The sequence below is a fragment of the Cyclopterus lumpus genome, chromosome 18 (assembly GCF_009769545.1).
Source record: "Cyclopterus lumpus isolate fCycLum1 chromosome 18, fCycLum1.pri, whole genome shotgun sequence".
NCBI lineage: Eukaryota > Metazoa > Chordata > Actinopteri > Perciformes > Cyclopteridae > Cyclopterus > Cyclopterus lumpus.
Genome location: NC_046983.1, coordinates 5994528 through 6138706, shown reverse-complemented (window position 1 = coordinate 6138706; position 144179 = coordinate 5994528). Strand labels below are relative to the sequence as shown.

The 144179-nt window shown below is 46.2% G+C and overlaps 2 protein-coding genes across 2 annotated transcripts; both read right to left on the bottom strand.

The window, feature by feature from the left end:
* Window positions 1–40043: 40043 nt before the first annotated feature.
* Window positions 40044–90817, bottom strand: LOC117748134 (putative protein TPRXL). The gene is made up of 3 exons (XM_034557766.1): window positions 90773–90817; window positions 89591–89810; window positions 40044–40913 (listed from the first exon to the last, which is right to left on the bottom strand). The coding sequence occupies exons 1-3, from the start codon at window positions 90815–90817 to the stop codon at window positions 40405–40407; spliced, it is 774 nt and encodes a 257-aa protein (XP_034413657.1). The 3' UTR covers window positions 40044–40404.
* A 2201-nt stretch (window positions 90818–93018) lies between these two features.
* On the bottom strand, window positions 93019–139567 carry pcdh7b (protocadherin 7b). Its single transcript, XM_034557765.1, has 2 exons — window positions 135464–139567; window positions 93019–93058 (listed from the first exon to the last, which is right to left on the bottom strand). Exons 1-2 carry the CDS (start codon window positions 138556–138558, stop codon window positions 93019–93021), a joined length of 3135 nt encoding a protein of 1044 aa, XP_034413656.1. The 5' UTR covers window positions 138559–139567.
* Between the last annotated feature and the right edge of the window lie 4612 nt (window positions 139568–144179).

The window sequence follows — 144179 nt, the reverse complement described above, 5'->3', positions numbered from 1 at the left end:
GGGTCAATCCTCGCAATCAAATTAAAGCAATTAATGTAATATTCATTTGTGACGGATAAGGCACCTTTCAAGAGGACAAGTTGTTTCATTAAAAATCGTTAAATGTATTGTTTGATTTGGTGTCAATTGAGTGTGAGCAGGCTTCACCTTTTTTAATAGTCCTCATTCTCACAGAGATTGCTTTTCGTGTAATGGAGTTACTTCTGCACGGGATCCCTTCTCTCAAATTCACCGAGAGGGGATTCAATTCATGTGGGCAATGACTGGGGATATCACATTCACCATTTAATCTCAGCATGTTAGCATGCTAGGTTTCGCTTATTAAAAAAAAAAAAAAAAAAAATATATATATATATATATTACAATGGCAATACATTTCTGAGGGAGATGGCACAATGTCATTAGTTTTGTAGACATTTGGTCGTAAACCAGCATAGGACAGTGTAGGAAAGGTAAGGAATCACCAAGGTAGTACAATTTAAGCTGAGGAGTCTTTTCCAGATTTTATGGCAATAAATCCTTTAGGCTATTTGAGAGACTTCACTCTAAATCACAGATGTCAACCTGCTACACTTGAGTTACAGACAAGGGGATCACAAGGTTCATCCTCTGGGGACCTTGACCATTTGCACCCAATTTTATAGCAAGCCACCCAATAGTTGATGAGAAATTTCAGGTTGGACTAATCAAGAAATGTATCCATAAAGCCATGCTGCTCGCAAAGCTTCTGTACACACATGTGCATGTGAGCACATTAACTATTGCTCAATAACATTTCCCCTAATAAATATAAAAATAATAACTAAACAAAAAACTAATTCAACCTAGAACCTAAATGTGCTCATTTAAAAAAAAAAAAAAAACTTACAAAAAAAAAAATTAAATTAGTATCAATGATATAAAAGTAAATTAGCATAGCAATGTAGCTAAACAGAGCGACCATCTACACACAGATATCTGAAGTATCGTCCTCTTTCATTCTCTGTGTCCTCTACAGAAGTTTACTCGTTGGCATCATCGAACTTGGCTCGCTGTAGCAGCCAGTCCATATGTGGTGTTTCACCACAAAGCTCTGACATCTCCTGTCATAAGGTTTGTCACCATAACTCCATCATGCTAGTTTCTCTGCCTGAAGCCATGCCAAACAAAAGTGGCGATTCACGGCCAAAATGGGGTTTGTGCTCACACTATGCATGTCCTTGCTGCCATTTTCACCATCTCTTGTTGTTTTTTTCCACTCTCACTCCTTCTGTTTATCCTTCTGCGTGTCCCTCTTACTTTCTTCTTTCTAGTAATATTCCATATTAAATCGACATGTCCTTTCCTTACTGTTTTCTCATCTTCTTAAAACTTGATTTTCATGCATCCCGAACACTTCCAGGATAATGTGATTGACCACGGTGAACATTTGAAACACTGCAATGGCAGATGAAGTCAATGCAATCCATTCTAGTCTAATCAGAATTCATTACATTACATTAGACAGAGGCTCCAGTTCAGCCATCCATTTGTCATTTTCTGAGAAATGTCTAGAATATAGGCACTAAAAAAAAAGAAAAATCTGTATTCACACCAAATTAGTTTAGCTACAGTGAATAGCGGCTATTTCCATCAAGGGTATTGGAATAAAGAAATGGTTAAGAGGCGGCAAAGATTCAAAGGTGTTTCAAGAATGGTTGGAATAAGAAGAAAAAAAAATAGAATTATACACACAAACACACTCGCACAAACACACATATATGAATGAGACAGATGTGGGCTGCCACGCGTGGCCTCCAAGTGTTCATAATGAAGGGCATTCACCGTTCTGTTCCGGCTCTCCCACTGTCAACACAATTCTTTCACACTGGGCCTCCTTCCCTCCCCCTCGTGCCCTCCCATCTATCTGCCCCCTCTTTTTCTCTCCAGTTCGGGGGAAAATGGAGGACAGAGTGTGTAGAAGTGAGAGAGAGAGAGAGCAGATCTGCAGGACAGCTTGGAGACCAGCGTGGGGGCCGTGCTTGTCACTTCTCCTTCCACCCCGTCCCCTTCCACTGGCGGGGGCCCATGTGCACAAGAGCGCTTACTGTACCTTTCGTGGGCATCTGCGGAGCTCCACTAGGTGTGTGAGTGGAGGGTGGGGGGGAGCACCACGGGCCTCAGCACCTCTTTAGCAGCCAGGCAATCTGCTCCGCGAACCCCGGGGTCTGACTGTTGGACTGCGGAGGACACACACACACACACACACGCACACAAACACACGCGCACACACACACAACGCGCACGCCCACCCACTGAGGAGCATGGTCAGATTTGAGGCGAGATGGTAGATGAGGCACAACAAACACATTTGCTGACGCAGTTTATACTCACTGATACCAGTGATACCTAACGGGGGGTATTTGGAAAGATTGTGGAGGAGCAAAACTTGAAATCGTAACTTGATGAAAAGAAACAAACAACAGCCACAAATTGGTGGTTACTTAAAAACAAACAATAAATCACGATTACAAATTGGAGTGCTCTTTAATCATTTAGTCGGCGACCAGCTACAATAGGTATGATTACACAGTGGGCTACAATCCTCCCACAAAATTTAGATGGTTACATTTTTTAAGATTATCTTTTGCCAAAGAAATAGCTAGTAGACCATAAGCAAGCAGAGAAGTTGGAAAAGTTGAAAGAAATTGATAAACTAGCAATTAAAACAATTGTTATTTTATTCAATAGTAACAACCAAAATGTATAACCTATTACAATAATTTGTGAAAGGTAAACTGTTTAAGTTAAAATATAGCTAGCTATGAAAGTGATAATTAGATGAACTATTGTGAAAAATTATGGATAAACAGTTATACTTTTTTTTAAAGATATGATGGGTATGATTTCTTTTGTAATAATCAGCTGAACTCCCACACGTGACAACGATTATCTGACAGCGAGAGATAAGATCCACGCGCACACAATGGGAACTGTGTTTTTCCTTTTATGGATTCATTAAGTGCAAGTCAGTAATTTTCTTTTGTTGTACTATTATTTTTACGAGATTAAACAGTGCTTAATATAATTAATTTGTAATGCATCTCCTCTATCACCTGTCGAGGACCTGTTACGACCCTCTCTGCCTCTGGCTGTTGCAGGTGGGCGTGGCAGAGGCTCATCAGGAGAGTGGAAACACCTGAGGTAATCAGCAGCACTGGCAACACCTGGGCCTCTGGTCTCAGGTGGTCTCGCTCTCTCCCTCCGTACGGAGCACCCTGTTGTCTGTTTGTTGACATATTACCACCTTTCTGTATGGTTTTCTTTCATATTTTGTATTTTTTTCTTTCTTATTGTAGTGTTATTTCTAAACTCTGAGAGCCCTCCACAAGAGTTCCAAAGTGTCTGGACTGTTGGTCTAGGCACAAATGGCAAATAAAACCTTGAAACCTTGAGTTTGTCCCGACATTATACAACATTACATACACACTTTCCCCTCATGCACTGACACTACTGACTCCACACGCCACTGTTAGACTAAGTTGTGTTTTTGAGTTTGTTTACCCACTTTAAAAGAAAGTAACTTATTTGGGACACGTCGGGTGGTGGTGATGAAGAGCTAGATATTGGGGTACATCGGACACGTGCTTGAGCGCCATTCTACACTTCTTCTACATCTTCTTGCAGTCAAGCACAACAAGCATAAACAAACATCTTGCACATTAACAATTCAGTGCTGGAGTAACATGGGTAGCTTCTTTATTTATTTTTGTGGCAACAGCTGCTCGGGCCATAGCAATTTGTATGAGAGTCAGAAACAAAACAACCCAAACTGTGTAGTTAACTAGCAGTTGACATCCTTGTATCCCTTGAGGTCACTTACTCCCACGCCTCCAGAATGCAGTCTCCAGATAGGCATGAGCCCCCCCACACCCCACTTCCCTTTCCTCAGTGGAAGTGCTCAGGGCGTCGGGAGTAAGAAGTGAACAGCTGTTTGAATTAAATCTGCAAGAACGAGTCTAGACGGGGCCAGGTTTATTGAAGCGATGTCGACTGTCAGATTGATGGAAGACAAGGGGGAGATGGCTCGGCTTGTTACAGGCAAAGCCAAACTGGATTCTCTGGCTGTAAGCTGCTGTAAATCTTGTCTGTTTGATGGGGAGATTAGTTGTAATTCTGGGGACATAAATACAGTGTTAGCGTGGAACTGAAGCTGGCCAGAAAACATGAACATAAGGATAAACTGAAGAGAGATAGCCCACACATACTGTCGCTATTTGGTTTGCTTGACAACAGAAGGAGTTACTGTATAACCTGTATTTGATATGCAATTAAAGAAGAAAACAAACACACACACACACACTCCTGATAATGGGTAGCCACCAATAAAAAGACCTTTTAAAAAATATATAACTTTTTTTAAATTCCAGATGTTGTAGTTGTCAACTGATCAAAAGCAGTCCAATGTACAGTCCAAAACCTAATTGAGTGGTAATAGCCTCTTTGATGCATCTTAATAGCAGTATTATTTTATACAGTCATGTGTGGCATTAATCTCAATTATACTAATTCCTTAGTTGTGACACTTTGGAGAGGAAGGTATCAAAGTAGGTGTGAACTAAAGCATTACAACTTGATAAAGATACGTTGAGAGTCCTTGAAGTTTTCAAAGTGACACTGAACAACGTTTTGTCTCCGTTTCTATGAATTAAGATATTGTTGGTATTGAGATGTTTGCATTCATTTTCAAAAGTGCTCTCAGTTGATTAGTAATACATTTGTTGGATAAATGAAAGCATTAACATGAGACATACTTACTTAATTATTTTTCGCCATTCAGATCTGACAAAATTGCACAAATGCATCTATATTTTGTAATGAAATGATTGATGAATTCCTTTTAATTGCGATGAGATGTTACAATAAAATTGGGTTTGGTTCATAAATGAACCATTTTATTAGATTAGTGTAAAAAACAAAAGGTCAAAGGGATAGAACCAGTATATTTTACTAAAATTGTCACTATTATTCATAAAACAATTTCTTATTTCTCTCTCATGAGCTTGACAGACATTTTATGATGTGAAATAACATATTCAAACATGCACAAATTGTTTTGCTCACGAACCACAGTTACATCGCTTTGCCACAGTACGTATGCGTGTGCGTGTGTGTGTGTGGCGTCCTCTCACAGCTTCTTTTTCAACCGAATTTGTGTGGTAGCATCTGCAGCAGTGTGTGTACTGTGCGTCTGCGTGAGAGGTGTGGACACCGATTGTGTCACACCAACTCTTTTGAAAGTGACTCTGACAGTTTGGATAACAGTGCTACCCTGCTTCCCCTCTGCCCACACACATAAAGACACACACACGCACACACCACCGCAGACACATTGCCTTCAGATGGCGGGCTCCACCGACGCCAAGCGTTCAGGGGCCAGCTTATAATTAACTTGCCTGCCAAGTGGTATTATATATCATCAAGGGCTCGACATTGGCCTCGAAGGAAGTCCAAAAAAGTGCTATTGTTCACCGCCTAATAAGGTCACCGAAGTGGCATGGTAAATTACAGTTATTGCTACCATTTAGACAACAGATGTCGTTGGACGTCAACTCAAATGGACCTCTCTGGGCGTCAAGGAGGAGGCAACCAGGTCCTATTTGCTGAGCAGAGTCGGCAGGGGTAGAGTTCACGTGTCGCAGCAAAAAATACTGTTCAATTCTGATTTTCTCAAGGAAGAGACAGAAATATGGGGAGATAAGAGAGAGAGAAGGATAACTTGTGACTTTCAGGCCAAATGATGGCAATTAATGCTGTTGTTTATCAGCTCGAGGCAGATTTTTCCTCTTCTTCAATTAACTCAGTGTGAGCGCACTCGTGTGGTTTGATGAGCGCCTTATCCATCTAAGTGGACACATTTACACTGCACTCTCTCTGTCTTCCCCCACCGATGTCTACCCCTGCCTGCAGTGTATGCGTCTCAAATCCACACTGTATACTCCTATGCAGTATACTGTAAACTTTACTGTATAATACATTTTCATAATATGATGCTTTTTTCTAAGTTATTGTACAAGATCTGAATGTAGTTTGCGATTTTGTACAAACAGGAAATGATAGGTTACAAGACAAGCACAATCAAGCTGGATGTAGCAAGCTGATTCTCATGTAAAATTGTGTAGAAAGTCGGGAGCAACGATGCATAATGTTTAATAATAACCCTTTTTCCAATTTGTTCTCATGACATTGAAATTCCTGTTAGAATTAGTGTGTCGTTTACTGAAGATTACTGCTCTCATGTCACGATGCTGAGTTGCAATGAACCCAAAAACATAAAATATAAAGAGAGGCTCTGCATTTATTGATAAAGCCAAGCTTTTGGTCATCAGACCATGACTGTGTGTTTGCATCCTGTGTGTGTGTTCTGCTCCAGTGGTTCCACACCTGTCCACTAGAACCCCTCACAAGCTTGTTGCATCACCTGACCCGAGACAGATGAGAGGAACCTGTGCTGGAGTATGTTGCTAGGCAACCAACTGAGACACAAGAAATTTACTATTTACCCCCAAAAAATCTTTTCATACTTCAGATTTGAAATAAACAAAAGGGATATAACTTGTTCACCAGTGGGCTTAGAGGTGGATTTTAGGCTAGCTATTCCCCGGCAGTATGTGTGCTAAGCTAACAGGCTACTTGACGTGGTCTTATTCTCTTCTAGGTTTCGACTAAGAAGCATATAAGCATTATTCCAAACCATGTTTGTATTTCCTTTAAGATTGGGGAATTTATAGCTGCTGAAATGAAAGATTTGTGTGATTGACATTTATTTGATGGATTGTGTTGGAGCACATTTTGAGATCAGGTGTGTCCTTTCCTCATACATAAAAGGCATGATGTTACATGCCAATATATTGAAGATATTTTAAGATGCACTAAGCTGAGTAAAGTTGGTCAGGAGGAGGCTACAGTTCTCTCCCCATTCAATTGGTTGGTGTAATAGGGTTGAGGTGATTCATTGATTCCCAGGGACAGATGGCATGTACCCAAGACGAGCATTTCTGCGTCTATCCAATAATGTGGTGAGTTTTCCTGCTCTATTCATCATATTATAGTTGAGTGGTTTCCCCCTGTTGAAGCTGAAGTTGTTTGTGTTTCAGTAAAAAAGTCAAATATGAGTTTGCTGCTGCTGTGGAGTGTCTGCCTTTTTCTTTCCAGGTGGTTCCTGTATTCCATCTGGAGTCCTTAACTCTTTTTAGTCTCGGGAATTAGCACATTAAGGGTAATAGAGATCTAAAATTACATTCATCCGATATTACAATTGCCTCCCGTAACTACACACAATGGATTAAACAAATCATTTGAGTTGGGTTAGCTGTTCAAGTTGAATGTCACCTCTGCAGGAGTCACTCCCATAAAGTCCACCATTGATTGAAATGTTATATTATCTCCAGTAGGTGTATGGCCCCACTGGGCCTCTCCATCCACCGGTGCTTGAATACACACCTTTTTGTGATGGATGCTCTAGGCATACTTAAATTGTAATGATCTTTTTAAATGGTTAAGCGGTAGACTCCCAGTTGGAACCAAATGAGCAGAGGGGGTGTTGCAGAGTTTAACCTTGCTGCTTCTCAATTAGAGTTTGCACAAAATTCCTTCGTCTCAGTCGTTGTTTTGTCCCGTCATAGCCCCCCCCCCCCCCCCCCCCCCCTTCTTCCCATTTCTCTGTTCTAGAATTACAATAAACTAATTCCAGCCGGTTTCCAGACTATGAATAATGGGAGTGACAAAAAGGGTCTCGCAGCAGCAATAGTCGTACAGGCTCTAAGCACTGTTTTGTTAGGCTTGACTAGCTTTTGTAATTATGTTTTCCCTCCCAACCTCCCCTGACCATGTATAGCCCAAAACTGCCGAATTCAAATTACTGAAGTATAAAAACGCATTCCACTTTGCAATATAAGCAAAACCGAGTCTATTTAAATAGTAGGAGACTGTTTCATTTCATGCATAGACCATTTAAGTGTGTGAAAATGGGTTTATTTTTCTTCTTAAGTATTTTCGACTGCATTGATTGCATTGCAGATCATTTTCAAATCCAAATGACTTGCTGAATGTAAACCAACGTGAAGAAAATGGACTAATCACACAGTATGCTATAGTATTCTCCAGCCATGGTCTCATCCATGTCATACTTTGGAAGACCTCATTTACAAATCCATACATTGTCCAACTGCATTGGCTGCTCCTTCCACGCTATTGAAAAGGAGATAAATCACTTGGCTTAGAGGTCTCTAAGCTAGTTGTGTAACATCTTCTTCCCATCAGCCTTTGTGCTTTGCACAGTGGCGTAATTACTGTTAATGGTGGTTCACATGCTGGTATCTTCACAACAGCAATGTGAGAAAAAATGTCACCAAATCCTAAAAAAAAAAAAGTATGTAGCAGGCCCTAATTACCTCAGCGTAATGACTTACAATCAACCGATCTTGCCAGCATTCTCCCAGTAGCATCGCGGAACCCAGTTCGGTTCAGAGTGCTGTTCCTTAATGAAACCCAGCATGGAGCCCCCCAAAAAGCCGAACACGGTGATTACAAGCTTACACAAACACAGAAAAGGCTGCAAACAGTGATTAGCATATAATTGTAATCCTGTAAAGGAGAAAGGGATCTCCGTTGTTGAATCAGTAGAAGAAGGGGTTAATTAAGAGCGCGAAGCACATGGAGGATCATGAAAGTACAAGAAATATTTAATATTCATTAATACTCATTTCAGTTCCTGCGAATAATTGCCGTGTTCTGACTTTCCGGATTACACTTTGAAATTGACTGACGCAAAACAAATGGAATACATTTCTGTTCATAAAGGCTCCGCTAACTACCGGCTGTTTGCAGACACTTTTCCCGGCCTGAATATTAATGGAGGATATGCTGGAGGAAGAAAGAAAGCCAGTGGACAAGGATATCCTTGAACAATTATGTCATTCAGATGGTCTCCGTCCTCTTTCTCTCCCAACCTTCGTCACCCAAGGCCATTCCGGGGGGGTCAACAGATTCCCTCTGCATTCGGTCAATTAGGGTCAGTCACTGCTGACTGGGTCAACGCTGGGTCTCTTGACCTCAAATAGGCAAGAGCCACCCACTCTGCAACCTCCTTGGCCGATCCGCTTCATCCCGTCTATCTGTCAAACTGGTAGGGCGGGGTCGAGCAGGAGCAAGTTTCCCCCCCGGGAACATCTAATGATGACAAGGGCTTTCTCCGAGGCTCATTAGGAATATCATCTAGAGGAGACTCCCTTTTAAAAGCACATAAAAGCCAATGTCTGGATGTACAAGCAGCTGAAGCATGTTCTCACCGGGATTACGGCCCAATTTACCAAGTGTGAACTAGAGCAGCTTATGCGCGGGCCTTTGAATCCTTAACCCCAGTGCGTCACACAGTTGTTTCAAGAACTAACAGCTTTCGATAGACTGCACTGATATAATAATGAAACGTTGGCGTTTTGTGCCAACGGACGCTTGAACAAAGCGGTGACTTTGGCGTTCCCGTCAGCATAACACGACTGTTGCCCCTGACCCCCAACAGGCCCGCTAGCTTCCTCTGTCCCTCCCTCTCTTCCTCTCCGACTCCCCCTCTCCTTCTGCTCTTGTCGGCTCAGAGTCAAAGTTCTCCCTTAATCAGCACAATGCTCTCGGTGGCAGGTGTTAGTGAGCTTTTTTTCTGGCATCTTGATCACCCCTCGGGGAGCGCGATGGCCTCCAATGCTGGGCGCACAGCAGGAGATGTCATCGGGAGGAGAGCCACCCACGGCGGCGACAGAATCAGGCAAATTGCTCTCTCCACAGCGCAAGGGCAATGTTAGGGCGGCGGGATTAATCCGAGCTGCGATGCAGCGCGGAGAGTTACAGTAGGGGGTTAGCGAGACGCATGTAGCTCACCTTTTACAAGCTTGCATTAATATGACGGAGCACTAACAATGTGGCTACCAATAAATGAGGAAGAAAGTTTACTCGGCAAACTACTCCCTCAGTACCCATCGTCTCCAGTTAAACTAAAGAGTGATTTTGGACATTGTTGGAATCCGTCCTTATTGGTGGAAAGTACATTTACATTTAGGTACTCAGAGGCTAATTTTACATATAATAATTTTATGAAAATAAAACTCTTTATTGAAATAAAATCAGTGGCTTCTAATCTTTTTTTGGCTTGATTTTTCAGATTTATCTCGTGACCCCCCCCCCCCGTTTGTGAAACCAATGGCCGAAACTACCGAACTGTGTATAAAGTAGTAAAATCTAATGACGGCTTCTCAGATGGTTCTGTGTAACAAACCTACTGGAAAATCAGGTTAAATCCAACCGTCAGTATATTAATAACTCTACAGTAGATTTAAAACCCATCTAAATATCTTCAAAATGCTAACTTAAGCAGTCAACACAGTGTGCGTATGCATCCTTACCTCACTTCACATAACCTCATCTGCTTTTCTTCAATACTTTTTTTTCTTCCAATACTGTATACTTGCACCCCTAAATTTGGCTTTACAGTTTTTTTTTTTTGGTGCTAATTGGATGGCTGCTTCATACATATTGTATGTATGAAGCAGGAAAGCTTTAAGACCATCTTCACCTGAGCAGTTTTTGTTAATGACTTTTTCCATAAATTAAATTTGGAAAATTACATTACGCAGGTGATGTTAATTCACCAAATATAGTCTTAGTTTTTCACAGTTAATTTCACAGTGCTGACCACCGGTGATTGGCATATGGCAATTTCAAAAAGTTAACTGTCACAACCAACACTATTACCTTACTTTTTGGAACATTCTGACTTTTTGGTTAGTTTTTTCTTATATTATTGCAACATTCTTGTGACATACACTTAAACATGTCAAATCCGTTGAATGTAATACTTATAGTAATGGCTATTTTTACCGTAATTGTATAACCCAGACTGCGTGACAGCTCTGCATACTGACTCAGAGCACAGCAAAGTCCTATCGCTCAATTTTGCCAGTGCAAGTACAGGTCGGCCTATCTGTGCCTAAGAGGCCCAGGAGGGTGTCTCCAAGATTTTATGACACTGCGGTGCAAACTCTGCAGAGCAGTCAAGCGCAGTGCTGTTCTGCTTACAAGGTAAATTGTAAGCTGTGCGCTCCTCAGCAGCCCGACAGACAGATCCCTCTCAGGTTGTTGTCACTTAAGACAGCGTTGCTGCTTTGCTTTTCGAGTGTTTTGTGTGCACTTTTAATCCACTTATTGCTGCATGTTTATCAGGAGGGACCTCGGGGGTGCCACGCTCGCAACCTTTTATGCGAAACAACATTTAATTCAATCCCTCATCCCGCAGGGGAGCGAGGGAAGAGAACATCCATCATGTGTCTTCTGTGTGTTGACATGCTTTGACATGTTGTTGTGAAGCTGGTGGCTAAAGTACACACAGCAGTTTGTTGTCTGTAATGTGCTCTGCCACTCCTACGTGATAGCATATGACAATTGTCTATGTCGGCAGGGAGGGCCCCGTGCCTTCGCCGCTCAGTCTAAGCAAGTGGAGTGTGTGTATGGAAGGCGTCGTGGTCGAAAACCACCATCGTTCAACAGGTTTTTTCTCTGTCCTCCATAGCAGAGGGATATTACTATATGTGATGAGTGGTGACTCATTTCAAGCCGCTTGTGTTCGTTTTTTAGCTTTCTCCGGCTTCATGATTACAGACCTGAATGCATTCACCAATCCACCTTCGGCGAAGTTGATTATTTTCCTCGTCGTCAAACCCGTCCAGTCACACACTCTCTTTGGTCCTTGTCTATTGCCGTTGAGTACTTGACCTGTGGGCGCGAGGCCTTGATTATACTGTGCTTGCTGTACTATTACGATATTGTGCGTATGAGGAAGGACCGGTGGGGAATCCCAGATACTTCTCGCAGACATTTTCTTTTACAATGATGTGCTGACGAGGGCCCTCAGAGCTCCTTTCCAGCTTGAAGCGTTTGTCTCGTGAGATAATGGTTGTGTATTGTAAACGCTGGCTCTGTGATCATAGGCAGAGATTTCTCCAGTTGAAGTTTGCCACTTAATGGATGAGTAGCTTTGTTGTATCAATAGGAATACATTGTTTACTTATTGTTTAACTATATCCGAGTACATAACAAGAGTATGCAGCCATGCTGGCAGAGTGATGAACTATATATGTCATGCTCATGTCAGCGCTGCAACATGCTAGCAATGACTCTGACTGATTACTATTAGGTTTAATGTTTGCCATTGATCACCACTTAAGTATAATGTGTCGGCATCCTAATGGTACGTGTCCACAGGGGAGTTCTTGGAGTCGCCCCGCCTCTCTGCATTGGACGCTTGGCGGGCTCCAGACACCTGATTGGATGAACACTTTCACAGGTAGGCCGTCTACTCCTGGATTTTCTAACCGGACCAAGATGGCGGCTTGTTTGGAGAAAATAAATGAGCTTATGTTACGAAAGTACTTCACCCTTTCTGAAGTTCTATCTACGTCTAAAATATATCTAATTACTTAAGGTCAACAACAGCTAGTTCAAGTTAAAAAGGCAGTTAGCCACGCTGGACACTGAAGTAGCCTAGAACTCAACTTAATGAAGCAGCCAACATGACGCCCCGTCCCTCCAGCGGCAAGGGGGCGCTGCCAGAGTGTATTGCACTTCTGCTTTCATAGACAATTAATGGGAATCATGGAAATGCCAGATCCTGTGGACATGAACCATAACATTTGCAAATTGGCACTCAACGCGGAGGCAGATGGGAATGTTAATAGTTTAGCTGATATTTGGTCATGAGTCCAATTTATATCAAATTCTAATTTTAGATCTGATAAAATGCCAGAGGATCACCAAAGTTGTACAAGTCATTCTGACAGGAACATGAATGCGTGTCCCCAAACTTCGTCCAATTAGTTGTTGAGAAACCACACATTTGAAAACCTCATGGGCGATGCCAGAGGCAGCCAGGTGATCACCAAAAGACAGCGTGTCAGAGCAGTCGATCCACTCGTCAAAATCCTATATCATCATATATATATCCAGAAACATGACTCACAATTTATTGTTTTTCTCATAAGGCTACAATCTGTGCAGCAACACATTCAATAGTTTTCGACAGTGGTTGTTATCATTAATCTGTGTGTATTTCAGTCTGGGTCACGTGGTGGATTGACCAACATCCCCGTGGCATTCATTATTAAAATGTTTGGTTTGACGGTTTAGAACTGGGGGGGCTGACATACCAACTGATCACAGCCCAAGACAGCAGCAGACCTATACTCTTTACTCGCTCGTCTCTCATCTGTTGCCTTGTATGAAGCATCGGAGATATATTTGAGTGGATTTTAAGAAAATGTGGGCCGTGCGTTGCTGGCCAAAAGAAATCTAGAGCTCTATCTTGGGTCTCCCTCTCGCTGCCCTTGCTCTCTCCCCTCATCTGCTCTCTGTTTCTAATTAGCTCCTACAGAGCATGCTGACTGGACAGGGGCCCATAATGGAGCCAGATGTTTGAGGAGATTTCACCCCGCAGGGGAATGTTTTGTTTACTACAAGATGAAAACAGCTCTCTTGCTCTCACTTTTCCTTTTGGGGTTGTTTATGAGCAAAACCACATTTCCCCTCCTGCTCTGCTTTAGTTTCAGAGGCCAAGAACCAGTTGAAATTTCATTTAAAAAGTTCTTATTTAGTTCATTGAAAGACCTGTCTGACTAAAGTGCAATTTTATAACGTCAAAACATCAAAAGGTTGTCGTTTAGATAAATAACACAGTGCACAATCCATACCACTGGAATCCATATTGGTTGTATCAGCAGAAAAGTCACTCCTTGCCTTCTCTGTTTTCTCCTCATCCAACATAACGTGGCAACCATTATCCAGCTCAACACTTATCACCACAAAATTGACATGTAACCCATTTGTGGGATGATTAATTTAGCTTTGGTGTGGCCTGCTGGAGGATCAGTCTTTATCAGCAGAGAGAGAGAGAGAGAGAGAGAAAGGCAAAGAGGGCATGGGATTGCACATCTGCCACTGCGGGGAAAAAACAAATGAAGACACTTGGAATCAACTCCAACTCCATCTCAGACTGACTCTTGGCGAAGGATTAGGAGGCGAGGTCGATGCAGAGTGTCAGCGCCGGGTGTCTGATTGGACAGTAATACCCTCACACTCGTCAGCATCTTGAGATCCACTGAGGTCGTAATTGGGGAGTGTTCTCAAGACTCACACAACTGATAAGGTTGATTAGTTCAAAGGCATTGGAGGGCTTTATAAGCATCCCGCGGAAATGAGATGAGCCACACAAGGGGATCCTAAGTTGATACTGAACAAACTCCGAAACCAGAGTTAGGAGTATGAACGTTTACTAAAATAGTCATATTCATAAGTTATTGAATGCATTGTCTGCCGAAGAATAAATTGATGGTAGTTTGTATCATTGGAACGACAACAACATCTTGCATGCGTTTATTTTGAGGAAGAGGGAGTAGGTGGGTGAGTAGTGCGGTATATATTAAACTATATTGTCTTGTTGTTCAGCTTTCTAGTTTTAGTGGTTTTAGTAGTTCTTCTGTTCCTCACGAAAGAAAACTCTTCTCAGCACAAACCACATGCTTTCACTTTCTTGTGAATCCCCCCCAACTCATTCCGGTCCCTGAGCCTAAAAGAGAGGAAAAAGCACAATCACATTAGCATGAAGTCAAATCTGCCTTTTGTGAAATGCCAATCCAATTAGCACGTTCTCGTTTAGCTCCCTCTTCTTAAATGGAGGCTTTTGCATCTTTTACAAGGATGATGAGCAGTAAAAGGCACATTTAGTAAACAGCGCGGCCCTCTGGCTTTCCTCTGGGACAATTCCAGCTAGGTGGCTAATGAAACAGATCCATAAAAAAAAAAAAACCGCGGGTGGCCGTGGGGGGAGGCCATGTGCACAGTGGCATGGGGGGTCTCCTGGGACGAGGAACAGAAGAAAAGGATGATCCCTGTCAGTGGGGATAGGTGTTGCTTTAAAGGCCCCGTTGATAATTATCCTCATGATTGGTATTAGAATGGCAAAACCCCAAATTGAACAAACTATTATTATCAACAGGAAGGAAAACATTGTTGTCTTTAATTATGCAGCTAGGGACAACATTTCAGGGGATGAATGCAGCCATTGAGGTGCATGCTAAAACAACAGGCGATGTGACAAAAAAAAAAAAGGGATCCAAATATGCAAAAAGGTTAGCCAAATGCACCCAAAAGCAGTCCCTGGCTCATATTTTTTGATTACGCACATAACCACACTGAATGTGGAAGATCAATCCAGGTAGTCAATCTGCAAATGATGAAAGATCCTTTAGCCGTCTTCTTCTCTTCCAAAGTGGTTTAATTAAAACATGTTTGATCACCTTTTGGTTCATGTTTCTTGCCGCGTCTCAGCAAATTAAAAAAAGGTACCCCACGGATTTTGCATCATGCTTCCATAAAGTCGCTATGAGAGACTTGTGTGAGACAAAGCGGTGGAGGTCAAGATATCCAGATGTTTTGTTCCAAGCTCGAGACACATTCCCCAACATAACTTCATAACTACATCATGAGGGCTTATTTTCTCAGACTTGACAAAGCTCCAAAAGGGTTACAGGAGTTAAGGAGCACTCATGGAGAGAGAGAGAACAGGGCTTCACACAATATTACAGATACAAACGATGAACCATTATGAAAAAGGGTTTTGCCACCAAAATATGTCATTTAATTAGCGGGGAGCACCGTGGAAGAACTGTGGTTAAAAAGGTGTTAATATTCAGCACATTTTTAATCTTACAAAAAGGGTGCGTGCCGTACGTTTGGTGCGAACCACTAATGAGTAGCTTCACCGTGTCGGACTCTCGCCCAAAGGCTCCTGGTCATTCGTGTTGAACTTTGAGTTCTTTTTACCGCAAAGTTTCTGGAGTGTGTGTGTGTGTGTGTGTGTATGGCTGGGAGGAAACCCAGCAGACCTCAAATTATCTTCCTCCTTTTCAGGGTCTTTTCATCATTTCGGCTCTCTTGCACACCATTCCTTTTACTCTTGGACATTTTACCCACAGTTATATCTGTTCTCGCTTGCACATTAATTCTTTTTTTGCTTTCTTCTTCTCTCTTCGCTCCGGTCCCTGCTCCTGCCAATTTCATGCCAGGCCAGTCCTTGGAGAATCACCAAGGGCATTGGAAACAATCAGACGACTCTTCCCTCTCCCCAAAAAATAAAAAATAAAAACGACCTGAGTTCTTCATAATCAACCATTTACTTTCATTTTCTGTCACAATTAAAAAATATTTTTAGACATGGCTTTCGTTTCCTATTTTGCATTTCACAGTTCAAGATTATTTATCTAAACGCAGCACTGTGCGAGTGTGCATTCTGTGGCCCGCAGCTATTTTCCACATGGGCAACCGTGAAGTCATATTGACACTAAACATATGGTCGGCCCTGTTTTGAGATACACTTGCAGACTCCCAACGTTTCACTTGTCTTAATGAATAATACCATGGTGGATTCCGGCGTCTGGAATCAGTGGAATTTTTCAACGGCACCAACAGTGCTTTCATGCATGAATTAATTTCCATTTTTACATGGTGCTGGGGAACACAACGGTTTGTAATTTCATTTGCGATATTATGCGGCAGGAAGTAAAAAAGAGAACCGTCCCGCTTGTAATAAGTGGCCCGTTTTATGTTGATTTTTATTCCAGTCCAGCAGAGTACATCCTGGCCGGCACAGTTAAAGGATTGAAGGATTTGAGCAAAATCAATGATATTTTACGGTACTAAACCGCCAATCCGTAGTGATATATCCCTTTGTTATTGAAATGCATCTCTTTCACAGGACCCTGGCTTCGTATCAAGACTGGAGCTATTCCTGTGCGCGCTGAACGGAAGAAACCTAATACTACGTGACAGGGTAAGAAATGAAAATAATGAGATCTCACAAATATAGTTTTGGAAGACTAACCGTCAAGTCCTGCTCAGACAAAAGGAGGCATTTCTGTCCGCAGACCTACTATCAGTGACCTCTGAGGTGCCTGAGCTAGAGACAGAGGGGCATACGATGTGTGTATTTGTGCATGACAGAAAATAGTGTATGTGCATTCTTGTTTATGTTTTTGAAGGTCATGGCCATACCAAGCTGAACAGGAAATACAGTAGAGATAATCTCACAGTCTAGTGTATTTTTTAAAATGTATATATATATATATATATATATATATATATATATATATAAATATTTATATATATATATATATAAATATTTATAAATATATATATATAAATATTTATATATATATATATATATATATATAAATATTTATAAATATATATATATCCATCCATCCATCCATTATCACCCGCTTATCCGGGGTCGGGTCGCGGTGGCAGCAGGTTCAGCAGGCCGACCCAGGCTTCCCTCTCACCCGCAGCACTTTCCAGCTCATTCTGGGGGATCCCGAGGCGTTCCAAGGCCAGCCGGGAGATATAATCCCTCCAGCGTGTCCTCGGTCTTCCCCGGGGCCTCCTACCAGTTGGACGTGCCCGGAAAACCTCTAATGGGAGGCGTCCAGGAGGCATCCTAACTAGATGCCCGAACCACCTCAGCTGACTCCTTTCGACACGAAGGAGCAGCGACTCGACTCCAAGCTCCCCCCTGATGTCCGAGCTCCTTACCCTATCTCTAAGGCTGAGCCCGGCCACCCTACGGAGGAAGCTCATTTCGGCCACTTGTATCCGAGATCTCGTTCTTTCGGTCACGACCCAGAGTTTGTGACCATAGGTGAGGTTTGGAACGTAGACCGACCAGTAAATGGAGAGCTTTGCCTTCCGGCTCAGCTCCCTCTTCACTAAGACGGACCGGTACAGCGCCTGTTTTACTGCTGCAGCCGCACCGATCCGCCTATCGATCTCCCGCTCCACCTTACCCTCACTCGTGAACAAGACCCCGAGATACTTGAACTCCTTCGCTTGGGGTAGGCAGTTTGCCCCCACCTGGAGGGAGCAATCCGCCGGTTTCCGGCAGAGCACCATGGCCTCAGATTTGGAGGTGCTAACTCTCATCCCTGCCGCTTCGCACTCGGCTGCAAAACGCCCCAGTGAATGCTGGAGGTCACGGTCCGAGGAGGCAAACAGGACCACATCATCCGCAAACAGCAGAGAGGCGATCCCGAGACTCCCGAACCGGATCCTCTCCGCCCCCTGGCTGCGCCTAGATATCCTGTCCATGAAGGTCACGAACAGGACCGGTGATAAAGGGCAGCCCTGGCGGAGGCCAACACCCACCGGGAACGTGTCTGACTTACTACCGAGGAGACGAACACAGCTCCTACTGCAGGCATACAGAGACCGGATGGCCCGTGCCAACGGGTCCGGCACCCCATACTCCCGCAGCACCCCCCACAAAAAACCCCGAGGGACCCGGTCGAAAGCCTTCTCCAGGTCTACAAAGCACATGTAAACTGGTTGGGCAAACTCCCAGGACCCCTCCAGTAATCTTGCGAGGGTAAAGAGCTATATAGCTATATATATATATATATATATATATATATATATATAAATATTTATATATATACACACACACCAATGTAAAAAGGATGCAAAAAGAGGAACTTCCAAGTATACATATGTGTAAATATACCTGCCCTCTTGGTGACTTTCAGTGTTTAATGATCGTTAGGGAAGTTTACTTTAGCCAGCCCAGCCGATGAAATGTGATGATGTCAGTGGGTTGCATTTTCCTTGATCTTGACAACTCATAACTCCGAAACCTTATTAGGGTTGATTAGCGATTTGTTGAGCTTGTGGTTTTGTGTGCATTTTCTGTCACGTATACGTCTTGACAAATGGCCTCTTGCCGCTCGCCACCATCTGCACGATGGCGTCGGCTACGCACTGTTTCGCGGCCTCGGAGCTCGCTGATTGGCTTGCTTGCGTCTGACTTTGGTCAACTTTAATGTTGACTGACTAGTAGAAAAGTAAACTGGAGATTCTCGTCTATGAAAAGATAAGGAAAAAAAACAACTGTGGCATTTGCTCATTAGCTTCTAAAAGCAAGTGCAATTACATTATTTTCATCACCTCTGCTCATATTCATATCCAACAAATTGCTTCTATTTTTGCTGAATCCAATCACCAAAACCAATTGGTTATAAATACCTCACTATCCCTATTCCCAAATCATTACAACCGCAAACACAGTGCAAAAGTCAGTGCATGCAGCTGACATTTAGTTTAATTTCACTCCTACAAATGAATTGTCCAATGGGAGGAATTAGATTAACAGAAAGGTTTTGAAATTAAAATTGAATTCACCAGATACAAGGGACATATCAGAACATGCCAAAAAACATCCGCTGATAAAATTAGACTACGGGCATGATGTAATACATCTTTTGACGCATGCATTAATCCAATTAATAATCTATTTGACTCCGAATGCAAACGGCATCGGCTCACTTTGCCTTCTGAAAGGAAACAACGCAAAGACTTTAGAATGGCATCGGCCCCGCTCACCATATGCTTCTCAAAAGTTCCCAGTCAGTCGTACCCACCACGATAACTAGAGTACCTCCATCTTGAAATCTACTTATGTTAATTAAGAGAGGGTGACAGTAGTACAGTAAAGGTCCGCCGGACAAGGCGCAAACATAAAGGTGCAGGTTAAGTGACAGGCCAGATGGTCCGAGTTTCAAACCAAAGTCACTTTAAAACATAGTCAGTTGGACTCCTTTCACCTTCCTCTGCTGAATGGGCAAATAAAGCACATTGTGATCGGATGTAAAGAATTACATTTTGAAAAAGTTTCAGAGCACCGTAGGCTAGAGTATATTTACATTGAGGAAGTATGCGTTTCTCAAGTAAATGTCCCAGCACAAAAGTGTAAAAATACCCCATTTCGGCTCAAAGTCCTGGATTTAAAAAAACAACTTAAGTATATATAGTTTGTGTAGTCCAGTGTTTGCTAACGTGTGAACTTTCTCTGATATTTGCTTTATAAGCAAGTAACTTTCCTCTTTAATAGTGCTTATAGTTAGGGCTGAATCAGGTTTGCCCTGGTCCAGCCCCTAGATATGCTGCTATAGGCTGCTGGGGGATGTTTTAGGATACACTGAGCACCTATCTCATCTTCTCTCTCGTCCTTATGGATGAATTTACATCTCTCCATTGCACCTTATTAACTCTGCTTCCTCCCCGGAGTCTTTGTGACTTCACATCTCATAGGGTCCATTGGACTGCTTCATGGATCGTGGAGGTCTGGATCTTGGTCTATGCCTACTACGAATTATTCATACATTCTGTCATATTCATTGAATGTGTATATGTAACTCTGTTCATTCAGTACACATGACATCTATTGCTTCTGTCCATCCGGGGAGAGGGATCCTCCTCTGTTGCTCTCCTGAAGGTTTCTTCCCCTTTTTCCCTGTCAAAGGTTATTTTGGGGGAGTTTTTCCTGATCCGATGTGAGGTCCTGGGACAGGGATGTCGTATGTGTACAGATTGTAAATCCCTCTGAGGCAAATTGGTAATTTGTGACATTGGGCTATACAAAATAAACTGAATTGAATAGTAGAATAATGGATACTTTTACCTCTTGAATACTCAAGGAAAGTACAAATTAAAATCATACATAACTACAGTGCATCAGTTCAACTTTTCTCTTCTGTTCAATTGGTCCGTTCCAATAAAAACAAAAGTCTTATTATTGCAGCGCCTCATATGACAAGACAGTGAATGAGTGTTGAGCAACATGCCACATTATTCTAAGCTATTTTCCAGCATGTCTGTTCAATTTGTTACCATTTATTTAATTTCCCGGGATTCAGAAACAAACATTAGGGTAATAACAAAAGCCAAAAAACCCCCTGCAGGTTTAGCCAGCAGTGAAGACACTGATTATGAATCATGGTTGCTTAGAGCATCACAACACCATTCCTGTCTACCAGGAATAATTTCTTTCAGATTTATTACCGTTGTTTTCCTCTTCTGATATGTTTTGATTGGTTTGAAGTAACTGACAAAAATAATCAAAGTCTCACTGTGATCGATTACCTAAACTAAACGTGATTACGTTTCTGGAAGTTCCGTGTTTGTAAAATGTGCTGAGAAACAAAATAGCTCGAAAACAGAGTTGTCCAACTCCAGGGGAAATAAACACACACCCACAAGCGATAATGCACACAGCGACAGTCTAGACCAGCTGCAAAAGCCCATAATCATGTTGGCAAGGTGCTTAAGATGCAGTAAATGGGAGGGCAGTGTCTTTAAAGCAAAGTGAAAACTCCCCGTGCATATCAGTATTGAACACTCTCACCCTCTCGAGCAAGCTAAGTGCATTTTATTGGCAACGTTTGCTCCAAAGATGAAATCATTTCACTGTTCTCCTGCGCCGTGCAAGCACTTCGCTATCTGCCTGATCAGAGTGACGCACACACACACACTCACGTGCATTACGGGCCGCAGCGCAGATGGATATTGATGACGGTGCAATACCAATTGGTGTAATTAATGCCCAGGTTATGTTGGAGGGACATGGACAGCGATGTGGGCCATTTATCACCAGTGGGCTTGCTTATTCTCGCCCCATTGAGCCATTGGAGAAGGCTGGCTGAGCAGAATCTTAATTGCAGGCTCAACCACCCCCATGCCTGGAGACAGGGGGGACAAGACGCGAAAGTCAAACAGCCAACCCCCTCTCCTCCTCCTCCTCCTCCTCCTCCTCCTCCTCTTGTCATCCCTTTGCCTCTGCACAGTGTGCAACGAGGGAAAGGAGGAGTATTACACGTGTGACGGTGAGTAAAGCGCACATGCACACACTTATCGTCTGCCGGATATCTAAGTGAAAACGGGGGGGGAGTCCGTCACACACGCTGCAGGACTCGGAGTAGATTACAGAACTCCTGAGGAAATATGTCTTAGCCCTCCGCCAAACAGACAGGGGAAGTGGATTGACCGCTGCCGAGACACCAAAACAAACATTCGCACTGCTCCTGCAACACACAACCATGTTTAAAGAAATGGAAAAAGAAGAAGAAGAAGAAGAAAAAAAAATCACGTTCTGCCAAATGGAAAATCGACAGGGAGCTCGCGGTCTGTATTTACCTCAATTGGTGTGAATGCCAGAGTCATTGTAGAAGATGTGCCCTTTTTAAAATGTGTTTCGGCAGGAGAGCGCCACGGTGTTTTACATGGATAGGGTCTTCTGCCAACATCACCTGGCTGTCTCTTTACAACATTTTTTTGAGAAAAAAAATCCCACTGGGTGTCTTCGTTTTTAATTCTTTTTTTTTTTTAACTCCCTCCACCTCCAACGAAGAGGTTAAGGTGCCCGTCAGAGGAATGCCTAATTGAAAACATGAATGTCAGCGATGAAGCAAGGCAAAGAGTGGTAGCATGTTAGAGGAGCCGACACACTGGGAATACCAAGCAGGGCTCAATAATGTCACTGCGTTTTACTGTGTGATGGGAGGGGGGTGTTGGGAGGGGCAAAGGACCAGTGGGTAGAAGGTGAGGAAGGAAGGAAAGACGAGAGGAAGCAAACCAGTGTTGACGGGTGGACGCGTAGAGATAGATATGTGCACACATGGTTGTATTTTAAGCATAGACCCTATATGAGAACAACATCATGGAAGCGACCTGTCAATCACAAAGGGAGCCACCCCCTTAATCATACTCTGCATCTCTTTTAATCTAAATGGGAGCCATCATTTACTAAATGAACGCCATGCTGTATTGAAGAGGACTTGAAACTAGAAAATTAAGACCGTAGACATTATAATTTATGATGTTTATAATGTTTACTGTGGTAATAAATCAAGGGGGAAGTAGTGTCTCATAGACTTCTACACAAGCGGACTTCTTTTTGCCACCAGAGGAGTCGCCCCCTGATGGCCATTAGATGGAATGCACGTTTTATGGCACCGCATTGCCTTCACTTTCGCCATGGCTGCCTCCTGATTTTTAAGCGAGAAAGTCATTGACCAAGCTCATGCACTTCTCTACATCCCTTGTCCCTCTTTTTGCTATTGTTTTTGCACATCACCACATCTCTCTGTGTCATTTTATCATCAGTTCACATCTCCAGTGGCTGACTGTCTGCCCGGCCAGCACTCGGTGAACAATGCTAATATTTCAACTGCACTCCATCATGTGATGCACGGCAAACAAGACACTAGCCCCCACCTCCCCCCCCTTCCTCCAAACCACTCGTGTCAATACAGGGGAGAGATGTAATGCGATATGATAGACTGGTGACCTTTTTCTGCAATCAGACGTGTCAATGGGATGACAAATAATCTGTTAAGTCAGGTGAGAACGCTGACGGTGAGCAATACGGAAGCCCAAGAGTTTCCACTCTTGGCTCAATCACTCTTAAACATCCTGTAAGAAGTAGTTGGTACACATGGACATACAGTACAAAGGGGAGGCACACATTTGTCCAGTCAGCACTTTGGTGTCTCCTGCTGACTTGTGTGGCTCACCACCACTTTGAATTTAACAAGCAGCTAGATTTTGTGACTCTGAGTCATGCTAACGTTGCATTCGCCACCTCTGTTGTAGAAGTATTTGGAAACAATAACTCGTACGAAACAATGTATATCGGGGCAAGTTGCGTTGGCCTCCCAAGCGGCTTCGGGGTCACGCACAAGATGTTCTACTCCATCTGGACCTCACCGTCGCATTGACTACCCCACGTCGCATTTTCTCACCTGGTAGCCTGCCAACACAATCTTTCCCCTGCAATCAACACTAGCGCCCCCTGGCGGCTTGGTGGGTCTCCTACTACTAGCGAACAAAGCTCACACGATTAAAACCTGGCAACAGAAAATGGAATGCATCCATCTAAATGAACTATGCCTTGTGAATTATTCCTTTTATTGGGACTCAAGCTGCGGTGGAGGTCTCGCCGTGGTCTGGAAGAATCCGTTTTCCTGCCAATCGGGGAGCACAGAACCATTTGCTACTTTTGAACTCCAGTTGACGAAAGTTGGTCGGCTAAAGACATTTTATAGGGTCTTAATTTATCGTCCTCACGGTCCTGTAGGTCAGTTCTTATCAGAGTTCACAGACTTTCTATTATCAAGATAAATAAAGTGCTACTGGTTGTTGATTTTAATCTGCAAATCAGTGATGCCACAAATGGTGTCACCAATGTCCTTTAATATCATCTGTAAATTGGCTGTAAAAAAAGACTTATTGTGCATAATGATAAAAGCACTGTTGATTCAGAGATTGTTTATAATTTGTAAGAATAAACGTATGATTTATATTAGACAAAAAGTCTTTACACTACACATTATGTATCAAACGATTATGAAATATGAATGCTGTAGGCAACGTTAGTACACTCCAGCGTGTCCACCACGTCGAGACCATTGCTGATTGACGGCGTGCAAAAGACAAAAAGTTTTGCGACAGTAGACGAGTGGAGGAGACATCTGCAGTTATCTACAATGCAACTTTCTCCATCCTACTCCCTCACCCCCCCCCCCCCCCCCCCCCCCCCTCCGCGTCTATTTTCTTAACCCTCCGGCTAAACACACTTCATTGTATTCCTCATGTTGACTCGCAAGAAAAACTGTCACCACGGGCTCCAGTCCTGTGCCATCATCTGGCTCCTCCGAGGGGAGTGGGGGTTCTGTGTGTGTGTGTGTGTGTGTGTGTGTGTGTGTGTGTGTGTGTGTGTGTGTGCTTGGTGGGTGGGCTGCCATCCCTCCGTCTCTGTTGAACTGATTGGCATGGCAGTAGTGAGAGCAGACACTAATCTCATGTGCCAGGTTGAAGGCATCGCACGGGCTGCTATCACTTCCACTGGTAAACAAGTTGCCCGTACAGAAGCAATGCTGCCGCGGTAAGTCAGTTGACTCAATACATGACAGTGAGGGACGGAGAGTTTCATGCACAGAGGAGGCAGCGGGCTGACAGACGACGAGGATGTCCGGAGGTTCACAAGTTCAACGCCAAGTGAAGGGCACATATTTGTCTCGAGCAATACCGGGCGAGCGTCACTGGGTATTGCATCCATTTTGGACGTTTCTGCCTGATTAACGTTTGCAACTCTGTCGCCCCAAAGAATTATGTTCATATACGCCGAGATGATTTTGTCCAAAAATGTCAAACTGAGGTTTACGACCATGGTTCAAATCGGTGGCGAATTTTGGTATTTCGATGGGGCCACACAAATATTCATACAACAAATCTGATCTTGCAATTTAAACATAACATAGATGTATCGCATCAAACCATATTCTCACAACCAATGAACTGTGCTTGAGTGAGAGAGGGGAAACACTGCGATTGCCGTGACCAATGTAGTACCAACAACAGAGATGACAACATTCCAGCCAAATAAGGCCATCTAAAATCACACAATGAAGATATGACGACATATCTTACCGAGCCAACATACGGATTCACCAAAGGACTAGGGTAAAGATCTCTCAACGTCAAATAGACTACTCGGGAACAGCAGTGAATGGTGCATTGTTCCATCTGTGGACCAACCTTGTCCCTGTAAACATTGTATATGAAATCCAAAGGTTTGTTTAGGATAAAGGCTGAAGTGCCCTTCATAGCGTTGAGCATCGTAACTTCTGAAAAGAAGACATGGAAAGCAGAACGGGGCTTGTTTTCGTTTTGAACCACTGGTGGTTGAACTATCTTTAAAAAATATATATTTTCCTTCTTGAGATATGATTAAGTAATCTGGTCGATGTGGTCCCAAATATTTTATTTCTAATATTTTCCCTAGGGGTTAAGCGCTAAATCGTACTGTAGTTAAATAATCCATCACTACTGTTGTAGTTGTGGTGAACCTAAGTGCAATATCAGTCCCTCTGTACACCCTTGCACCATTCAAATCCACCAATGGGATGCCAATAGGGGCCCTGGCCCTCACTCCCAATCTAAAAGCACACGTTGAACGTGCGCGCACACACGCGCATGTGGTTTGTCGGAATAGAGCCACAAGTTGCAGTAGGGCCAGTTCTGTCGTGCCACCGCCAAGAGGAAAACGGGCAAGCAGCATCAGGACCAAAGACCCATTTTACACGCGGTACAAAGCAATATGCTTCTAGACAAGAGATTTCATTCAGAATAGGATGAAAAATTGCAAAGCAATTCAGCAGCTGAAGAGAGCTAGATATTTCCCTGAAGGGTTGGTAGAGACCCAAGACAGAGCTGAAAGGGAGTGAATACCGAGCTTACACTCGCCAGGTAGCCAGAAACATAACTCGGAGCAACATAACTCGAAACTGACACGTAGAGTTATGTTTGTGGCTATACCTTTTGTGGCTATACCTGGCGAGTGTACATAAAGCGTCATAGCTCGAAGCCGGTATTGAGAATGTTGAAACGAAACCTACGCGTTTGAGCAACTTTGGCAGCACAAACGAACGAACACACACACACACTGGATCCCCCCCTCTCACTCTTCGTGAAGTACACACAGCGTGCACTTGTATTGCCCGTTAATACGGCAGTCGTACTGAACCAGAAGGAACCGGGGGGATTTTCTGAGTTGCAATATTGACACATGAATTAAATATTTTCTACCACAGCACTTTGGTATTACCTGCCACAGCTAAGTCAATGCAGTCTCACTCACCCCAATCATGCATGCCACCCTCAACCCATCCCTCCTCCGAATCCTTTAGAAAGCGCTACGTTATTTATACGGGGAAGCCTTGAGTTATATATTCTACTTTTTAGTTTTTTTTCCCCCGGCACTGCTATGCTTCAAATTCATCCAGTGCAATGCACTCACTCAACCTCAAACACAGTCTTACACTGCTGGTAATCATGCAGCAGAGGGGGGGGTTAAAGGTCTTGCTCATGGGGACACTGGCAGCAGTTTTCGAAGGAGGAGCAGATCCCGCTGCTATTTGAACAGGCATTTGAAATGGATGATGAAACCTGACAGCATAAATCCTGAATATCCCCAGCGGTGACATAGGTGTTTTTATCACACATTTTTTTATCACACATGCCCCCCCCCCCCCCACACACACACACACACACAATCCCACAGCGATAGAAACAAAACATTAAATCAAAACAGAAATTGAAGCCTGCGTATGAGAACCGCTCGGTTAATAAAGAGGGTAGGAGCGTGGCGGCTGACACTAGGGTGGCGATGAGCACATAAACATCTGTTTTGTTTTGTCAAGACAGGCTGCTCCCTCGGGTGCCTGCTGCTTAGCGTCATCGAATCCATGTGGATTTGCCGCGAGAATGAATTTAGTAATGCACGTTGCAGGGCATTTGTGTGTGTGCTTATGTGCAGTGGGCTAATTAACTGGAGCCCCTGAACAACACACACATTTCTTTCTCCTCGAGGGGCGGGGGGGGGGGGGGGAAGACGGCCGGCAGAGGTTTAAGCGAAGGGTCCGGACACATGGCCTCTCGTGGGATGCACACTGTCGCTCCTCCCACCCCATTGGGTATAGCAAGGAAGTGAGAGGCAGGAAGTAAACAAGGTGGCCATCGGGACCTCAGGGTTCACACTTGGATTGTGTCGGTGTGTGTGTCAGGAAGACAGAGATAGGATGCAAAATCATATCTAGAGAGATGAAGATGCTTGTTATTCAAACTCAGACCTCGTACATCCTACCCCGTAGAACCTTTTATAGGATGGTGCTAAATACTATACACAGCGGCCCCCCCATTGTGGAAAAATGAACATTGACAGCATCACATTTCCTCCGCGTTGAAGTCCTGCAACCCCAATGCATCAATCAAAAAAACAACCGGTGATCGTCACGCACACCAACGTCCTTTGATGTGTCACATGTAAATACCCGATATTCTTGTCGTGCTTGTGTTCTCAAAACGCAGCTTCTTCTAACCTAGATACTTCAACAAGCAAGCCACCCTTTTCACGGGGCCATCAGTTTTATGCAAATAAGTAAATAAAACATGCATGCGTGTACATGCTTGACTGATTGCATCCGCCACCAACACACACATTCACACACACACACACACACACAGACACGCACAACTTTGTAACGTCTCACCACAATCAGATATGCGGTATAATGCTGTAACATGCATGCAGATTGTGCATACGAGGAAGCGTATTTTCTATGAAACATCAAAGACAAAGTGCTGGCCTTGTCTGAATAATGCATGCATAAACAGTTATTTCATACACAACGCAGCAGTATTTTTGCTAGCTGGTGTTGACGGTATAGCACTGAGCAAATAAAGCAGCGAGCAAGAGGCGACTCTCCACGGAGTATTAGCCGACAGATCTCAGCCTCTTCTCACGAACCTCATTCGGTGAATTGTATTAGCCCGCACGGAAAGCCGAATCCATTGATCTTGGCAGAGGCTCAAAATTAGCTAATTAATTAGTGCACGGGAGGGTGGGGGGGTTGGGTTGGGGGGAGGGTGGGGACAAGACAGAGCTCTTGATGCAAAAGTCTTCTACAAAAGTCTAAAAAAAAGTCCCATCCTGAAGTCGCTCCCATGCCCGTGGAGATTTCAGGTTGAGGCTGGGCTTTGTACCTTATGTAAATATACCGCAGATTAATTATTCATGAGAAAGTGTCACGGCCAGTGTTACTTTGGTATGCAAATGCCATATGTAAATAGACAGTGGCGTGTTGGACCAGCGGTCGGTTTCAGAGATCACTGAGGGATCAATAGTTGAACGGTTTAGTGGGAGTGCATTAGTTTATGTATGTACACATGTTCGTGTCAGACACTGTAGACGAGAGCATGAGGTTTAGTGATGCGGACTGGAGTGGAATAAAAGAAGTGGGAATTGTTGATGGAATTGCACACAGAGGGAATAGAAATGATGTTTTGACCAAATGTGTTATTACGAATAATTGGATTCCCTGCTGAGTCCATTATGTAATAATTCCTGCCAAAAAAAAAAAAGAATTCCTCCATTGTTATTAAACGATTTGCCGTTTTTCTTTCTGTTTCTGATTTTTAAAGAGGAATACTGCACAAAGAGTCCACTTTTCACAGTTAAAGCTCCTGAGAATATACCCACGCAGGTGTTTTCACTTACGATGCCTAATTAGACCTCAGCGTGGGCGTGAACAAACTAGGCTTGATTGACATCTCCCTGACTCCCCTGTTGCCACCTGTTAGGGTGAGACCCTGTTGTCAATCATATTGGCCCATCGATTTTAGGATTTATGACTAGAGGTTGAATCAGATGGACAAAAAGGAATCATGTGGACGCACAGGGCTTTTAAGGGTTATCTTAAGGTCTATATATACACACACTTACATACATAAGTGTGTACCTACTGTATCTTAGACATTGATAGTGTTGAGTTTTTCGCTTTTGAAATTTGAAACTGATTTCTGCCTTTATCCCCAAACAATGGAAGTGAATAATAATAATAATAATAATAATAATAATAATAATTTTAATAATAATCCCCAGCAGGAAGTGAACTAAGGAGGCTCAGTCCCATGGTCGCTGCTATTGGAACTACTGCTACAACTTAAAACATTTAAATAGTCCCCATCAATCACTGTTCCATTATTGTATTGTCGTATTTTTTAGTTATGCACGTCACATTAGCTAAAACCTAATCACCTCAAATATCGCAAACCTTACACTTGGGGAGTGAATGGCTTTTTTCATGTTATTTTCACCTCGACCCCAGCTCACTGGTGGGTGATGTCATGAGGTTATGAGGTTATGGAGTACATATATGAATCACTGGTGAAGGTGAGAAGTTAGACCACTGGAGATCAACAAAAACAACGATTTCACGGGGTGTTAAGTTACTCTTTAAGTTCACCAGTTACTTTGAGAAATATGGGAATATGAAGGGGGGAAAAAACACCTTTCATATAATGTTACAACTTTGTTGCGAAAGCAGATTGTGTATCTTCTACCATTTGATGCATAATTCATAAAGTAGCTTTTTTTATTTGTCCTTTTCAATTATACCAGAAAAACTACCTCAGCATTTAGAATTTGCCCATTTGTCATTCTAGCTATTCAAATTTTTCGAGTTCTGTTGATGAACCTGCTAATCGGGCCTTGTGGTGAGATTGTTTTTCTCAACTATGATTGATGTGCTTCTTATGAAGACATATCTTGGATGTCCGACACGCTGCTAACTAATGATAATGGGAAAAAAAGGCCACATGGCGCGGAGCTTTTTGGGGAACGCACTCCTTCTATACGTGTACCTGCGTGGTGATTTCCTTTGGTGCAACAGTAATGAGAAGTGCAGCAGAGTGGCAGAGCTAGCGGGGCACAGTGGGATGGAAATGGCTCGCTGTCTATCAAAGTGTCAAAATGGAATATAGCTGTGCTGCACTTTGGCCTTGAGACACGGGTGGGGGGGAGTCGGGGATTCAACACACACACACACACACACACACACACACACCTACCCTGTAAGGTCAATAAAATCACTGAGTCAAACCCCATATTCATGATCTGGCATGGAAGTGTGAGCGTCTTCGAGAGCAAAGCGGACGGAATGACAACAAACGCAAGTTGAGAAAGGGTTAATTCTTGAGCTAGAAGGGCTCTTAAGACACACGAGGAGGTTGCACTGTGTGTGTGTGTGTGTGTGTGTGTGTGTTCTGACCCTCACACACAGCTTACACATTCATCCACATGGGAAATAATGAGATCACTGAGATCCGTGGCATGTTCACGGCTGGTGCCCCGTGAATGTTCACAGCATGAGGCGAGAGCAGCAAGACCGACCTCTCTCTCTCCTTTTCTGCTGCTCGTTTCTCTCTCGCTCTCTCTTTCCGTGGGAGCATGTGTGTGTTGAATGCGTGAGGATGCCACAGACATGGGACGAGGAGAAAGAGAAGGAAAAAACAAACAGAAGAGGAGTTCAAGGATGTGAGTTTTTCTTTGTATCTGCAGCTTCACAGCAGGGTCCCTCACCTTTCGGTCCGGGGCTCTTGCATCACTGTTCGAGGAGCTGTTGTACATAAAAGTGTGTGAATCCCCCAACTTAAATTCAGATGTGGAAAAGGGCAAAGATGAGATATGAACATTACCAACCAGGCTACTTTTTTCATATGATATCACCCCGTGATTCATATGTCAAAGAGGATCTTCCTCACAATGTCTTCCGTAAAGGGAGAAATTCCACGCGGTGGCCTTTCTCCTCCAACGAATGAATTTTTTTTGGGGGGATCGTTTTTGAAAGTCTGAGTATCGTCATCATGTATTATTAATGCCGTCTGACTAAAAGCTCTTTTTCATGTTCTGATTGTTCATACAAAATGAAGAGCAGGAGCTCATCCTCTGAATCCGCACGGCTTTTGGGGGATAAAGCAGGAAGCCCCGGACAAGGGAGTCGTTATCCACAGTATAGACAACACTAGGCATGCTGCAAAAGGTCGTGCTTTTCCACACTGTACATAATCAGATGTCACATGGATGATGTAGCACGTGTATTAGGTTACAGGACAACATTACTGTTAGTGTTGGAGAAGGAAGGCAATCAATAGGACATGAAAACGCCCCCAAATTGCCGATGAGGCTTGTGGTGGGAACTTTAAAACATTAAAAAAGGGCAAAACACTATTTTTTAATAGTCCCATAGTTTAATTCTAAATATGTCGTCACGTTTGGATGTTAGAAGTATATCATTGTTGAGGTCAAACACAAACCTGGACTTCCACTGCTACCTCTGAAAACGTCTTAGGTACAGCCCCGATTCATCTACAGAGTTATGAATACCGATTTACCCTTATTCAAAGTTATTGTTTTAGCACCATATCATACGAAAGCCATTTAGAGTGCTTTATATACAGCCTTCAAGTCTCTGCAGCAACCAAGAAGTTACCCAGTGAAATGTGTGTCCCCTAGCAACACTTGTGGAGCAATGTTTACACCATTGTTCTCCACTGACGATCACTGGGATGAAGAGTTCTCCTCCAAAAATGAAAACATCATAGAAACCAAATAAAAGCTCCAAGGATGTCTTTTGTAGAAAAGGACTGTTTTTTTTTTGTTTTGTTTTTTTGTTAATGAAGCCTTTATTTGGCACATGAATAGTCATATTTTAACGTATCAGTTCTTTCAAATGCTCTCCCCCACCACTCTATTCAGGTTTCACCCCTCACACCGGACGCCCGCCTTAGTCAGCAACTTTGAAATCATATTTGACATTTTGTTTTCCAAAGAAAAATAAACTTTTCAGAAGGAATAGCATCCAACATTTCTTTTTTTTCTTTCCCTTTCAGCTTATTCATATTCACATAATCATTCGGAGTCGAGCATTAGCAAAGACACAACTTCAATATTTGCACAAGGTGTTTGCTGTCTTTGGGTGTAAAATTGGGGAAATTGGGTTTTCTAATGATTCATTTTTTCTTTTTCTCTCTCCACAACTTCCAGAAGTAAATACATTTTAGAACCTAGCGTGGATGTAAGGTATCAGGGGGCGGGGACTGTCGGGTCGTCAATCAAGCAGTCACCTTTCTTCTCAATCCCCTTTCCCACACAGTCTCCTTCCATCTATCTGTCATGTCTCCGCCTCCTGCAGCTCTTTCTCTCTCTTTTCTTCTCACCCCGCTCACTTTCTCTTATGTAAGTCCTTCTCATTAATCACAGCTCCGGCTCCGACTGCTATGGCTCGTATAGATTTTGGTCAAATTGCTTCTGCCACATAAATCTAGCGCATATGAATTTGTGTGCATTCGAATCACAACTGATGTGTGATTAATGTGAACGCGTTTTTGCTTCACCGCTGCAGATGTTTGGCCCCTTCAACAAGTAGCGCCTCGGCTTTGGTGGGAGGGGGGAGGGGGCTCGGTCTGAGCTGCAGGTCATTTCTGGGAGATCGGTCATGTGACAGCAGGGGTCGCAGAGAGTATTGTGGGTAATAACTACTGACCCGCACTCGCTGGAACGATATCACTCATACCTCCTCCAATTGTCCTTGTTTGCAGGTAAAATCTGTTTGTCATGTACACAACTGGAGGCGTGACAGCAAAAGAAACGATGACTGATGGATTAAAAAAAAAACTAAAAAGATATGCTTCTGCTGCAGCCACACTGCATGAATGTAACCTGGAGATGTTGCGCAAGGAGTCTGCGGATCAAATTTTTCAACAAATATTGATCGGGATAGAAGGAAAAATACCCGTATCTGACCTTCGGATATTTCATTATATATGAAATGATTACGCCATGGAAATAAAATGCGCACCACACATTGTTAAACAGTTAATGTGGCAATTACATATGCTTCTGAAATGTAGTGGAATCGAAGTATTAAGTAGAAAATTGATTTGGAGGAATTCAGCCTCGGCCTAATAATAGTACATGTACAGATGGAAACACTCGATTCCTATGAGTGATATGGACTGGAAATGATTTTCAAACTAAAGTAAACATTTAACATGAACTTGTTAAAAGTGATAGAAAGCTGAGAGAATACATTGAATGGAGGTTGTCAACGGGCAAAAATGCAGTGTCTGCATTTGTTTCTGTATCGTGAAGGTTCCACGTCGATAAACACAATAATCGGGGGAGTGGGGGTTAAATAAATCATCAAATAAAATGCATTACAACCTTTATATCTGTGCTACTGTTTGCGGTGCAGTCTGAAAACTTTAATTTAAAAAAAAATGTCTAAACTTCTTCTCAACTGCGCTGCCTTTGCAGGGCCGAATTGTTCAGGCAATAAAAGTCCACCCACCATATTCCAAATCACAGCAATATAAAGCAACCGCAGCAAATTCACTCAAAAGGAATGAATCTCCATCAGAAAACACGGACTTTATCGGATCCAATGTGATCACAGGAGTCGGAAGTGACTGCATTACCTGTGTGTGCGCGCGTGTGTGTGCGCGTGTGTGTGTGCGTGTGTGTGTGTGTGCGCGTGTGTGTGTGTGTGTGTCCATCTCCGCTGTGAGAGCAATACAATTAACTGTAAAGACATCGTCCACTGGGGTGTGATCGCCCCGCAAGATGAATGCTGATAGAATTTACGTGATCACAATTAAATCAAAGTTATTGCAGGAGCTTCTTTATGAACTTGTTTATCTGCTCCATCCTCGATACATAAAATAAAATAAAAAATTAGCCCTCAATCCCTCAGCGAGTACGTGAAAAAAAAAAAAAATATGAAACAGAAATCCATTTAACAAAGCCTTAACTGCTATTCCTCAGATGCAATTTCCCGTCGGTTGCGCTGGAAAAATAAAATCTAAACACAATAAAAATAAAAAGAGTGGATATCAAATAGCTTCCTCTAAGGTTTATGGTCAAACTCCCCCCCCCCCCCCCCCCCCCTTTTCCCCCAGCTGATGGGATTTTTTTCCGAGTCGTTATTTTTGCACCACTGGGCATAAACAGGGAATGGAATTCATATACGGAAAATGGCATGGCTCGTGTTTTGATGTTGGGAGAAGTAATCAATGATTTCATTAATTAGCTTTCCATATTTGAGCTCGATGAGGGGGGGGAGCTGGGCGTGCAGTCACTTCGATATCGCCCCTCCTCTGCCTGTGGGTTTCACCCACACCGTCTCCGGGACCCTCCCCAACACGACGCCGCTGAACGCTCCATTTACCACCTGTGGCTCTTTTTAGAGGCTCGTGTTCTCACAGCAGTAAAAAAAAAAAACCTGTGTGGGAGGTCAGTGCAACCGGACCCCCCATTTTCCCATGCGTGGGTGCCCGTTTGCAACTTTGCATGGAAGACAGTTAGAGATCAGGGCAATGTCAGCAATGATTGCTGGTGATGTTGCTGCCAGAGGATGTTTGTTGGTGCCAGTGGAAAAAAAAGCACCATCTGCGTATAAACTTCTAAACCAGCGCTTTGTTGTGATAAGATCAGAAGAAGAAGAAAATACACACACACACACACACACACACACACACACACGATCACGGCCAAAATGGACGTATGTACCTTTTTTAAAGATATATAGAATAGGTATTATTGACTGACGCCTCCGACTATCCAGTGATGGGAATGCATCTGGTAATTTCTGCCCGTCTTATTTATGGCGTTTCAGTGTTCATTCGCTGTTTTATTCATGAAAAATAAATCTCAATTCATTAGTATGCATCGCCTAAACATTGATGGCATTCAAATTCATTCTAATTTGTCTTAATTTCTCCCTCTCTCTCTCCCGACAGAAAAAAATAAATAAATTAATACTACCCACTGCTTATTCCATGCCAGGCAATTCAAAAATGCTTCAGAGAGGACAAGAAAAATGAGCCAGACCTATTTTGCATATCGACATGATTCAAACCTCGCATTTCTTGGAAGTGGCAAACATGCAGAAAAGAAGCCGTCACACTTTGGAGTTTTCAATTGAAAAAGTACATAAACAAAACAAAAAAACACTTCCCTCGCCTTGTGTCTCTCTCCAGCTGTGTTCCAACTGTACGTCCTCTTAATATTCCCCGTGACAGTTTTTCAGAAGGGAAAAAAAAAAACACGTCGGGAGATTTCTTTTTTGGGGGGGGGGGGGGGGGGGGGGGGGGATTTTACAGGGCATTGTGGTGTCCCATTACAACGCCATTAGTGGTTTGAAGGTGCCGGAGATCCCGCGGCGCTCTGTTAATCAGAGCGTGTACGGGAATGGATCTCTAATCACCTCGACTGTAATCGCCTCATACATCAACCAGACATACACTCCAAAACATATGAATATATGCGCGTTACGTCAAGTGCAAATACAGCAATGTATGCATACACACACACACACAGCTGCCATAAGTTCCTTTTTTAAAAGGAATGTGGACTCCCATAAATGATCGCCATTGTAGCTGTTGACCATGTCGAGAAACGGGACTCCAAATGGTTGCTAATTTTTCTCCCTGTCTGTGTGTGTGTCAATAGTGTTTGCTAACATATTAGCGCTAATGTGTGGGGAGGGGGGGAACAATATATATAAATTAAAAGGACTTCAACTTAAAATGCCAAATATTGCAGATGTGTAAACTAGAATGTGATTATAAATCCGTCGTGTTGGGATTTCTCATTTTTTTTAAATGAAACTGCAATATTAAATGGTTTGGGTAACATCCTGCTGCATGTAAGTGGATATAATACAGTGTTTATACACTTTAAATGCATCCTCGCATTACCGTTTTAATAAAGAGTTATTGTATTGTGTTGCCCTTTGGCTAATTAAAGGCTCTGAAACGATTATCCGTTGTAAATACAGAACGTGCACGCAAAAACAATGAAACCAAATAGACTTGTTTTACCATGTTATATTTTAATTTCTGCAGAGACAAAAATGACAAGCAATGTATTTACACAAACCTGTACAAAAGCAAAATTAAATTATGTAAAATATCTCATAAATAGAAGTGGACTTGCGTTCGATACACTTTGCCATGTTCAGCTAAGCTGCGTGCATAGTGACTCATATTAAAACGATGATAGATTTGCTCCTCAATTTCTATATCAACATCCAAGTCGCGGGACAAATAGTAATGGTTAATATTACAAATCTCATTACACACTGTGAAGGCTACACGAATACAGAGAGAGAGAGAGAGAGAGCGGACCAAACACACACACACACACACACACACCTCAGCCACGTCGGGGGCGGGAGCTTCCATGTTTTCTGGAGCACCGCAGTGGATATATAAAAAAAAAAAAAACGGAGAAAAAAAAAAACCCCGAGTGAAACGTCATCTTCATCGTCGTTGCCAACGTATGGTTTGCTTCTTTCTTTCATGTCGTCTCTTTTTTTTTTTTTTTTTTTTTTTTGGAGGTTCACACTACAGAGTCTTTGTTTTCCGTCTGATGTAGGAATTCAAAGAGTCACCCTCGCACCATCGCAGCAAACATCACACCGCGCTTATTTGTAGTACAGCGATTCATCACCTACAGATATGCACACTGTAAATCTGCACAACCATGAGGTGTGTGTGTGTGTGTTGCGTCAGCCGCTCTCCCCCAGCAGCTCTTCCCCCCCCCCCACCCCATCCCTCCCTCACTTTCACTCCTAGTAAACCGTTTTATTAGCATTTTTATATCCAGGCTCCCTCAACTCCGAGCAGTCGAATGTCTCCCAGCAAACCCCCCCCCCCCCCCCCCCCCTCCTCCTCTTCCTCCTCCTCCTCCTCCTCCTCCTCCTCCTCCTCCTCCTCCTCCTCCACCTCCACCTTCGCTATCTTGCTATGCTTCTATATTCAGTCCTAGTTTCAGCTTGTTTCATGCACAAAGAAGGTTACTTGACCTCAGATGTCATACATGTACATGAGTTGAACACGACAAAAAAAAAAATTTAAAAAAATCCTTTATATCATCATTATTATTACTACCAATAAGCAACTGTTGAATGTACCTGCACTCATTCGGCAATGCACTATGCTAGGAATGGATATTTCAACAAGTTAATTGAACCCAGCGAAACAGCCTGTTGTGTATCAGACCGACAGGCTCACTGACATTTGAGTGCTTGTCCTCCAAGAAGCCTTTGACATCATGGGATTTCATCTCAGATATGCAAATGTATTTTTCAGTCCGTTCTTAAATGCCAACCCCATCTACTCTTGTAAGCATGTCAACGTAATTGTTTTTTCCCCGCACCGTTTCCCAAACCGACATTTAAAAATCATACCAATCGGTATAAAAAGGCACAATTGCATATTTGCATTCACTCTAGTATTTTTGTTGGGTTTTTTTCTTTGTCGGCGATTTTTTTTTACTTTTTATTTTATTTATTTTTTCCAGAAGCACTCTAAATATACAAAGTGGCACCAGATAAAGAAAGAAAGAAAAAATAAAGTAAAACACATAGTACATTGTCATGATCTTTTCCACGGTGACAAATACACGTATGGGATTACAAAGTAAAATACAAGATGAGGGTAAAAAATTGCAAATCTCATGATATAAAGTGGACGTGAACTAAAAGTGAGGAGGATTTGGGTTTGTGTGGTTATACAAGAGACAGGGGGTGAGATTTTATCGTGTATGAAAAATAAAAATAAACGACAGTATGGACTGAACTGATGTACTAAGTTGTACTACATGTTACTTCAGGTACAACAAAAGCAAGCAACCAGGTGGATTTCCATGTTTACAGGGAAAACAGTTGTTTTTTTTGTACATTTTGTTTTACAGTTTTTTTTTCTTCTTCCTTCTCATTAAGTGAAGTAAGTTCCCATTAAACGTGCAGTAAAAAGTAAATATTTATGTATACAGTTGATAAGTATAGGAGCACTTTCTTTCCAACGAGTAGTACTTACAGACTATAGATTGCCGGATTGCAGAAAAAGCTGCTCCGGTCAAACCAAAAAGTTTTTTTTTTTTTGCTAACATAAAAAAAAAAAAAAAAAAAGGTTCCATTGCATCTGATATTCTTTTGCTTTATTACAGTCATGAGATTTTGCGCCTCTGCAGCTGCTAAAAAAGAAAAGAAACATCACTGTAGACAGGGGAGGCACAACATCTCAACATTGTCATGTGTCTGTGTGTTAGTGGTCAGCTCAAAAGATACACAATGGATGTTTTCGTTTGAGACATCACATTCTTATCTCAATGAGAAAATCCATTAAATGTAATTTAAACTTAAAGCAACTAAAAAAAAAAAAAAAAACTAATACAAAAGCTATTTTTTTTCTGTGTGTGTGTGTAATGAAGGAAATGCTTCGTCCTGGTTCGCGAAGCTTTGGTTTCACTTTGACACCAATATATTTTTTTTTCTCAGCCTCCAATCAAACAAAACTCCCCGTTATCAGAGACGTTGCGTTTTGATTGTTCTCCGTTGAGCTGATTGTTACATTCATGCTCAAAGATGCCGTCGCCACGTAATATGGAAAAAGCACAATCCACTAGTGCGAGGAAAAAGAAGACAAAAAAAAGGACTCTTGGACAGCCACGTGTGGGTTAATGTAACCTTGAAGGCTTGAGTAGAGGTGAAAAAGAAGTTGATGCTTGTCGTTCACGTGTACATTATGATATTTATTGCTCAGTCTATCACACAACAAGAAAGAAATAACAGTAAAAAGATGTCCTTGCAGCTGTTTTAGGATCAGCTAGGCCATGTTTACGCCCCTCTAATCCTATTATCGGTGTACATCTACAGTATACACTAAATATAGCCTACAAACACACACTATGTACTGCATAGCGGGAACGTACACACATACCATTTAAATTTGCACCTTCATAATTTTAATCTCGGTACGACACACTGTGCTTACCCAGGACTTTTAGTCCAGCAGTGCCCTTGGCCTCAGTTAAATGAATCTGCTTCTGTGTGTGTGTGTGTGTGTGTGTGTGTGTGTGTGTGTTCGTATACACAAAAAAAAAAAACGGGGGTAAGTATTACAACGTGACGTACACAGTAGCATCCAACTGAGGTGATTCGAATATCCACGGCCATGTGCTCGCATGCTTTTCCAGCCGATGCGGCAATTTTGCATCTAGTAAGAGGGGTTTGGTCTCAACCTCGCCAATCAAAAAGGACGAGAGACCGGAGGAAAGGTAGCGAGACCAAAGGGAACGAAAGCAGTTAGCGCCCGTTGTGGTCCAATGTTTATGTACAAAGAGGGCCCACTGGTAGGTGAGCGTCAGTCATCAGAAGTTCCTCGTACCAGTGGCGTTGTGTCGTCTGAAACGAGGAGTTGCAGCAAATTCCATCGGCTCCCATGTCTGGCCAAGAATCTCCATTTTAAAAAAAAAGAAAAGAAAAGGGGACTGACACAAGGGTGTGGTTTTCTGGGCTGAGTATTTAAAGCTTCAAGTCCTTGTAAGATTTGAACGCGGTTGAGTTTTGGTCTGCTATTGAGCAACTTTAAAATCACACACACACACACACACACACAAGTGTCTCGGTGACGGAATCCACGGACGGCAGCGTATGAGAAAGACCATTATGTCCAATATATTGTTGCAGCCCGGGAGCAGTGTTCTGAAACTTCGAAAAAAGAAAAAAAGAAGGCATAACCAGACACACTTTGAAGTCAAAATAGTCCACATGTACAGCTTTGTTTCTAGAAAAGAAAAAAAAAACACAAAACGGAAAAAAGAAATTGTCTCTTTTTGTACAGTGTCATTTTCGAGGGGAATGGGGCCTTCGTGGGAGATGTGTGTGTGTGTGTGGGGGGGGGGGGGGGGGGATGCATGCATGTATTGTATATGTAAAATGAGTTGATTATTGTACAGATTGACTGTCAAGCAGCAGATTGTGTCCGATGAGCCCGACTCGCCAGTAGAACAGCCTCCTTCCATGTCCCGTCACACTGCCCCTCAAAAGTTCCTCCTCCTCCTCCTCCTGTCTTCCAGGTCATGGCCGGAAATAGCACTTCAAAAATGGTGTTTGTGTAGCCACTTAGATTTTTATTAAGGAGCCGTCGTAAAAGTCTTTGGAGAAAGTTTAGTCCTTCCTTGCAGAACAAGGGTGGCTAAAAGCCGCTAGAGCTGTACCAACTATGCCTAGTGTTGCGTTTGAATGCCACGTGTCGTGGCACAGCGGCTGTGTCTCGCGCTCACAGGTACACCTCCCGTCGAGTCAGAGTACCGCAGGATGTCGGCTTGTACTCCCCAGTAGGTGCCAGCGGGATCTCCTCGGTGGGGTGGCGCAGCGTCTCCTCCCCACTTCCCGGAGAGCCGTAGGAAGGCGAGCCGAAGGCCTCGTAGGAGGAGGAGGAGGAAGCCATCTTCTTGTTGAGCAGGTTGCGATTGCGGTCGCCGATCATGTGCGCGGCGGCGGAGGGGTCTCCGTTGGCCATGGCGGCCATGGCGAGGGTCTCTTGGCTGCCGGGCTCGGCGGGGCCGCTGCCGCCGCTGCTGCTGCTGCTGCCGCTGCTGCTGCTGCTGCTGCCGTTGCCGCTCATGAAAGTGGAAAGCTTTGGTTGTTGAGGGGTGGTGGTTGACTTTGATGGCCGTCGCTCGGGCGACGTGCGCACAGGCATCCAGCAGGAGTCCGAGTGGCCGTACTCGTCGCATTCCCGGGTGCACTTGCCGGTCATGGCTACGTCAGGCAAGGGCCGAGAGTCTAGAGGAAGCAGAAGGAGAAGAAGCTAAGTTAAAGACACTGTTTGCTCTATTAAAGTGGGATATTTAATGATAATAACTAACATGGATGCATATTTTTCCTAGCACTTAGTGTTTGGTGTTGGTATGTGTCAAATGGTCATGAATTCCTTCATTAGATGCGTGAATTTGTATTTTCTCCCTAATGAGGTCATCACAGCATCTAAATGTTAATGGAGAAGGTTTAAAACAATATGTATTAAAAAAAAATTAAAAAAAAGAACGGTCACGATGGTTCCCAGGCGACCGATTGTCACAGCCAATGCAACTTCTGACTGTTATCGCTCGTGGAGATAAATGTAGCTCCGACGGATAGAATTGCATTTGTTTTTCATGCAGAAACCCATACCACATGACAGAAACGGAAAACACCAATGAAAAGAAGACTCCACTGGCTACGACAACAGCCTCAAACTAAAAAACAGTAGCGTGAATCAGAGTTGAAATAATGTCATGCTTCAAAACGTGTTTGTGCTGAGAGTAGGAGGAGGAGGAGGAGGAGGAGGGTGGGGGGGAGGAGTTCGGATTGCCATGATCTAAAATGTAAGATGCACAACTGGGCCTGCTCTGTGTATTTGTGTGTGTGTGTGTGTGTGTGTGTGTGTTTGTGTTTGTGAGATGTGAGTACCAAAAAAAGACCGTGTTTCCTTATCTGGTGATTGACAGACGGCAATCACATTCTGATCTAAGTAGCTTAATAGCTTTGTCTGGCTAAAGCACCCCGATATCCTCTTAAATCCACTAATAGGGTTCTTAACCAATTACCTAGCTGGAAGCTGGCCTCAGATTAACGATGTCTACTGTATTATTTGGGAAAGCAAATTATGTGCTTACAAGGAAAACTGTTTTGACAGATACGCTACTGTCCTCGACTACTGTTTGTTTCAGTGCCATATGTGGAAGATAATTATCACAAATATAGAAGAAGAAAAAAGAAGCTGAGTAGCTCAATATAAGATAAAAACTGTAGGATCCGTATGACATTACAAAGAGTTAATAAGAGTGCCGATGTTATAGAGATGCTATGTTAGATGTAATTTATTCATGAAAGTATGGAAAACCAAAAATAAAGCAAAAGTGGAGGGTGAGTGCAAACCAAGCCAAAAGCATGCCTTTGCCCACATACAAAAAAAAAAAGTTTGAACCATGGCTTACTTTTAATGCTCTTTTTCTCCTGTAAAAGACAAAATAGAACAGAAATCACTCTTTATGTATCGCACTTGCAATATTTGCAATATATATATATATATATATATATATATATATATATATATATATATATATATATATATATATATATATACACACACTGTATGAGAAACCTTAAGCAGCATTGAAACTGTCGCAAACAGAAACCGTACCATGCAGAGCAGACACGGGGCTGAGGACCGCAAGCAAAAGGGATAGGTCGCAATAAAAAGATCGGAATAAAAGAACGTACGACCGATCGGAGGGTTTTAAATCACAAGAAACTAAATCACTCTCGCTACGAATGCCTCTTTTTTCTTTTTAGCAAAAACATCGGGCCATTCTTGTGCAGCCCAAAAAAATAAATACTCATTAGAATCCATTTTCGTGACACAAATTACCTTTGTAAAACATCAGCTAATGAGTGCCAGTCTATATATATATATATATATATATATATATATATATATATATATATATATATATATATAGCCAAAGCCTCAGGCAGCAGCTTTATATGAATATAAAAATAACTGTTCATCATTTGTCAGCTGCAAACAGTCGAGGTGCAATGAAACGTAAAACAAGTTGAATAAATGAGATGGCAAGAAACACAGACGGATGCACCGGTGATCACAAATGGTGAACATGCCAGCTGATGTGGTGGAAATGATAGCGGTGGCCATGGATCATGGCACGGGAAGGAGAGCCTCCCTTCTCCTCCGTCTCGACTTGACAAACACAGCCATCAAAGAGACAAGTGGCTACTAGGTACTGATGGTCTTGCTCATTTTCGCCGATACGATTGAGCCATCGGGCTACCCACAATGCACGGCGGCGGCTCTCACGGCGGTCCCGCGGCGCCCCCCCCCCCCCTGCTCCTGAATGCTTATCCAATTGCCTCCTCAACCCGCCAGTCAAGTTCAGACAAACTGTGGCAGAAGTAACATTAAAAAAAAAAATCAGCGGGGACGACCTCTCTCTTCCGCCGGCTCTCGCGGGTAAGCGGCCCCGACCTACGGGCATCACGTCTGCGGCGCCGTGCGCGGTGAGCCGCCGAGGTTGTTAGCCGGCGCTCTGTGTGTTGTCCGCACTGAAAGGAGGCTGATTATTTCCTCGCCGCGCTCCATTGACTCGGTAGGCTTTGCTCAAAATGAAGACGTTTCCCGCAGAGCTAATGAACTGGACCGCTATATGGAAGCAAAAATGCTGGATTCTTTCCTCTTTTTTCCATCTTCACGAGAGTCACCTCCCTCCCTCAGGTTGGGCCGTAAATACGAGTACAAAAATTAAGTATGCTTGAGTTGTCTTATAGCGGTGTGTAATGCTAAATTACTTCTAATAGTTAGATTATTATTGATTTTCACAAGGATAGAAAGAAACATCACTCGTCACATTTGCTTGTACACCTTCGCTAGCCTATTTCATTCAAAGTTCACATTAAATTCGAGAATGCAAGTCTGCAGAATAAAAGAAAATGATGCATGATTAAAAAAAAAAATCTATTGTAATTGTTTCAAGTATTTCTATGGAGAGGTCACGCATCGTGGCTTCCAAAAATATCCATAGACCCTTTTCAAGACCCGATGCAGAAATCAGGACGTAGAAAATGTCATCAAAGAAAGGCCCAAAGAGCACTGTGGGAGGCTTTTTGTTACATATTCACAAACATCCCGCGAGCTCACACTATGAACCATAACGCAACACAATACAAAGTGGGTCACCCGGCTGTGTATTAAAAAGCCTCCCTGCAACACAGAGCCTGAACAAGGAGACCCTCCGTACCGGGTTACGTCCCCCGGGGCTCGGGCCTTGTTGTTTGGGGATCCGGAGCCACAAAACAAGTGGCGCAGTCCGGCCCCCGCTTTCTGCATCGCTGGAAGAGAAGAGCTTTTTAGCCGGTGCTCATAATGGCCCAACGCTCGACGCAAGCCATTAGCCCTTTTATTTATTTTTTTATTTTTTATTTTTTACATCTACTCAAAAGAAGGCTTCCAGATGTTTGCGCCTCACACTGTTTCGACGGTGAAGACTTTTCCCCGGCTGTGCACGCAGGCTGAAAGTGGGCCATTGGCTAGTCAGCCGCCCTATCAGCTGACTAGCTTACACTCGGGGATATTTCAAAAAGAACCTCCGCTGCCGGGGTGCAGTAGCAATTTGATGCGGCTTCTTTAGCACCCGCTAAAGATGTTGCAGTGGTTTAGGGGGGTGGGGGGAGAAAAAAGAAAATGGAGGCTTATAGAGTGACACTTTTGTGTGTTTTCGTTTTGCGTCGTAGTACGGCACACTGTGCTTTCACTGCATGTCAGCAAGTCCCCTCGCCAGTCCGCATTCATCTACGTCAGCGCCACTTTCCCTCTTGAGCTGTGCGGTCCCACGCACCATCACTTCCTCCCTCTCTCTCTATATATATTTCGCTATGAAACGCCGCGGCCTTTCGCCCTCTCTTTTTCCTGCCGGCAGATTCAACCCAAAACAGCGGAGGGGAGGGGTGGAGGGCGGAATGAAAAGAAAGTTAAAAAAAAGGGAGACTGAGGAGGGAAGAGGAGACAAAGCAGAGGTGATGTGTCCGCGTGTCTTTGACGGACATTGGAGTCGGCCGGACAGCAGATAGGGGTCAGAGCAGAAAAGGGAGGATGAGGGCATTCGGGACAGGGTCAAGACGGGGATGATGTAAAGAGGGAGGGATGGGAAGAGAATAAAAAAGGAGCGAGAGAAAGAGAGACAAAGAGGGAGAGAGAGCGTGTGCCGAGTATAGCGGGGTCAGGGCCTGGGAGAAGGGAAGCGGCAGATTGAGTGGAGAAGACAGCATGGCTGCCTCTGGGCCGTCACAGGCCAAACACACTGCCAAAGAGAGCAGTGGAGAGGAGAGTCGGGGAGACAGGAGGGAGAGGAGAGAGAATTGAGGACATTAGCAAAGACAGGAGGAGCAGGGAGGAAAGGACAGAAGAAGAGAGAGTTGATGATGAAAGGGAACTTTGACAACAAAGACGCACTGTGCTGTAAATAAATCCCGGTAGCGGCGCTCGCATTACCGTATCAACCCAAAGACCTCCATTTAGCCCGTTCAACGCTTCAAATTATCTCCCCGACAATACAGTCCCGTGTTCGGGGTCGACGCCCAGCGCCACCATCGTCCTCATTTAACTCAATCTAACACACCTACCGTCACATCCCCTGCATTAGGGGAAACTAAAAAACACTTTAAGCTTCACATGGCTCCAACGTGGAGACACACATTTGCACATCTTCTCGATGGAGACAAAAGAGAGGAGAAGGTTTTCAGGGTGAGGGCAGAACGTACGGCGAGGTCCGGCTTGGAAATGGGCTGGCGATTGCCTCGCAAACCTTCATCAAAGGCCCGCCCGTTCGGACAGATCTGTTTCACGCGGCAGGAGCAATCAGCGTGAAGATGACAGCGTACATCGCCGGGTGTCACACGGATTACTCCCGTGTGGGCTGAGGGAAGGAGAATGAAATATTTATCCTGGAAAAGGAAAGGAAAAAAAAAAAAAAAAAACAGCTGCTGGAAATACTCGGAGGCCTACGTGACAATATGGGAGCGGAGAAAGAAAGGGAGGCAAATGAAAAGTGATGCTGAGAGACGGCGAGGAAAAAACAAAAAACAAAACAAAAGCGAGACCGGGATAGGTATGAAAGTCAAACGGAAGACGGCAGGCAAATGCAGCTCCACGCGGTCGTCTTGCTCACTTTCTAAACATTCTCGCCTCAAACAGGGTCCCATTTAATTAGGTGGAACTTGCCGACTAATTACGGCGTAAGAGCGAGTCTCACTGTGTCTCGATTTGCAGGGCCCCTGTGGCATCGCCTCAAAGCCGAGAGGTCCTCGGCATCAAAGACAGACAGACTCTCGCTCTGAATTCACACACACACACACACACACACACACACACACACACACACACTAAAGGGTGGCTGTGGGGAACCAAAGGGAAGGATATGGAGGGAGGAGAAGAGAAGAGGTGAAGGGGGGAAACGTAGGAGCGTCGAGAAGAAGAATAGCTGCTAAATTATTAACGGCGGCGGGGTTCAGGTGGAACGATATCCACGAGAGAAAAAAAAGAAGGGTATTTGTCTTTCTCTTGCTGAGATGTTTGCCAGACAATTAAAAGGAGGGACGGGAGAGAGAAAGGCATACGCAGTGGTGCAGATGAGAAGGAAAAAAAGAACAAAAAAGGAGAGTCCTGGGGAGCAGTGACCTTTTGAAAAACGCAAGTCATGGCGCGCACCGCCAGCGACCACATTAATTGATTGCAATCACGTCAGCGATGGAGATTTCTTCAGTGGCACAGTAATCCCGTTTAGTGCAGTTAGGATCGGCCATTTTTTTTATTAAAAAAAAAAAAAAAAAAAGGACCAGAAAATGACACGTTCTCCGTCTCTTTTTAGCACCGCTCTTCTGTACATGAGAAATACTGCACGACTCGATGCTGCACTGGAGCCATTCTGAGCCGCCGGCGGCCATGTCCATCTCCTTGGCAGACCTCCCCGGGAGCATGGGAGGCCATGCTGCTTCCTCAAGTCGGAAAACACCTATTTATTTCTGCTAGACCGGGAATTTAACGTTGCCGTTCAAAAACAACACCTTGTCACGAGCTAGAGAAACGCTTGTTGTGACGTGGCAGCAGGTTATCTATTGTCTGCCTTCTGAGCTTCTTGAAGTATTTACTGCTTGGCAATGGCAACTAAGGGGATGATCTGGATGATCCCCCCCCCACCCCCCCACACACACACACACATATACCCCCCAGACTGGCTGCAAAGAAAACCAAAAGGAGAGGGAGAGGGAGTGACTGAGGGAAAAGATACAGAGCCCTGATCGAGTTTAGTAATGAGGTGTCACCTCCCTTTCCATCCCTTTTTCTCGATACCCAACCTCCATGTGGAAAAGCATTAAAAAAATCCACATATATCAGGGCCACTATCATGTACTTTTAGGATAACTTTTCTCGACTATATGAATGTAGATGATGACATCGCCTCCTTTCCATTCTCCCTCTTTCAGCTGCTGCCTATTCCTTCACTAGCTTTAGGATTACTCGAGGCATTATGGGTATGATATGGCCGCTTCCCTCTTCCAGCAGGGTCAATACTCTTTCTGGAATAATGAATGCACTGCGGCCTGCTCCCGAGGTAATTAATTGAGGAGAGATTAACTAGCATAATTTCATTCTGGTGACGATCTCTCAGCCAATTACCAAATGCGGCTTGCACTCTTCCCTCCCCTCTGCACGCATGCTGCCTCTCCGGGTCTCAACCTCTCTCTCTGCCCATTTGAAGAAGTCAGCACTCAAGCCGAGGAGCTCCATAAATAAAAATGTCCCTGCATGTTGTGCGCACTCATTCATCTTGCATGCGTATGCGCGCTCACAAGTGCAGGGGCGAAGCTTCTCGTACGGCGGTGGGTTGTCGTGCTAACCGGTAGCATATTTTCTCAATCTCGGGTACGCACAAATGCAGACAGGCACAGGTTTGCGTCCTCTGATCACTTCTGACCCCCTCGCCTTATCTATAAGTGGAACAACGGCGGGATGATGTGGAGAGGAGAGGAGCCGAGAGACTCATCCACTCTGCTAATAAGAGCGATGGTGCTGGCTTCCTGCCACGCACACACACACGAAACCACTCTACTCCACACGCATCTTAAAACAAAAAAGGCATTTGTGTGTCCCCCCATCAGGCTTATCCTCGATGCACAATCACCTTTTAGAGGCTACAACTCATACATGTGTGTATGTAATTCATGTATGCTTAAAACATTTTTTTTTTAAACATTGCAGTATATAGAATACAGCACCATGTGCAGTTTTCTCCGGCATGGCACGCCGAGCTTTATGCGGAATACTCTGGAAGACCCGCAAGGATTAGCACTAGCCGCTCTCTGCTATGGTGCACACATGCAGCCGATAAAACATCATGGCATTCTGTGCTCATTTTCAACCTGACATCAACCATGCAGCGTGTGTAAAGCCTGTGTGTGTGTGTGTGTGTGCGTGTGTGTGTGTGTGTGTGTGGATGCTCAGCATTCCCAAGCACGGACAAGAAGACAAGCACACAGTGTTATTTGATAAGACAAACACAGCACAGGGATGAAGGGCTGGTGGGTGTGTAGAAAATGGTAGGGCTTACTGGAGCTACTGCGAGCGTGTGTGAGCGACGGGTTAAATCAGTTAAAGAAATGTGTTGTTTTTATTGTTAATTCTTTCTCTCTCAAACCCCCCTCCCCCCCAACTATCCATCCCAAACACACGCACACACACACACACACACACACACACACACACACACACACACACACACTTGCACACTCTCTTGCTCTCTCCAGTCTTTAGAAAAGGAAGTGTCATTGCTTCTTTTCCACTGTTACTCTTATCGCACACTCGCAGGCGCACTCACACAATAGCCTGTTTTACACCATTAAATGGTTATTTGTCAAAATACAATTTCGATTAAATCCCCTACCCTAAAATAAAAAAAAAAAGAGAAAAATAAAGTCTGTGATCGTACTAATAAGAGGCCTAGACATACTACTGTAGGTCTATCAGGAGAGAGGGGCAGCGCTTCCAAGATGACCGGCGGTAGTTTCCAACGTATGGAATTTTTTATCGTATGCCGTTAAAATGAATGGTGACAACACAGCGCATACGTCATGTTGCGCCCTAAGCAGCGTATGCAAAAAGTATAACACCACTTGGCAAAGACACTCATAACACTGGCAACTCAATTGCATTCAAATTTCTTTATGTCCTAAATTTAGCACGACCTACACGTCACAAAATAATGTTGTATTGATGCGTTGCGTAACTTCCGTTTCCAAAACACAGAAGCACAACTCCAGAAATTGTAGTCTGTCCTCACAGTGCGAAATGTTCTCCCTTAGCACCTAGAATCTAAACTGACGCTTCCACTTGTGACAGGTAGCTACCAGCAGCGGGCTAGCTAGTTAGCTTGTGAGTCAGCTGACACCCACCGCCCACCATCCTCGAGCGTAGCAATTAGCTCTCGGCTGCTAGCACGTTGTAGGCCCGAGCGAGCTGGGCACGGCGAGTCACGACCTTAATGGAGAGATAGTGGTGGAAATGTGGTCCGGGTAATTATGCTGACCTCTAGGGAGCGGCTCTCACCTTTTTTTCCGCACGCCGGTTCATGAACAGGCACAGGGGGGGGGCACCGCTCCAAGGCCGAAAAAGGGCCCAATGTTATTCGGAGGGATTTGTTTGTCTGAGCTTCAACGGGTTCACGAAACACGATGAACTCCTGTGTTTTAACCTCAAAGCTCTGAGAAAAACTGATCTGATCAAGTCCTGCTGATCTAGTTGGAGAAATAGTGCATGTGTGTGTGTGTGTGTCTGACTTTGGGGTGAAATGTCACGTTAAGTTTTAGTATGTATGTATATCATTTAAAAAATGTTAGGGGACCGAAATGGTGTACATTTCGCAGTGACCAAGCACCTGAAGAAAAAAAAGCTGCCCTTCACCCTTTTGTGATTGTACTCTTGGTCATCTTCCCCATCTGACTTCTATCCCCCCTCGAGCTCCATTAGGCTACAGGGACGTGATAACACTCCTGGACACAGCTTCACAGTGTTATGACCAGGGTAACCAAACAAGCGATCAAAAAGGTTTTAGAGAATTTTCCTTACAGTGCACCTGCTGGGAAGGTTAAAAACAAACTGCATCAAATGGCCCCTGATGAAAGGGCTAAAAGGATGTGCCAGTCAGCAAATAGGTTTTCAAGAAACTCTTTAATGTATCCTTGAGTCTGACCAGGGGGCCTCTCTCAGGTGTAAAGAAACGCACACCAAAAACAACCTCCCACAGTGTTTGAGCAAAGGCCTCTCTGACAGCATGAAGGACCCATCCGACATGCCAGACATCTGCTCAGGGAGTCTTGATCGCCACCATTTGCATACCAGTCCCGTGTACACGAATATGTGCACGACATACACGATGCCAAGACGTCACCGGATATCTGGCTCGGTCCCCCGCAACGAGTGGCGCGGGAGCTCGGTCGAGATCTGTGATCTTGGATTTCTCGAGTGCCTTAAACACTATCCAGCCACTCTGGCTCAGGCAGAAGCTCAGAGCGATGCGGCCCGATAATGCCAAGGTGTCCTGGATTATAGACGCTCTCACAGATAGGCCACAGTTTGTTCCCTCCTGTGCCGTCACCTTCCCTATTCGCTTCCATCTTTGACTTGAAAGTGCACCGCGGTCCAGAATTTTCCTCTTACGATTTCTTAATTATGGGGAAAAGTAACACCTAATCTTCTCTTGAGGGAGTGTTACTTTTCTGTACATTTACGGCATCATAAATACCGAAATAATACTTTGAACACAGTAATGCATGTACATATTTTTGTCACCCTTTTATTTTTTCCCATGCATGCATGTATGTGTCAACAACATACAAGCTGCGTGTGCACTTCCCGCGTCGGGTCAGATTACTCGCCGTGAAGGAGGAAGGAAGCCCATCTGAACATTTTTCACCGTCCTCTCCTCTTTCTCTCTCCTCCTCCCCCCCCCCGCTTCACCAGCTTAAGGGGGTGTCAGCGGCAGTGGCGCGCCGCATCTTAAACATCGATCACTGCACGATTCCGTTTTTTTTCCTGGCAAACAAACGCCACAGGGAAGACAACAAGGCTCTTTTTCAGTCATCACTCTTAAGTCGCGTCCTCTCCTTGGAGCTCCGAATCTCGATTGTGAAATGCAAGCGGACGCTCGAAAAAGCACGTTTTCGCATTAACGTTCACATTTATCACGTGGATAAACAAGGAAAAGATAGATGATTGGGAGCGAAACCCGGCCCTGGATTCGAGTCACCATAAGCCCGCCTCTCTTTCAACCCCTCAACACACGCCCTTTTTTAGCCGACCAGTTGAGCAATATAGAACTACAGCGCCATGGCTGCAGCAATACGCAGTGTATTATTTAAAGCACCAGGGGCCCAAATTTGTCACTCTGGCAGGCTCATCACAGGCGAACATCCTTTATGAAATGCACTTTTCACGCTGCCTGTCGGGAGGGATCAAAGCAGCGGCAGCCTTGCCCATTTCTCCCTCTTCAGTCTCCCTGCTCCGATTCTGACTGACAAAATGAGTCCATTCAAACCAAATGGATCCCCAATCAAAATAACGAGAGTGTGAGTGAGGCAAAGAGACGGGGCGAACGAGATTCATATCGTGGGTGGGTGAGGTTTGGACAGGTGGGCAGAGACTCTGAAATATGGACACTCATCCTCTCTTATCTTGGCTGGAAATGGTTGGATGTGGGATATAAATGGAATCACGGAACTTGAAACCATGTTTCATCACTTCAAGAACAAAAGCGTCGCGTCTGAACGATTTCAGTGCATCCACTTGACGTCTCGACAAAGCACGCACACCGGATAAGATGAGTTGGCATCACCGCATAGTTATTGTAAAAACAGTTAACTAGCATAGCTTATGTGGCGAACATTAGCTACACGGTGCGATGTGAAGTGGGGCGCATTTAAAGCTCTTATTCCGAACCGGTTCAAACTGCCTATTTCAAAAAGGTTTAATTCAGAGACCAGAGGTTGTAATGCAGCGGCATTGATTGGCGGTACTTGAAAGCCCCGGCAGATATTTGGTGGAAGTATTAGTCTACCGATTGCACCTTAAAGAGACTCTTGAGGATGGTGAATTAATACTTGAAGAGTTCAAAAGCCCCAAGTTCGCCACATCATTCTGTACATTATTTTCCGGGCTTGTATGATACTCAAATTAATTTGACATTCGATGACATGGAGTTCGTAACGCAACTTCCCCGTGCCTTTTCTCCTTTGCCTTTGAAGCTCGGAAAAACATGCTTCATTATTCACCGAGCTTGACAGGCCTACTCCCCGCCCCTCCTCCCCCCCCATCTGCACCCTCTACCCACACCGCCATCACCATCTTTTTAGCAAAGCGCTCAACCAATTGATTCCCCCCCCCCCCCCTCTTCCCTCCGTCTGCCTCTTTTCCCCTCCGCTCTTGATTCTCATGCTTCTGGGTTGTGGGAAATATTTATTCACATCGATCGACGACCGACCTGATGGGTCTTTCATGAGCGTCAGAACTCAAACAGTTTTTGTCCCACAATTGTCTCCAAATATCAATCACCAGTGGGAGAAGTGCGGGTCTGACTGCAGATCAGGGCAATCAAGGCCCAAAGGCCAGACTCATCTTCCCGACAGAAGTAGAAAAACACACAGCAGACCACGGTGGAGTGACCCGTGATGGAGTGTTTGTGTATGCTGAACGGTGGCCTGTGAGCTGTCAGTCCTCACCGACAAGGTTTCAAGAGACAAAACAGAACTTTTTTCCGGTCCACGTCTGAGTCCGGGCCTGGAGGCGCAAAGTAGTCGGGAGGAGGGGGGCTACACAGGGAGCGCTCGCATGGTAATTCCTCCATCTGCGTGGATCACCATTAAATATGCAGCGCCGACAGGATATTTTCGGCATCAAATTTTCATGGCATCAAGCAGTCTCCCGACAGCCGCGTCTGACGGACGCTCTCGCACGTATACGATGACGAGGTTCTCGAAGGCCGTCCTGGTTCTCCCCGCGTGAACGAAACGCAGCGTGGCTCACGTGTGATGGGACGCGGCGGCGTTCCTCAAGGGCCTTCGCTCCCGTCTGCGTGCTGTCCCCCCCACCCCCCCCAACCCCGGATGGACACCTTCGGCACCGATTCACACGCGTGGACGCACAGCGACGTCACCGTTTAACGGCTGTCCCGTCTGCTGCCTACACAAAACCGCATATAAATAGTTTTTCCCTCACAATTATGACGCAACTAAAAGGATCTCGAAGCTGCCGGGTTGTCAATTGATGCCTCGACGACAATATGTTTGCTAAAGAAAGCGACGTATACGTACATTTAAATAGCCAGCTGTACAGTCCGTCGACATATTACACAGTGCAGTTGGCAGCCAAACTCGTAGTAAACACATTACGTCTAGTCCTCATGAACATCACGACCCAATCTGACTCAACTGCTCTTTTCTTATTCATATTCTGTTGTCACATCCAAGATAAAAAAGCACATCATTCCAGCAAAAAAAAAATCAAACTCGTTCCACCAATTTGCTGCATGCAAGGTCATATTTAAATCGGCTTGCATTGCAGCGAGGGAGACGGAGGCGTTGCCATCCGTGTCAGCGCCATGAAAAAATGGCAAAAGCTGCGTTTGATAAATACGCCCGGGCGGACGGTCACAAGAAGTGTGGGGAAAGGGAGAGCTGCGGAAGTTTCCGGCTCTGTCCAAGGGCAATGGAGATGTACGCTTAACACATGGTCACTTCACCCTCATTATCACCCTCACATTACACACTACTTTGTAGAGACCAGAAACATGCCTCCGGCTCATTTTGGGCACCATTAAAAAAAAAAAAAAAGAAAAGAAAAGAAAAGAAAAACCCTTATCACGGAGAAAGCTTTCAAGAAAGAAAAAAAAAATAATTAATAGTATAGTAATATTACATCAAACTAAAAAATACTGGATGTATCACTTTCTACACACACACAGCTACATAAAAAAAAAAAATCCTTTTGATGACTCCCAATATTTGCTTTCTATACAGTTCACTGTTTGAAAGATTAGCATTATCTCCGTCCTTTGAGGAAAATAACTCACCCAAGAATAGGAGATAGCAGTCCACAGCATCGACACAGTGCGAGTCATAGGATGATCGGCTGCTCGGCAAGGACATGCTGTGTTAATACCTGATGAGCGATACTTGAAAAATAAAAGTTATATGTATTTACTTCCTTTGTTTCCTCTCGAGAGGCGGACGGGGGGGGGGGGGCTCCTTGAGCTACGGTGGAGTGTGCAACCAAATTAAGAGCGAGAGAGAGAAAGAGAGAGAGACTGGTAATATGCTTGGGAATTTAATAAGGCTCAGCGCTCCTCAATAATATCACCCGCTTCACAGAGTCCTCTGGGAAACATGAAATGTGCCGATAAAGGATGATGCCTCCCTCTGACAAACGGCGTGTGCTAAAAGCGCTGGAGAAGAAGAATAAAAAAATAAAATAAAATAAAAAAAACAGCCACGCTTAATTCTCCCCTCCATAGCTAGCGCACATGCTAATATGCCCAAGGCTACACTTTAAAAGAATTATTCACTTTCTTCTCCTTATGCCGCGGTTCTTCAAAAACCTTCCCCTTCTTTAAGGTCACACGCGCTGCACACTTATTCAGACTCCAGCTGAATAATGCCAGCTTTATTTCACAGAATTGTTAGCGGACATGGGCGGGAGTTCCCGTGTGTGTGTCTGTGTGTGTGTGTGTGTGTGTGTTCAGGCCTGTCTTGATGTGCTGAATATACAGGAAGCTGCTGTAATATTTGTCACGGCGCCGCAGCTGTGTGTGATGAAGCTGATCAAAGAGCAAGAAGCACTTTCGCAATAAGAGGCGCTGATTGCTCGAGCATTCGTTTTGATTCCATATACGTGTGAAGTCCTCCCAATTGACCCTTTTTTTTTTTTTCTCCCCAAAGTTTTCTCCGGGATTGCATTTAAGTGCAACCTTCCTCATGTATGTGTCAAAGCCAGTGTGTTCATGCCCCCCCCCCCCCCCCCCCCCCTCCCCGTGACCCGTCATGTCCGCTCAAACAAACAGAGAGCGACAGCCTCTCGCTCTGTTGAGTCCCATAACATTTACATACGAATCTGCCTGGTAGTGTAGGAATCACCCTTAGGCTGTACCAGGCCGGGTACTTTTTTCGGTCGCCCCCCCCCAGCCCCTCCTTCCCTTGTCACTACCTCACCAGGACCTGCTCACGCTTGACCAAAAAAAAAAGAACCCCAAACATGTACCTTCGCTCCACTCGGCCGCCAAAAAATGGGCCGCTGGCTTTCAGACGGAGGACACAAAGCGTGAAAGGAAGAGAGAGAAGAAAAAAAGAAGAAAAAAAAAGAAAACACACATGGCCCATTTCTCCTTTCCTCCCTTTTCCATCTGAGGAGACATCGATGTTCACATTCTTTCCTTCGTGGCAAGTCCGTCCATCAAGGCTCACCTGCTCTTTTGTCTTCACTAATCCGTTCTCTCACGCTCGCTCAATCTTTCCAAAAAAATAAATTTTTCCTCTTCAATACCTTTTGATATTTCCTCTCTGTAGTCACTCTCCCTCTCTCTCTCTCTCTCTCTCTCTCTCTCTCTCTACCCCACATTCAATTCCCACCCCCTTCCCACTCCAGCCGCCCCCCGTTTCTCTCATTATCTGCCTCTGTCTCTGCTGATCGGCCAACGACTCCCTATCGGCAAATTCATGAGATTGATCATCTTTACACGGGTGGGTGGATTTACTGAAAGGGGCCCCTCTCTCTCTCTCCGCCTTTACCCGATACACGGCGCGCTATGTGGCACCCACAACCCTGCCGGTAAGACTCTGAAGCCCCATCACTTAACATGCACTGGGCTCAACTCCCCGGAGGAGAGAGAGAGGGGCTATGGGAGAGAAGGAGAAGAAAGCGGAGCAACGTCTGAGCGGAATACTAATAAAGTGCAGCACTCGAGAGAAGGAAAAAAAAAGAGTAGGGGAAAAGACAGTGGCGGTACAAAATTACCACTTAATTTGATTCAATACCGTCGCATCTCCGTCGTCTCTTTGCCTGGTGTTTGCGTACATTTAGGGGATATATATATATATATATATATATATATGTGTGTGTCAGACAAGTGTAAAGTGTGCCCACAGGCACTCAAAGATACAGAGTTATAGAACTCTCCACTTAAGATATTCATATGCCTTAAGGGACTTTTGGGCGCTCCATTCTCCCTCTCGCTCTCTTTTCTTTAATATCTGTGTGTCCGTGCGTCTGGTCTTTGAATAGGACACAGAGAGCGAGTGAGAGAGAGAGAGAGAGAGAGAGAGAGGTTGCATTAGCATGATTAAAAGGACAGTAACAAATGACTGCCGTCTCGGAGAAGCCGTGTGACTATCACAACCGGATGTAGGCCAAGTACATCATGGCGTTCCCTCTCGGAGAGAGCCGGGAGAACGGGCGATAAGGGGCGTCAAGAAAGAGACGATATGCAACACATACGTACACGTGAAATTTGAGAATTCCCTCAATCGAATATAGTGTAGTATTTGAAAAGGCTGTGCGTGTGTGTGTGTGTGTGTGCTCAGATGCATCAAATAGTAATGGGCACATGGTCGCTGGCGAAGCCTCATTATCACAATTTCTTTTGGGGGTGGGGTGTAAAAATACAGACGAGAGAGTTTCTTTCATTGCTACAACTTCTGAGTTGCGGGCAAAGGCGGGCCTCTAAAAATAGTCTGAACGTTTCATGTGCCGTAAATCCATTTGTATGCTCTCCCACTCGGTGGAAGAAGTGAAAAAGCTTCTTTTTTTTCTTTTTTTTACTGGTTATGCTCATTGTTATTCAAGCACTATGTGGACTATTTCCCTTCGTTACAGCTTTTAATCATTTAGCTGAGAATTACTTGCCTGGTGCTGGAAAGTTCATTGGCTCAGCTTTCAATAATAACCGTTCTGAATGGATAAAGTCATTAATTCCCGCCTATCACTTTGCTAATGCTCACCCATGGCTCTGCAATAAACCTCTGCAAGCCAAGTTTTCTTCCCAATTCCACTCGGAATAAGGAAGCTATAACCTTGTTCATGTTAGCATAGTGGAAAAGAACATGTTTCTATCTTTGCCCCGTGGCAGCATTCAGCCGACGTTCATTAATATTAGAGGCAGAGGAAGGGAGAGGGAGTGAGAGAAAAAGATTCCGCGGTACATTAGCGGCCAGATTTACTGACGTCTTTGCGCCGCGAATGTGACAGGTGCTCTTAGGCTACTTGTGAACAGCAGAACTCCCCTCAACTCCTGTCTCTGGAGATAAGTTTGCGGAGGCACACGCACACACACACACACACACACACACACACACACACACCGCATTCTGTCAAGGTTGCTGAGACGTTGCTGGACCTTTTATGAATGTTCTCTGTCTTGTCGGGGCACAGTGTGCAGCCTCTCACTGACAGCAGGCGCAGAATGATGGAGGGTTCCTCGCGAAACGACGACGCCAACGGCGGAAAAAAAAACCACCCGCTGGACCCGTGGCTAGACCTTGAACACAGACTTAGACCACGTTTGAGGTCTCCCAAGTCATATTTTGAAATCTTTAAAAAAAAAACGAAATGCTCGTCTATGAATAGCCGCCGTGGTAACGGGAGCTTTTCCCCAAACAAGTCCCACGTCATTCCAGCTGAGAGCTGTGGGAAGGACAAAGAAACCACCAGCTGAGCTGCCTGCTCAATACCGCCTTAAAAAAAAGTCTTTTTAGTGGCCGCTATGTACACGGACGTGGAATAATTTCAATGGCACATCATTACTCCCCCCCCCCCCCCCCCCCCTCCCCTCTTGATGACTGAAGCTCAATTCATCATTTATAAATCAGCGCATCAAGACATTTAGTTCCTCGCGTTATAGCTTGTTCATCAATCTTTGGCACTCATCGCGCTCTACTTCTCCCTCACTTTATGTCTGCCGACACCTTTCTTAACTTTCAAGGCCCATAAACACGCGACACACGAGATCTGCGTATGTCGCAACATGCGCTCGTTTATGGCTTTTGCTTTATGAGACCCCCCACCCCTCCCTCCCTTTTGACTTTTATTTGTTTTCACCCGAGGGAATCTGTCACATCCGTCCTGTTGAAATGACAAGCAACTGACGAGGAAATAATAAGACTTGGTAGCAGCAGATGAATATACATGTACTCCATAATGTTCTTGAGTTTTCGCTGCAAGATTCCATTCTTGGCCCCTGCCCCAAAAAGCCACAATCATAACCTTTTCACCCCCGACACATGTGTCTCTCCCAGGCCTGCGGCAAACGGGGCGCTCCATTGGCTCGCTGGATGGGAAGTGATGTATGGCGCAACGCATTGGTTCAATACCATTTAATTGTATTAGGCCTAAAGTATGAGATTAGTCTTCAAATCTGTCCATAAGAAACAGGGACGCTATGTGAGCACCGGCGGTAGCGTATTAAATTGATGGGAATCCGACACACTTCAAAAGGGGAGGGGGGGGCGACTCTGGTCTCGGGAGATAATGACTTGCTTGGTTTGTTCCTGCGGGTCAGCCGGGGCCGTTTCAGGGCTATGGAGCTGTACTCATTCATGTGTCAAAACCATGTATTCCCCCACGCAACTTGATTTTCATCCCCGCACCTTGCTTCAAGCGGACCGAGCTCTGAGACATGTTGCCCCGGCAATACGCTTGTGCAATAAAATAAGAAGAAAAAAAAAAAAAGAAAAAAGGGAAGGGGCGAACAAATCACATTTTCATTGGATTTTGTAGCGATGGGAGCCTCGGAAAGAATCAAAGGAATGTGTTTAGGCTATGAAATGCCATCTATTCTTGGATTTTTGTTGTTTGTGCTTTTATTTTTGGGAGTCACTGTGTTGCTGCATAGCATGAATAAATCCGCCATAGTGTCTTTTTTTTTTTTTTTTGTCATATGAAAGGCCTCGGTGTCCATGGTGTAAAAGAAAGGAGGACAGGAAGGGAATGCAGTAGTACAGTAAACGCTAGCTCATTCATCAGTCTCTCTTCTTCTGTGCATTTGAATAGAGCATCGAGTGTCATCCTTAAAATTGCCAGAAATAAAAGCTTTTATTGTTTCCCGTTTGTGTGTTTCCATGTGTGGGAGTGCAATGCCAGCCAATCTTCAGCACACACACGCACACACACACACTTTTTTGTACATCAAACACAGAAGCATTCCGGGTACTAAATCTCCACCAATCGATTGGAGCTGTGTGTTATGGTATCAAAAAAAAAAAAAAAAAAAAAAAAGGCAGGGAAACCCACCAAATATTTCATACACAACAAACATATCAGCCGCCAACAGCCGAGTATGGATTAGGCCATCTTCCTTGAAAGTGAGCGCATATTTACTGACTAGCTATGTGTATCTCGATAATATGCTCCCAAGCTATGGGAGCATATTATCGAGATACACATTGCTCCGTGCCAGCGTATGGATGCTAAATTAGACTCTATGGAGGTTCAGAATGTGTGGCTGTGATATGTGTGTTGCACAAAATAAACAATACCGTCGCATAATAAAAAGGCTGCTCAGTCGAAATCACCGGAGTGAGAAGTTATTCTTTTGGCCAATGCTGAGGTACCGGCTGATTTAATGACACGTATTCAGATGAATGCATTTCTTGACAAGTTGAATACAATGTAATGTTGGGGATTTTAATACTAAGAGATTAAAGGAGACATAGTATGCTAATGTTCAGGTTCCTACTTGTACTTTGGGGTTTCTACTGGAACGTGTTTACATCCTTTGATGTTCCTCGTTCTCATACCGTCTGTCAGAATATACCCGTATTCACCCCGCGCCTGTCTCTTTAAATCTGCTTTAGTTGGTCAGCGGTATCCGGTAACCGTCTTCACTGCAGCTGAGGTTTAGCGTCACTTCTACTGGTGATTTTCCCAGTGACTTGTTTGAAGGCCTGCTTTTTAATAAGAAAAAAAATCACTTTCCACAATATGGGACTTTTAAAGCTTCGCCATCTGTGCTCTGAACTCTTTCCAACAGATGCTGAAATAATGGCATTTTTTCCTCTTCATATCTAACCTCACCTGTTTTTCTCCTCACTGTTCAAAGGTATTTTTGATAGAACAGCATCCACTATTGGTAAACAGGGGGGGGGGGAAAAAATAAAAAAAAATAATGGGCTCTGAGCTCATGGATGTAGATGGGTATTGTTTATTATTGATTTCCATTGGGCGAGGAGCCGGTGAAAAAGGAGTCTCCACTCGTCAGGGCAGGTTATCGATGAGCTGAGGAGCAGCAGGGGTCTGCGAGTGGTCAAGCGTGAAACAAAAAAAAAGAGTGTTAGAATGCTGGAAAAAGCAAAGAGCAGCCCCCTGACACCGGTAATTAACCAGTGAAACGCAGTCAATTTGTCCTCAGATGGGAAAGTCACACTTACTGTTCTGGTGCCAGTCGGCATTCATTTAAAATAAAAAAAAAACCCACTGTTTTTAAATGAATGTATTTGCAACGCCCTGCTCGCCCACCAACGGTCCTAATAATAGCATTAAGCGGTAAAGGCCTCCCTAAATAATAATACGTCACTGTAACTTGATCCCTTTTTAAACAACCACCTCTACGTTGGAGAAGTATGCACTTAGAGGACATCATACACTCGGAGGTAGGTGAGACAGATGACACGTTGAACCCCCCCCGCGAGGACCGAATCATTACAAGCGCCTCCCCACTGGAGGTGTGGTGGGATCAGCAATATTTCAATCACGCCAGAAAGACCCGACAGCCGGCGTCCACACACACAGAGAGCCGAGCCCCGACTCCTCTTCTCCCCTTTATTTATTTCCATGTTTCTCCCCCCTGCATATATTTTGAGAGTTACCAGATTTGATCAAAAGCACATCAAATGTACTCTCCTATAATCGCAAAACTCGAAGAAGTAAAAGTAACAAATTCTTTGTGTGTGTTTGATTGGAAATCTCAAACTCTACAGAACATACTTCTGTGTGTTTTCTAATCAGCATCTGAATGTAAATGTGTGTGTTGGTGCTCCAGCTGGAGGTCTGGGGACCAGAATCAGTATGTGTCGGCGTAACACCCAAAGTGTTTAAAATGCCCGCTGAGTGCCTTCCTTCCCCTCCACTCCGCTTTCTTCCCTCCGACTTAGTTGCTGATGTATATGCAGGAGACGCGACATTAGGACTCTGGTTCAGCTGATTGAACCCATTTGCTGCCTCGATCCCCGCACCCCGTTACATAATACCTCTGTGGCACAACTGCTCGTTCGTACCCAACTTACATCTCGTAAAGAAGATGAGCTCATTTGATCGAAAAAAAATACTCTGCTCTTAATGCGTTTCGTTGCTCGTGCTATTTATTTTTATTCGGGCCAGAGCCTTTCTTTTCCTTTTATGAGGCATGAATAGTGCATCGTACGTCGCTGTGAGCGCTTTTAATGAAAAATAAAATAAAAAAACAACACAAAGAGCCTTGGATGTCTAAGTTCGACTCCGGGGCAGGTTTCTTTCCTTGCACCCCTCCACCCTATTTCCACGTACCCATGGATTTTTTTTTTTTCTTCTTTTCTTTTTATCACCACAGAAACGAAACGAGTTAAGAAATAACCGCTCCGTCTTTGGCAGTGAATCTGAACATTTTGAATTCTCCAAACAGTCGAGGCGCATTAGTTTTGGAAGCTACCGACACGGAAGATGTTTGAAAGAAAGCACACTTAATCACTTAGGAGGAGACCTTTTCCTTTTGTTTAGTGTCTTCTGTCTCGCTGCCAAGAGGGCACCTCTCCTTGGGTGGCCTACACTGCCCCCGTTGGGATTGAGAGCACCGATTGTCCTTCAAGGGTCGCGTTTACATTTGCTGATGTGGGCAATCTCGACTTCTACGTGCTGTAAAGCTTGTAATGTATCCACCGGTTCATTTCAGGAAAAACTGGCACAAAACGGGTTCCTTTTGGAATTAGTTGCCGGATAAATGAGTAAATAAATAACTTCTTAAGACTTCTGTTGGTATTAAAACAGAACTTTACAATTTGCCAACTTTCTCATTCTTCCGAGCCACTAGAAATTAAACCGCTCACCTCCCCCCCCCCCCCCCCAAAATGATTCCACTATTTGTAACCATGAGAGGTGACGACTACCATTTGCTGGGATCAATTAGGCTGATTGGCTTAGGCTGTGTCTTGGCCAGCCCAGGGGGTTGGCAGTTACAGACACGTTGTCCAATTAAGTGAGCACAAGTACTTGACAATAATGGCTGAATAATGGGCCTTAAGGGGAGCGTGATTCATCTCCAATGTTCGGCACCATGGAGGCCGCCACTGAGTGTGTAAAAACCATAGATTTCTCTTTTCAGATTACAATCGATATCGCCCCCATGGATTCAACAATGGCCTCAAAGATGGATTCGGCTGTAAAGATGATGGTATCCTGGGTTGATGCCAATAGTTATTTTCAGACCGGCTCCCCCCAGTGAGCAGCGTACAAATGTCAACATCTGCTCTTTACAAAAGGTGGATACAATTAGACTCGTGTTAGTCCTCGCAAATTCTTCTTCTTTGCTTGCTCTGGGCTACCAGATGCGTGGGACTTAACGTGTCATTAAACATTACGTTGTCATTCAAGTATACCCATCTGTACATGCAATGCCCTGTCTGATTAACATCTGTAGAACAAGCACCGTGTTACTCAAATTGGAGAAAAAAATAATAATAAATAGATTGTTCCCATTATATCACAATGAACAGTATAAATATAACGCCAGTGATCAACTGCCTCGGCGTTATGCATGCATGCAGTCCAAAACTTGCCCAGAGTTACTTCCTGTGAAGTCACCGTTTCAACATCTTCTGCCACTTCCCCATCTGAGTGGAGAATAATGGTAAGTAGTTGAAAGGCTTTAATTTCTTCTGACATCACATCCAGCTCCGATCTCCCTCCCCCGTCTATTTATCTCTCTCTCTCTCTTCCGCGTCTCTTTTGTCGACGTCTCTCATCCAGGCGAGGATTCTTAATGTCACATGCGAGCGGCTGTAATTGAATGCGCCGGGTGTGGCGTCTGACAGTCGCGCCTTTAATCTCTCCCCGTCGAACGCTCTTGTTAGAGCCACCACCTGATCAGAGGCCCGGAGTGGGAGATGCCACCGCACAAAAGGACCATTTTGAATGAGAGCGATGTGCAGGAGAACGGCTGCCCATTCTTTCATGCGCTCTGTTTTTTTTTTGTTGTTGTTTTTTTTTAAATCTCTCTCGTCTCCGGTCCTTGTACGTCTCATATCTATCTTGTGTGATTGTTGAAGATGTGGCGAGGAAGACGAGGGCGGCCTTCGCTGTGCTACTTCTGCATTCATTTCCATCGCGTCGGCCTCTCAAGCTTATTTTCCGAGTCCTTATGCTCTCTCTCTATCTCTCTCCCGTCCCTCTGTGTGCACCGTGTGACGGCTGGAACATGCAACAGACCTGAATGTTTTCCCCCTTTTCTAACGTTCTCGTCTCTTGTTCTTCCATTCTTCCTCTCTCTCTCTCTCTCTCTCTCTCTCTCTCTCTCTCTCCATCCTTCCCTCTCCTATCCTCTCCCAGGTGGCTGTCTCTGGCCAACCGTGCACGCTGCACATCGGGGTCAGAAGCAAAACGGACGACATTAACAGGGGAATGCACGCCCCCCCCCCCCCAGTACAGACATTCCCTCGCCGACACCGGAGCTGTCAATCACGATGACCCGGGAAATCAGTACAGCAAATAATACAAACCCTCCGTGCAGCTGCCTTCCCACCACCTCATCTTCTATCCCTCCTCGCTCCGTCCTCTCTACTGTTTCTTTTTTTACCTCCATCCTTGTTCATCCTCCTTTTCAGAACATAGCTTAATCCCTCTTTCACAAGAGGGTACTTGTTTCTTATGCACCTCCTATAGTGGTTGCCAGCAGATAATTGTTTAGAAGACGCATTGCCATTTTAGTTCAGATTTAAAAACTCAGACACAGTTGAGGACGAGGCGAACCAGTGACATGTGCAGGCTGAATCTCATCAGATGTATTTGAACATCGGGTCTGCCTGAGATCCCGCTGACCATAATGCCATGCAGTTATACCAGCGGGGCATTATGGGAGAAAAAGCAATTTGCTGCGGCAAGGCTCAATGGCCTCATGAATCAAGTCAATATGGACAAGGCGAGAGCAGTTAAGAGACCAGCGCGTGCCGCCTGGAGATTTCACTTAATGCTGCTCTGTTACCAAAAAAAAATAAAACGTGTCACACCATGAACTACACCTCAACCCCGCAGGTTAATATCCTTTTGTGCCGTCGCATTATCATCCGCCTCCTGTTTGTTTGTTTTTTAAACGCACAGCAGGTTGCTGTGGACCCTTATTGAAAGTCCCTGCACAGGTCAAGGAGCTTGTAAATAGAAAGAGAAACAATTCTTATCTTTTTTTTTTTTTTTTTAAAGGCAAAAGGATTTTCTTTTTCCCAACCACTACATGTAGGCTTCTGCCGACCAGGAAGAGTTAAAACACCTGTCCTATCCCGCTGTCAACCCCTTTCCTGGTAGGTAGCTGTGCCACTCAAGCTGCTAATGATAATGACGGCAATCAAAACATTGCCACTAATGCCGTTAATGGCGATGACGGCTCTAATGAGCTCACTACCTGAGAGGCTGTTTGCTTATGCTGTTTTCTCGGCTCGACCCTCTGGGACCAGGCAAAGAGGGCCTGATATCCTGTTGCCGCGGTCCCCTTGTGGTCTCCTGGATGTCCTGGCAGTCTCTCATCTGCACCGGCTAACTGCTAATACACACGGCTAATTACAAACAGGGGAAATGAGGTATCGGCTCGGGAGATGCCCCCTGACTCCCTCCCTCCCTCCCTGCAACAACCCTTCTCCTCCCACCCCCTTCCACCCTGGAGGGTTGGCGGTCTCTCAACTGTTACTTTTACAGTCCTCCTGCTGTCGTGAGGTTCAGTTTGAAAGCTCACACACACACACACACACACACACACACACACACAGGTGAGCAAGAAGAAAACAGGCACGTCGTTATTATCTCTGGCTTTCAGACCCCTCTGTGCGGCAATTAAAACCGCTGTGCAAAATGGCCGCATTAGTGATCAATGTGGCAGCGGAGAGGCGAAAGCCAAAAAAAAGAGACAGAAAAGAGCTCTTAAGCTCGTCTATGTTGATAAAAGCTATTTATATACTGTATGTTCGGTCTCCTAACAAAAGTGCGGTGGAGGAAAGAGGGTGGGGGATTACAATGTGCTGGGATTTACCTTTTGTAATGCTAAATCCCATTCTTAATCTGCCAGTATTGATTGGCCATCACAAGCATTCATTTACAAAACAGAGGATTGTGAGGGGGGGGGAGGTTCGCGCTCCCAAATGGCCGACGCTGGATCAAACCAAAGGCAGCTCCACTGAGCCTGAGCAGACAGAAAATAGAAAATCGAGGGTAATGCTCTCCTCCTCTCATCTACTGTTTCCGCGCGCCACCAGCACGAGGGAGAGCATAATCGCCAGAGCAAGACTGAGCTAAAAAAAGGAAAAGAGGGGGGGTATAGGGTAGAAATGAGCCCTCCTGCCTCCATTTTGGCTCCGATATCTGGCAGTTGCCCTTTAAGAGTGAGAGTCTGCCGGGTCCAATTGGAGACGGAAGCTCAATCCCCTGTTCGGTCATTAAAAGCGGTTTCGAGAATGGCGTCCATCTGCTGCTCCCTCATTACCGCCGTGAGTGATGGTGGTAATGTTCCGAAATACGGTACTGGCGAATTGTCATTGTGACCCTTGACTCGGGGGAAGTGGACGCGAGCCGGCTAATGGTGCCAGCCGCGCGGACAGAAGTGCGCTCCGGGTGTCCAACTTGGACTCGATGCAGGTGGGCTCGCATCGTTAAGCGTAGATGACCCGTCCGGGTTCGCCGGCGCCTGCCTCTGTGTTTGTGCCCCGGGTCGATTGTGCAGCCACCTGAATTAACACGCCGAGCAGAGGATTGTTCATCCCCCATCGAATGTCAATCAAACCCCCCCCCCTCACACACACACACACACACACACACACACACACACACACACACACACGCACGCGCGCGCACGCACGCCACCCCAGGACCCGCTTCCTTTCTTCACTGCCTTCGACAGATGGAAAACTCAAATGTGTGAAATGAGTTATAAAGCGTCGCTAAAGAGCTCAGCTGTGACTCAGCAAACGGCGCATTCACCGCGGATGAAAGCCTTCTCCACGGCAGCCATTTTGATTTCACATCCGCGGCGTCAAAGTTGAGGCTGCCGTTGTTTTCCTCCTCCGCAGAGCGAGTGCGTCTCCAGGCGCTTCGGAAAGCCGCTCAGCTCGCCACCAGACTAGCCCCTCCCACTTCTGCTCTCCACCCAGTAGCTGCAGTGCTCACTCCCATTAATTACCTGCTGACGGAGGCTCTGCATTAGGCCTGCCAAGGCACCAACCGAAATAGAGCGCCGGTGAGAGTCACCCATGTTTGTTGGGCTTGTGAGGATGGTCTCACACACACACACACACACACACACACACACAACCAAACCCCTCCGCGTTGTTTGATTCAGACAAATACGCACGCAAGCGGTGCTGCTGACAAACAACTTCATATGCAAGCAGCTATGAATCTAAATATGCAAATAGATACAGTAAAGCCGAAAACAACCCTCGCAGACAGTATGTGTACGGGTATTGCTCATCACTCCGAGGTGTAAGGTACCCCAGCGTTGAGTGTATTTACCTGGAAGAGAGATGAGCCATACAGCACACTAAGGACTAATGAGCTCTCTGCAGCACAATCCCCTAAGCATATCGCACAACAATATATTCACACACACACACACACACGCACACACAACTAGCTCTGTTGCTTCCTCTTCTCCAACCACTTTCGTCATTTCTTTCGCAATCCCTCCTTGTGCGTCTCACTTCTCCTTGTTATGTTTTGTCTTCTTTTTTCTCCTCCCTACTTCCGTTTTTTTTTCTTCTTTTCCCCCCCTCCGCCGCCCCGAGACGTATCCCAGGGAGCCTCACTGTGATCCGGCGGCTGTTTGTTTTGGAGTGCAGCTGATAGGTCACACGGGTACCTTGGGGCTCCGAGACGAGGAGGCAGACTGAGGCATAGGAGGTGAAGGGAAGGAGGGGGGGGAAGGAGGGAGCGACGGAGGGAGTCGCATGCAGGACCGAGTGATACGAGTGCAGCTAGAACCCTTGAGCCTCAGTGTTTGGCACGTTGTGCCCTGGAGCGATACAAGAAGAATGTGGCCTCAATGTCAAGGTGACCTACTGGATACCACTGCAAGAAAAATATAACTTGGACTGCTTGTAGCAGCAAGCAATACGGTTTAAATAATCTACCGTGATATGTATAATCTCATTTTGTGACATTGCTATCAATAGTGATGTAAAAATCCATTCAGGAATTATTTGCTGGATGAAATAAACCACATGATTGTTTTTGTTTTGGGGCTAATTAAGCCATTGAAATACCTGAATGACCTTCGGAGGGTACGGTTTTTTACCTTTTTTTATGTTCTCGCTGTGTAGAGAATTGGCCTAACTGGCAAGCGGGGCTCCATTTAAAAGCTTTTCACACGAGCACTCAAAGCGGCGCCCGACAACCCGAAGATGGACCGACAAACGGCGAAAAGTTTTGTTTTTGTCGCCACGAATTCCGTCACGTTGCTAAGGAAACACAAAACACATCCACACACAAATGTGCACAAATTGTAACAAAAAAGAAAAAGAAAGGGACACTCTAATCCCATAAAAGGCGTCTTTGTGGTACATGAAGCTTCTGCACTGCAGTCTGCTTCCCTTTGCTGGTAATTATCACTGCCTGCCTGGATGACGGAGACCGTAATGCTTCATTACAAAGTGCAGGAAAGACTGAGGACACTGAGGAGAAGAGAGCAGGCCAGGAGGACAGTAGGGGTATCATTACTGGCCCATTTGTCTCAAAAGGCAGTGGAAGAGAAGGTGCACAAGAAGACTGCATGAGAGAGAGAGAGACCCTTCAGAAACTAATCCAGTTCAGTCTCAAGGGACGCCCGCCTCTCAGAGAGAACCAATTGGCGAGCTCGAAATGAACCAAACACAGTGTAAATGTAGCAGACTCTCCCATTCAATTTCATTATTACACCTTTAATTACTTGCCCAATTTGGGGGCTATGGCACGCCTTGATTAAAACGGACACAATTTAATAACCCCGGCCCCCTCCAAAAAAGGAACGCACCTTGAAGACGGAATAATTAAAGCAGCCGCGAGATAAGATTCATATCGTCCCTCTCTGACTCGCTTCCCCGCAAATTGGATGTGTGCTGGCAGAGCGGAGTGAGCCGGCGGGCGGGGGCGGGGGGGGAGGGGGGACGGGGGACACAACGAGTGACGGGGAGCACCTGATGGACGAGGAGCCGCGTCGGGGGAAAAAAGGCGGTTCGTGAAAACGGAGGGCGCAGGAGGTGCATTCGTTTTGACCAATCGGAGGCCTCGAAAAATGGTCAATGTTTGACTGCGCTGATGTCTGCCGTGTTGGAGGAGGGTATATGTGGTGGTGGTGGTGTTAGCAGGGTTGCCTCCGCCGCATGTGTCCAATGGTGCCCCCCCCCCCCCCCCCACACACACACACACACACACACACACACACCTTCCCTAGGGAATGGCTATTTAAAGTAAGGAACGGACAGTCTCTACTCATACCAAGAAATGAGGAGAGAGAAGTGGGGCAGGACACTTTCGGTGTTCTCCACGGCCAACACACACACGCACACGCACACACACACACACACACACACACACACACATGTACCGAAAGTGCACAAGCTTGCATCTGCGGTCCTCGTTTGGTTTTGCATTAGCGAGGGGAGCTACTGTAACCGGACATGTTCTTACCTCGTAATCACACCCGGAGGACCTGAGGTCGCGAGCCAGAACACTAACACATGTCGGAGTGTGTTTGGTTCAGGCAAGTATACTGTCGCTTCTCAACTTTTTATTTTTCCCCTAAATAAATTCTTCTCTTTTTCTCTACTTGATTCTGATTACAAACTTGAAGCTATTGACTCTTAGTCCTATCGGTCCAACCGTCAGCTAGGGACCTGTGCCAGGTGGTCACCGAGAGGCCAGTTCGACCCTCTTCAATCAAACATGTTTTTCACTAAAACAGTGAATGCCAAGACAGATATTCAACTACTATGTGTTATACTTCCACAGTGTTTAACTCTAGTGGGAGATATAACCCATTAGATGAAACATACTTTAGTAATTAAAGGCTTAGATCATTCTAACGCCTCTAAATACACATTTTCCTTCCACACCCTGATGTTAAAGCCATGGGGGGGGCGTCTGTGTGTGTGTGTTTGTGTGTGTGTGCGTGTGTGTGTGTGCGTGTGTTTGTGTGGTAGCTACTAACCTGTGAGCCCTCGTGTCCTCACCTAGTGAGAGTGCCATGGCTCGTTAAGCCAGCGAGGATGATAGGGCCTGACGTGTATTTACCGTAGCCACGCAAACAGACACACACAAATGGCCCACTTTGGCCCCACGGTATCGCCTCCAGCCATTTTATGACTCACTCTTTGACTCTTTTCCTTCCATTACACCCCCCCCCCCCCCCCCCCCCCCTTCGTGCCTCCATCCTGGTCTGAAACGATTAGTGTCATACCTGGCTCTGTGTGTGCTGTTCAGTGCCCTAATAGCTTTTATACAAAGACACTGATCTCACCCTGCAAGGTAGCTTTAGTTTATAGGAACGAAGTATGAGTCCTCCAAAAAAAAATAGAAATAATTCTGCAGGAGGAGACGAGAGGCTCGTTTTCTCCGATCTGCCTGCGTGTCAAGGGTGTGAGTGTATTCAACTACTTCACTCGAGCGACTCCCGTTCTCTTAACACTCGCGGAGACTTTGCAGACTCTTTGCAGCCAGAGCAGAGTCCTTGGTGTTTGAAAGCTAGTTAACTAAAATGCTGTGTTTTCTTTTTCTTCTTTCTTTTTCATTTAAAGAGAGCGCATGTCCTTTAAACGCGCGCAGCTTTTTGGTTGACAGCCTAATTAAAGAATCAGAATCCAAGTAATCCTCCATCAGGTCCGTGTCGTGGATATGTGACGCTATTAGCGCTCGAGCTAACGTGCGGGCGGCGTGTTATAGTGTCGGAATGAATGCTGCGGGGAGAGAGACTAATGTAGAAAGATATCTGGAGAGAGAGCGGGGGGGGGGGGGGCGAAGCACAGCATGCTACCCTGGGCTCAAGCAAATCAGCGCTGTCTAGGTCAGCACATTTGAAGTTAAAGTCAGCCTTAAATGGGTCTTCAGACCCCCTCAAATAAAGCCGACAGACAGCGCTGACCTTTACAAACTGCCGTCTGTGGCGATGAGGGCGAGGGAGAGGTGAGCAAGAGAGACGGAGCGCACACCTCCTTCTAATTGAAACTTTTCAACTCTTTTTTTTTTAAGCTAAACTCCAGGGAAGGGAAATGAAAAGAGGAGTAGGTTCTGTTTTGATTGGTCTCTTTCAGCCCCCCCGCACACACACACACACACACACACACACACACACACACACACACACACAAAACTTCCACCGCCCCCCCCTACCACCGCCACACTTTGCGATTTGCGGCACCGGGAGTGTGGGTGTTATTTGGAGCTTGCGTTTTTTTATTGATTTTTTTTTATTTTTTAAATTTAATGTCACAAGAGGCCGCCTACATTGTTTGAAGCGACTTAGGGGCCACGGTCGTAAGGGGCCCAGATGTCACATATTCTCCACATGTTGCGCAACTTACTGCCCCCCCATACCCACCCCGCTCGCCGAGCATTTGCTCCTTCATTCTGAGGATTATGAAATTCATCTGAGACATGTGGCCGGAGGAATCAGGAGGAGGAGGGGACGGGGGACGGGGGTTAAGTTGTATTGTTGCTGAACGTTATCGATTCGGCATAACCCATGGTGCTTTTATTCAGTCCCCCCCCAACGGTTTGACCAATGCTTTGCCAGGAACAATCCTTTTAGCGTGACAGAGTGAGGCTTGCCGAGTCCCTTATAAATCTCAGGGGTGCGTGAGTTATTTGTTTATGCATGACAGGTCTTGGCTAAGAAAATGTGTGTCAAGTGAGCAGGTGTGGCGGTCATCAATGGAGACTATTAAACACCTCGGAGGCATTCAGCCAAATCTTCCCTCTAGCCCTTGTTGATCAGTCGTCGCCCCCCCCCCCCACCCCCTCCATTTCTCTGTGCCTCTGACAGATGATAATTCAGTGGGAGTAAGGGGGGGGTCATGGCCTGACAGAGAAGGGCATCATCAGCTGTGATAACCATCGCTGGACACAGACAGTCAACAACAAGTTGGCAGCTGAAAACAAGCAACTGACGTAAGAGAGAGAACTTTTCAAAGGCACACACACACACACACACAGGCCCGGGTTTATAGTTACAACCGAACGCACTACTCTTCAAACGTATTCATGCTGAATCGGCCCTTTCTAGACGGAGGGCGGTGCAGGTACACTGTGTGCCGCTTCGGCAGCACACTGCTTACTCATCCGAACTCGACTCCCTTTGTGTGCGACGAGACCCTCTGAGTCACACGCAGCGAGACACAAAGAAAAAAAAACGTATCACCGCTCGGCCCTCCACTCAAGGTCAAAAGGGCTCTCGGTTTCTCTGGCATCATCTCAAACGCTCGCTAATTACGCCGAGTTGACGGGTATTATTGTACCCTCTCTAATTGCTGGAATATTCTAGAAGGACAAAAAAGCAAAAAAATACTTCTGTCAAAGGAGGGATTATAGTCCCAAACTAGAGTGGAGGAGAGAAAGAAATGGGGATCGACTGTCAGCCCAGCTAATTATCCCCGTTGAAAAGAGCAAGCTTCATTTCCCGGACTTACGTCGAGGGGAATCATTTGTGGCGACCTCATCCCCGACTTTATGAAAAGAAAAAAAATTGCATTCATAATGATACCAAACCCCTCCATTCTCTCCAACTCTCTCCAGCTCGGCGCTCGTTTTTTGACGGCTAATTCGGTGTGTTTCCATATCAGAGGCCTGAGCTTAATTCTAATGCATATTAGCGTATTACAAGGGGGTCTGCGCGGCGGCAGCCCACACACACATCACGCCGACACGCGGGATAAGACATGTAAGCTCTCGGTCACAACGGCAGTCGAACGCGCGAACAGTCCGGCTGACTGTTAGCTCCCATTCGCCCGCCCCAACCCCCCACCCACACACACATATGAGCACTTTTTTTAATGCACTCACACACCGTTAGCCCCATGCGCCTTTTAACTGCTCCGCAAGAGGCGCGGGGCTTCGGCTCCCACCCTCTGAGTTCGGAGCCGTGTGCAACGCGGCAAGGTCAAAGCCGGGGGGAACTGGCGTGATCGATGCTAACGTGATTAGCGACACGCTAGCGCTCAACGCGGAGGCTACACCGGGCGCGAGTATCGGGCCCTCTATTCCCATCACAGAGGCGCGCACGGGAACCCGGGGAGCAGACGTGTGTGTGTGTGTGTGTGTGTGTGTGTGTGTGTGTGTGTGTGTGTGTGTGTGTGCAGGTTAGCGGGGAGCTGCCCATGCACCATAATCCATTTACGACTGTAAACATGGAGGAGGGGGAAGGCATTTACTGTCAGACGGCACTCGCCACAGCCAGTATATCATCTCCCTGTCAGCGAGGCACACACACACACACACACACACACACCGCCGGCCTCCACGAGATCCCTGCCGCCGCAGTCGCGACGTTACAGTAGACTTCCACCTTCTAATCCACTGTAATTACAAGACTTTCTTTCCCCACAAGCTCATTTAAAGCATCTTTTCACTGCAGAACACTTGGATTTTGTGTCCCGACATTTTCTTTGGCTTCGAATCATAGCGAGAAAAGGAGCAAACACATGTTTGTGATTTTAAATTGGAAGTACGAAAACTTTTTAAAAAAGTGGTTAAATTGGAGAGCTTTTGTTTGTAAAGTCGCCCACAATTATGTCTTTTTGTTTCTTTAATCTGCTTCTTTTTTTTTTTTTTAAATCCCATTCTTTAAAATAAGCAAAAGTATTTTTTTTTCGGGAAAAAAAAAGGAAAACGACGAAGAGGACCGATGCCAAGATGTAAAATAGCCGCCGTGAGCCACTTCCCCCGCAGCTCCGACAGTTCAGTGCTAATCCGCTGGCCTCATGTGAAGTGAATAAGGGCACAGGGTGGCAGCCGAGGTTAGGGACTTGTTTAAGAAGGGCTGACATCTACACGCGAAGGTTCCTAAGACTTTAGACTCACAGCATTCATTCAGTGGCTTTGTGTCCTGCTGCTGGCATATGGGTGACGCTGTAGCCAACGCGGTGCACCACGTGTGTGTGTGTGTGCAAAGGGGTGGTGCACCTCACGTGTGTGTGTGTGCAAAGGGGTGGTGCACCTCACGTGTGTGTGTGTGCAAAGGGGTGGTGCACCTCACGTGTGTGTGTGTGCAAAGGGGTGGTGCACCTCACGTGTGTGTGCAAAGGGGTTTAGATGCAACCCACAGAATCAGAGAGAGAGAGAGAGAGAGAAACAAAGACTGTGTTTCCTATACCTCTCTCTCTGTTCTGCGCACACACACACACACACACACACTCACACGCACACACACACACCCTTTCCCATTATGCTAACAGCTCTTCTCATACTCTACCTTGCTCCTAGACCTTAGCTTCTATTATTAGAGAAGGGCTGTCCAGCTGCCGGTACTCCTTTTGATTGTCATTCGCGGCGGCGGCAGCTTCCGCGAGCAGGTGCGTCGCCTGCGGAATCCGCCGCCCTCCGTCTCTCACAGGTGGAAATGCAATTAACTAGCTCACATAACATTTGGAACGTGTGTGTCTCTTTGCAGGAGAAAAAAAAGAAAAGAAGAAGATAATTAATGACTTTTTTCTTCTTCTTTTCTCTCCTTCTTTACCGTGCCGGTTTGTCCACGCAGCCGGGGCCGAGACAGCTTTAGGTCGGGCAAAGTACAGCGCGGATGTCCGACCTCCAGCGGCCAAGGTCGTCTGCGATGTCTCGGGTGGATGTTTCTCCTCGTATATCGTCTGCCTGGAACACGGGCCGGCGTCGGAGTAACATAAGGAAAACACACATCTGCATGCGACCTGCGTTCGCAACCCCGGAGAAGAATAAGTAGCCGAGGATGGAGATATAGACGTGCGGGTTTTAAAGCCGACACAATGAGATCTCCGGATGGAGGAACAGTTGCTTTCTCCCTTGGATTTTTCTGCTAGACCGATGGGATGCTGGAATGGAATTTCATCACCAGAAAGAGCCCCGATAAACGGAATAATAATAATGAGCGCTACTTCCGTTCCTGATTATAACAGAGGGACTGAGCCGAGGCAGGCTTCTAAAAGAGACCCACACATTGTGTTAAAGTGCACATTTGTATCTGCTAGTGTAGAGGATTTATCCCGCTGCTACATACCCATGACTAACGTGCATCATCACACACACGCACGCGCAGACGCACACATTCATGCAACCAAACCCACATGAATTAATAACTACTTTTGCTACACCGCTGAACATGTCAACGACGTAACACTGTCAGCAGACACCGTCACAGTTATTAGTCTATTATTAGCTGCAGTAGCGGCTGTCTCCTCCCCCCCCCCCCCAAACCCTCCCCTGCCGCCACAGCGGTGTCATCATAGATGACTGGCTCCTAATTGGATACAGAGGGGGCCGCTTCCGTGTTTCACACACCGCGGCCAAGTGGTGAGAATCATATTTTCAATTAAATGAGCCCAAAAGAGGGTAGAAAAAAAAAAATAGACCGTCTCGGGGAGGTGGCGAGCGGATAACTCTGTGAGTCCTATTGAGGCTTTAGGATGAACCCATGATTACAACGAGTCGTCGAGGGGGGGGGGGGGGAGTTTGTGGAACAAAGAAGGACCCTCTCTTCACTGTCTCTCTGTGCCTCAAACAGTTGGCACCTACTTTTTGTTTGATCCTTTCTGCTCACATTGGGTAAAAAGAGGAAAAGAGTATGCAAACACACACACACACACACGCGCGCACACACACACACGCACGCGCACACACACACACACACGCTGGGGGAATGTGAAAGTGAGGCAGCTGTGAAAACATTGCTTCTCCGTAGCAGAAGAGACTTGAGAGGAAATACGGCGCAATTTTGTTCATATTCTTTTCTCCTCCAGCTCACTGCCTGTCAGCGTGAGTAAAGAGAGGCCCTGTCCACTGGACCTTTTTGCAGTCTCCACACGCATAAACACACACGTGCACACGCACGCATCACGCTTCCAAAAATCCAAATGCTGGTGTCACTGAGTGTGCTGGGAACATTTGCCTGATTTGAGGCAACTCGTTGTAGATTATTCCTGCTGCAGGGGAACACATTCATCTGTGGCCTCGTTTTCACAACAACACGAACGAGTCATATCCTGCGAGCAATAGGGGTTGGGGTGGGGGGGGACGACGTTTGTACTTTTTGGCCTATATTTCCCCACCAAACGTATCACTATTAACTTCCTGTTTTAAAAAAAAAAAAACAGCGCTCACAGAGTGGTCCGTTGACTCTAATGTTAATGGCTGTTTCCTGGCCATGCTCTCTGAATTATTTTTCACAAACAACTTTTAGAAATTGATTTCTCTAGTATTCTTTTTTTTATCTCCAGCGGCTTAAGAGAATAAGGCTTCGTTTAGCGTGTGTGTGTGCGTGCGTGCGTGTGCGTGTGTGTGTGTGTGAAAAAGTGTGTCAGACGATGCATTTCATCTGGGAAAGTGCTCTCTGGATCTTAACTGTGCATTCTTTGTTTCTCATTATGTTTTGCCCCTATTCACATCATCAGCACTTCAGATTAAACTGAATCAATCTCCTGCCTGCGCGTGAAGACGCACACACACGCACACACACACACACACACACACAGACCAATTAATCACAAGAAAAAGGGCAGAGTCTTCTCAGGTTGCATGACACCTTGTACAGAATACAATGGCGTCGACGCACACTCCCCTCCTCCCATCATCACCTTTATACCGGAGGATAAACTCTTTGGCTTGCAGGCTTTCCATCAAAGCCCCGAACCACAAAAAGGAGCTCGCTCTCTTTTCTTTTTATTCTTGCAGTCTCTTAACAGAAATCTGTTTATGCACTGTATACACTCTCACCACCCCCCCCCCCCCCCCCCCACACCCCACACCCTCCCTGCAGCCGTCTCTCACATTTGCCTCCTCAAAGCCCCCCCCCCCCCCCCCCCCCCCCCCTTCCTTTGCTCCTCCTCTGATGCTTAGGAAACAAATTGCTTTGTCCTCGCAGAGTTCAGCCAAAGAACATGGGCGTTGACGGCTGTGGTCTTTTTAAGAGGAGAGGGGGATTACGGCATGTATGTATTGAGGTGGATTAAGACTTTGGCGCTAATGAAAGGTCCTGACAGGAGCCTTTTTGGAATTGGGCAGCGAGTCTTAAGCCCAGATAATGCCTTTAAGACCACAATGAAATCACCAAAAGCTCAGGGTAGTAATAATAATAATAATAATAATAATAATAATAATAACAACACCAAGGAGGGAGGGAGAAAAGAGCAAACAATCCCAAAAAAAAGTGCAATTTTTTTCACGCCGAAACCATCTGTTCCTGCTGCTTATAATCTGCGGTTGCCTTTGATTCAGATTAAAACTCGCCCGAGCCCCGTGAGCTGTTCACCAAGTGTACCCTCTTTTTCTCCCCCCCCCCCGTATAATAAAGATGAGTGATTTGAATGGTGATTTGAGGAGTTCTGGAACAAGGTGAAAAGTGCGTGTTTGTGTGTATATATGTGTGTGGGTGTGTGTGTGTGTCCTTGCGCCGTCTGCAATCGCTCAGGGATTAAAGTGATTTATGCTGGCCTGACTTCAGATGCACAACGTGTGGGGTGATGGAACCATCCTTCATCTCTCTCTCTCTCTCTCTCTCTCTCTCTCTTTTATTCTTTTTCACTGTCAGTAAAAATCATACTCATGGAGTCGTTTCCCGTAAGTTTAGATTCTACTAAATTCTTACAACGTCGAGTAACTGTTGGTTTTTAGTTCTTTTAAAAAATGTATTAGAATGATTTAGTGTTGCACTCCTGTAAACTACCTCACGGACTCACAACGGAGGGTTCCAGATAATTAAAAATAGATTCAGTCAAAATTGATGCCGCAAAAACAAGAGATTTCATCTGCCCATTTTCTTTTTCTTCGTCGAAAAACCTGGCGCCTCCATTTCCCAAAATGCAATGCAACCAGCGACAGTTCAGTTGTGTTGTTATGGTAGCTAATGAGAAGCCGGGGCTACAATCCAGTGAGATGTTTTTTCGTGGAGCGCCTTAAACATGCATTCTTTCTAACGACCACCAGGGGGGCGACTCCTCTGGATGCAAAAGTCCCATCGTATTGAAGTCAATAAGAAAATGACTTCTCACTCGATTTATTGCTTTGGCAAACATTGTCGCTTCTTTAAAGTTGTTTTTTGGTAACATAATTCTAACATGAATGTGACCAACACACTGGTGTGTGTGTGTGTGTGTTACAGTCCTGCTAAGCGACAACTACCCAAAGAGTAGTTTAAGAACGAGTTCATCATAACCGCTCTAACTGGATAATGACTGTAACTTGTTTGCCAGCGCAGTGTGTGAACCCAATCTGTCACTTCCAGAAGATTTTCAAAATCCAAACCGTACATTGTGTGTGGGAGGCAGGCTAAACAGCCCCCAGTGTGCACTCGGTCGAAGAATACAGTAAGTAGCCCGGTGCAACACAAAAAAAACACACAAAAAAAAAAACACATGGCTTATTTATTCCCTCCTCGTATTTCACGTGACGTTTTCACTTACACCTACAGCACAAAGGATTCCTTCTCTTCAACGTATACAAGCTCTTGGTTTGTCAGAGGTAAGCCTCTCCTCAGCTGCATCCTTCCAACAATTAAACAAATCCGTTTCCCTCGCAGCGAGTTGCAGGCGATACAACGTTTCCAGAGGCTGCCAAAAGCTGATTTCAGGGCATTCGCTCAAAGAGATAGAGAGAGCGATTCTTGCGTGTTTAAATCGGGTCCCTCCACATATGTATTTATGTGTGTGCCCGTGAGTGTGTGTGAGTGTGTGCGTGTGTGTGTGTTGCGTTCGCGGGCATTGTCAGCGGGGGACTTGCAGGCACATCATCTGGATTAGGACGCTCTGTTTTGTCAGGCCATCGGTGGCGGGGGCGCATGCAGGAGGGGGGGGGGGGGGGCGTCTTTTGTCATCATGTCAGTCTCTTTCCTGCTTCCTTTTTTTTTTTTTTTTTTTTTAACCCTTCCTTTCTCTCTTCCTCCTCATGCTTGATAAAAGTTGAAAGGTTGCTCGTTGCCAAGACGATGTTTTAAAAAAACAAAACAAATCAAAAACAAATCAAAGAACGGACAACTGGGATAACTCGTTGGTAAGTTGGATGGAGGGCTCGCTGGTCATTGTTCATTCGTTAGCTTTTCCTCCACTTAAATCTAATCGCGTGAGCCCTGGGGAGCCGCTCCCCGTGACTGGTCCCACAACCTCTGCTAAAGTGGTTGCCCGAGGGTGACTTTGTGCTACAGACAAGATAAATGCTATTGTTTTAACCCTCGAGGCAGCCATTAGTCTGCGGGCGGGACTACAAACAAAAGGACAGGAAACCCGACAAAGAGTTACACGCTTTGCCACAATTGCACCAAAAACAGGTGTGCCCCCGATTGCATCTGTTCAAAAGGGTTAATCTTTGTAAAGCTCCCCGGGGAAAGACAAACAACCCACCTGGCTATCCCTCATCCTAACCCCACCACAGTAGCCATGTTTTGTTTTTTTTGGTGTCGCGTTACTGCCCACTGATTGTGTCCGCCGATGTGTTTTGGCTCTCGGCTGTGCATTTTTTTTTTTTGTTTTTTTTAAAAACTGGAAGCTTTGGACATTCGGCCGTTTCCTCGTCACCTCACAGGAAGTCGTAAGAGAGGAGCGTCACTGAGACCGGAGCTTTTTTGTGAGGTCGATTGCGGCCTTTCACGGGCTTGAAAAGACGGCCTCCGCGGTGAACGGCGCACACCAAAGGAGGGGAGGATTGCCTTCTGCTCCTTGTTCTGTAACCTTGGAGGTGAAAAAGAAGAATAAAAAGAAAGAGAAAGAAAATCACACACCTGAGGGAATTTGTATGCTTGTGTGCGCGCTTCTCAGCCTTCGCGACCAGTTGCTCCGAAAATTACAAACAACACATAGGGAGGGGAGCGCCGGGCCGATAAGGGTGAAAGAGACTCGGGTGAAATGTGTGCCGATGCATATTCGTCCCGGTGTGAGGCGGGTCGGGTCGGGTCGGGGGGGGGGGGTCGGAGGGTTGTTTGATTCCCGGGCAATGCTTTCTGCTGACGACATTTGATTTCAACTTGAAAATCCTCGCATTCCCGAGATAAGAGAAAAAGGCCGATAGAGAGGAAGAAAGACGAGCATGTGGCAGCGATAAGGTATTTATGAATAAAGAATGGGGAGAAACGGACAAAAGAGGATTTTTCTTGTTTTGAAAAAATATAAGAGTGGCTTTATGTTGGTGCTATATGCATAGGAAGAATCCGTTCACATTGTGAGCGATGAGAGACGATAACGGAGACGCCAAAGCCCTTGAAAGGGTCAACGATGCAGCCGTGGACTGACGAGAGAGAAGCTGGGTGGTTCGCAAGCAGCGGCACGCATCTCATGCCAAAACATGTGTCTTAAACTCGAGACCTTCGCGAAGCATGTACGGTGCTAATGCTGACCATTATGTGCATTTCTTGCCTCGCAGTTTCCACGGAAACGGGTTTTTTCGATGGACTAAATTGACAAGCCTTTGTGAAAAGTCTCTCGCACAGACAAAACCTTACTCCATGTCCTCTTAATACTTTGGAGAGAGGGTAAGAAATATAAAAATAAATACCGACACATCTACTTCTTCTTTTTTTCACTAATGCATATATGACCCTGAGTAATTGTGTCCATGAGCCTTGAAAAAAAAAAAAAAAAAAAAAAAAAAAAAAATGCCAAAGGGAAATAAGGAGACGAAATAATGAAATTCCTCAGCTAGAGGAACTCAGGAGGATATTGTCCCTCCAGGTGGATCGTGTGCAAGCATGCATATGGCTGTAGAAGGAGGTTTTTGTGTGTGTGCGTGTGTCGAAGCCTTCAGTGTGTGTGTGTGTGTGTGTGTGTCTTTCTGCTTGGAGAGGTATGTGCGGGGGATGGAATGAAACCCATCTCGGGTGTCAGAGGTCGCAGCGTGTGCCACCCCGAACACGGCTCTGCCAGAGGGCGGCCCGGTGAGCCACCTTCTATATAGTCTGTGTGAGCTTTTCATTGTAATCCCCACACACACACACACACACACACACACACACACACACACACACACACACACACTCTCCCCTCCAACCCTTCCTCCGTATGAGACACATTAGTCCTCAAAGAGAGGAAAGGCGAGAGTGAGGGAGGATAACCCCCTCCTTCCATTGTTGCACGCTTTCATCTATTTTTATAAGGCGAGGGAGGGTGGGAGGGGTCGGGGGGGAGGGAGTAAGAGGATGGAGGGGAGTAAAAATAAGTTCTGGTGGGCTGCGGACCGGTAGTCTTGTTGCACCTCTGAGAGTATGATGCATCTCTGCCTGGATCCAAACACACCTGCGAAAGGCATGTGCACACACACACACACACACACACACACACACACACAGTCGGCTATATTATACATGCATGCTGGAACACACTCAGCACTCGGTATTGATCCACACCACTTTCTGTAAAGCACTTCAACCCACCATAGTATTCATAAGCAGCTTATGAACACTTAATTCCTGCTTTATAACAAAAGAAAAAGGACCTGTGCACGAATTTTGCTTCATGCAAATGTCCGTGCACATGTCCTAATATGAAGCATCTGTAACCGATGTGTTAACAGTCACCGAACGGTCGATGAACGCAGTATAACGTAGCTGTAACCGTGTGTTGTTAGAAGGATGATGCGTAATTGCACCCTGTGACCTCCAGGTGCTTACCAACACGCAGCCCGAAAACACTACAGCGTGACGCGCTGGCGTTTTAATTCATTCATTCCATGTTTATCTGAATGCTACATGTGAGGTTAACAGGAAGTGGCACTTTTGCCAGTTACAATAGTCATCGCCATGTGATGACCTTGACCCCTGCGGCCGTGTGACACTGCGCTGTCGTGCAGTAACGTCTTAATCTCCCGGGAAGCCTCACACGGCCTCGCGCTGCACGCGGAGACCGTCCCCCCGTCGCACCGGCAGCGTCGTTAGCGCTCCGCATAACGCCTGCAGCAAGGAAGCACGCATTTGTTTGCCTGTGTTTTGACAGTTTTACAGCATTTAGCTGCGTCTCCGAGTCATCAAACCAACCCCCGATTAAAGACAAACAGGATGTCAAGTTCCTAAATAATGTGACCTAATTGGTATCAATTAGATACAGAGTGACAGAGTGAGGAGCTTCCCAGTTCCCAGCTGGTTAGATAAACAGACGGAGGGGCCGGAAACATGCGCGGGTCAGCTGGTGTACAAACACTGACAGAGAAATGTACCTGAAAGGTCAAGATGAGTGTTACTGGTTTTATTCAAAGTCCACAAACACACACACACACACAAGGTTATCTCTGGCCAGTTTGGGCAAACGATCACTAAAATGAAGTGCGTGTGTGTGTGTGTTGGCTGGCGGATGGGTTGCACGTTGTTCCAGTTGGTTCTGTCTGGTTTGGCAGAACATCCTCACCTTTCTTTTCTTCTCGGAAATCACATCAAATGCGCCGCGTCTCGTAAATCGCCGCGGCATTCCTCGTGTGCGAAATTAAATTGCCGAGTGGAAAGAATGTGTCGAGCAGGACAAAAGTGTTCCGGCAGAGTTATTATGCATGGATTTGTGTACGCGCCTTAACTGTGAGCTATGACTAGGGGGTGGTGAGAGGCGGTGTTTGCACATAAAGTATAGTATCTTTGGCGAACGCATGAATGAATGCATGAGCGGCCGCAGCTTGGTGTCGGCCTACAGAATGTGTGAACACCTGAATGTGTTTTTCTGAATTCTGTTTGTTTGTGCCTTTTTTTTTACAAATTCCCCGAAGTGAGAAAAAAAAAGAAAAAAGAATGCCTTCATTCTTTTCTCCACGTTCTCTCTCTCTCTCTCTTTCTCTCTCTCTCGCCCATGCTGCCGGTGTGAAGCTGCGACGCGGTAACATATGTGCATACATATGTACCGTCGTCCCTTGTGTCTTCTTTGGATGCCCGGGACCACGGTCAAGGATCAGAAAACTTACCAAAATAAATAAATAAATAAACACACGCTCTCTACGTTGGCACGACTTGCAGCTCGCTCCCTCCCCAGCGCTGGAGACGCCACACTGGGAAGGACACGGCCCCCACCGCGTCCCAGCGCGGCACACCTGATGTTTCTGCGGCACCACCTGTTCACCTCGCATCATAATCATGCTCAGAATCCTAACCGCTTATTTGGACAGAGGGGAGGGAAGTTAGAGAGAGAGAGAGAATGGAAGACCAGGAGGGGGGGAGAGAGGGGGCAAGCATAAGACAGAGACAGAGAGTGCGTGGGAGGTAAGGGGGGGGGGGGTGGGGGGGAGGGAGGGAGGGAGGCTTTGGCTGAGTGCCTTTTGGAGGTGTTTAATTGTCTTCGTAGAGGACCGCCCCACCAAACGTTACACCTGACACACACGCAGCCTCGCCAAGGAGTGATGGTATCGTGAGAGAGAGGTGTGTGGGTGGGGTGTGTTGGGGTTGGAGATACATACAAAAAAAACAAGGTGCATTCCAAATTAACAGCTGTCAGAGAAAGTGATTTTTATTTTCCGAACATAACAAATGCCCCGTGCCATTTTGGAGACGAGCCAAATTGCCATTTGCCGCCTCGTTGCACCTAAAAAAATTTTTTTTTTTAAAAAAGGGCACCGAAAAATGCACGTAGGCGGGTCGCGCAATGACTGCAGGCCCTCATTGAAAACACAGTCGTGTCCCTCGTGGAAAAAAAAAAACTTGTATCGACCGATGCACCCGGCTCGCGGAAGGCGACGCAAACAAAACGACGACAGGCGACCACGTTTTATTATTATTTTTTTTCCTTCTTTTTTCCTTTGCGAGAGCGGGACGCGCGCGTTCCCTCGGAAACAACATGTCCGCCTCACTCGCTTGACAACAACGGCTATAGAGCGCATATCGCAAACGATATGAAGACACTCTTTTTTTCTGTCGCGGACCCCAATGGTGGGTGTGTGATGCCTCTGTGTGTCATCGTTTGTGAGCTCGTTGAATGGCTTTAAAAGAAAATCTCTGTCAGGAGTGGGTGTCGGCCCCGACTCTCGCTACACAAAACACCGCGGCAACAATGCCATTATCCACACCCGGGACCTGCACAATGCGGCGCTTGTTTATTTTATTTTTTTGGCAGTCTCTCAACGCAGCATCTTACATCGCAGAGAGTGTAATATTTGGACGATAAAGAACAATTGTTTCAGAAATCTGCTTTTTCGATGTCCCCCCCCCTCCGCAAAGTTCGGCCCAAAAAAACCTGTTCAGAGGTCTAAAAAGGTTAGAAGATAAAAAAAAATAAAAAAAGAACTAATGTGTTGACGAAATATGATTTCATCATCTTGTCACCCCTGAAATGTATATCGTGTGAGTGTCTTATGGACTTATATATTTGGTATGAAGCCACAATGAGAAGTGCTCGCTGTGAGGCCTGTGGATCATCCAGAGCAACCTGGACATTGTTTCTGGAAAAGGTGAATTGCTGATTTCTATTTCCATTTTTTCTATCTTTTTTTCTGGACTCGGGCTATCTCCGAAACCTGGGCAAAGTATCCCCGGCTTCAAACCAACAGCGGTACATTTTGTACAGATCTTTTCACCGGGAACATGAAGTGAACAGATCCCTCACCGTCTCTCTGCGTCATCTTTCTTCAGGCTTAATTCAGTCCGGGTGGCAGTGTTACAGTTAGACGGCACTGGGCGGGCTCTGCAGTCGACATGTGCCCATGTGGAGAGGCAGGGGGTGGGAGGCGAGGGGGGGGGGGGGGGGGGGGGGGGGGGGGGGGGGGCTGTGGATGTGGCACTGGGCTGTGATTTGAATACCTGCCTGCTCTGGCTGAGCAGTGATCAATCATCTCTCTGTCAAGCGCCACTCCCTGCTGGCAACTTCTCTGCGCACGTAACCCCATCTTTTTACTTTTTGCTCCCCCCCCCCCCCCCCCCCCCTCGCCTCCTCCTCCTCCCTCCTTCTGTTTCTCATTCTCTATCCCCTCGACTGTTTTTTTGTTTAGTTTTTTTTTGTTTTCCTCTCTATCTGCTGGTCTCTTTCCAGCCTCCCATCCTTCGATCCGTCTCTGGGCTCCTGAGCAATGTGTTACTCATTTACTCTGCGCTGCCAATGCTTTTCCCTCACTGCTTTTCTCTCGCGGCACCTCGCCAGGTCCTCTTGTTCTTTCTATCTCCCGTGCTGTCGGCTCGCCTGAGGATACCGCGGAAATAAAAAATAAGGGGCGTGGGGGGTTTTCGGGACAGATGGAAATGAATGAGAGACACACGGCGCAGGACTGCAGGCGGCACGGTTAGCGCACTAAGTGCACCTGACTGTAACTGTAACTCATTATTATTTCTCTCATTTCCGTCCCCATTTTGTATTTCCTAATTAATGTTGGAGTGTTTTTAACTCGAGCACACATGGAGCGCGACCTTGGGGAGGGCAATCGGGGAGGGGGGGGGGGGGGGGGGACTTGTGTGTAACATGCCGATGGATAGCGCGAACGCCTTCACTATCTCTACCGGGTGCTGATGGGCAAGAAACACATACACACACGCACACGTGCACGCGCACACACACACACACGCTCCCATCCCTCCACCATGTTGGGGGAAGTCAGACCTAAGACCAGTGCTGCTGCCGCTCCGCTCTTGAAATATGAATGGTTTTAATTAAACAAATTTGCTTTGCCATCTGGCCCTACAATTGGGCTTGCCTAATGAACAGAGTAACACACACAAGCGCGCACACACACACACACACACACACCCACGTGCACATTATTAACCAGGCTAAGTAGCATTCCAGCGGGCAAAGCTTTAGAAATAGGCGGAAACAACAACAATGAAGTGATCTAGTGAGGTGCTTCACAGAGCTGGAAAATTATGCAGAGCTGAATGAGGTGTGTGTGTGCGTGCGTGTGTGTGTGTGGCTTAAGCGTATTTGTTTTTGTATTTGTATGTGCCTGAGCATGTGTGTTCATTTCCCTGTGTAAAAGACATCATTTCGGTGTGTTAGCACGGGCTCAGACGGTGTGTGAACACACCACCTACCTCACCGACGGCTGCAGTGATGTGCCACTTGTCTGTCCTACTCTATTGGGCCAGCTAGCCAACACTAAATGATGATGTTTGTAATCCAACGGCGGTAGCCCGATATTTCTCAGCGGGAGAGGCAGGAGAGAGATAGAGCCCGGTGTGTGTGTGTGTGTGTGTGTGTGTGTGTGTGTGTGTGTGTGTGTGTGTGTGTGAGTGCTGGGTGGTGGTTGTCTGGCAGCCAAAGCACAGAAACGTGGGAGGCATGCTAACGTTAGCAGCCGGTTTGTACGTGCTATTACTCTCTCAGAGGCTACAATAAATTTGCACTATTCATCCGTCTTAGCAGCCGGCGTAAATGAAATCTGCCGTCGGCCTCGGTGAGATGCACTCGGTGATGTAGCGGTTAGTAAAAAGTTGGGTAAACTAATATTTATAACCTCCTGGTGAGTTTCGCAAGGCATGAATAAACCCTGCGGTATGGATAAAAAAAAGTCCTGTTGAGCAAAGTTTTCCCTGGTGAAAGCCGTCCTTACGCACGCGCGCGCGCGCGCACGTGGGATACATTGGCTTTTGCGTACCTGCGTACGGCATCAGCCGCGGGTCGAGCCTCACGGCGTCGACTCAAGCAGGGTGAGGCGAGAGTAAAAGGTTCAAGTCCCACATTAGCATTTCCTTTCCATGATAAAAGACGGCGTATAACGATTCCCACTGTGGATCAAAAGGTACGAATCCTTCGGCAGCGTGACCCAACGCAACGAGCAGAGCGAACCGTATCGCTGCACTGATGTACTGAACAATTACTACATCTTCAGTGCCCCGAGCTGTTCACATTTGAGCCGAGGTATCATAAGGAAAAAAAACACTTTGCACGCCTCAGACACCTGACTCGCGATGAAAGGGCAGCGTGGAGGGATGTTATTTGGAGATGTACTTGAACTAACACGGTAAAAATTGGAGAAAAAAAAAAACCCCACTGCCCCGCCAATGTGGAGATCAATAATAGAGCGCGAGCCTTTGACCCAGAGATAGCGGCGTACATCTGGCTCTTCCACATCCGTAACGGCCTAATCGGGTGTTTGACTCCAAACACTCAGCGTTTATGAATATCTGATGAGCACCAGGGTAAGCTTATGAATAAGTGAGTGGGCCAGCTGTGCATCAAAAAGATCAAGACTTCATGAAATGCACCGAATGTCATACTTGAGCAACACATGGAACTGCGTGCCGCTCAAGATTATTGGTAAAATAGATTCTTTTTTTTTGGGGGGGGGGGGGGCTTTAAGAACTACAAATTGAATTCTTTGTGCGCCATTCAGCTGAACTGATCCAGAAACATCTGTGTAGATTCAGCAGAATTCTCCGAGGTTCCTGGCATGCAGCTTTCAACTGTCTCTCACTCGGCCGAAACAACGCCTGCGAAGAACTACAGAGGATCCTTGTGTGATCGTTGTGTGGGTCAAGAATGTGTTCCTATTCCCGCGATGACCCCAGCACTCCCTGTTTGGAGACGGTTCTGGAAGAATCGGTCTTGGATGGAGAGGTTTTTTTTTTTTTGTCTTTTCTTATTTGACACTCCCCATGGAAAGAAGTCCACCAACAGAAAATAATAAAGTTCGAAACCTGACCTTGATGAAGGAGATGAGGAAAAGAAAACACGCTCCCTCGGTACATCTGTGCGCGGTGGAAAGGAAGTATCGGGATGAAGAGGCCAGCGAGTGTGTGTGTGTGTGTGTGTGTGTGTGCGTGCGTGCATTCATGTGTGTGAGACAGACGAGCAGCTGCAGTGGATTGTTCCTGCACATTGTGCGAACATCGATCGACAACAAGCGAGTTGGAGCCGGGAAGAAGAAAAAAAAAGGCAACAGAATCAAAAGGGAGCCTTTTGTCCTCATTCGACCCCGGCACAAAGCATTGGCGATCAAACGCGATGAATCGGTAACACCGTCCACAACAAATACTCAAATCCTCAGATTCGGTTTGCAAACTGACGGGGGCGGGGTCGAGGTTTTTATTGGCGTTGAATTGAATCCGATCCATTTTCGAATACACACAGACTCTCCTCTTCGCCTATCCCCGCATCCTTTCCGGTCTTCCACAGGACAACACATAGTCACTGCGACTCCCCGCCGCATTACGCACATAAATGCCGACAATTACCCATCACTAATGACGCTCACACCGACACTGGTCACCACGGCAACGCCATCTGCTGACTCTTTTTCATACCTCCCTCGTTTCCTAAAAGGGCTAAGGTTTCACATGAAGCAGTGCTGGTGGTGTGTGTGTGTGTGTTTGTGTGTGTGTGTGTGTGTGTGTGTGTCTGTGTGTGTGTGTTCTGGCTACAACACAAGTGGGAGTTATAATGACTGTAGTTAGCATCCCTCAAGAGGGTGAAGCACTTTGCCAATATTTGCCCTAACCTTCGATGATTGCATTTACTTTACACTTTAGGTATTTAGCCGAAGCCCTTATCCACAATGACCTCGGAGAAGAGAGCAAGCAGGGGCTCAGCGTCCTCCTCAAGGACACTTCAACAGGAAGCATAAAGCTGCCTTTTTCCAGGACTGAATGACGGGACCAAGACCAATTAGACGCTGCCAGGCCACGAGGCCACCCTACTGCCCTCCTACCGTCAGGCTGCTGATGCAAAGAGATGCAGCGGTTGCTTTGAGATTGTACACAATATGTTGAACAAAACAGGCCCAAATTCACATGAACTCACAGCCTTTTCAGCTGATCTCACTAAAGATAGCGAGCAGCGGCGTTTCTCTTGGATGGAGACTGATTCATGAATTGACCTTGACTCTGTTCCTCCAACACTTCTCTAAAGCGCCAGTGTACTTTAAAATAGCGCCGGCTGAAACAGTTGAAAATGGAAGAATTAACATCATGTGTGCACTGAGCTGAAGCCGAACATCGATAGGGATGACATTGCCACATACTGTGGGGTCAATGTGCTAAATGTAAGATATCTCACATTGGACAACATCTTACGCTACGTGGGCTTTTTTTGTTGGTATTCAATGTTCTTTTCTTCACAATAGATGCTGTTTTCTGTCTTTTTCTCAAGGTGAATTTGATTGACAGGCCGACCTCACTCCTCATCTAAGTCGGATTTCTGCTATCGGCTGTCCCTGTCCTGTTACTTTTAAATGGAGACCAAATTGAAAAGAGTCTTTAGATTGGGTCTAATTCGACCAGTGAATGGGTGCCTATTGTCTGAAAAGGAAGATTTTAAGTATCCTCGAGGTAGCCCTTATCAGCTCACACTAAAGTGGTTTAAATCCTTTTTAATCTGCATTGAGGCCAAAGTTGGAGAGAGCTCACCTTGGGCACCTTTCTAACTGCCTGTTTGACGTGCACATCTGTGCCCCGACTTTCTATCTGCTTCCTTGTGGGTCATTGCACCCCCCATAACTAGCCATGTAACCCTCTCTAAAGGTTGTCCGGGCTTCACTTTGTGGATACAGTGCCTCATTGACTCCGCTGATCTGAGATAAGTTAAGACATCATCTCCAAAACACATCCATCTGAAAAAAAAGAGTGAATCTGTACGACATTTGAATATCCTAAGCTGCAGTGGGGAAGCCTCTGCACTTAGGCTTAGCACTCTCAAGTCAGCTCCTCCTTGTAAAGCATCGCCTCAGATTCCTACACTATGAATGGGACCATTACCCCCATCTCTCACTCCACACCCAGATACACACACACATATTTTGGTCTTGGTAGGAAACTTGCTGGGGATGGCTTTGAGAAGGTTACGCAGCACTGTATCCAGGGACTGCTTTTACAATAGGCTCGTTTTCCACTGCTCCCACTCACTCTCTCTAGATTGCAGTCTTTTCACATTACGACCTCCAGAAAATCATCTCCCAATTGTAGCAAAATAAACTCCTTCGTAGAGGCCTCACGCCAGTACTCATTGCAAAATCAGTACAGCAATACAGCTTCTAAACAATTCAAGTGGGCTATTAACCCCCCACTGCTACCCCTCCTTTACTTCATCTTAAAAGAGGAAGGAAAATATGTCCTCAATCGAGTTGAAATCAAGACGACGACTGAAATTCAGCGAGATTTGCAAAGAAAAGAGGCGCAAACTACAAGCGGTAAGACGGCCTGAAAGGTGTTGATCTTAAAGAATATGTCTGTTACATATATTCCCTCGTGTGGCGCCTTTGATCAAATAAGCCTGCTGCCTTCTGAAACAAAAGCATAGGTGTTATTACAAATCCCGCACCTCGTCTTCACATGATGTACAATCGTGGAGGCGCTTTAGCTTTTGACGAACAGCTTTTCCTACGTCACATCACACCTGATTCGCTACACAACTAACCGGAAATCCTCAAGCACTCAAAACACTTTCAGAAATGTCTACTCGGTAGCAAATAATATGAATAAAAAAGGACCGAACCTCACATGTTTTTGTATGTTTCTGAGACTGTCTACCGTCGGGCTTGCTACTGTAGGTGGATGCTCTAGGCACTATGTGTGTGTTATCTGTATCCTAACGCTTTCTTAATCTCCTTTAGTGTTTGCCCCTACCATTTTCCATGTGCTCTGCCTCACCGACACTGCCATCCGGCGTTGTCCTCTCGTAGCTGTCTTCGGGCAGGGGAAGGGCGCCCAGCCGGGGGCCCGACGAACTCTTGCTGCTGGGCGTCTCCGACTCGTCCAGGCCGCTGTCGTAGCAGCTCTGCAGCGATCCCTGCTGGTGAGGGTCCTGGGGCTGGCTCACCACCGAGAAGGTCACTCGGCGAAACGGCTACAAGAGAAACCAAACGGCCGGGGGTCACTATAAAAGGGACTGTTTTACTTTTGCTTGTGTTATTGTTTGAGGAGCTGGGGCGTTGGATCCTCTGTTTAAAAAAAGGATGGTAGAGAAATAGGTTAGGAAAAAAAAAAACGGGCAAGGGGAAGGAGACTACGCTTTAATCGGAGGGAGCCTGGAGGAGTCGTAGAAGTGTGGCTGGCTAGATTTTAAGGACACAATTATTGGATTGCATAAATCTCCAAGCTAGCTGTGATGTCACTTTCCTGACCCTAAAAACAAGACAAACAACCTAATCTGCTCTCTCACAAAAGCCAACAAAGAGCTTTTATCGCAAAAAAAACAAGGTCATACCTTTCTCACACACTGAAAAGTACCAATGGGAAGACACAGAGAGACGCAGGAGGTTTACACAAAGGAAGCGTATAGCGTGAAAGCCCGCTTGAAGGTCAGGCGACCAAGACAACGCGGCAAATCGCTACACCTGCGCGTTAAATACAGTTGAGGAGGGAGGAGCGCACCGGCCTCATCCACTTATTTATTTTGGCCACTAGAAAGAGAACATGGTGAACAAGCGTCCGGCTCTGCGGGAGGTCTAATTTGACGAGTGCCCACAAACGGACGGGGGGTGGGGGCACCGACTAGACCGCATGCTAGCACGTCCGCGCGATGAGCCGCGGCTACACGCTGCCAATGAGTGTACCCTGCTCATTATGGAACAGCGTCCTGAGTTAAGAAGGAACAAAGCGTGTCATTAAAGCGGAGGCCTCGCCGTCCCCCTCCACGTCTCTCAATGCCTGTCTGAGTGTTCTACAAAAGATAATGGCAGCGATTGGGGGGGGAGGAGGGGACGAGGGAGAATGGCCATGAGACTAGGAATGAAAGATCCGGCGTGATCATTACCATAATAAATGGCATAACAAATGGCTAATGCCGTTCATTAATTAGTTACAAACACAGTCGGAGCGGATCTTCTCCTTCAGCCCCTCGCCGGACCTCATCACTTGTTCTCTGCGTCCCCCTCCTCCCGTTGTCCCTCCTTGTCTCTTCGTACCGTCACGAGAATATTAAACGGGACAGAAGCCCATTACTCAAAATGTTTTTCTCTTTCTCCCTCCATCTCCTTCCATTTGTTCCCCGATTGCCTCACCTGATGAAATGAAATCTACTATCAGCCGCTGCGGTCGGTATAACCGCGTCTTTAATTTCTCCATCCATCCATTTACCTTTTTTTTTTTTTTTCGTCTTTTTTATCCGAGAGGCTGGAGCCAAAACGTCACGTCAGGCGGCTTATCGTGCCGACGTGGTACTTGATCTACGCGAGCGTATGTCTATATCTTTTGAAAGAGGGTGACAAATGAAGTGACTGCACTGGGATGTGAGAGACAATCTCAGCGAGTGTATACAGGTCTCTATAGGAAGGTGAGCCTCTTTGTTATTTTGTCATCCTGAGACACTTACTGGAAGAACTTCTGAATTTCTGCCAGGCAAACAGCATGGAAGATTATCTTTTTGATAATGAAATTCCCCCCAAGCCACTGTGGAAAAAAAAAAAAAAAACAGGCCTCCTTCTCCTCTGTGTGCCTGTGCGGAAATTTGCATTTATTTATATATTTACATTTATTTATATAAATATATATCCACCCTGTTTTTTCTCTGGCTGGCTGGCTAGCAAAGCAATCTTGGCAATAAATCATGTTTCCATGTAATTACAATCAACACTCAACAAATGAATTGGTATAAATATTCATGCAAATTTCACTTGGATAGTCAAACATTTGTTGCATAATTAAAATCGGGGGCCCAGAAGGAGAAGTGCTCTCTATAAGTGTAATAACACTTGAAAGGACGCTAAGATATTAAACCATGTTTTTGTTTGTTTGTTTGTTTGTTTTCATCCTATTTTCTCCGAAACGCTTGTTTGGTGTGAGGTGTGTGTGAACAAATACAACAGCTTGAGTGTGGTCGGGGAGAAAAAAAAGTACTTTGTCTGGATCAGATTTAGTGGAGTGCCATACTCCTTGGGAAACACGCTTTTCTAATGATACAAATTAAACGACTGTTGCCTAATGAATTGCTGGCGAGACCGACGCAAAGGAAGGAAACACTGGAGCAGGTGCGCACCGAGGGAACATTGAGTTTGGGAGAGAGAAAAGAAGCTGACAGCAAGGGGGGAAAAAAAGAAAGTTGAATGAACAAATACATTTTATTCACCTGAATGTCCCTTATTTTCACTGGAGGGGAGAGTAAGATAGAAGAGAGAGAGAGAGAAAAAAAAAAAAGCTCATTTGTTTGCAGACCAGAAATGGAGTTCATGCAGAGATCGCCGGAGGCTTTGGATTAGAATCTGCAGCAACCACCGTCTGCACAGCGACCTTCGCTCCCTTCATTCTGTGTCTTTTAAATAAATGAATAAAATAAAACCTGATTCTCTCTTAGTCATTCGTTCCCCTTTATATGTGTGTGTGTGTGTGTGTGCGTGTATCTGAGGAGTAGCCGGGAAAGAAAAATGAATTGTCCACTGTGCCGTGTGAAATCGCATATGCTTTTTTTTCTCCCCCCCCCCCCCCTCTCTTCCAAGTAGTCATTTGTAATTATTTTTGATCTGGCATGCCGAATATACTACAATGCCTGGGCAATGAAGAGGGAGATTTTACATTGTGAGAAATAAAAAAAAAGAGACCCTTGCAGTCTGTCCATGCTGACACATGAGCTGACCCCATCTCGCCAAATACTGGTCATTTCCAGACCCGCTGAGTTTGTTCAGCCTGACTGAGTACATGGCCTTTGATGGCGGTCCCTCGACCTCCTTCCCTGACCTCCTGGCCTCATGGTCCACTCAGCTGCCAATTAATCCAGCAGTGCATTCACACACACTGAAATGTCATGGCCAAGTCCCATTCATATTGGCCAAATCTGTCTATTGTGTGATATATATTTTTTTGGAAGATGCCAAATAACAAAATGACATCTCATCACTATAAAGTAGCTAAAGCCCATGATGTGTCTGGTCACTCAAGCTTCCAATGCATGGCTTTAATTACAAGTTATCACCAGTTTGCTTTATCTTTACCAGATGCCCGCACCTCTTTTTCGGGCCTCTTTGCGGTGCGCCTGTGATTGAAAGCCAGCTGCGACAGCCACGGGTGATTGAGCCTATCCGTCATCCCAAAAAATTGAACAATGCAAACAAGCCACAGGTCTACTGGGAGCTCAGGCCGAAGCTTGGCTCGGCCTGTTTCCTGGACGCGAAAGGGAAAACACATGGGCCGCCTGACTCCAGGGAAGCTGGAGCCAATAGAAACAGGACCGTGTCACTCGTGTCAATAATGTGTGACCCCTTGGATTTGATTTTCATTTCCTCCCCCCCCCGACCGCCCTCCGAACTAAAAGTTGAGCCGCCGTCAGCAGCCGCAGTTCTTCTTTTATCTCCTCGCAAACCTTGACCGGGTAACTCATTGTTTAGTAGCGGAGCGTTCGGCCTTGGCGCGGAACCTCAGAGTCGCTCGGGTCAAGTCGAGAACACAGTCGACGCACATTAGTTAAGGCTATGCAGCAGGTTTGATGTCACGTATTTTGTAAACAGTTCTCATCGTCCGACCTCCAATCAAATTCTCCAATGTCACTCATGTACTCACAACGCCACACAATGGTGACTGTGTTCATGCTCTGCTGCCGGTCCTCATCCACCGAGGAAGCCTTTTGAACCCGATCTCTTTGAATGTCTGGGTTCTTTAATTAAGCCCACCTTCGCCAGAGCTTCTGGGCGGAGCGTAGGATAATAGAACGATGTAGGTAGGTCTCCTTGGAAAACACAGGGTGTGTAATTTCAGCTGTGAATACCTTTTGGCGGATGGCAGTGACCCACTACCGTGAACCACAGGAAGTAATTGTGGCTGGGTAGGACTCGGGGCAAGGGGAGCAAACATATACTGCAGGGCTAGTGTCTTATTGCAGTCAACCAAGAGAGATGGAGGGATACAGAGAGGATGGTAGTGAGACGGAGAGACTGATAAAGAGGCCAGTAAAACAGAGGGGGGGGGGGGGGAATAGTGTGACACATGAGTACGTCCACGATTGCCAAAAGTGCCAGTATGTAATTAAGAAGCCATGTTTCATTTTTAATGGGCATACCAGACTGCAACCTGCTATACGCCACCTGAGTCGGGCGCAAAGTGCCAAATAGCCACGGCACACCGGGCTGGAATCTGAGATTGCCTCAACTCAATCACGGCTGCTTGCTTCGCGAAAGCTCAAATGCCGGTGAGGCTCGCCGTAACCTCCAGTACCGGGAAATTAAAAAGATCACGATAGAACAACGAAGGCCGAAGCTGCAAACGGGACAAATGCCCTCAAGGTGAATGTCTGAATGGAAATCAATTGGAATCTGATCAGGGTGGATTCAGGTTCTGTTTGGGTGCTGCACGGTTGCACTTAATTACTGCGCTAAGCTAAGCTAAGCTAAGCTAAGCACAGAACGCCGTGGCCCGGCATCAGTAGACAAAAACAAAAAGGCCCGCGGATGGTTCTCTCAGGTGTGTTTGTGACTAGGGGATTTTCCAAAAAGGGTTTTCTGTCAGGGCCGAGTAAGTTGTCGGAATTCTGGCTGCAGCTTTGTTAGCGCAACCGCCTGCACAGTCTCAGGTATCGTGTTCGAGCCTGGCTGAGCCCTGTCAAGCTCCAGCGCTCCTCTTAACTTAACTCCACATCCCCTCCGCCTTCTTCAAGGTTCGCTCCTCCTGCCCGCATTCCTCTCAAGTCACTCGGGATGAAGAGGGAGGAACCGTGGAGACATTTCCAAAGGACACCCAAGACTCCGGGAGAAAAGGGTAGCAAAAAGGCCCTTGAAAGTTCAGTGTCTGATTTTACCAACATTATCTTCGGGAGCCAACCAAAGATGAAACAATTTTTTTTTTTTTAACCTTTTCTTCTATGATAGTCTGCTGAAAAAAAGTCCTTGCTCTCGCAAGGGCGTACAGCTGCCTCATCCTCACCTTAACTTTGCCCACAATAAAGGATTGGAACAAAATAAGAAATGACGATGATAGATTTAAATGCCAATCTTCCATTTAAAAACCACGTCAGGGAGATGTGAGGTCATACAATCCACATGGGTCCAAAGTGTGATAATAACACCTTTATTACAGGAGGTGCAGACACATGAGCACACATCCTCGTTAAGAGTTGATGATGCTGTTAGCACTCTCTTGTCTATATTTGAAAGCGTGAGTGTGTTTTTTTGTTGTTTTACCCTTCCCTTTTAGCACATGCTCGTTTTATGATCTGACCGCACGTCGACCAATCGAATGTCCCCTAGCGTTTATTGACTGGCGCTCTCTTTAGCGACCCTTTATTGCACTCTTTGACAGAAGAAATAGCTCTATAACTATATGTGCTCCAGTAAGAAAAGACTATTCAATAAATACAAATAAACTGCAGGGAACCAAAAAACATGAACTCCCTGATGCTTCCCACTGTTGTATGTTTGGGGTTGTGCCATGAAAAGTTGTTGCTAGGCATAAAATGTCCTTGAAAAGAAGTCGGGAGAGATGAATTCTTTGTCGCAGAGCCTTGGGAACCACTTTGGATTGAGAAAAAGGAATTGGAAGTAGGGGGAAGAAGATGCTGAAGTTGGAGAGACTCGAGGAAAGCAAAAATAAAAAAACACAAAAAAAGGGAAGGAAGGAAATGACAAAATGGTGGATCCTTCTATCCCAAGCTTATTTCTCTTCCTTAATCCACATCCCCTTCTAGTCGTTTCTTTTCCCAGTGTGTTTGGAATGCCTTTGGAAGAGTGCCACTGCTCGCATTACTATTAGCATGCACCCCGTGTGTACAGCCGGAGAGACAGACCAGCACAAAGAAAGACATGGAGAAGAAGAAAAAAGAAAACACATGGTTACTTTCTTAAAGTCTGGGCTAAACTTTTAATTGCTCTTCAAGTGGCGGATTAGGCCATTGGTGTAACAGAGATACTATTCAGGGGGGGGGGGTGCTTTTGAAGATCTTCAGAAGCTTAGCCCAACCCCTGACCTGCTCTGAATGGCAAAGGAGTGGTTTTTTTGTGTGCTGCTTTTCTTTTTCTTTTTCATTTTTTGGTTGATGGGGCCGGGGGTGGAGACGGGCTGGGAGGGGGGGGGGGGGGGTTGTTGAGTGGCAGTGGATTAGCTTCAAGGTGACAAATAACACCCTCTGTGGACTTCTGCTGCTTTTCCGCTGGGCTGCAGGAAGCGCCAACTCACCGAGTCCGGTAGTCATGTCGCTGATAGCGTGATGTGGGCTTGTAATTGACGACCAGATAGCTAATGTATCTGTGTTCATGGTGTGGTGCTCTTTTTTTTTTTTGCGTGCAGATTTTTCCACAGGAACTTCAGTCGCGTCCGTCAGTTGCGAATTATGTTACATCCTCTCATTGTGAATGGATGGGGGCCTTCTCCTGTATCGCCATGTTAGAGCCGATGATGCTGACGCAGGCGCTGGGGATGGGTGTCAACCAAACCCTGACCGAGGTGTCGCTTACATAGAGTCTAGTCTGCAAAACCTTGAGATCAGCCTTTCCTACCTAAATCGTGACCACCAGGAGGAGAAAATCGCTCCCTGCGCATGCGTATGCGTGTGAGCGTGTGTGTGTGTGTCACGTCATTTCACATGTCAACCTGCCATCCGCTTAAGTTCCCAGGTCTGGCGTGACATGGAAGCGGGGCGGGGGGGGCTCTAGGTGGAGCCATCTGGGGATCCATCACAGTTGTGGCAGCGCTGCATCTGACCAACGGCCTACTACTGTCAGCTAGTGACGGGCCCGTGGCCGCCGCTAACGCTAGCTTGTTGTGACACGGGTCTGGGTGTCAGCGGAAAAAAAAAAACATGACATGGCATCAACGAAGCCAGAGCGGCCAAATGCCAGAGCTGAGCACTCGCTGCCACGGATTTTATATGAGAAACAGCGGTGCGCTTGCTTTTGCTACCTGTCCCGTGCGAGCAGCAGATGGGGAGATTTAGAAGCCTCCAAATGCTACATATCCAAAGAAATGAATGTCAACCAAAAAGAATAGAGGCAGTGATAGCATCTACTACAGGGATAGACAGATTTGTGGCGAGAAGTATGAAGAAAGGAAAAGACTGAGATAGAGGGAGACGGAGAAAGATAAATGATTCTTTATTTACCATCCCGAGTCACTGATGACAGATAACCTGCATTTAGGAGATCAGGGCCGCCATCCAAACAGCGAAAAGAGAGAGGAGAGAGATAGATTGGGGGAGGTTAGAGAGCATATCCAGCTTATCCGCTAATGAGGCGTTCTATTTGAGTATGATCATGCAGGCATGTATCATTCAAGGTGGATAAGTAGTGTGTGTCCTTGCGTGTGTGTGTGTGTGTGTGTAGCGCCTGTCCTTCCACGCGCACTGCCCTCATTTCATCTGCATGTAAAACCAGCAGGTGGCGCGCGTCTTTGCCAGCTTTCCATGTACATCTCTGACACGCACTTCGCCTCAAAAAGGCCCTCCTACCCGCCACCTGTTCCCGACAATTACGTTACGAACAATTATGAGAAACGATTATTACAAACGAGTAATTAAACCCTAACGTCGGGGGTAAATAAACTGACGGTGAGAAGGGAGAGGATGAAGGAGGCTGGAAGACAGCCCGAGGCGACGGAGGGAAGGAGTGAGTAAAGAGCAGCGGGAGGGGGAAAGGAACCGAGAGAGACGCGTGCGGTCGCTAACGCCGCTGCAACATGAGGATTGTGAGAAATGGAACGGCCTCACACACTTACTCGCACATTTAACCGCCCTCGAAACTTGGCATCAGAGATGCCCCCCCCCTCGCATTCCTTCCTGTCATGTTCCTCATCCCTCCATCCTCCTTCATCATCTCCCTTATCTCCTCTCCCCCCCCCCCCCTATCTCCAGTCTCTGTCGGTCTCGCCCGCTCCCTCCCCACCCTCGCTATCTCTGTCGAGATCACGCAAGGTCAAACCTCGCCGACGTTTGATGGATGAAAATGGAATTAAGATGAAAGCACACTTTCCGATAATGAAGATATGCGGCGGGAGATTAGGAAGCCGGGGATGCTGCGGAGGTGCCGACCAAATTAATATTGAAATTTATGTGTGTTTGGCTCGGGCCCAGACAATCCCCATGTGTTATTTTCAACAGGGGGCCAAAGTGGAAAACATAACAAAAATTTTAATAGCATTTGAGCGAGAGGGGAGGAGGAGGGTGTGTGTATGTGTGTGTGTGTGTGTGTGTGGGTGTGTGGGGGGGATGGAAAGGCAATGCCTTTTTTTTTTTTTTTCAGCCGACAGTGTTAATTTTGCCTGACGCAGGAATGTAAAATGAAGATTAGTTGAAATGCAGAATGCAGCCATTCAGGAGCAGAGGAGGGATTGTGTTGGGAGCAATAAACACGCACACCTATGCGTGTGTGTGTGGAGGTGTGAAGGTGTGTGCGCGTGCGTGTGTGTGTGTGTGTGTGTGTGTGTGTGGCGCTCGAAGATCATATACCTTGAATGCATGTGTGAAGCAAGTGTCCCACAATCCAATCTTCCACATCTCAGCCGCTCTGAAGGAGCAGTGTGTGTGTGTGTGCGTGTTACAGGAGATGGGCGAAAGGGATAAGGCCTCCCCCCTCAGAAGGCATCAAATACAGACAGTCTATCAACGCTCCGTATCGCTGTCTGATGACGGCGATACCAAGACTAATCCTCATGTAAAATAGTCCTCTCCTCCAAGGCACTTCTTGGAGTGCACTTAGCGAACCACGTCTCTCCTCCGCGATGCTTTCCTCTCACACGTCCCTTCCTCTTTGACACTATTCCCAGCGAACTTTTGGAAAAAAAAATAAAAAATAAGATAAACCGAGCAGATGAGATCCACAACGTGCTCTTAAGGTCTCATTTTTTTTCTGTCTCCAGCTCGATTAGATCTCATTACCCAGCTGTTGACTTAACGGCCATTTTGGGGGCATCTAATGGGAAATTTGATAATGGCGTCAGGTTGTTTTTGGTCCCCGCTGTCACGAGCTCTCGCAGTGGCACTTAGTTAAGGAGGGCGCAGGAGTGTCGGAAAAGCACAATTAGCGTGGCAGTGTTGTTTGTTTTTGCCCAATAAGTTAAAATAATGCAGGAAAAAAAACATTGGACAAAAGAAACTCTGTTTTTGTCCTCTCTGAGCTGCAAGCTGTTCCCCCTTATTGAATAAGAAGGAGCGGTAAGAACGTGGTCATGTTACACGGGAGATCGCCAACAATGAAGCTCTTTGTTAAGTGAACAGGCGGAATCCAGAAAATATGACCTTCTTTTCTTTTTTTTTTTTACTCCACTTTAATCAAAAGGTTACGGAGGTCAAACAGGCATGATTACTGGACACCTGCGCCAGGCTCTCCGGTGAGCTCGGTACCAGTGTACCGTGTGTGTGTGTGTGTGTGTGTGTGTGTGTGTGTTCACCTATCACCTTACGAGCAGCTGGTATCCTAGGAATAAAGGAATCGTCAGATACACGGCCAGCGGAGGAAGAAGATGAAGGGATGGGACAATGGCGGCGCGGTGTGCGGGGTTTTGCAGATGGAACGGATCCTGTGTCTCGGATCCTGTGTCTCAGATCGCCCCCCCCAACCCCCCTCCCTCCCCTCCTTCCTTTTGGTGCAGGTGAAAGCACCTTACTGTAAGACGAACAACCCCCCACCCCAACCCCCACCCCTCCCTTCCACTTCTTCTCTGTACTTCTAATCAAGGGAAGGACAGAAATGAGAGGACAGGGAGTTTTCACACACACACACACACACACACACACACACAGACGGACACAGCAACCCTTTTCCGCTCTCTGACTTCATGAAGGAGCTGCTGGTGGCGGTGGGAGGAGGCCAATGACTCTGAGATGGTTATTGATTTAAAGTGACATCGGCGCGGCAGATAAAAGTTGACGAGCGCCCGGAACGGTGCAGTGCATCATCGAGGATCCGTGATGCCGGATCAATACGGGAGGCATGGAAGTCGGGCGCCCGGCGATACGTGTGTGCGCGCGTGTGCTCGCTAGGAAAAAAGCTTCCCTGCATCAAACCTTTCCCCTTTCACTTTCTCTTTCTCCCCACCTGTGTCACTCAGCCACGACATAACCCGCTTGGATAAAAAAAAAAAAAGAAGGAAGAATGAAAAGCAAAACCGACATCAAAACTCCAGGGCCACAAACGAGGCTGTCACATAAAAAGGCAAAACATCCATTTCATTTGAGCTCGTATTACATCGACCATTTCCTCTCCGTTTGATCTCAGAACAATGGGCAGGATTCGCCTCAGAGCCTCTAAAAACCCATACCGAGTTTCTGCCCAACAGGTTTTCCTCCCCATTCAAGGCTAATGATGGCCCTCATCGGGGGCCGGCTAATTCAACCCCCCCCTTTGTGTAAATTGAGAGGTAAAAGGTCGAGAAGCTGCTCCGGCTTAAAACAATAATCAGATCTCGAAATAACAAGAAGAGGAAGAAAAAAAAAGAAGAAAAACAGCCGCTTGGCCCACATTTCTATGCTAACAAGAAAATTGGGTGTGTTTTATTTATCTTTCACTGCACACCACATTATTATGAATTTGGGGCATTGGAAGAGAAGTTATTTAGAAGGCTAGAGCTCATGTGATCCCCTAAGTATTTACTTTGCCTCCCCTGCTCTCGACCACAGCCCTCCCTCCGCCCCCCATCGCTGCGCCTCTGGTCCTCTTCTCCGGCCAGAATGAAAAGCAGGTCAGCTGTAAATGACAACTCAATAAGCCGAGTATAATACACCAGAAAGTGAGTCGAGAGCCAATCGTTTGTTAGCAATGCAGCGCCGCCACCTCTGTGAGGCAGGATGTGCACATCTGTCTGGGAATATTACTTTCAGTGTGTTACAAATCTGCCTTTTGTGGTGATTCTAACCGCTGACATGTACTCCCGAGGGAGCGGGATTGAAGAGCGCCGGGTGTGGAGGTGGCTGTCCTTACCCCACCACCCCCCCCTCCAACATGCATCTGCCGAGCCTTGTTGGTACTTCAGTGGTAGTAAAAAGGCAGTCGCAACACACACACACACACACACACACACACACACACGTGCATTTCTTGCTTCAGTACATGGTCCTGCAGAACAATGCCGATGGTGTTTTTGCAGTGAAGTTGTGTCATTGCATTTTTGTTTCCCCCCCCCCGACAAATACCACGTGCCGGGTACCAGCCCCATCCAGATGTGATCATCACCATTAGTGTTGGTTTTTTTTTTGTGGGTTTTTTTCAGCACCCGACAACTTTTCATTTCTCATCCATCTGTCAAGAATATTACCCGGCAAGTCATCCGTCGCCCTCAATCCACTCCCGAATGCTCACGTCTCTCGCTCTGCTTATCTCCACACTGTGCAGTTGAGGCGTAATACTAACAAGGTATAGGGAAAGACCAACTGCTTGTTGGGTCGTAAATCCGCAGATAAGGTGAGCGGTATGTTTCGCATTACGGCTCCAGGCCGTGTTATACCTCGGAGGAACTTCCTTGACACACACGCGCACACACACACACACACACACACGCGCACACACACACACACACACGCACAGGCCTAAGCACACACATGAATAAAGGTCCCTGTCATCCTTCACTCTCTCCGCTAATGAGTTCCATTTCATTCCCACATTCCTTTACCCCACCCCTTCAACCTCAGTGGTGTTGAGCTTCAATGCCACCTCTCTCTCTCTCTCGCTCTCTTTCTCTCTCTCTCTCTCTCAGTACAATCCTGTGCAGCTGATCTCCGTCGAGCCCCGCAATCTAGTTAATATTTCATCAAGTGGGGAATTTCACATCTGTAGGTCACATTCTGGGCCTTGGCAATTAGACACTCAAACAGCGACCTGGCTCGCTTCTTTTAATTCTTCTTCTTCTTCTTCTTCTTCTCACCCTTCTGCGCACCCTTTTTTTTTTTTATTCAAAGGGAATTAGCAAGTTGAAATTAATTTGAGCCCGCAGCTGAAGTCCTTATAGCACAATCGCCGTGAGTGGCCGAGAGCAGGCGGAGGAGGGGGGAGGGGCAGAGAGCCGAAGAGAAGGGTGGGGATGAGAGGAAGGGAGGGAGGGAGGGAGGGAGGGGTGGTGGTTGATAAAAGAGAGACAGAGATAGCACGTAGACCACCCGAATCCACATGAATAAAATAGCACTCCGGGTTTGAAAGAGTTGCGCAGCTAAAATGAGAAGCGGCGGCGGCGGCGGCGGCCATTTGCCGGGTACAGATTCTCTTTGGTCGTGGACAATTCCCCCTCGATTAGGAAACCGAGGACACGATGTTGCCACGGTTGCCAAGGACACCGTGAACTGGAAACCACGGTAATGCCAACACACACCAGTTCACGTGATTCGGAGAATTAAACATTGTGCATAGACGAGTGTATTTGTATTTGTTTTTGTGCTTCTTTTCTTTTTCGCTCGTGTGTAATTAAATGTGCGCTCACTAAAGGACATCTGTGCAGGCGCATTACGTGTATGTGTCTTAAGTGCACGCTGCGTGGAAGCTGCAGGTTTACCCGAGATAAATGCGTACTGGATTAACATTGCCTCCTTCATTGCAAGATCTTTGATTAACCCCCGCCTCCGCCTCACGGCATTAGGAGCAACAACAGGATGCCCTGGTGTTAGCGCGTTGACATGTATGACGTCACCGGAGCGGTGGGTAAATGTAACGGAGACCCTCGCCACTTTGACGCGAGAAGAATTGTGGTTAATGATCCATTTGCTGTTTGGTTTTTCTCCCACTAGGAAGTCAACCCAGCGGCTGTGGAATGGATTTAAAGAGATCACTGGGCCTTTTATCTGCTTAAGATGCTGAGTAGAGTTTACATAAACACAGAGAAGGGCTCATGGTGGTTTTATAGGCCACTAAACGAAAAACAATGTTCTCGTTTCAGGCCTGTTTAATGATTCTGACGGCCGCTGTCGGGGATCAGGGGTGCGTCTGCGTTTGCTGTTTCTAGGACCAGTGATTATTAGCAATGACCCAGAATGCACTCTAATACATGACCTTGTGACTTTTCGCTAGCCTGCTTAGAGCTAATACATATTGATCTGTTGTCCGGGAAGGAACAGTGTGTGGAGGGAGCGGGAAAGAGATACGATTCGACCAAAAACTACATTTAAAAAAATTAATAAAAAAATTAATTAAAAAATCTCTCTGGCAACTCCAGGTCCCCGCTGGGCTAATTTAAGCAGGCAAACAAAAGAGGCAGCCGAGCAATCTGGCGAAAATAAAAAGCAATGCTCCCCGTTGCAGCCAGCCAGCCAGCCAGCCAAGGCCATCACGCAGAGAGAGACGGCAAAAAAAAAAAAAAAAAAAGAAGATCCACCGAATCCTTCCTGAGAGTTACAGTCTCAACGGAAAGCGATGCGAGCCAGCAACGGCGCTCGCATTCCAACGGGGGAAGGCGGCGGTGGCCAGCGGCGGCGTGCACCTCTCTGTAAAAAAGGTGCAGCCGACGCGAGGGGAGGAAACTTTGATACGGTGGCGCGTGTGAGATCTGGTGCGAGCGACCAGGCGAGGCGCACCCATCCCACACGCAGCCCAGATCTGTCCATCAGCCATGTGTTTAGCCAACCTGAAGAAGGACCCCCAAAAAAAAAAATACAAAAAAATAAAACTGCCCCAATCAACACAGGAGCCGAGGCTTGTCAGTCACACATTAGCAGCCAAGTCACCACAAGGCAGAGGAGGAGATGAGGCTGAATGCTTATTAGTGGCTGTGAAATCTTAGCCCCGAAGCTTCTCTCGCATTCACAGTCAGAAATGCTTTTCTTTAAGAGGATTTTTTTTTTTTTTTCTTCTATTTTTTTCTCCTCCTGTTTTGCACAACATGGTACAGAGAAGGACGAGGCAGAGGAGCTATACGAGTATGTCTCCCACTAGCTCTGTTACTGTAAGCATCAGGAAAATAAGTGTCCAAATACAGTATGTTCCCAGAGACGAGGAGGCTTCTCTTCATCCCACGCTCATGTTTTACTCTGGAGGAAGGCCGACTGGCTGAGTTGACTTTGGCCATTGATTGAGAACATTTGCTGTACTTTTTTTATTTTTTTCATCCCACAGTTAAAGTCAGTAAATGGAAAGTTCAACCCCCCCACATGGTTGGGATATCTCAATTCTGCAAAATGTTTAAATTACAGCTCGGATTCAAGCCCACCTCTCAGAATTCAGATCTATAGAGAGAGCCCACATGCATTCACACATTAATAAAAGCGTACGACCACGCACACGCCCCCCCCAGACAAAACAAGAAAACCACAACTCGAGCTCACATCTGCTCGCAGCCGTCGGCCCGACGCGGTGTTTTAAACGGATGTGACATTAAAAAACAGGCGTCCCCCGTTCAGCTCGCAGGAGGCTCAGAATCACACTCCCTCCCGTCTCTCTCTCTCTCGCTCCGTGCATCAATGTTGAAATAGCGATGTCTCAACATATTTGTCAAACAGATGCAGCTGCCTTACACTTGCTGGAGGAAGAGGCAAAACGCGGGGCTTTATGTGATTTTCAATAACGATGCACAGCAGCTGTCAGTCAGAGACGGACCGAATTTTCCAAAAAGCACTCCCACTCTCGGGTCCACTCAATAGTTGCCGTGAGTCACCGCGACAAGCAATTACCGCGGTGATAGAAAGAAAATACAAATGAGGGAAGGAAAAAAATTAATCCCAAAATGCTGCTATCGTGAGATCAAAACTGAGGCATTTCAGATGTACACATTCATATCGGGTTTGTGCAGCAAACTGGACAGCGTAATTAAGATGGCAGTGGGATGAAAAAAACAACGTATTTTTAGATTTGTTTCAAGGCCTCAGCATATGTGCTTTGGATTGGATTCCATAAGAAGCGGTAGCCCCCCCCCCCCTCCCCCCCGCCAGCGCGTTTCTCCACTTCCTCCCCGCCTCTCGGCGCGTATCAACTCGAGGGTTGACCATCAGTCGCTCACCGTCCCCGTTCAATCTGCTCGCTGTTTGATCTCAGCGAGGCAGAGCCAAAGAATAAACAACTCTATCACAGAAGGATTTTGCATACAAGAGAAAGGCAAAGAGATACAAAGCAAACAAATAAATGTGCCAGCCCGTATGAGGATTTTCTGGGCTGCGTAATTAGGCAACATTCATAATACATGACCGGAGGGAGGGGGGAGGGGGGGGGAGCAGGGGAAAGAGAGAGAAGAAAGGTAGAGGGGAGCTTTTTGAGTGTGCAGGCAGGAGTGGTAATGCGTGATCCGCCGTCATTGATCAGATGTGCGTACGTGCGTGTGCGTGTGTGCGTGTGTGTGTGTGTGTGTGTGCGTCCATCGTGTGGCTATCGGTGTGTGTGTGTGTGTGTGTGTGTGTTTGTTTGTGTGCATGGTGTGATGGAGGCACGGGCCCTGTGGCAGGTAGAAAATGGCCCGGGCCTTTTCATTTGACACCGCTGCGCCTTCAAACAAACTACCTCGGGCCCCCGCACACACCCATAATCCATTCAAGGTAGCAAGCAATTTTCATTATTGACTGGTGAGAAACACAGGCAGAGAAAAAGAGACAGGGAGAGAAAAAAAAAATAGGAGGGGGGGGGGGGGGGTGGCCGTGTAAGCGAAACGAGATGGAAAACAGAAAGAGAATACCATGGCTGAGCAGGGGGGAGGGGGGGAGGGGGTTGGAAGTATTAAAGAAGGGAGAAGTGAATGAGATAGCGGGGTTGTCGGCCAGAAGTAAAAGGAGAAAGGTTAAGCAAAGGAGAGAAAATAGATTACGAATAAAGAAGGGGGCTCGGAAGAGACGCACGTGATTGAGTGTGATGCGTCTCGAGAGGAGGAGGAGGAGGAGGGAGAGTGGGGATGGAGGGGATGCAATCATAGGAGGTGCTAATGTCTGGGGCTGCAAACATCGAGGAAGTTCATGTTTACCGACGCTGGACAACAGTGACAACCTTTACATCTGAGCGCACGTCACCCCGGAGCCGAGGGTTTCTTCTTCAAAAAGTGAGAGGGGCGGAGCAAATGGCGCTATGCTAATCCAGACCTTGGGTAGAGGGCGAGGGGTTGGAGCGGCAGACGCGGTCATGACCGTGAGCTGATGGATGGCGTAAGCAGATTGTCCCCACACACAAACACTCCCCCCCCCCCCTCTCTCTCTCTCTCTCTCTCTGGAAACTACAAATCACAATTACATATTTAAACTCGGGAGAAACCCGTCCACCGCCTGTCATTTCCAGCCGGCACGTTTTACAGTATGGAGCTTTCAAGATCTGTCAAGAATATTGACGGGGCACTTTGGGACGGGCTCATTGAAATACAGCTCGAAGAAGAAGAAGAAGAAGAAGAAGAAGAAGAAGAAGAAGAAGAAGAAGAAGAAGAAGAAGAAGAAGAAGAAGAAGAAGAAGAGGAAGGCTGGGCGCCAGGAGTTGTTAATGCTTGAAAGAAATCCCTCTGCGCGTTATATAAAAATCACAACGATTTGTACTGTTTAACCCCCAACAGAACATCAATAACTTCTGCTCGTCCAGAACATATTGGGAAATATGTTTGATGATGGGGCCTGGAGCTGTACATTATACCCCCGCGGACCCAAACAGCAGCCCAAAGGCAGCATCCTCTGCTCTTATTAGATGAGGGAAGTTGTGAGGAGAAAAAAAAGGGAAGAAGGGGTTAGAGAACAAGAGAGATGATTGATATTCCAGTCGAGTGACACAACTCCTCTTCCCTGTGTTTTTCTAGCTCTCTCTCCGTCTCTCTAAAAACCTGAGCCAGCGGCCAGAAAATGAGCCTGCTGTTTTTTGATGTCTTTTTATTAGTATTTTTTTTATTTTTATATTCTAAATAAAACGACGACGGTAGATTCATCACCCTCTCTGGGGTAACGTCGGTGCGAGTGCGTCCTTTTGTGTGCGACTCCTGCAGCGGAGTGTTTCCCCCCCCCCCCCCCGCACGCCGCGGGGGAACGCGTCGGCGTCGCTCCCCCCGCGGTGCATCGCTGTGGCATCTATCAAACCTCAGCCAATAAGTAATAACGGCAACGATCGCTGCCGAATGTCCCCCCTGGTTTGGCATTCATGGCTGCACTTCTCGCCTCCAAATCCCTTATGCTAACATCCCAGTTCTCTTTCGCCTTATCTTCTCCCTCCTTTCTCTACCGTCACATCATCTCTCTCTTTTCCTGACACACAAACACACACACACGCACACACATTATGCTTAGAGGGAGTGTGTCTAAGATTATGAGTCTCTCTTTTTTCCTCCACGACCGGGGCCAGAAGTTGCCTCTGTCAGCACAATAAGGCCCTATAATGGATGGTAATCATTCAGCGAGCGTGGCAGCTACGGCTAGCCTGCAAAAAAAAAAAAGGGAAAAAAAAGAAGAAAGAAAGAAATAAAGTGAGTGAGTGAGAGAGGGAGAGAGAGAGTCGCCTGGCTCCTCCGCTGCTAATCTTAGCTAATGGCTTCTGCAGAGCCAGGATAGAGCTACACGCACTTATAATGCAGCGGGGGGGAAGAAACGGAGGGATTGGACATGTGGGGTGGAGAGGTTAGTGGCAAGGGTGGGTCAACTGAGTGTTCAGTGTGTGTATGTGTGTGTGTGTGAGGAGGGAGGGGGGAAATGAGTGTAAAGAAAGAGAACGAGAGAGAGATGGATGAGCGTGGGGAGGGGTGGAAGAGGAGGGGAAACAAAAGCAAAGTTAAGCGCATGGGTTTTAATAGCGTCATTATCATGGAAAGGCACCTAATACAGGATTTAGAGTCAAACACACACATTTATAGTCAATTTAAAGACATCCGAAGCCACGTATCACAAAGGCCGCTGGCTCGGACGCTTCTGCTGTATTATTAATATTTCAGTTTCTTGCCAAAGGTTAGACAAAAATATTGTTGGCACTCCTGTACCTGACCGAGTTAGCCTAGCTCTGGAAGTTAAAGTGTCGCAACCCCTTGTTGCTAGTACCACGGTCCGGTGATCCACGACTTTGTGAAGTCCTATCTAAACAAAACTAAAAGACATGATAATTGATTTTACATGCCCACACACATGAGGTCGTATCCATTAAGGGTCAGACCGTGGAATGTGTGGTATCCTACAAATATCTTGGGACGATTATTCGCCCAAAACTGAATTTTAATGCAAACTGTGAAGCCGTGTGCAAAAAGGGGCACCAGCGTTTCCACATTGCCAAAACCACGACGACCTTATTTTATGGTGCTTTTATTGAATCAATTTCATCTTTTTCTTTGGTGTCATGGTTTGGAGGCCTGTCTTTAAAGAACAGAAACTCTCTACATCAGATTGTGAAATGGTATAGCGGACTGATTGGTGAGTCACAGCTGAGGCCAGAGTCCCTGAACACAACACAGCTACAACAGATAACCGGCTCCATCTTAAAGGACGACTCCCACCCTTTGCACAGTGAGCTTCAGCTTCTTCCTTCTAGACGGAGGTATTTAGTACCACGGTGTAGAACAAAGCGGTATAAAAACAGCTTTGTTCCAGCAACCATCACTCACTGCGCATTGATTTGTGGCTTTGTGTACTCGTATCATCACGGCTGTCTTGTTGTCTGCGTTGATTGTAATGTGTGTCGAGATGAGTGCCTCACTTTCCAAATAAAGTAACCTGAACCTAGGTGGTTTGTACAGAGCTAGGTTACCGGTTTACCCATGATGCCTTTCTTTACGGCTGCAGGCTAAGCTAAGCTAGCTGCATGTAGCCTAATATTTAAACTGAACCACTGCTGTGCTCATATAGTTGACGAAGCTGGGATTAGTTGTACTGCTTGAGAAATTGTAGCATTCACAGTGGATTGGATATAGCTTTATTAATTGCTCTAAACCTGTACCGGCTGTGACCTTTTGGTTAGCAATCAATCATACCGTCTGATATGTTTCTATTTCTCAAAGGAAAGTTCAAATCCCAAACCCTGTGGCCATACAAAAATTAATTATTTCAAATACAGGACTGTAAACAATCATGATTTGACAATGCGATACATTGGCTAGTGTTGCAATGAGCAGCATGCTTTGAGGGATTGGACATTTGTCTAACCGGATTAGCTCAGGGGATAAGCAGAATGTTTCCCGTATCTCTTTAGCCTAACCAAGCAGAGACACAGCAAAATAGTATTTGTTTGTGCCCGGCTCATTTTCCATTTCCAAATATATATATTTATCCTTTTATCCGGTTTTCATCATCCGCAAGGTTATGCAAGCATGAGCCGAGACCGGACCACGAGGTCGAACATGACTGATACCAAATTACTGTTGTCCAGAGCTCATGCACACGCGATACGACTGAAGGCTGGGGATTGGAGGAGCGACCAGCAGGCGGGTTTTTTTTCCCCTCATTACAACGCCAACAGACACAGATGGCCGTGGCCAGAGCTGGGGATCAAATCCGTTGGACAGCACCCAATGGGCGAGCCATGAGCCTTCCCATGGTCACAGACGACACTAATTGGGGAGAAAAAAGCTTGAGAGAATTAGCCAGAGCAAAGTGTAGGGCGTTCAGCGTCTGTAGCGACTAAATTATGACAAAGTAGAAGGAGAATTGAAATATGATTATTTTTTTAACGCGAATCCCAGACGAGCTGTGGGTTTCCCTTCGTAGTGACGGGAACTTTTCTCATATCACCTCGCTCAGGTGTCTCAAATTACTCCCGCAGAGGGATCCACAAAAGATGGTGCGGTGAGGATGCTATACAATTTGCTTTTGCTACACTGGCCTCAGCGAACAAGAGAAGAAGACGTGAAAAAAATCGAGCCTCCGAGTTTTTCAGCAGAAAATAGGTCATTTCTTTAGCGGCCAGCCCAGACATCTTCTGTACCGTGTCAACAAAAAGCCACAGAGAAGAACAGAGAAGGGAGAGGAGAAGGAAAAGAAAAAAATATGTTGTTGTGCGTGGAGGGGTGACTTTAAAAAAAAAGAGATACAGAGAAGAGGAAAGTAGTTGAAAAGAATGGGAGATAAGACATGGAGAGTATGAAGAGGGGAAGGAGAGGAACACAAAGGAGTGCAGAGCCTAATGGCTGGTGTGTGTGTGTGTGTGTGTGTGTGTGTGTGTGTGTGTGTGTGTGTGTGTGTGTGTGTGTGTTTGGTCACTAAAGCATCTCAACTATCAAAAATAGTTGCCATGACATTCTGGACATGATCTTCAACGCCACCTTCCATGCTGCCATTATTTTCTTTGTATACGTTACGTATATTTAATGTTCCGAGGATATAAATTCAAATGATTTTGGCTTATTTTGACTCTACATAATGCAGCCAGGAAGTCCAACACTTAAATGTGTCCAAATCTTTGGTTTATGGACCAAATACCTACATGACTGCCAGTTATTTCTTCTTTACCACCCTCCTCCTTCTGCCTCTCTCTCATGACCGTGAGCTGATGGATGGCACGAGCAGATGGTCTCCACACACAAACACTCCCACTAAATCTTTAACATTAATCAACAAAGAGATGCCTCGTCATGGCACTTGAAGTGTGTGTGTGTGTGTGTACGTGTGACTGCGCAAGTAAACAAATACTATCAGAGGCATTTCGACATCTGTGTCTGAGTGCGCATGTGATTGTGTGGCATTGTGTCTGGGTATAAACACACCTCTTTGAACCTGCTTCCACCTGCCGTGACTGACTGGAGGCAGTGTGTTGAACGCTCTCTGCTGCTTTCTTCTCGTTGGCATTCAAACAGTGTAGTGGGTTTTGTCGCTAGTGAAGTGCCAGAGGTGGAATCCATCTGGCGTTATAAAGTAATGTGTTGACAAAAAGAGCATATTTTCTGAAATTGCGAGTACAGTCGAGAGAGAGCGCGTGAACTTTCATGTGCATGGGTGTCGGACAAATACCCGAAAAAAGGAGCCATGAATCACTCTTTTTTTTTTGCGCCCTCGGTGCGAGACCTGTCATCCATCATCGCGGTGTGTGTCGTGTGTGTGTGTGTGTGTGTGTGTGTGTGTGTGTGCGTGCAGGTTGCTTGCTCCCCTCATTTGACCAGAGAATGAGAGAATGTTATCATTTTCCTCGCCCTTGACCTGTTTCCGCACCAGTGGATAGAAACGCCGGATCGAGAAAAAGATTGAATGAGGGGACGGGAGAGAGAAAACAAATAAACAGGAGAACGAAAGAAGACAAGAGGGAGCGCAAGAAAGGCATCGCAAGTACAAGACTCCTACAGGGAGGAGAAAAAGTTAATTATAAATAGTTTAGTTTTATTGGTCATTCTTTCTTCTTCTTTTTTTTTTACCTTGGTATGAAATCAACTTTTCAATATCACAGCATGTTGCAGAATATTAGATCTTCTCCAAACCCAGGATGACGCCATACTCATCACAAAGTGTGATTAAAAAAAAAAGATAGTCATCCTCAGTGGATGTGTTAGCATACCTCATTCCTCAGACTTTGACCTTTAGTTGGTAAATGGTCGTCGGGAGCTGAGCAGAAACCGAATGATTTGGTTAAAACTTTTGGGTCTGTCAGAGAAGTTTGAACCCAGAAAAATTTGTTAAAATGTGTCCGTGGCGAGTTTTTTTTTCTTCAGTTTTCCTTTTTTTTTTGACATTATCAGGTGTTCTAATAGGATTCTGGCTGATACACACAGCTGTGCGCGCGAGGCACTTCACACGCACACTTCACACGGCGTTTGATCTGGCTCGCACTGAGGTGACATCCCCGCTGCCGGTAATGAGGACCCGGCGCTCGAGGAAGGAGAACCCGAGGTCAGAGAGGCGACTACAATTCCACCGGCTTTCATTTAGCGCCCGGCTCAACCTGCCGCACCTGTCTTTGAGCCGAGATTAAAGACCTTCAAAAATAGACAGGGGGAAAAGAATAAAAAAAGAAGAGGGAGAGAAGAGGGGGGGTGAAAGAAAGAAAGAAAAAGTTCAAGCTGTCAAAAAACTCAATGTCATTGTGTCTCAGAGGGGAATTGGTAATTGGCCGTGAGAGTATAGGGGAGAAGGGGGCCGGAAACGAGAAAGGACCGGGGTGAAGGTTCTCCAGCTGTGCAGCGCTGTTGGGGTACGTTGCATGCGTCCCCCTGCAGCCCCAGGCAGAGGGAGGCCAGCCCGGCTGCAGAGGGCTGCTTCTCCACAGTGTATAGTTCTGAATGGTATTGATGTCAGAAGAGGAATAAAACTGAGCGGCACCTATTGTTGTTAGGTGTATAAAAAGACAAAGTGGTTCCCTCCTCCCCGCAGTGCGATGAGGAAAAAAAAAAAAGAGAAGGAGGTTGGGGTGAGTCATAAAGAATCACAGCGAGCTGCTCAATGGTTAACCAAATCACTTGCTGCGAGTGGGGGCAGGGCGCCGTGTGAATAGAGGCAGAAGTATTCCAAGATAATTCTGTGGTCAAAAGCGAAATGTGCCTGGAGAAAGAGGCACTTACTCTTCGTGCAAATACAATGGCGCTTCATTTTCGTCGGGGCGAGGACACCTCTATTGGGAAATCAGTCTACACCTCGGCAGGAGGCTCTCGTGCAAACGGAAAGGAGAAATTGCAGACAAAAGGGGGCCCCCGCCGCAGAACTCTTCAAAAAAAAAAAAAAGAATCTTCAAGAATGCTTCATCGGTCCTCTTGGAGCATCGATGATAAGACGATGGGCCTCTATTCACCCCGTGGCCCATTCAGCCTGTTCTTTAAGTCCCGTGTTACGTGTTGTGAGCAGCGGAGGAACGCTTTGACTTAGCAGTTCGAGGGAGGCCAAGGCGAGCAGATCAAAAGGGCAGACGGATGGCAAGCATGTCTTCAAAAGGCTCCCCCCCCCCCCCCCCCCCTCCGGTAGTGTGGAAGCAGGCCGGAAGACGGCGTAACAAAGGGGACACTTAACTAGACTTGAAACACTACGGATGGTGACTGCAGCTTTAAACTCTCACAAATCAACCCCCGTGCGAGTTCTGTCGAGCAAACGTTCGAGCAACGTTCCTCACAAAAAAAAAAAAAATGCCCGCGATGTCGCGATCGCGTGTCGCCTTGACGTTGCGGTCCAAACAAAAGCTCCGCGACAACACCCCCCCCCGATTAACTATTCGAATCTACGTGTAAAAAGAAGAAAAAAAGAAAAAGAGAGAGTGTTGACATAAAAGCCGTGTTTTGTCAAGACTCCAGAAAAATCTGAGCAGCTTTTCTCAGATGCGACGTTTTACGACGGTTCATATTTCAGCGTCGAAAAAACGCGGGCAGGTGGAGAGCCACATCGCTCCGGTCTCTCGGGCCGTCCGAGCGCCGGCAGATTGTTTTGAGTTAAGCTCGTCTGACCTCCCACCTCATGCTTCATTGGTAGATTGACTTTCTTTGCCATTTGGATAGATTACTAAATCCTCCCAAAGTTCATCCAGATGGTCGCCATCCACGATGTGACGGTACAAGAAATGCAATAAAAAAAATTTAAAAAAAAGGCAAAGAGAGGATTCACACATATATCTTTTGCAGCACTCTGCCTTTAATATTTCAAGGTTGCGAGCATAATACTTGCATGCTCTGGGACAGAGGAATTCACTTCAAAGGAAGGGTGTGTTTAACCTAGAAAATATAGCAATTCAGTCAAATGAATGGTTTCAAAGGGGGGGGTGTATCTGATGCGTCGTGCACAGCCTAGGGTTTGAACCCAAATTCAACTCCCAATCTTAAAAGGAAGCCATGTGAGCTCCTGACGATGCCACCGTGAAGGGGGGAAGACTTATCCCTCTGCGTAGGGCGCAGCGGCGTCTTCGTATGTGTGTGTCTGTGTGCGTGTGTGTGTGTGTGTGTGTGTGTGTGCGTGTGTTTCAATGTGAAGACGGCGACACATAAGCTCGGCTTTTCGGCGAAGATGTAGAAATGATGTGTGCGTGTGTGTGTGTGTGTGTGTGTGCGTGTGTGTGTGTGTGTGCGTGTGTGTGTGTGTTCCCTTTTCTCTCAGGCCCTTGCATCCACCGCCTCATCCTTTGTGCCTTTGACACGCTCGTACGTTCTTTTTCCACGTCGCGATGTCACGATCAATTTACCGCTCGGCACATGACGGCCCCCAGCGCCTCGGAGGATTTTAAAGGACTTTGTGTGCAATCTTAGCCTGCCTCGCTTTTCTCTCCCACATAGCAAAAAAAAAAAAAAAAAACGGCCATTTGTATTCTTATCCCGCTTTGGCCGCCGAGCCAGATTCTGTCCCAGCGTTTGCCTCTCTGATTTCCAGGTTATTGTTTGAGAAACAGCACCGAGCAGACGCCGACCCGCGGCTCCGATTTCGAGGCAAATCTCAGTCATTTTTTGCCTGTTTTATTCCCACTCTGTTTCAAACTGCGTGAGGTCGGAGGGGTCTATCTGGTAATCTCACAGAACTCGGGCTGTATGCGCGGACCTGTTTGTGGATATGCACACCTCTCTGTGTGTGTGTGTGTGTGTGTGTGTGTGTGTGCGTGCGCAAAGCACCGAAGCATTTTGGAAACATCAGGCTCAATCAGCGCGCATTTGTTCAGGGAGCCCGAGATAACTGAGCTCATTGCCTCACATAGAGACCCGATGGGAAAAGGAACCATTACAACGAGAGTTGCTCCATGCAGCTACGGTATGTTTGCGCACCTGCCTGCTTTTGAATGTGCATCTGCCAGCACCGAACACAAACACGACTTGGCACGCGTTGACACACAATGCGACAATGTCCCAGACCTCAATGTCATCCATCATTCAACCCTTAAACAGCAGCCAACAATAAAATCCCCCCCAAAAAAATGGGCTTCCTGTGACAAACGCCGGAGACGGAGTGTTATTTTGCTCTTTATTCAGAGTAATAAAGTAAAATGCTAATAACTGGATTAATAATCGGGCGTAGTGGGAACATGACGCCCCGAGGATTTGCAAATTCCACGACTGTCATCAGTGGTATCGCCTGCTGCGTCAATCCAGACAAAATATGATATTATCATTCTGCTTTCGTACGCAGGTTGGTGCTGCTGCCACTGGCAAGGCTATATGGCTGCCTGTGTGTGTGTGTGTGTGTGTGTGTGTGTAGGTGGGCGCACATTATTCAGCTGGCAGCGAGTGAAAGTATTCACGCAACCCGCATTGCGTTGCTCGTTCATTCTTCCCCTCCTTCCCCTCCATCACGCCATCATCCTTTTTTCCTCTTCAATCCTCTTTCGTTCTTCTTCTCTGATCCTGCAGCCACCTGGCGAGCGTCCCACGACGGGCACTTTTACAGCGGGCCTTCTTTCACTCCTTTCCGTCTAATTGAATAATGCACTGTAGTATAAAATCCCCCTCATTAAAAGGGGCCTTCTATGGATTAAAAATGCTGAGGCGAACACATTTTCGGTTACCTTCCAGTAATGAAGTGATAATGGGGCGGGGTGGCACCATTGGGACGAGTGGGAGACGGCGAGTGACGTAGATTCATCGTAAAACGTGTTTGTATCGAGTATTCTTCTGAAAACCCAGCGTGTCCATTATCTTCGAAAGTGCAGCATTCATCTCTTTCAAATGCACCTCCAAGAAAAAATATCGAATCGTTTCATATAAAAAGGAATATTAATCCGATCAATAATGTTTGCCCCGAGGCAACCGATCCAGAGCATCCACCGGTGACGTGCGGGCGGCTTCGTGGACATCAAATAGCACGGTTATTTACCAGAGTACAGTATGTTCTGGTGGTATTACTGCAAATATGTTTTTATTCATAATTCATTTGAACATATTTTAGTCCTCCAATTAATTAAAGTAACATCTACATTTAAATTCACATGGCGTCACCCTTGGATTTTCGGCCACACGATCGCTCCAGAGGAAAAAAACAAACGCAGAGAAGCATCCGGAACAGGCAAAAATGATAGCTACCTCTATGTAGATCGGTGGCCCCGACACTGGCTGACTCGAGAGCGAGCTCCAACGCAGTGGCAGCTGCGTCCTTCCTCTGAGACCTCATGACGGAGACAAAGACTGAGGCTCTATCCTTCAGCCCGGTTCAGCACACACACACACACACACACACACACACACACACACCAGCTCCCTCTCTCCCCAGCCAACGAGCTCCATATCATTTTTTTTTTTTTTTTTTAAACAAACCTTATCCCTCCTTTTCCTTGCTGTTTGAAAGGCGTAGACGGAAGAAGAAGAAAAAACACTGTATTCGTAATTTCAAATTAACCAACCTCCTCGTCCGAGTATGGATATGAGATTTTATTTATTTTTTCGGGCTAATATTGATATGCAGAATTTTCTCATTATCCCCGGCGAATGAAACCGCCACAAACAACGCCCGGGCAACCCCGGCGTCTCATGCGAGTTGCAGAAGGGGAAAAAAAAAAAGGAAGAGAGAAAAGTTCATGTTTAATTTGTGATAACGACGCCCCGACTAATGAAATTCCCGAAGTTTGTGTCCTCGCTCGCGGGCCCCTTGTTTGGCTTTGTTTTCATGGAGCATGCGGATTCTTGAAACCGAGGGGCAGCAAGAGCGGGGGAGCGGGGAGAAGGGGAGAAAAGGTGTTTTGAGCAAAAGAAACACCTTATTTGGACTTTTCTGAGCCGATCCGACGGCACTCTGCCAAAATGATATGTTGGAGCTAAGTGTGAGACAAGAAACAGTTTACAAGAGGAGCGCACTGCTAGAGGCATTTTAATGATCCAGGGGTCTGGAAACGTGAGCAACAGACGGAGCTCCTCTGAGCCCCAGACACAGACTGAGTTATTACTGTGTACAGAAGCCAGCATCTCCTCGTAGCGTCGCATAAATCCTGGATGGGGTAGCCAAGTGTTGTGGTGGCCTCAAAAAGATGTGAGGATATGAGGCGAAGAAAGGAGAAAGGATTTATCTGCTGCGGGAGGAGTTCAGCGTGAGGTCACAGAAGCCATTTGCAGTTCCTCTGGAGTCAGTGTGAACAAGCGTCGAGCCGGGGAAAGGCTTCAAGTCAAGGCCACCATTACTCTAAACGTAGCAATTCATATAAAGAACGCAACAGTCGTGAATATATCTCCAGGATTCACAGAAAAGTGTCGATTGGTCTTCATATCGGAAATATCTTCTTTTTTTAATTTTTTTTTAATATTTTCCAGATCTCATTTTAGAATCAGAATCTCTTTATTTCGGACCATTTTGTCTCTTTTCGGTTCCTAAAATATGCAGCAGCAACATTCACATGTGACTCATACTTCTTCTTCTGACTCTGCCTCTTTTGAGAAGCAACCTTTCTACAAAGGCTAAGGAAAATCTCTGGAATGAAATAAACGCTGTGATTTTTCGAACACACAATTCCGTCTCTTCTTTTCGGGCTTTCAGATGCTGGAAATACCGCTTCTCCGAAGTGGAATAACTCGTGACGACTGCCGTGACTTCGACAGAGCGCTCTTTAAAATGAGCACGCAATGCCGAGCGTGCAAACACACCTACTCTGTGCAGGGGAGTGGCGTCACGGGGGAAGACTGGACCTGAAAAACGGCATTCGCATGCCTTCAGACCGCACGTGAAGGGAACGGAAGCCAACCTTTCCACTTCACAAAAAACACGTTGGACCAAAACAACATAGAATGAGTTTAACTTGTTGGCCCGACTACTTCCGACCCCTGTGAGTCCATTCACTGGAGAATCCGGTCGATCTTTATGCCGGTAATCCAAATGGCATTACAAGACGAAGACAAAGGATTGGAGTCATCCAGTTGAGCTATAGCTACGCTGAGACGTGCGTGCGTTACGGGAGTGGAGCTCGCGATTGGTGGTGGAGGAAGGCTGGATTGGCACGCTCCAACTTGACCCCTATCTAGGCCTCATCATCGCCTCCTGTCAACGTGAAAGCATCCTCTCCTTGTCGTCACTACACCCAACTGCACGTAACGCAATGCTCTTAACTTTGCCATAATCAAAACACTTCAAAGACCTAGTGCATATTACTCACATGTCAGTGTTTGTTTAATAAAATAAAAGAGATTCATCTGCCCATATGCACACAAAAGTCCCTGGAGGATGAAAGGAGTGTTGTTTCTTCCAACTTATTGCAACATTTTCTTATTAAGCTGGGTATTTAATGCTTTTTTTTCTTCTTTTTCTTTGGACTTTTTTTTTCTTTTGTCAGTGTGTAATTAGTGATCTGTGAGAGGAAGAAAAAAAAAGAAAAAGAAACAAGACAAACTTGTTTTCGTTGAGCTCCTTGCTTCTCACCGTTTTCCCTTTCTCCCCAGAGGGGGAAGCTGCCTCACACGCAATTTGATTCAGAGCCGAGTGCCGAATCCAAACTCACTTGATTTCAGACGATGTAAACTCCTGGAGACGCATGCCCGCGTATTTACAACCTGTGAGATTCGCTATTAATAAAAACTGACGTGTCCGTGGAAAGAATGAGCCACGAAATCCTGTGGGTGTCTTTGATTTCCTGACGCTTCTCTTTTTATCATCCTAGGTTTCCGTAAGTGTTAAAAAAGGCCTTTGTCTCCATGCTTTGATACATATTGCTCTCTACTAAGGTGACACCCGCAGAGGGACGCAAGTCGCTAACATAAAGCTGTGCTGCAGGGCATACAGCTATAATCTTTTTTAAAATATTTTATAAAATGAATAATTAAATATATATATATATATATATATATATATATATATATATATATATATATACATTTATATATTTATATTTATATATATATATATTTATATACATTTAGATATTTATATTTTTTTATATATATATATATATATATTAAACATAGTTTCACAATGTTTAAAACCATTTTCTTCTTTTCACTGTATAAGACATAGTGCTCTATGTTGCTGTGTCTCTTTGCTGTCCGTCCCCACTCATCGTCTTGTAGGAGTTAGGCTAAACAACTGTAGCTCTGACATCTGGCTCCTCCGGGAGATGTTTCTGGCCTGAGCTACTGTTTATTAAATCCAGATCCTCTCAGAAACATACAGAAAACATCGCCACAGTAAAGCTTTGTTGGACCGTGACTCTAAAAGGTCAGGAATGTTTTACTACACGTGAATACATTTTTTTTTAAAAAGGAATCCTTACAGTTTAAGTATAAACTTTTGAGGTTTTAACCAAGAGAGAAGACAGACAACACGTCATCCGGACACGAGCAACCAACGGGAGCTTTGACACATCTGGCAGGCAGCAGGAAGAGGAACTCGGGGTTACATCAATCGGCTGAATGCTGAGGAGTATTTGCATTAAAAAAAAAAAGGCATATTTGTTCGTTTTTCTTTTTTGTCTTATCAGACTCGAGGGGTTTGTACAGACGAGGCTGACAGGGGCGGGTGATGGAGGAGGAGGCGGGGAGGCGCCACAGAGCCAGGTGCTCTTCATAAACACTCCCATTAGAGATTGGAACTGGCGCTTGTTTGGATAACTTTGAAATGTGAAGGCCTGGTGTTTATCCGCCATTGATCCCCCTCCGTCTATTACACCTCGATGGGAGGACGGGCCCGTTGTCAGTCACTACCATTAGAGGAAATCTATACCAAATACCCTTCTTATTAGGAATGCTCATTTTACAACTTCAATAATAGAGGAGCCGCAGTGAGGGCAGTTATCATCATTCCTTCAGGGGCGGGTGAGGATAAGTGATTTTATGGAGGTCTCTGGGCTTTACTCTGTTGTTTGTATATTACATCATCATCCTCCATATTTAAAGAAACCCGACGAAACCACAACATCTCTTTCAGTTCCAATCTGTGGGATGCAAACAATATCTCAGAGTGGCCATAATGCGAGCCTACATACACGCGTAACTTGTAGTTATGCAAATTGTAAATTCCAGCCTCATTGATATGCCAGTGCAAAGAAACCGCCGCGTCTTTTAATAGCCCCGCAGGGCTTCCCAGGGTTGTGACTGCAGCGATGCGGAGAGGAACAACATCGACGAGGGAGCAGGAGCTTTTCAGAAAATGAAAAGCACGTTATAGATGTATAGGTATAGATTTATAGAGTCAAAGCGAGCACCGGGAGCCGCTCTGGGCCCCGTGATGAAACAGTGACCCCGGGAGCTGCCAAATTTAGAGGCGAGCCGGGTCTCCTAGGAAGCATCTCCATTCGGGCTGGAATGGCAAGAGTGACCCTCATCTCTCTGCTCCTCACCTCCTGCTAATTGAATCAGGCTTCTGCCCAGGATAATTCTTTCTGTGTGTGTGTGTGTGTGTGCGTGTGTGTGCGTGTGTGTGTGTGTTTGCTAGGAGTCTGTTAAACCACGTTTGAAATCGTTAAAATGTGACTTTCCGAGCTGACCCCTCGCTTCAGATAACCATCCAATATGTTGTTTCTCACGTGAAGGGAATGGGAATGGCGGCCGCCGGGCCTCACGCCCGTTCCTCCCGAGACACGTAGGAGGTCATGAGAATCTCTTTCAACAAAAAAAAAAAAAAAAGTAGCTATTAAATTCCCTCGTGGACGTTCCCCGGGACATTATGCATTATGAATGTTGCGACTCCCCCAAATCCACCCGTGATACAAGCCGTTTTTATTATATTCAGATCCATGGATTTAATTAAAGAATCGGCGGAATAAATATTAAAAATGTACGATTGGGAAATTGCCGCGAGTTCTAGATTCTATTTTTTTCACATTTTTTTCTTCATCCCGCCTTCTGTTGAATACACGAAATCAACGTATAAGCACCGTATAAGCCTACCCGGGCATTAATTAAAGTTTTTTTGTTGTTTTATTTTTCATTCTCTGTGCGAGGGACCAATATGTGTCTGGTGGAGACTTGGCATCATCAAGGCCAGACATGGACACAAAGATGGGGGAGTGTGTGTGTGTGTGTGTGTGTGTGTGTGTGTGTGTGTGTGTGTGTGTGTGTGTGTGTGGAGGGGGGGGCTCAAGGGGAATCACTCTTTTCCCGTCTAATTTCCAATGCTGGCACGCCGGCTACGACTCATCAGTGTGCAAGATTTAAAAAAGGGCTTTGAGGAGCTTATGCCTTATAATTAGTCAGTAGACTGCTTTAAGAGTGTTGGGGTAAACAGGGTTTAATTAGGAAGGGTTGAGCAATCTGGGACAGATGTTGTGCAGGAGGGATCAATCACACTGTGACTGTTTTCGGACTACTTCTTGTCCACACACACACACACACACACACACACATACATACTCGTCGTATTTTTAGGGAGCTCACGCTGCACAAATGCACCCGTACAAACTGTAAGGATGGAGGCCAAAAAAATGAGAAATTCCAAACACTCGTTGTCTAGTGGAGAGTGTTAGAAATAAATGGGAATTTTCTTTTTTCTTCTTCTTCAGAGAACTTCATGTGTTGCTGTAAATCTAAGCACTAAAGAGCTTATGTCCACAGCCCTGCAGGGCGGGTCCCCGACAGTTTTTCCTTCAGGGGGTGAAGGGAATCAGGGGGACAGGTATCCCGAGAATGTCTTCCGGACTTCCCCGCTAAGTGGCAGCTACACCACTTAAAACCTGCTGATGGGATCGCTGGGCTCCACCTCGGCTTAAGTCGCCGCTAAACCACAACAAACTGTCCTCCGACCGGGCAGTGGCTGAACGAGGATCAACCGCTAACAATGTGGCAGTCAATGCAACTGTTTTGGGGGAGTAACAAAAGCAAACACACCTAAGGCGGGGTCTTATGGATTCTAAGCCTCAAATAACCACGCCGGCTAAGCTGGAAGGAACAGGAGAGGGGGAGGATGGCAGTGTGAGAACGAGAGAGAGTGTGAGAGAGTAAACACAGAGGAGAGACGAGGAGGATTTATATATATATATATATATATATATATATATATATATATATATATATATATATGTTGGTGAGAGAATGGAGTGTTAAAACAGAGGCGATGGGAAGCAGAGAGCAGGAGAGAGAGAGAAAAGCGAGCTTTGAGGGGCAGATGAGGAGGATGACAGCAAGCAGTGAGAGGGAGGGAGAGGAGAGGAGGGAAACAAAATCAGGCATTCTTGACAGAGGCAACATGGCAGGATCACACGGCTATTTTTCATTCACACTCCTCTGCATTCGCACATGATTCCAAAAGGTACCCGAGCCCCAAGGAAGCCTTCCAGCAAACACCGTTTGCCAATTTTTCAAACCTGTCACTCCCTTTTTTCCGGTGGATCAGCCTTGTGCTGCACAGAAGGGGGGGGGCCCTCCTCCTAGCGCTGTGGCTGCTGTTGTTGTTGTCGTCGTCGTCGTTGTTGTTGTGCCGACGCGAGGTAAACACGTGAGGCAGTGTCGTCCATAACCCCTCCACACACACACAAACACACACACACATTACTGTAGAAAGGTACAGGTTGTTGTTTTTAATCATGCACCCGCTTGGTGACAGCACGCAATATCCGTATAGTATATGTTTCAGTCGGTGTTGATAAATCACACGAACGCACGGGAAAATACGACTCGTGTAAATAAGCGCCGATGGCTCGAGCCATGAGGGGGTGCTGGGATTGTTCACGTTGCCAGTTCAACTGTGGCAGTTTGAAGTGGATGCTTGGTATTCCACAACACATCTTTTTTTTTTTCCTTCTTTTTTTTTTTTTACCTTGTCTTCCTCCTCAGTCTCAACCTTTTTCCACCTTCTGGCAGTTAATACAAAAAACAGCTGAGCCTCAGACGCCGTCTCGGCTCCATCGAGCTGCGCGCTAAGCTGCGGTAAACAGAGCAGGCCACTGCGGGCGGGCAGGTTAGGATTCAGTCAGCGGCGAGCGTGAGAGCGCTCGACGCCCCGAGGAACATGTCTCTCCCACATGCAAAGGCACACTTGACACCTTTGTTCTCCCTCCCTCTTTCTCACACACACACACACACACACACACACACTCAGAGGTGCACACAATTCAGTGCCCACAGTGTTCGTTGTGAGCTTTGACAGAAGGTCTGCAGAGACTCAGAGGCTGATAATCAAACAGGAGCCACAGTGCTCCTAAAGGCAGCCTTCTGTATTAAAACTCCTGCTGAGGTCACATACAGGCTCATTATTATATCCCCCCCCCCCCCCCCCCCCCCCCCCATCCGAGTATCTCCATCCACAGCTTGAGAGCTACCTATGCAGGCGAGGGAGGCTTAAAGAGACAGGCGTTAGAACAGACATTAAGAGAAAAAAAAACATGTTCAGCATTAACACGTGTAAAATGTTCTTGTGGAAACCACAAAAACACAAGTATTAGCTTGTGCGTTTGTAAATAAGAATACAACCTGAGCGTGAGTCATACCGGATTAGGGCGTGTGTTAATTGCCAAACACTAGGGTTATAAAAAGGTGCGTGTGTAGCGTGGAGCTTTGTAAATACACGCCGCCGGCGGTCCCCGGGGCGACTCTGCAGCGACTTGCAATCACACGTCACAGTCCCACTTCATTAGGACACATGCCATGAGTCACTACGGCGAAGGAGAGTCACTAGGGTGAAGGAGAGTCACTAGAGTCACTACGTCGAGGAGAGTCACTAGAGTCACTACGGTGAAGGAGAGTCACTAGAGTCACTACGGCGAGGAGAGTCACTAGAGTCACTACGGTGAAGGAGAGTCACTAGAGTCACTACGGCGAGGAGAGTCACTAGAGTCACTACGGTGAAGGAGAGTCACTAGAGTCACTACGGTGAAGGAGAGTCACTAGAGTCACTACGGCGAGGAGAGTCACTAGAGTCACTACGGCGAGGAGAGTCACTACGGCGAGGAGAGTCACTAGAGTCACTACGGTGAAGGAGAGTCACTAGAGTCACTACAGCGAAAGAGAGTCACTAGAGTCACTACGGCGAGGAGAGTCACTAGAGTCACTACTGCGAGGAGAGTCACTAGAGTCACTACGGCGAGGAGAGTCACTAGAGTCACTACGGTGAAGGAGAGTCACTAGAGTCACTACTGTGAAGGAGAGTCACTAGAGTCACTAGGGCGAAGGAGAGTCACTAGAGTCACTACGTCGAGGAGAGTCACTAGAGTCACTACGGTGAAGGAGAGTCACTAGAGTCACTACGGTGAAGGAGAGTCACTAGAGTCACTAGGGCGAAGGAGAGTCACTAGAGTCACTACGTCGAGGAGAGTCACTAGAGTCACTACGGTGAAGGAGAGTCACTAGAGTCACTACGGCGAGGAGAGTCACTAGAGTCACTACGGTGAAGGAGAGTCACTAGAGTCACTACGGCGAGGAGAGTCACTAGAGTCACTACGGCGAGGAGAGTCACTAGAGTCACTACGGTGAAGGAGAGTCACTAGAGTCACTACGGTGAAGGAGAGTCACTAGAGTCACTACGGCGAGGAGAGTCACTAGAGTCACTACGGCGAGTAGAGTCACTAGAGTCACTACTGCGAGGAGAGTCACTAGAGTCACTACTGTGAAGGAGAGTCACTAAAGTCACTAGGGCGAAGGAGAGTCACTAGAGTCACTACGTCGAGGAGAGTCACTAGAGTCACTACGGTGAAGGAGAGTCACTAGAGTCACTACGGTGAAGGAGAGTCACTAGAGTCACTAGGGCGAAGGAGAGTCACTAGAGTCACTACGTCGAGGAGAGTCACTAGAGTCACTACGGCGAGGAGAGTCACTAGAGTCACTACGGTGAAGGAGAGTCACTAGAGTCACTACGGTGAAGGAGAGTCACTAGAGTCACTACGGCGAGGAGAGTCACTAGAGTCACTACGGTGAAGGAGAGTCACTAGAGTCACTACGGCGAGGAGAGTCACTAGAGTCACTACGGTGAAGGAGAGTCACTAGAGTCACTACGGTGAAGGAGAGTCACTAGAGTCACTACGGCGAGGAGAGTCACTAGAGTCACTACGGCGAGTAGAGTCACTAGAGTCACTACTGCGAGGAGAGTCACTAGAGTCACTACTGTGAAGGAGAGTCACTAAAGTCACTAGGGCGAAGGAGAGTCACTAGAGTCACTACGTCGAGGAGAGTCACTAGAGTCACTACGGTGAAGGAGAGTCACTAGAGTCACTACGGTGAAGGAGAGTCACTAGAGTCACTAGGGCGAAGGAGAGTCACTAGAGTCACTACGTCGAGGAGAGTCACTAGAGTCACTACGGCGAGGAGAGTCACTAGAGTCACTACGGTGAAGGAGAGTCACTAGAGTCACTACGGTGAAGGAGAGTCACTAGAGTCACTACGGCGAGGAGAGTCACTAGAGTCACTACGGCGAGGAGAGTCACTAGAGTCACTACTGCGAGGAGAGTCACTAGAGTCACTACGGTGAAGGAGAGTCACTAGAGTCACTACTGTGAAGGAGAGTCACTAGAGTCACTAGGGCGAAGGAGAGTCACTAGAGTCACTACGGCGAGGAGAGTCACTAGAGTCACTAGGGCGAAGGAGAGTCACTAGAGTCACTACGTCGAGGAGAGTCACTAGAGTCACTACTGCGAGGAGACGCACGACCCACGCAAACAACTCGCTTCTCGGAGCACGTTCCTGCCATTCTGGCCTCTGGTTCTAAACTTTCCTGCATACCTTTTTGAATCCCCGCACACGCACTTACACGGTTAGTTATTTTTGCCCACGTACAGTATCGACATTCCTCCTTTCTGAACCTTTATACCAACTCCTTAAATGTTTCTGAATGAATGCATTGCCGTTCAGCCGTTCACGCTCCTCAGATGCTGGATGAAATATAAAAGTCTTGCTTCATCCACCTTTTAAGATTTGTGGTTATTTGATACTCTGCGATGTTTAAACAAATTTTGCGTGGCGCATTACATCAATAATAACTTGACCTTGCGAGGCATGTCTTTTCTCTAAAGGGGTGGATGTGAGACTTGACATCTCTAGTGGACACACTATTTGAAATGGCCCTTGTCAGCACATTTCCCAGGCAGGAAGAGGCGTGTGGCTGGTTAACCAGCAACCATGACTTAGGAGGCGGTGCCGGAATAATAGGGTCCAGTTAAAGAGCAAAGGGTTGTGCAGCCACTGATGTTTCCCTCACTGTCTAATTTGATCTCATGAATCAAGAACTCAAAGTGGGGAGGGCAGTAAATTACGGGGTCCCCGAGGAGCTGTGACACTGGGAAGAGATGAGCCCATTGTAGTGAAGCCACTGCTGCCAATTTAGTGTTCAGGGACCTTCATCTTTGTAAAGCTCCCCGCTTGCCCAGGTGGCTTTTATCAAAAGAGTTTAGTGGAACATGGAGTTCCCACGCCTCTTCCACCTCCGGGCCAACGCTGTTGGAGTACTGTGACTTTCCAGGAGGACGTTGCCCCCGAGCCCCCGCTTTTGGCAGCGATGTGTCTGAATTACCAGGTACAAGCAAGATGAGAGAGTAATGAAAGCCTTTTTTTTTAAAAAAAGAACTCCAGGCATGTGGCCATGGGAGAAGTTGTGAGAATGTGTGTGTGTGTGTGTGTGTGGAGGGGGGGGGGGGAAGGGGAGCGCCGAGGTACTGTATATTGCCATAGTAACATTGGATAGCCCACCAAGGATCCCTGAGCCAACACAGGCATGCGGTTCAAACAGCGACTGAGGACCCCCTCCGCCAGTGCGCCTCCTTGTTCAAACAAAAAAACACGGCGGCCCAGATAACGCTGGCACTTTAAACAGAAATTACGAGGGTCTCCAGTTGTCGCGCCCCCCCCCCCCCCCCCCCCCATTTTCGACCACAGAGAAGAGAGGGGGCCCTCTCGGCGAAGAAAAGCTCATTCAAAGGGATTGAAAAGAGCAGGCAAACACGTGCGCACGGCCCGACGTAAATCTCTCAAATGTGCAGAGTGAAGGGGAAAAGAAAAGGAGGGCGAGAGAGAGAGAGAGAGAGAGAGCGGTTTGCATGTCGAGCACATTTGCCTCGACATCAAACAGTCGGCGCGCAATTGGCTTCACGGGGGAGGGGGGGGAGTAATCTCCGCTACTCAAACATTTGCTGCAGCGCTCGCAGAATTCTGATAGCGATTAAACGGAAAGCAGTAGTCTTCCCCCTCTAAGTCCGGCTGGGGGGTGGGGGGGGTGAGGGGGGGGGGGGACCTGCACACTCGTAAGGGTCCCCCGTGTCGGCTCTGAGCTGCTCGTCGGCGCCCCCTGTGAGCTCGTCACCGGATCACGAGAGAGCTCTTGGCCCGCGCGACGGTTGTGCCGTCGTGCACTTTGTGTTCCCAGCAGTCGGCCCCCCGAAGTCTGTTATTAATATATCATCATCGGCGGCTTCGAATGTGATGGATCTGACGTTAAGTGAAGGTTATTAAGCGGGAAGGCCGGGCTTGGAAATAAAGTTTGAGGTAAAGTATGAAGAAAAGAAGAAAAAGAAACCTGCTTGCGTTGAAGCGGCTTTGTTTACTGTTATTCTAATCATTTTACCGCCCCCGGACTTGTCACTTTGATTGATGTCTTCGCCTTTCCCCACAATCCCAGACCTCATCAACCTGGATAAAAGTAACTGCGGATAAAACAACAATCCCTATACCCCCCCCCCCCCCCCACCCCACCCCACCCCACCCCACCACCACCACCTCTGTGGACCAGTTCCCCCTCAAGGCACTTTTCACCACAGATTCCACTCTGCAATTTACAATTGGCTATTGAGTCCTGAGTGTTGCATTGTGCCACCTCACAGTAAAGACCAGTCTTTCAGTCCCCCCGCCCCCCCCCCCCCCCCCCCCTCCAGAACAGCTCAGAACACGCCCTTGTTCAAGCACCTGAGTGGACGCGCTCATTCACAAACCATAATGGCCGCTCCTTGCCGGTGGCCGCTTTGATTGACTCGTCTTGTAGTTGTTAAACGAGAACGTTGTTGCTGGGGAGGAGAGAGGGAGAAATGAGATGGAGGACTCTCCATCTCCTGAGATGCTGCAAAGAAAAGGAGTAAAAGGTGAAACCAAAGCTAGATAATAAACAGGCTATAGGGCAAGTTGCCGCAAATCAATACTTGCAACCATATTAAATGTCTGGAGCTCCTCAATCCACAGTAGAATTTGTCTGACTAAGGCCAGCATTACAGTCATCTCCACTTTATTGTTCAGTTTCTAGCATGTCTAGGCCTTGAGGGGGAACACGCAGCATATGAGGAACTGTGTACGACTATATACAATTTATCCTGGCTGAAATATATATGGGGCATATATGGAGCCCCGCTCGACTACAAAACCTTTCATCTCAAGCTTGAGGCTGAGAACCATTTTTTTTCATCAAGCAAAGTGCGATGACTCATTCTTAATGCGCTATTTGGACACTCCAAAAACAATAGGCATTGTCCATTCATCTAGTAAAAAGTAGTGAAATGGGTCCATTATAAAAGGTATTTGTTCAGCAGTAACTCACCGATGTTCAGTTTACTCTCAAATATCACAACGACGAGCATAAAATATTCACATTCACGGAGCTGCAAACCGGGAGCTGCATTTCTGCTTGATAACGCAAATTCATTTTTTTGTTGATCAACTACTCGATTGATCCCTCCGCTCTAAATATTACCGAGATGAAGACACACAAGCGGAGAGCAAAAGATGGACCTACTTTAATTTACTCGAGGATTCTCTTTCCTCCCTTTTTTTCATACGACATCAAATCATCATTAAAATGCTCAGAAGCCGATGTAAGACCATGACTAAAGATACAGAAGGAAATATAATACATCAACGTTGCTCTCATCCGCCTCACGGTGATCACAAACCAGGCTGTACCTTATTCACATTCCAGTCCTCGACTGCTGCACGGAAAAGGAGTGAACGCACTGTAAGTACAGAGTAAGAAATTGAGAAATTGCCATTAAAACAATTTTAAAAAGCTGTCCGGACTTCATATTTCATCTGATTTGATAGCAGTTATGTAGCGAGGCCGCTCGTAACTCCAGCTGCCCTGTGACCTTCATTCTCCAGCAGGCAGGGAGGCTCCTCCAGCCTCTGACAAGAGTTATCGGGCCTGGCTAATAGCCTGCTAAGGTAAAGTAAGGCCTCATCGATACAGGGGCTCCTCCTGCTTTTCTTTTGTTTTTTTGTGTTTAAATACACATGAGCAGTCATAGCCGGTGTCCAATAAATAGCTCAGTGGGGGCAAAGGGTTCCCGCTGCCTTGCTCGAGGGCAGCCACGGTTACCCAGCGTGACATCATCCACTCAAGCTTGTTTTTGGCGGTTGAAGATAAAGTATTACTCGAGCCTTCAGGCTCCATCTGCCTCTTTAGGCATGTGTGTAGAGAGTATATGTAATAACCAGACACACATACAAATATAATGAACTGCATTCCTTGGGTAAACACAGCAGCACAGGCTCACACACACACACACACACACACACACACACACACACACACACACACACACACAGGATATTGAAACCCTCTCAGGCATGTCGCCGCGCGTGTGCCTGCCGGGCGGGATGATGGAGAGGCTGGACTGTGGAGGCCCCCCCCCCCCCCCCCCCGGTTGCCCTCCTCTCCAGCCCCCACAGGGTATACGACAACACACATACACACATTCGTACTGTACACCCACACGCTTTATCACACACACACACACGTCCGCACCGTAGACACTGAGTACACGTGCACAAACTTTGGCACAGGTCCCCCCAGACTTTGATGGATGGTCGGTGAGTGCTCTACCTCCTGTTTCATACACATATAATCTCATTTGGGGGGGGGGGGGGGCCGCACCAAAACAGGGCTAATAGAAGCAGTCAAGCTGTCCCATCCCTCCCCTTCCCAAGTCAAGTCGGACCCATTATACTCCGCTGCTTAGCTGCAGCCTGTTAATAAAAACGCTATATCCTTTTGAACAAGAGAAAAGCTTCCGGATGCATTATTAAAACCGGACAATTATTAATGTGTCTTACGCAGTCAGGAGATCTCAACGCATGTTAATATTTCAGCACAAAAAAAAAGAAAGAAAGGTCGGAGTCCATGTGTGAGGCAGAGCAGGTGCATGTGTGTCAGACCCTTATAAAAAAAACAATGCGAACCACATGACGGTTCCACTTTTTTTTTTAAATTGTACTAATATACTATTAGGCCACGTGTCAGTTAAAGTGTCTCTTTCGTCACCTGTCTGTCAGCTCCGCTTGACAAACAAGTTTACTTTGCGTGAAGAAGCTTTACAGTTGGCTGCCGGAGCTAAAAGGTGGTTTCCCCCCCGAGGGGGTAAATCACGGCACCGCGTGTCTATCTTTCATAACTCGTATTCTCATTTTCACGAAGGCCGCGTGTCACAACATGCGGCTGGATGCCAGACAGTTGGAGGGGGGGTTAAATCTCTGACAGGTGGGCCAGGAGCCTTGCTGGCAGTTCCCTTGACACCTTGGACCCATGTGAGGCAACACTGACGGCGAGTGATCCGTCTGATTCACTGCCGCGTCTCATCCGCGGCGAGAGATGGACGTGAGCGCGGCGCGCGGAGAAAGAAAAAAAAGAAAAAAGGAAATCTTGGTGGAAGAAAAGGACTTTTTTTTTTTACTCTGCCACCTGTTTGAATCAACACCATGAGAACAAATGGCCAGTGACCTTTTTACGAAAACAACAACAACAACAAAATCACATCATTATGGGAAATACTATGCCACAAGGTTTTCGCAATGTTGATGAGGTGCAGCGTACAGTAAACAAAGCATTATTGTTTTTCCTATTAGTCTCACAAACAACCAGCCTCAACGTCTGATCCGTGTTGTGCTCCAGCTCGCCGACAGAGAACTATTCCCTCAGGACTTTACAGCAGCGCCGATCAGCGATGTTCTCATTTAGTGGGTTCGAGCATCTGTGGTCGATACAAGAGGACAGCTACAGAGGAAACAACAAGGCTAGCCTATCATAGACCCTGGGAGCCACGTGAAAGTCAATTTACTGTACAAACACCTCCAAAGGGTTGCCATGAAAAACAAGTCGGCGATATGATGAGCACGCGATGATTGATAGTAACACAGGAAAGGCAAATCTGCAAAAATGAATCGGCTTTATCCAGGTGAGCCCTATCTAATGCGATCGCTGCCGCGTATGAAATGAAATTCCATTTTTTTTCTCCGATGACATCAAATTGAAAGAAGCGGCGAGAAAGAAGGTGGCATCCCCCGACATTGCCACTTACAATCAGCCGCGTGGAGAGCAATCAAGGTGGCATGCGACTTAAATTTCTTGTCGGTTTCTCCCCGTCGCCCCCCCCCCCCTATTCTCTGTATTCTGGCATCTTATCGTGACAAATGTTGGCGAATGAGTTGGGGCTCCTTCAATCACGAGTATTTATTTCCAATGCGCGGAAAACTAAGCTCCCTTGCTCATCCATTGTATGCGGAGAAGAGAAGGGAAGGCAAAGAAATAGAAATGAAGCAACGCTTTTTCATGGTTTCCCCCATAGGTGCAAGGAGTGAAAAGCTCAGTATTAACATATTATGCAGGGTAATGTAGCAGAAACCAGCTGTACCCGATCGCTCCCTGACTTCCTCTCGGAGTCCTCACTATTTCTGCTGGCGTATCAGGTAAGTCTAATCCTGAGATTAGTAATTGCCTCAGAGCGAATGCATTCAAATCACCAAACCAAATTATACCAGAAAAATGCTGCCCGCTGCAATTTCACGAGTATTACCGTGCACTCTTACTCCTTCCATTTTCCTCCCATAACGTAAACAACAAAAGCCCGAGCAGCCGTAGATTGAATTAAGCCGTAATAGATCCAAAAACAATTCTGATCAAATTAGCCACAGTCGGCGGTACGCAGCGTCGCACAAAAGGGCACACGCTAATAATAATGTGGCAATAAACAAAACCAGCTCATTGCACATCATTTCATTTCTTACGAGATGCAAGATTTCCAGATTGTGTTTTTTTTTCCCGTTTTTTTTATTTTTTAGACCTTTTGGCGCTTTAGCCTGACATTCAGAGACGTTGCTATGACACCAGTTATCACGATGTCCTCAAAAGTCAGAATTGCTTATGATTGAGAAAAGCGGCTGCTTTGTTGGCTTACTCAAAAGTTGACCTGTATTAGCAACCATGGAGGGAGAGGGGGGGCGGGTGGAGGTTGGTGGCCACGCCTTATTGATATTTCATGGATCCTCTTAACAAGCAATTACCTTCCTGAGCGCGACGAGTAACTGAATGTCACATCGGCTCCACAGATTAAGTGGTTTCGGACGATGCCGGCACGTACGGGGTTTCCTATCAAACTGAAGACGCCTAAAAAGCTGCAGCAGCGGGTCTTTCGTGAGATTTCAATTGGGTCGTTTGTGGCTTTTCATAGGTGTTTTTAGGCAGCTACATTTGATTGGCTAAAACAAACGAGGCCAGAGGGAAAGTGCTGCATTTCCATATTGGTTTCCTGATCTGCCCGCAGCCTGAAGGGCACTCACTTCCTATGTTTTGGCTACAAACACCATCCAAGTGACCCCTATTTGCCTGGCGATATTGTTTGACGGAGGCAAAGATTTGCCCTTATGCAAATGGTACGCTTCTCGGCTGCATTCGGGCCTCGTGCTGGAGAGGTTGCAGCTACAAGAACGCAGAGGAGGAACAGCTGGTTCCAGGCCAACATGCTGCATCAGCCCTGGGGCAGGATGACCTGGTATGAGAGTGTGGACCAGGGCTTCGCCTGCCCTGAGGGGCTACGCGGCGACAGCACAGAATACAAGCTGCTGTGGCTCACCACTGATTAAAAGTGATCCACCTGGGCAACCAGTGGCACTTTGAAGTGCAATGATGAAAAACAAAAGCTGATGGCTAAGTGATTTCATTCCTCACCACATTACGGATAGACGGCGTTATTTTCTGGCAATGGGTGCAACGGAGGCTACTGCCAAAAGTAATACAGTTAAGTGCTCTGTTAAGTGCACCGCGCGACTCACCAGCCGGCAGATGTAAGGACCGGACACGGGTATGTAAGAAGCAGACAGACCAACAAGTGTAATTTGGCCCACACGGCGACACACAGAACAAAATATGAAGAAGAAGAAAAAAAAGTCCCAATCAATGGAGTTAAAGAAAGTCAAGTCTCCTGATCAAGCCTCAGCAGATGCCGGGTGACACGCCGGCTGCTCCCTCACCGCTAGATCAGCTTAATGACTGGTTTTATGTCTGATGGGCAAAAAAGAAAGGCTCGCCTCGCCGATTAACTCCCTCAGTTGCTTGGTTACCTGCCCGAGCAAGTTGCCTGTGCAGTCATTGTAAGATTAGGTAGGCGAGGAGAGAGGAAGACGGAACCCGATACCTTACAGTCAATGGTCAGCACTATTCTCTCCCTCTCTCATCACTCACTCTTTCTCTCCACCCGACCCCCTGAGTCCCTTGTGAAACAGTAGGGCCCATTCTCTATGCCGCCAACAGGGCCGTCTTTCTTGTGCCTGTCTCTATCTCTTCCCACAGATGGACAAAAAGAGAGGGAGTGGTAAAAGAGAAGGGTTTTGTGGGGCGAGGGAGTGCATGTGCGCACACACACATGCACAATGAAAAATATCCCTCGCTATCACTCATCATTAATCTTCAGGCTCAACCTCGTTTGTAGCCAAATGTGATTCAAAAAGGTAAAATATGAACTATACTATGAATAAATGTCAAGAAAGCAAAGCATGTCCTTTCCAAAGAAAAATACAAAATATATTAACGGCATAACGTGACTGGTTTTCGTTGAAGGCATCACTTAACTGAGGAACGCGAGTGCCGCTGAGTGTTTTATTATGTCTTTAAGCTGTAGTGGCACTTATGTGACTACAGAATATTTCCAGGCGTCCCTAAAATCGAGAGTGTGACCGCTTCGCTACTTAATCTAATACAGAGGTGCCTGTTTAAAGCCATAATTGTTGCACATGAACACACACCTTCTCTTCAATTAGCTCTCTTAAATTACACCCTATTCACCCCAACAGAATGTATCATCAACAGTAAGTATTTACTAAGCCCAAGGGATATAAAAGGCTATTTGAATACTACCTAGCTATTGTATATTAAATACCTAACGGGCAACGCCACCGCCCAGTAGACCAGTAAACACTTTCTTCACATATTACAATGTATACATCCAAACTAAAAGGAAATTCTCTTTGTGCATTATGGTTTTTCCCACGACACTGTCTTCTAACAAACGCAGTCCATAAAAGTTACCGCGGCATTAATGTAGAGAGTAAATAAATAATTATATAAGTGGAGCATAGTGACACACAATACATGCTGCTACCGCAGCAGCAAATAGAGTGCCCTTTTAATTATGCAGGAGACATCCGAAAGCAACAGCACTCCTCACACTCTGGGAAGCAGCTCAGTGAATACACCATATTAGAAGCTGTTAAAAGACAGAGCAGGGGAAGAGCAGGTAGAGGAGTAAAAAAAGGGAAGTGGTATGATTTGAGAGGAGTAATCGAAAGAGAGAGGGAATATAGAGAGATGAGAGTGGAGATTTAAAAAGAAACCACTGCAAGAAAAAGAAAAAAAAGGCAAGGCATGAGAGCACAATTGTAAAGTGTATGATGTGGCGGAGGCTGAAACCCCCCCCCCAAAAGAACAGAGCAAAAGGAATACTGAAGGAATAGAGGCAGCACGGGTGGTTGCAAGGCATGCAAGGATGTACTACATAGAGCCAAAGGAGAGAGTTTGAGGGGCGACAGTGGGCATAGAATATAAAAAAACATGAACCAAGATGTAGCCAGAGAAAAAGAACGAGGAGATCAGAAACCAAAAAAAAAAGGAAGAATCCAGCTGTGTTCTGAGAGAAAACAGCACTCCAGATTTCTAAAGAGCAGTGCTGACACCATGTAAAAGATAGATCAATAATTCATTAAACTGCCATGGAAAACACATGAAACAATAGTGTTCTTTTTCCTGAAATCCGCAAATCAACTGACTTCATAATGCATTAATTTTGTTTCTTGCTGTTGTTGCACCTCACAGCGAAAAATAGAAAGCTTGAATTGAAGAGAAAAAAAAAAGCTCACATTTGAATATCACATCATGCCACCTACACTTTTTTTTTTTTACAGCACTGCAAATGGAAGAAAAGAGTTACTGGGAAAAGACACGAAGGGACGTAAGATTAGCTGGAGGGTGGAGGAGAGAGTGGAAGCAAAGCAGGTAGAAGATGGCAGACATTTATAGGAAACGGATAAAGGGAGTAAAAGAAGCCGAGGCACAATAGGGGAGGTAATATAAAAATGTCCAATTTCACTGCTAGGGCGATGGATTGATGCAGACCCAGAAGTGCAGAAGAATGTTAATAAGACTTCCTGGCCAGATGTTCGTACTCAAGCCCAGACTGTAAAAGTGACTCACAAAGCTCACAAAGCCGTGTTTGTGCTGCATTCACCCTACATCTACCTTTCTGCCTTTTACCCTCCTTTTTGTTTTTTTTGTTGTTTTTTTAGCTCTCTTTCACAGAAAGACAAGGCACCCTTGTCACAAGACAGAGGGGCAGGGCAGGGCATGACATGGCTAAGGGGGAGCGTAACCAGCCCCAGGCACGCGCCCCTCTGGGATAAAATAACTGCAAACCAAACCCTTATGTGAGCTGTCTACACCACTACAACGTGTAGTTGCTAAGTTTAGTAGATGTGACGGGAAAGGCCGCCTAAAAGGGGGAACGTTGGTCGAGCGGTAACAATACCCCCTATCGTATGATACGCTAAACCTTTTTTCTTCCCTTTCAATATTACATGTGAATGGCACTCCAAACCGAAACAGATCAATACCGCTAACTTGACACACATTAGCACCATAAAGGCAACACGACTACTGAGACTAGCCCTGTCAGAAAGCATTATGGCAGAGAGAACACTAAGAGGAAGAAACAGAAGACATTTAAGAGTGGTGGAGGGGGGGGGGGGGGAGCACGGGGGGGGGGGGGGGGGGGGGGGGGGGGGGGGGGGGGGGGCATGGAGATGTGTCTTCTTACCTGTTTGTTGTACTTGTTGATGGTTTGACTGCTGTATTCAGAGCAGTGGTCAGATCCAAGGGAAATGTTATCTCCGGTGCCAACAAAGGTGTTGGCAGGGGGCAGGTCCTGAACTGCCTGGTGCTTTTTCCCAGCTGTCGGCGACTGCGGGTGAAGCTGGACGGTCGGGAGCGGCGAACTGGACTTGTAGTGCCGGGCCAGATCCGGGCTCCCCGGCCCTCCGTTGACCGAGCGGTAGCGGCCCATGCCGGGACTGTCCGACAGCTTTTCGTTGACGCCGTCGTAGCGCTGCCCGTTGGGTTTGGAGGCCTCGACGGTGACGATGCTGCTATAGAGGGGCTGTTTAGACTTCTGTTTCTTCTTGTCTTTCTTGGGCTTCTTGGACTTATCGTGCTGCTGTGGTGTGAAGAAGTCTTCGTGGTCCTTTTTACCGGCCTCGTAGCCATTCTTATTCTTGGGGCGGCAGTAGCGGGCCATGACGACAACCAGAATAATCAGGATGACCGTCATGATGCCCGAAACGACTCCAATGACGATGCTTAGCCGCTGTTTGCTGAGATCATAGTTGGGGTCACCGGCAATGTTGGTGTTGAGGGACGTGCTCAGGCTCTTCGCCACCTGGGCATCCACGACTGTGGAATTGGAAAGTGTCTCGTTAACATACACGTGAACTAGAGTGGTGGTGCTCTGCGACGGCTGGCCTCTGTCGTTCACCTGCACCACCAGTCTGTGGAGGCCGAAGTGCTTCAGGTCCAGCTTCGCCACCAGCGAAATGACCCCGGTGCCGCCATCAATCTCAAACAGCTTGAAGGGGTTTCCACCGATGATGCTGTAGTTCAAGTCCGCGTGGATGCCGGTGTCGGAATCGGTGGCTATGACAGTTCTGACTACCGTTCTGATGTTACTGGAGGGAGGAAGAAGGGTGTAGGAGCTGTTTATTGGGAAAGTGACAGTCGGTGCGTTGTCATTTTCGTCCATGATTAAGAGTGAAACTGTGGCAGTGGCCGATCTTGGGGGATCGCCACCGTCCACGGCTTTGACGCGGAATGTGTAAGTGGTTTTCTGCTCTCTGTCAAATGAGAGGGTGGAGAAAATAGTCCCAGTGTCGTTCTCGATTGAAAATATTTCCTCCTCTTCTTCAATGAAAAGGCTCATCTCTGCATTTTGGCCCTTGTCTGCATCAATGACCGTGACCATGCCAACTGGGCTGTTTGGCTCAAGGTTCTCTTTGACGTAGAAGGTGAACACATCCTGCATGAACTTTGGTTCGTTGTCATTCTTGTCTGCCACAAGGACGACCACAGTCGCAGAGCCCTGCAGAGTGTGTATACCTTTATCTTTGGCTATCACTTTGAATTCGTAGCGCTCTGTTTGCTCTCTATCCAGGATGGTGTTTACTCTGATGTCTCCACTGTCTGCATCGATAGAGAAAATCCCATTTACTGATGAGTCCAGGGAATAGGCTATTTCAGCATTCTTCCCACTATCTGCGTCAATGGCTGCCACTGTTGTCACCCTCTCGCCAGGGGCATTGTTTTCTGGAAACGACACCTCTACTACATTCTGGCTGAAGATAGGAGGGTTGTCGTTAGTGTCGCCCACTTTGACGATAACAGAGTTATTACTTGCCAGACTCGGGCTTCCAGAGTCCACAGCCACTATGACCACATTGTATTCCTGTGTGGCCTCGTAGTCCAGCGTGGCGGACGTGTGGAGGAAATATTTCTTTTTATTCTGCTCACCTTCCATCTCACTGGCTGGTTTGAGCTGAAAGGGAACATCCCCGACCACGGTGCATGTCACAATGCCGTTTTCCCCCTGGTCACGGTCTGACACCTGCACTAAGGCAATGGGTGTGTCCACCACCACGTCCTCAGCCACGTTGGCTATGCCATCTTTTAAGAAAATGCGTCCGATTTTCCGTATCTCTATCGCGGGAACGTTGTCATTCTCATCCTTGATGTTCAACACCACAGTGGCCTTGTCCATTTTCGGGGGCTGGCCTCGGTCACGGGCCATTACTGTGAACCTCAGTTGGCTCACTTCTTCACGGTCAATGCGGTGCAGCACACTCAGCCACCCTGTGCTCTCGTCCAGCCTCAGAAGCCGCCTCACTGACTCTGTGGCTGCCCCAAACACGTACTCTATTTGACCATTAACCCCCACGTCTGCATCGGCCGCTTTGAGCTGCAGTATGGGGGCACCGGGGGAGCTGTTTTCTGGTAGGTCAGCTTCATACACACTCTTCTCAAACCGAGGGTTGTTGTCATTCACATCGGTGATCATCACCCTTAGAATGGCTTGAGAGGAGCGAGGGGGATCTCCTCCGTCTCTAACGCGCAGTGTGAGCTCATAGGAGTCTCTCTGTTCCCTATCAAGGGCCCCTTTAATGATGAGTTGAGGCTGCTTCTCTCCGTCGGTAGTGTCAGCAACTTGCAGTTCAAAGACGCTGCTCCTGCTCGCGCCTTCATCAAATCTCCTCTTCCCCGAGAATGAATCCCCAGTAGAGCCCAAGCGCCTCAAATTCTCCCCATTGTCCTGGATAAGCTCGTATCGCTCTATTCCATTTCTCCCAAAATCTCTGTCTGTGGCTGTGGGCAGCAGATAAAGGGTTCCAATGGGTCTGTTTTCCTCCACAGACAGTGTCAGGACAGGGGATGGGAAAGACGGGGTGTTATCATTTATATCTAATATGATGACTTTTCCCTCAAAGAGGTCCACCCAGCTCTGGGCTGGTCCAATCACTGACACTTCGAAATCTATAAAGCACTCATTTTCATCAAATATCATTTGGCACTGTTGTAATTTTTCACGGTCTATGCGCCTCTCATTGGTGGTGAGCTCACCTGTTATGTTGTCTATTTTGAAAAAATCGGAGCCTGATTCTAGCGTGAATGTCACCTCGCCGGACCCGGCAACGATGCCCAGGTCGCCGGCTACGTTCCCTACTCTGACATCGGCGGGTCCCTCCTCGGCCAAACGGTACCGGAGCACTTGCTTGGCAGCGGGCTGATGCACAAGCTGCAGGATGAGCATGCAATAGAACAAATAGTCCACTGCACCAGTAGTCCTCATTGTTCTTCTTTTGAAAAAAATAAATGTCCAGTTAGAAAAAAATGAATTTGTCCAAAAATTGTTTTTAAATCACTGCCGGGAGAGTCCGAATACGGAAGAAGAAGAAAAATATCGTTTTCATACAGAGCAAAGCTCTCTGCAGCGGGATGCGTGAGTCTTCATCCTCCGGACGACTTCCTACATCGCTCCTGCTGCAGTGCAAAGCAGCAAGTGCACGGGCTCCGCGTCTGCTCTCTGCTTTTCCTCCTCCAGCTCCGGGGTGTTAGTGGCTCTTTCCTCGTTTTACTCAAAGAAAAAAAGAAGAAGAAGAAAAAAAAACGGAAAAGAAAAAAGCAATGATATCAACAACAAACAAAAAAAACTCACCGTGGAGCCTCCGTGCGCCTCCACGAATGCGCGTAATAAACCCAAATTGTTATAGTCCGAGAATCATGTCACCGGAAAGTGAATTCATTTCCACGTGCCGCCGTTTTTACTCACAGTGTGTGGTTCGAATCTCCTTGTTTTTGTCTTTTGGGGTGAGGCTGCAACACTCCTCTGTCCGACGATACGTCCACACACATATGTCAGAGGATCATTTACGTGGCCGCGCAGGTTGCCCAAAACTCAGCCGACAGCGAAGGTTGTCCGCGCGCAGCCTGGCAACTCCCGACGTTGACGATGTGAATATGGAGCTAAATCACCTGTCCGGTTGTCTACTCTAATCTCTTCCTCCAAGTCACTTGCGAGCTGTGCAGTTCTCACACACTCTCTCTCTCCCTCTATCTCTCTCTCTCTCTCTCTCTCTCTCTCTCTCTCTCTCTTTGCAAACCTCACAATGCAAACGGATGTTTTAATAAGAGGACAAAAAACATCACTCGAAGAGAGTCACACATGTACATCCCACGCAGTTTTAAGGACACGTTGGTGGGATTCTCGTCCAGCACATTCAGCCCGTTCCCTCACCTGCAAGACGCGCTGCATGTGTTGGCAGCCCCGATCTGCAGCACTGTGAGAGGGATTCACAAATGATATTGCAGTCTCCCTCTCCCTCTCCGCCCCCTCTCTCTCTCTCTCTCTCTCTCTCTCTCTCTCTCTCTCCACCCCCCTCCGGTGTCTTCTCCCGGAGCCGCGCGCCCGGTAAACAGGGACGGTCTTGGTCTTGATCGCCCGGTCCAGACACCGGCAGACAATATTTGACAAAAAATAAACGGGACAGAGGAGTGAGACGCCTTGATAATAATAGTGTTTGTCTTCTTCTTCTTTTTTTTAATCTGTATTTTCCCCGAGACCAAGCTGGCACGGACTTTTTTTTCGCTGTGAGCACAGTTCCAAATGCTTCGTGCTCCGCTCGGCGAAACGTCGAGTTATCCGAGACAAAATACTACTTATAACACAAATGAATGTATTTTACATTACAATAAGCATGACGTTATTTTAATGTTGTCGCGTATAGATGCACTGTGATGCGGCGATGTTGGCTTTGCCGCAAGAGACCCCTTGCCAAAAATAAATAAATAAGGAACTTTTACGCACTCCCGAGATTGACACACAAGTTATGCTTTTAATATCTATTCCAAATATATGTCCAGCAGCAGCAGACACGGACGGGACAGGGGCTGTCTGTCTGTCTGACAGTGTGCGCAGTGCTGTGGTTTCCCTGTGGTTACTCATATGAATGCGTGTGGCCGCCAGTGGGCTGTGCTCTCCGGCGCAGAGGGCTCGGTGTCTTTTTCGCCCGCGTGCTGTTCACTCCACTCAGCATCCAGGAGCCCCCCCAGACAGTGGCTCTGAATTCATTGTGCGTGAGCAGGAAGAAGGACAGAGATAACCCCCCTCCCGCGTGACACCCCCCCTCCCCCCCCCACCACCCCACCCCACCCCACCCCTCTCCCACAGACGACCCGCCACTGCGCAAACCCAACTCCCCAAAATGAGTGTGCGCCGTGTGCGTCTGCAACCCGAGTGCTTGTGATGGACGCCGTGTTGGGCGCACACACACACACACGCACACACATGCGCGTGACACTGGCGGTCACTCATCGTGCTTAAAAAGGATGCTTTGTGTAAGGCGGGTACCTCAGCACATGTTCGGTGATTATGTGTGGATTCACATCAACTGTAGCGCATTGTCGCTGTGTTAAGAGCAACAACAACAACAACAACAACAACAAGAAAAAGAATAAACTTGTGCTTTGATGCGCGCGCGCGAGCACACCCCGCTCTCAATTGGAATTGGGGATGCTCTCCAGTTTTGATACAGGGGCAGTGCGGCGCTGCGAATGAGTGAGTGGAGGACTGAGGGGCAGAGAGGGAGAGAGGGAGAGAGGGAGAGAGGGAGAGAGAGAACGAGGGACAGAGGGGAAAAGAGGCAGCCAGTCTCCGCAGCTGCATCCTTCTCAGGCGGCTTGTCTGAATTCCAGCAGTGGCTTTATCCTTGCTTACTAGCGCCCTCTATCGTCGAATTATAATCAAACCCCTTCCACATGTCTGTAGTGGAAGTGCAGCAGATAGAAGACGGATCCAATCATGTTGTGCATGTGTTGTGGACGTGCATTTGCATCCTTTAGTTGATTAGTTTTGCTCAAAAGACAGTTTGTAGAACTAAATATTAGTAGCAATGAGAGTTTATTATAAGGGTATGCAAAGGCTTTTGTGAATGCAGTGAGGCAGTTTAAATGATTACTGATTTAAAACAGAAGTTGGCTAAAACTTCCCTTCGAATCATGACCACGAGTGTGCTTTTTTTTCATCAAATGTTGTGTAATTTATCCAACATTATGATTCATGAGGAATAAGGTAGAAATGTACGAACTAAAAGCCTCAGGCTGAGGTTGAGATTATTGTAGGGTTACGTACTCAATCTAAAATGCAGTATGGTGATCCTGTGTATCCCGAGCTGATGTTTCACCCTAAAACCGTAAGTTGTACAAAACCATGAGCACATGTCATTCCAACTGCAGAACTATCAGTAACAAATAGTGACGTGTAAGTTTAAAAAGAGCGAGAGTACATTACAACAGTTTGAAAAAAGTACCCGGCTTTCACTGCGGTTGTTTGGTTCAATTTGATCAATGATGATTTTCCGCTAACATTGATAGTCAAAATGTTAATCAACCCTTGAGGCCAGAAAAATCTGAAACGTCCAAAGACTGAGACATGGCTCCTTCTCCACAGCCTCACGGGCAGCAGCCTGCATGAATGTAGCGCATCAAACAAGGCTTAGCAAGAAATAACATTCACGACTCCGTGTCCCAAGGCCTTTGGAAATAAGTTAATGTGGAATAGAGCTAGTAGACATTTGTGAGACAGAACCATGAGGATCAAGGCTACAAAATCATCCCTGAAATACATTATTATTCCCGTGTGAAGCATCGATCTTGCTCTCGAGTGGATGAGTGGTCTAAAATGAAGCCTCGTAAAGCACTCCACGATGGTACAAAGACCTCATGGGCGAAACTGAGGTGTTATGAGGATGATATGTTAAAAAAAGAAAGAAAAAGTGACTCCCACACAGTGACTGGTAGCACACAATTAAAATAAGCCCCGATAAGAGATGATACCATTTCTGCACCAAAAAGTAATTTTTTCGAATCAAATCTTTTGCTAAACCCTTTGGGTTCCAAGGTCTCGATTTTACATAATTTCTTAAATTCACTTTTTTTAAAAAGGCACTTGCATTTGATACATACCCGTGTGTTAGCCATCAAAAATTGCAGAACAATCTCAGCTCTCTATATAATGAAGCACCAATGTCTTTAGGCACAGGGTAAAAAGGTAATTTGGCCCTATAGCTAAAAAGTTATAGTCTGATTTATTAAAACTTGTAAAAACATACCTTTACTCATGTGGACAAACTGTTTTTGTGATGGAAATTGGTTTACCAAAGCCTTAGGTTCACAAAAGTGGTGGAATATATGAATGCAATAGTAGATACATGTAATAAATGTCTAAAACCCAATTTTGTAATATTGTTTTTTGAGTAAAAGTCACTGCCTGTCACTCTACTTTCACCAAATGTGAGAGAGACTGAGATAAAATGGGACTGATAACTGAAACAAAATATTTACTGTAGGACGGCCTACCTGCATCTTGTTTTCTCCATAGCGCACCCATAATTTATCATAGTATCTTAATCCAGAAGGGCATCCTAGAGGGCACTTCATCATGTGTGATCCACCATGGGGTAATCCAAGAGGGCGCCATTTCTTTGAAACATGGAGGCACCAAAGGGAGGAAGTTACATTAGAAATGTCAGCGTTAGAATATTAACTACATCACACCTCAGCAGGCTGGACCTGGTAAATGGACTTGTACTTGTATGGCGCTTTTCTTGTCTTCCGACCAATCAGAGCGCTTTAACACTACATGACATCATTCCATCATTCATACACTGATGGGAGGAGCTAAAGTTCCACCTGCACATCAGCAGTAACTAACATTCACACACATTCACACACCGTAGCCACAGCTACGGGAGCAATTTGGAGACTTTAACCACATGGTATCATTACCTTTATTATATTCACACATATACAGGAACATGTTTATTGAATAACTTTAATCTTTGTAAAAGACATTATAATTGCTAAACCCACTTCAGATGTCAACACCAATTATATGAGTGTCATCAGTCGTTCACAGTCGGCTTCACAGATGCGGTTTAGAAGGTTCCTGCTACACCTGCTAGGTTCAGAAGGACGTCATCATCTACTCACGTGGTTGATCACCATTACAAAAACGAGAAGACGACTCCGACCTCTCCCCTCGTTTTGTAAATGGAGTGCGGTTATGTGGCGCGAAGAGCAACGCAACCCAGTGGTGCAGGTGGTCATGGGTGATGGCTGCTGTGACCCATGTGAAAAACCACAACAGCTGATAACAATCGAAATGGGTGGTGGCTGTGCACACGTGTGTGACTCATTCATAAAAAGCATCGCTCCGTAGCATGGACTCCAAAGCATACATTTAATAAAGTGCGTGCACGTTTTCGATCTCACTCACCTGTCAATAAGACATCGTGGTGTGCAAAAGCTTTGTTGAAATAGTCCCTGTAAAATGCTTCGCACAAAAACACAAACGATGGTCAAATTACTGTGAAATTATGATGTTTTTTCTGAATATGGTGAAACAAGGCTGATAATTTTGGGGATGAACTCGGGCATGAGCACTTTATCTGGGCCGCCATCAACTCAGCGTGGAATCTTGATGCTGGCGATGATGGAAGAGCGGCTGGTTGGATGTTGGCATCAGGAGCTGGAAGCTGCCCGCTGCAGGTGCTGCTAAATGGGTTGATAGAGGGGATGGTGATTAGGGATTGGCGTCAGGTGAGGGAAATATGAGTTTTGGATTATTGGATTGTTTGAACCGGGAAGTAGATGTGTCTTAATTACTTTTATTACTTTTATTTATTATTATTATTACTACAATCACTTTATGTTGGACAGGAGAGAAACGTACTTTCAGATCTTCTGTATGTTTGCACAAATGGAAGAAGTGACAATAAAGCTAACTTTGAACTTTGAACTTTGAACTTAAGGAAAATATGTGAATGGATAAGAGACAGAATGCTCGGCCTGTGGTGATTATGACCCCAACGATAAGGGCCCCAAACGGCAATACGATTATTATGATGTTTAGCT

Excerpts from the sequence above, each read along its gene's own strand:
- LOC117748134 (XM_034557766.1), bottom strand. The coding sequence starts at position 90,817 with ATGAGGTCCGGCGAGGGGCTGAAGGAGAAGATCCGCTCCGACTGT. Across the intron at positions 89,811-90,772 it reads AGAAGATCCGCTCCGACTGT|CCGTTTCGCCGAGTGACCTT; the intron begins GTTTGTAACTAA and ends TTTCTCTTGTAG. Across the intron at positions 40,914-89,590 it reads GGCAGAGCACATGGAAAATG|ACTCTCGGCCCTTGCCTGAC; the intron begins GTAGGGGCAAAC and ends TGCTTCCTCTAG.
- pcdh7b (XM_034557765.1), bottom strand. The coding sequence starts at position 138,558 with ATGAGGACTACTGGTGCAGTGGACTATTTGTTCTATTGCATGCTCATC. Across the intron at positions 93,059-135,463 it reads GTAAGAAGACACATCTCCAT|GAAACAGGCCGAGCCAAGCT; the intron begins GCCCCCCCCCCC and ends TTTCGCGTCCAG.